Consider the following 141,791-nt stretch of genomic DNA (forward strand, 5'->3'; position numbering starts at 1 on the left):
GGCCCGTTTGGTCAACAGAATGCTTTCAAACCTGCACCAGACAATGTATCCCATTCCTAGATCCAACTCAATGATACCAGATTTGTAATTAAAAATACTTTTCATTCACCAGAAGCTTCTGGAGGGCATTGGACACCTTCAAGATATCACCTTCTACTAGAGTTCACACAGAGAGCCCTGAAGATTTGCTTCATAGGAGGAGCCACTCATCACTCCCCAGACCGGCTCTGTCTGAAGAACATACATGGTACACCGGGTTAGTGCTCTTGGAGCCTAATCCCAAATTCTTTGTTCTCTTCCTCCTTTTTTCTTGGGGGTTACCTCCCATTCCCTCTCTCACTTCTTCCAACACTGTTTAGGTAGGGCAAGGAATGCTTTTCCATGTTAGAGAAAGAGGTATCTTCTCCTTACTAATGAATAGGGTTGCCAGGTCAGAAGCATCCCAAAACCTGAGATTTTAGGGGTGGGCCCGAGTGATGTCATGGGGCAGGCCCGAGTGATGTCATTAAGCATGATACATTAAGCATCAATCACAGTTGCTTGGAGCATACAATTTAAAAAAATCTGACTGGAAATTAAGCTAGACATCTCAGCTAAAAGATGGAGCCTGGGTAGGGAACATTTAATCTAGCCTACTTGCTTTCGGCAAGAAGGATTTAAGTGCCTTCAGGCCAGGCCAGTCACCAGAAGGCCACTGTAGGAAGAAAGGAACCTAGTGTTGTGGAGATGTTAGATGGGAGTATTCAGGAGTAAAGATGGATGCCCCTGAAGGCTGCAATTCTAAACACACTTACTAAGGGACTAAGCCCCATAGAACTCAATAGGACTTACTTCTGAGGAGATATAGTTTGGATTGTGCTGTTGGTAAAGCTTGACTAGGGATCCTCTGCAAAGACATCCATATCCAAGCAGGGTTGGCAACCCCCTGCCTAGAATGCCCTGCCCTTATCTTTTAATGTGGCTGCTCCAAACTTCTTTACAGATTTGACCCTTCACTTCAGAAAGAGGTCTGAGAAATGAGCAAGAGTAAGAAGATTCTCTAACCTTTGTGTCTACCTTGTGGGCTGCTATAAACTCACTTTGACAGCCAACCCAATTCCAGTGAGTAATAATTGACAGAGAGAAAACACATGGTTTGGTCTACCTTCACAGGCAGCAGCTTGGGAACAACAATTGCAGCCATACTTTCAAACATGTGAATTCTCTTTTACCAGTATTGGGCAAGAAACAAACTGCCTTGCAACCAACAAGATGCATCATCAATGGGTTATAGGGGGTTGATCTGAGCACATGCAACCACTGCTGTTGCTTCTTTGGATGTAAGGGAGTGAGGTTAAAGGTAAATGAAATGCAAACAGAAAATGAAAAATACCGTGATGCTTTCCTAAATGCAATACCATACCAAACACAACAAGATTCCTATGAGTAAGGCAGACAACTTAGCATCCCACAACCAGTCAAGATTCATAACCGAAAACCAAAACTAAAAAAATCCTTGCAGCCAGTCAGTTAATGCAGAATGCTGCGGCATGATTGCTGACATGAGTGAGATCCTATCAGCACATAATACCTCTGCTCTGAAATCTGCATTGGTTGCTGATTTGCTACCAGGCCAAGTTTAAGCTGTGCTTTCCATGTTATGGGTGCCACATAGGACTTGTTCTGCTCTTGTAAGAGATCAGTCCTGTAAAGTGGCAGTATTTTGGATACTCTGTTCATAGGGTTTTCGTGGTAAGAGGTATTCAGAGGTGGTTTACCATTGCCTTCCTCTGACTTTGGACACATCATGAGAAGACATGATTCACTAGAAAAGACAATACAGAAAAACACAAGGGAGTAGAAAAATTGGAAGACCAAACAAGAGATGGATTGATTCCATAAAGGAAGCCACAGACCTGAACTTACAGGATCTGAGCAGGGTGGTTCATGACAGATGCTATTGGAGGTCACTGATTCATAAGGTCGCCATAAGTCAAAATTGACTTGAAGGCACATAACAACAACAATAAAGTGGCAGCACTTACACTTTGGAACTCCTTGCCTATTGACATTAGGCAGACACCTCTTTTCAGCGCCTGCTAAAATCATTTTTGTTTAGGCAAGCCTATCCACGCAGGTAGAAGCTATTGTGTTTTTAAATCTGTTTTTAACTGTTTCGAATTTGCCATTTTTGGGCAAGATCATTGAGCGAGTGGTGGCTAACCAATTGTCAGCACACTTGGATGAAACGGATTATCTGGATCCATACCAATCGGGTTTCAGGACTGGACATGGAACTGAAACAGCCTTGGTCGCTCTGGTGGATGATATGAGGAGGGCATTAGATAGGGGAGAATTCACCTTTCTTGTCCTCCTAGATCTTTCAGCGGCTTTTGATACCGTTGACCACGGTATCTTGATGGATCGCCTGGAAGGACTGGGAATTGGAGGCACTGTTTTACAGTGGTTCCGTTCCTTTCTCTCTGACAGGCACCAACAGGTAGCATTGGGAGATGAGGTTTCAGACCCTTGGCCCCTCACTTGTGGAGTGCCACAGGGTTCTATCCTCTCTCCCATGCTATTTAACATCTATATAAAGCCGCTGGGATCTATCATCAGGAGATTTGGGCTGTGGTGTCACCAATATGCGGATGACACACAGCTCTATCTCTCGTTTAAGTCTTCACCAGAGTTGGCTGTGGAGACAGTGTCCAAGTGCCTGGAATCCGTGAGTGGATGGATGGGAAGGAACAGGCTGAAGCTAAATCCTGACAAGACCGAGGTACTGCTTGTGGGAGACAGGGGTAGGCTGGGTCCTGTTGACCTGAGGTTTAATGGGGTACAATTACCCCTGAAGGACCAGGTCCGCAGCCTTGGGGTTGTTCTTGATTCTAGGCTGTCCATGGAGGCTCAGATTTCAGCAGTGAGCCGGGCAGCCTGGTACCAACTACACCTCATACGCAGGCTGCAACCCTACCTCCCTGTTCATCAGCTCCCACTGGTAGTACATGCCCTGGTCACCTCTCGATTAGACTACTGCAATGCGCTCTACGTTGGGTTACCCTTGAAAACAGTCCAGAAACTTCAACTGGTACAGAATGCGGCGGCTCGTTTACTTACAAACAGCCGTCGCCGTGATCATATTACACCAGTATTATTTAATCTACACTGGCTTCCAGTAGTTTTCCGGGCCCAATTCAAGGTGTTGGTGTTAACCTTTAAATCCCTATACGGTTTCGGTCCGGTTTATCTGAAGGAGCACCTCCAGCGTCACCAACTATGCCGTCCGACAAGATCAGCCACGCAGGGCCTTCTCTCAATCCCACCAACAAAAGTGGCTAGGTTGGTGGGGACTAGAGAGAGGGCTTTTTCGGTGGTGGCCCCCACTCTCTGGAATTCCCTCCTGTTCGATCTTCGACATGCCCCTTCCCTGGATACCTTCCGCCGAGCCTTAAAAACTTGGCTGTTTGGTCAGGCCTTTGGGACTATTGGGATGGGCTAATTATATACTCAATGCCCGTTGCTATGTATTACATTTGCTGCTATTTGTCACTGTTGATTATTTGCATTTTATTGTATTTACTGTAATTACTGTATTATTGTATTTTATTGAATTTGTTATGTACGCCGCCTAGAGTGGCTTCGGCCAGATAGGCGGCCTAAAAATTAAATTATTATTATTATTATTATAACTCATTGTTGGCTTTATTAATTTGAATGTTTTTCAATACATGTCTTTAACTGTTTTTGCCAATAATTTTATTGTTTTAATTCTTTCTGTAAACTGCTTTGATTTTTTACAATAACGCAATATATAACTGTTGTAAATAAAATACATAAATAAATTTTGGAGTCACAGCTTTAAAAAATGTTTTTAAAGATGTTTTGTTTTAATACATTTTAAAGTCTGTTTTTATGATTTTTAAAGTGTTTTTAGTGCTTTTGTTTGCCGCCCTGGGCTCCTACTGAAAGGAAGGGCGGGATATAAATCAAATAATAAATAAAAATAAATAAACTTCATTCACCCAACCCAGAATTCAGAATCATGCCACTTTAAGCTGTTTTCCAACTGTTTATACTTGTTTTATGGTCATTGGTTTTTAAAGGGATTTATTTCTTATTGTGAGCTGCCTTGTTTTGCAATCACCAACCCTACCTCACAAGGTTGTTGGAAAGACTCCATACACACACACATACACTTGTAAAAATACACCCCATATAATAGTTTATTGTCAAACGAGTTGGTCATTGCAGAACATTTTTTAAAAAATCAGTATTAGTTTCCTACATAATAAAAAATGTGATTCCTAGGTAAACCCTGCCTAATTGCTTTAAAAATAGGATTGGAGAGGGAGAGAAAGATTTACAACACAAACACAATTCTTTGCTAAGTTTACTCAAAAGTCCCATTAATTTACAGCACAGTCTTAACCATGTCTACTCAAAAGTAAGCCCTCATCAATTAAATGGGGTTTACTCCAGGTACATGGGAACAGCATTGCTTTACTCCCAGAAAAGCAAGTATTGGATTAAATACTTTTATATTGCCAATGTTTTCAAAGCACTGCCCTCTCCAACAGGCCATGGTCTGACTCTTGCACACAAGAGAAAAAAAAACTTTAAGCCATATTCTTACTTACTCAAACTGAAGATCTCAAAGCCACCATTTCCTGACGTTGCAATGAAGTCTATGCACTGCCTGGGTCACAACCCTGGCTTCACTTATTGGCTACAATCCTGAAAGGGCGGGGTTAGAGCTAGGAGCTGCTATACAGATTTATCAGTTGCGGGGTGGCGGCTGACGTTTTGGCGTATATCTCGGGAACCAGGCCACCTAGAAACGTATTTTTTTTAAAATTGAAGCTGAGAGTCCGTAGATTAAGGTGAGTTAGCCAGAGACCTGGAGGGGACACCCAAAAACTGGAAACTCCAGCTGAAAACAGGACACCTGGTAACCCTACTAATGAAGGGCCTGGTTTTGCACCTTTTTAATTTTTTATTTATTGAAATTATATCTTGCCCTTCCTCTTGAAGGAGCCCAGTTGTGTTGGAGACACATGTTGCTGAGGCTATTAAAGTGCAGGAAAGCATCTGCTTGACAAGGGTCCAAGTAAAGAGCCATACCAATGCAGCAGGGGCATCCATTCCCCAGAGCTTGGGAACTGTTGCCGCCGCTCTTCACCCATAGAGCAGTCAGTCAGCAATGGGCCAGATCTCCTTAGTGTGCACTCACACTCCCATTCCATCAATGCTTCTGAAGACTTGGTGAGTGATGGAGAGAGAGAGGGCCCAAGTTTGCCGGCCTATAAGGGAGGCCTCTGTCATGGGTCTGCCCTGAGTACAATTTAAATTTGTATCCAACCGGGTACCACCAGATTTGTAATAATAATACATTTCACACCAATGTGACATTCTTAACTAGCCATAAACATGTTTTAGATAATTATACTAAAATCTAAGTGTAAGCCCTACAGTAGGTCTTTAAAACACATCATTGCCTATTAGCGTATTTCAGAGCTGTAGTGATTACTAGAAGGCCCTATATGGCTTGGGATTCTGGTACCTGAATGAATGCTTCCTCCCATATCAAGCTGCATACCGAGGTCATGTTTAGAGAGGCTGTCTTTCAGGTGTCACCACCATCTGAGGTGAGGCGGGTGGCAACCAGAGAGTCTCTTTTCAGTTGTGGCGCTACATTTTTCAAATTCCTTTCCCAGAGAATTTTGTCTGGCACCAACACCATGATCTTTTTGTTACTGCATGTTATTTTTAACTATGTTTTATTCTGACTACTGCATTTTATCTTGCTTTTGTTAAATGGTTTGAAAGCATTGCTGAAGATATAATTTTTTAAAAATAAATACAATGTAGACATTTCTCAGATTCTGCAATCACCAAGAGCTGTTTCCTATGTTACTAATACCTAAACAGGAAACAATGTTTTTGTAAAAAAAAAGAAAGAAAGAAAAAAAAAGAAAATAGCGGGGAAGACATGTAGCTGCTGTGACTTTAAGATGGCTGGATGTTGTTTTCTGCTGCTGAGGTGTGGCTGAATTCCATGGTTTTAGCTGGAAGACCTATGTGCCATCACCCAGTGCTACCAAGAGGCAGACAGAGGTTACTGAAGTACGTGGCCCAGACTCTTAGCTTTCATTTAAAAAAGGTACATCTCTAGCCCTTCTAGAAGAAACATTATGAAGCAACATGTGTGCTTACCCTTCTAAGCTATTTCTATTAGATGAGCCACCATAGCTGCTCCTGCCTTTCTGCGTTTTTAGCTAAGGAGTGAACTCAGAGCTATGAGTCATTAGGACACTAGGTAATAGGAATCCCAGAGGTCCCAAAGAGCTACTGTTTTCTTCTTTAGTGCACTTTCTCTGCTTCTGTTTTATTTTCCAGCAGCCCTTGGAATATCCATATATTGTTCTTCCTTTTTTCCTAGCAACCAGGATGCATCTTCCCTGTGGGGGATTTGTCTAAGATCAGACGTTATATCTGCAGACATTATTATTATTATTATTTAAATTTATACCTCGCCCTTCCTCCCAGAAGGAGCACAGAGCAGGAAACAAGTAATAAAACACTAAAAACATATTTTTAAAAACATCTTTAAAAACGCCTTAACAAAATTCCAACACAGATGCAGACTGGGATAAGGTCTTAAAAGGCTTATTGAAAGAGGAAGGTCTTCAGTAGGTGCCAAAAAGACAACAGGGACAGTGCCTGTCTAATACTTAAAAGAGTGAATTCTAAAGGGTAGATGCCACATCACTAAAGGTCTGCTTCCTATGTTGTGCGTAATGGACTTCCTGATAAGATGGTATCTGCAGGAGGCCCTCACCTGCAAAAGGATAGTGATCAACTGGGTATATAAGGGGTAGGCCAATCTTTCAGGTATCCTGGTCCCAAGCTGTACAGGACTTTATACATCAAACCAGCATCTTTAACTGAGCCCTGTAGCTAATGGGCACCCAGTGCAATTCTTGCAGAACCGGGGTAACATGATGGCGATATCCTGCCTTGGCAAGCAGTTGCGCTGCCACATGTTGCATCAGCTGCAGCTTTCAGACCAGCCTCAAGGGCAGTACATACAGTGATCCAGCCTGGAGGTTACCAGTTACAACAGTGTTCAGGCTATCCCGGCCCAGAAATAGTTGTAGTTATCTTACCAGCCACAGCTGATAAAAGGCACTCCTAGACACAGAGATTACCTGGGCCTCTAGCAACAAAAAGGGATCCAGGAGCGTCCCCAGACTACAAACCTGCTCTTTCAGAGAGAGTATGATCCACCCACAGCAGGCAATTGACCAATTATCCAGATTTGGGAACCACTACCCACAGCGCCTCTGTCTTGCTAGGATTCAGTCAGTTTATTCACCTTCATCCAACCCACCACCAAGTCCAGGCACTGGTCTGAGCCTTGCACGACCTCTCTTGGTTTAGATGTTACGGAGAAATAGATTATTAGCGTGCTGCTAATACCTTGCCCCCAGTCTCCAGTTAACTGCTCCCAATGGCTTCATATAGATGTTAAACAGCATTGGAGACAAGATGGTACCCTGCGGCACCCCACAGTACCACTGCCAGGGTACCCAATGCTATTCTCTGAAAACGATCCAGGAGATAGGATTGGAATCACTGTAAAACAATGCTGCCAGTACCCATTCACCAAGTTGGCTCAGAAGGATACCATGGCCAATGGTATCCAAAGCCGCTGAGAGATCAGGTAAGAATAACAGGGTCACACTTTCCGTCTTTCTCATCCATCAGGGTGACCAAGACTGATTCAGTCCCATAAAAAGGCCTGAACCCAGATTGTAATGGGTCAAGATAATCTGTTTCATCCAATAGTACTTACAATTGCTGCGCCACAACCCTCTCAATCACCTTCTCTGAAAAGGAGGTATATGTGACTGGACAGTAGTTATCACAAACCAATGAGTCCAGGGTGGGCTTTTTCAGGAGTGGTTGGATCACCACCTCTTTCAGCTGAGACCTCTCCCACCTCCAAAGTCATGTTGAGCACACTCTGGATCTGTAAGATGGAAGATAATAATACCTCCCTACCTCAAAAGGATGTTGCAAAGAAATTCATTAGTGTGCGTGTGTTAAGAGATTCAAACTCTGGTGATAGCAGCTAAATAACAAAGTCAACAGGGCTTCACTGCAGGAAACAAATCATAGGGCGATTGTATGTGCTTAGGTAGGACTTTCTCTGTTAAAGTAAACAGCTGGGCTTGTTTAAAAACCAATTCAGTGCACTGTGTCTCTGATCTGCTGCAGACTAAATAAAAATATAATAATGCATCTGCATATAAACATATCCTTAAGCTTTTGTGTATCATTTTATTTTATATATCAACACAAAATATACTCATTAGGTTTTAACATTTTCCTTCATTTCTGTAATGTGTGCGTATACCAGAGGAGCTGAACAGAGAAGCAGTTGAGATAGAATGAGATTTTTCAAAATAGCAGGCTACTGCAGGTGGTACATTTTTGCAAACACTAAGTAAAGACACTAGGGTTAGGTGATAATTACTTCATTTATTGAGGGAAACATGCATATATTCCTAGACATTATGGCCACCAGTGCAGCAATAAAAATAAATGTTATTAAAATACAAGAAATATTTCCCCTCCCACTCCACAAACAATAGAAATATTCAAGTTCCAGGCAAAAGGGATAAAAATAGAGAGGAAAAATGACCAAGTGCTTTTAATGGGCCAAAGAAGTGTTAACATGACTACTAGGAATCATTTCACTAATTTAACAACACCATTACAACCACAGACCTCTTAAAATATGTCAGCTTCATAATCTCTACCAACTACCACATGGTGCTGTTTAATCTCCATTTTGATACATTAACCTCCACTCCTTTAACAAAAAAAGTGAAATTGCCAAATTTAGATTAAAATTGGAGCAGACAGAAATTACAGTTTCAGAGTCCTTGATGTTTACTCAAAGCTGGGGTATGGTTAAGAGAAGATGTGAAATCAGAGCTGTGTCTCTTAACCAAGACAGAAATTAAGTTTTCTAGCTCAGTTTCTGCTGTCATAGTACCATAAAGTCTATTTATGTTGGAGCAGCAAAAAAAAAAATGCTGAAAAAAATCTCTTAGTATTAGACCCTGGACATTTTAGACCTTTTGCTAAAATGTCAGACCATGGACTACACGTGACCCACCCAGCCATGGTAGCCTATGAGGATTCAATAAGCTCTCTGGTTTCGAGTAGAAGACCGCAAAAATGGGGATAGGTTTTCTGAATACCTGGCACAGTGCAAAGTATGACTGGTGGGCTACTTATGGCACAATGTGACACAAGTTGTGCAGGTATGAATATGTGAATTTTTAAACATATTATTTAGCACATATCACGAGTGCTCCACAGAGATCATGAAGTGCTTTGATTTTACCTAAAACCCACTTACTTGGAATATTTTGTATTTTAATTCTCTGGTTCTTAACCATGACCCTTACTACCAAGTAAGTGTGTTTAGGATTATGGTGCAAGTTTCACTGCCTTCCCTGGGCTCGAACTCTGGTCCTGAAATCTATGGAACATATTTACTAAATAAGTGTGCTTAGTATCCTCCCAACCAGAGCTATGTATTTATAAGGCATTTGTTAGATTTAGTGAAAATATTGGGAAATTATACTTGCTGAAAAGGATTTTGTAATTTTAAACAAATCAAAAGAACCCAAAATAGTTGGCAGGTGGCCATATCTATACATGTTTCATTAAAATCGCAGAAACCTTAAGTACAAAAGCACCACGGATTATTGCTCTAGAAAAAACTGCAAGAAAATCCAAACACCCACGGTAAAAACTTCACCATATGCATGAGACTTACATTTCTGAAAAGCAAGTATATGGAATGCTGGTCCAATCTTACAAACACTTTTTTTCCAATGTTAAGTTGATACTTTTTTAAAACTTGGCAACATTGGGAATTTCTAGAAGCATGGGTATGGAAGGAAGAAATGTTCATATACAGTTTGTCAACTTATTTTAAGTCCTAAAAAAATTAGCATTTACAAAATACTTGATAAAAATATTTTTTAAAAGTTGTCTAGAGGTACATAAAATCACCCTCAAACGTTCATGTCAGTTCAGGCACACTTGTCATCTATCGATTCAGTTCTCTGTACCTGTAAAACGTAAAGGGAAAAAATGTTATAGAAATCTACCACTATATATCTGTCTCTTTAAAAAGGCAACACAACCATTACCAGCTTAGAATTTTAAACAAAAGCTTCCAAAGCACCATCAATCTTTCCTTTTGTTGTAATATTTGCAATAGCCCAGTTTCAGACTATTTAAACATGTTATTTATGCAGACAGGATATCTATAAACATTCTTACATTTATTGGTTCCTGATTTGCAAAAGCCATAGAAGCCTTACCTGCTAGCTTCAATTGTTCACAATGAAAAACACCACACTACTATCTGTTTCTATTCACTGCACACATGCAGGCTGCTCTATCGTACCCTTAACTTTCACTGTTTCAATCTGCCCTTTTACTGACAGTGTGCTGGGTGGGGCACCTCTGGATGTTGAAACACTAACAGTGGAGCGAGAGATGCGAATCTGTAATAACATCGTGGGGCAATAAAAAGAAATATTATGAATATGCTTTCAATTGCTGAAAATCGAATTACAGAACACGCTGACTGAATCAGCAGGAGTTGTGTGTGTAAAGTACCTCTTCAGCTTTATTGTCACCATTTTCAGATGGTGTAGTACCTTCCTTTGCAGCTTCCTGCTTTTCATCCTTCTTCCCCTTAGCACCTCTGTTAGCCTTTGTTCCAGGTTCCTTCTGGTAACAGATCAAATGTAGGGAGATACATTTATTATAAAACAGAGAAAGCTTCCAAGCAACTATGAGTCCTCTACAAAGACTCATCAGAAATGAATTACTGAAAGTTTTAGCACATTCCACAGTGACCTGTGCTTTTAATCCCTTTTCCCCACTCCAGGTTTTGCATGAAGGGGGAAGATGCATGTTCTGATCCAGAAATGGGATTGATGAGTATGTGTGTGTGTGTGCATGGGAGCCCAAATCACTCATGCCTCCTTTCTCACCATTTCTCTGATAGATAATAAAATACTACATAGCATTTTAATCTTGTGCATTGAAAATATTGTTGCCTAACCTCATGGATTATTGCAGTACCAAGAGGTAGCTAAAAAAAATGGAGAAATGCCTGTATATAGAGGATTGACTGATAAGAGCATGGAATATTAGACAACTAATTATCCAGGCTACCATACCTTGTATGCTGCAATGCTTCTATCTTAGATTGGTCCTGTTCACTTTGTAAATAAAGTGGGCACTAAACCAAGATGAAGTAATATTACCTTAGTTCTCTTGAGGAGGGGGCATGAAGACTTCTCTCCAGGAAAGGAGAGGAGACTGATGCAGGCAGAACAGCCCCATGCTTTCTAACCAAGATGAGAGCTGATAACCCTTGTTGGAGGACATCAATGATTCACATTGGATTTGTGGAAACTGGAACACTGAAGTTCCTGTGAAGTGTTCTTCTGGCTAGCGGAGAGTGGAGCTTACAGAAAGGGTGAACTCCTCTTTTAGAAAAAAATTGTCTGAGGCCAACCAGAAGAGGAGGCAACCCTCCCCCAGTTCCCAGACTTGGGCACACCAAAAACTGTAACAATGGACAATAATCTTGTAACCAAACAAACTAGCATAGAACCATGCTAGAACAAAAAACGACAAGGAAAATGAAGACAGATTAGGAAAGGTATCCATGCAGTTTCTACCATGGGAGGGTGAGCAAACAAAATTTTCATGGATCTTCCACCCCACCAATCCAGGTTTGGCTTGGGGCAGACTGTGTGCTCTACTCTCCATTGACAAGAACTTTTCCTTCTCCATCAGCAGAGGAGTGGAGCATACAAGAAAGGGAAGTACAGAAGTAGTAATCCCAGGAGGAGGAGATTACAACATCTGTTGGAGGATCCTCCTGCTGAAGGCTGCCTCAGATAAGGTGTCCAAACAGTATTTGATGAACATGGGTGTGCCTAGGTGCCTGTCATACAGATACCTTTCAGAAGGGCATTAGTCTGTAAGGCTGCTATGGTAGCTACTCTGTGGACAGAGCGAGCTGTGATATCAGGAGGTGAGAGCTGGGATTTGACGCAATATGCCTGGATGATACAATCCCTGATCCATTGGCTGATGGTGGATCTGGACACTTCCTTGCCCTGCACCTGTTTTGTAGGAAATGAAGAGGGAATCTGACTTGCTGCAAGAGAGGTAGGCCCTCTGGATGTTTTTTGTGACATGGTTTCTCCCTCAGATGGGCTGGATGCAGACAATCTCCTGTTCCCTATGGAAGGTGGAGTTGGTCTTGGGCATAAAGGTGGGGTCCAGCCTAAGGACAACTCAATCTGGGTGGATGGTTAAGTTGCAGGAAGCAGAGAGTAGGAAAAAATGGACAATTCTCCCAATGGAAGGTTGTAGAAAGTGGAGTCCCCTGCTAAGATCAGTATTGGGACCTGTGCTTCTTAACTTGTTCATAAATGGTTTAGATAGAGCTAGGGGTGAGCAGTGAGGGGGCCATGTTTGCTGATGATAAATTGCTCAGGGTTGTTAAAACAAAAAGGGATTGTGAAGAGCTCCAAAAGGACCTCTGCAAACTGAGTGAACTGACAATAAAATAGCAAATGCAATTCAATATAAACAAATGTACAGTTATGCATATTGAGCAAAAAAATCTTAATTTCACATATACACTCATGGGGTCTGAACTGGCAGTGACTGACCAGGAACAAGACCTTGGGGTCGTAGTGGATAGCTCAATCAAGATGTCAACCCAGTGTGCAGCAGCTGTGAAAAAAGCAAATTCAATGCTAGGGTTCGTTCGTAAAAATATTGAAAATAAAACTGATGCTATAACGCCGTTATATAAATCTATGATGCGGCTGCATTTGAGATACTGTGTATAGTTCAGGTCACCTCACCTCAAAAAGAATACTGTAGAGCTGGAAAAGGTTCAGAAAAGTAACTAAAATGATCAAGGGGATGGAGCAACTCCCCTATGAAGAAAAGGTGCTGCATATGGGATTTAGTTTAGAAAAAAGGCGAGTGAGAGGTGACTGATAGAAGTGTATAAAACTATACACGGCATGGAGAAAGTGGATAGAGAAAAGTTTTTTCACCTCTCTCATAACACTAGAACTCGTGGACATCCAATGAAGCTCAATGCTGGAAGACTGAGGACAGACAAAAGAAAGTACTTCTTCATGCAGAGCAGTTAAACTATGGAATTTGCTCCCACAAGAGGCAGCAATTGCCACCACCTTGGATTTAAAAGATTAGACAAATTCATGGTGGAAAAGGATATCAGAGGCAGTATGTTTCCACATACCAGTTGCTGGAAACTGCAGGTAAAGTGCTCTTTGCACTCAGGTCCTGTTTGCGGGTTTCCCATGTGCAACTGGTTGGCCACTGTGAGAACAGGATGCTGGACTAGATAGGCCACTGGCCTGATCCAGCAGGCTCTTATGTTCTTATGATGTTGCAGAAGGAGAAAAACCACCTTCCATGAAAGTGTCCTAAGCAGAATGCACACAGAGGCTTGAAGCAGGGAGCTATGTAAGGGCCTGCAGGACTAGCATCTGATTCCAGCCTGGAAATCTATGGACCACCAGAAGAGTCAGGAGGGATGCCCATGGAAGAAACATCTGACCCATGGGTGGCTGGCTAACCAACAACCACCTGGGGTAGGCAACATATTACCTTGGGCTACCACCTGCCTCTTTGGAGTATTAATAGTCAACTCTTGGTCAAGACTGGCCTGTAGTAACTCAACATTCTCGGCAGCACCTACCTCTGAAGGATGAACTCACTGGCATTTGTACCATCTCTGGAACATTTTCCATGTCCTTTTATTAGTGGAATAGCACCAGAGGAAAGAATAGTTTGTCACCTTGAGAAGCCGTCCCTTATTAACATGCTCTGTTCAATCTCTAGATGCAGAACTGGAGCCATTCCAGATTTAGATACAGGACCAGGCCCTAAGATAGGGGACCCAGGTGTGCTGGGATGTTCAAGGGTGGGCTGGGGCTGAGGTCTACCTGGTCCAGGACATCCTAGGCCAGTGAGGAGGTATAGGTGATACCTGGCGTAACTGACCTTCTATAGCAGTGGTTCTTAACCTTTTCCACTGCCAGCACCCCTTGGATTTCCAAAATATGCTCTCGCACCCCTGAAAAAATACCGTTCATGTTTAATATTTATTTTATTTTATTTTATTTTAATGTGTGTTTTAGCCCAACTTAGCTAAGATAAATGAATTTTTAAAATCTCTTAAACAACGCCTTGCACCCCTAGAAAAAGTGTCTTGCACCCCTGGGGGTACGTGTGCCCCAGGTTAAGAACCACTGTTCTATAGGAACCTGGAGAAGAGGGGAAGGGGAGAAAAAGTGTAGAGGAGATCCTGAGGCCAGGAGGCTAGCAGGGGTCCCAGAATGTGGGTAAGAAGGGATTCGCTTTCTTGTTTTGGATGGTCACAAACAGATTGATGCAACGTGTGCCCACTTTTCTATGATGGACTGGAAGACATCTGTATGATAGGGGAGTTATTTAAGTGGTCTGGCATGGAACATCACCTAGAATACAATGTCAATTGCTGCCAGAAGGAAAGTAGACTGATAAGTGAAGCCCATGAGGACTCCAACATCTATCATTCCTATGATAGGCACAGATCAGGAGAGAATTCATCTATCACCACTCCAAGGTGTTGGATCCGCTGGACCAGCTCAAGTAAGCTGTAAGCCAGATTGATCACAAACCCATGTTCCTAATATAGGTTGTGGTGGTTAGGACATCTCTTGACACTTTTTGTCTTGGATGGAACCCAGAGCAACAGGTGATCCAAATAATTTTTGAGACACAACTCCTGGGTGCATAGATGGGCCCACTAGAATGACCATGATTGGGCGAAGGGGAGCTGACAACAAACCAAACAGCATTGCCTCATATTGGAACTGTTTGCTACCATAAGCAAAACATAAGAAACAGTTATGAGAGGACCAAATGGGAACATGGAGAAAGACCTCTTTTAAGTTCACTGAAGCTATGATGTCTCCTGGTTGTATGACCTCTGTGATGGATTTCAGTGACTTCATCTTGAACTTTCTCTGTCTTATAAAGCAGTTGAGAAACTTCAGGTTCAGGATGAACTTCAAATCTTGGTTTTTCTTGGGAACTGTAAAGTAATATGGGTAAGACCCCAGAAGATTGCTCCCCCAAAGGGACTGGGTCTATGGCATTGATGTCCAAGAGGTACTGGATAGCAAGTAGAATCCTCTTGTGTTTCTCTGGATTCAGTGGGACAGGGGAGGCCCTGAACATGTATTTGGGTATGGATACAAATTTGAGGAACCACTTCTCTTAGGTAGGCCAGGACCAGGCCTTCTGGAATTGTAGCAGCCTGCTCTCCTCCCCCCCCCCCGGAAGCGATCTGGTGTTTGTGCTGGGGCTTCTCAGGCTGATTCTGCTGTGAACAAGATCTGTCTGCATTGTGAGCATGGAAAATTCCCTGAGCCTCTAAAGAGCTGAATGGTATAACACATGGATGGGTATCACCAATGATGAAAGGGCTGTGTAGCTATCTCTTTTAATTTAGGGTCCTCTTTCTTAGGGGTAGATGAAATGGCTTTCTTTTTTCCCCTTTTGTTTCAACCAGGACTGGATCAAGCGACTTGCTGAATAGTTTGTCCCCTAAGAAGAGTGTAGTATATAGGTTGAATTTCAACTGGTAGTCCACCTCTCAGTATTTGTCTTAAGTTTCACTATGTCACCACTCCTGAGGTCATAGCACAGATTGAATCTATCGAGAAGTCTGCCATGAATTCCACTGCTTTAATGAGTTTGTTAAGACCCTCTCTCTGGATTCACCTGGAAAGAACTAAAGCCGTGGTCATGATAGGAGAGGCTGCTACCACTCTGATGGCTAGGCTGTGGCTTTATTCAACCACCTGAGCAAGGTGTCACTCTTCCTGTCCCCTTGATCAAAGAGGGCCTCCTCCTCCCCTTCCCTATATTTAGGGACCACTGATTTTGAGGTGAGACCCTCAAAATTGCTTTATCAATGGTTGGCACTATGAGAAGGTCCATAACCAGAGTTGGTAGTACATAGTATCCTTCACAGAGAGAATGGGGTGCCCGAGACTTGCCTGGCTCTCCCCATTCATCAGATAGGATGCTATGGAAGAACTACGGGAAGGGGACACTGGGTCTGATGGCCCTGCCCAAGGGAAAGCATCAGAAGACCCCCTGATTCTTATCTCCCTCCCCTTCAGGCATGTGGGAGGGCCTCTGGAGGAGGAGAGGGAATTCCAATTGTAGGATATTCATGGTTTTACTCAACATTGTAAGGTAGGTATCTGTATGGAAAAAGACCCTTGGAAGCAGAAGAGAGTATGGAGTCATCTTGTGGAAGCTTCCTCTCTTCCTTCCAAAAGGTTAACCCTTTCCTGTATGCTCCACTGCTTGAGAAAATGCATCTTCACTGCCATCATCATTTTCTGATTTGGGAAGAAGCAAGCTCAGAGATATCTGCTGGTGATTTTTTCTAAAGATATTTCCCTATACATGGTGTTACAAAGGGGCTGAATATCCTGTATTTGTATTTTTGTATTCCCTTTCCAGTCTTCAGAGGAGAGTGCCTATGCTTGTATAGCTAAAAGGACAACAGCCAAGCATAAGCAAAATATATTGGCAGAATCAGGGCAAACCTGAGGTCTGCAAAAGTACAAAAAGTCTTTAGAAAACACACTAAAGGAGTGAACTCCCCTTCCCCCCAACCCCCCCCCCCACAAAACAACCAGCCAAAAAGGATTTAAGTCCATGCTCAGTAGGCACAGAATGTTGAATAACTGTATGTGTGGTAGTGGTGGGGAAATCAGATGGAAGTGGGAATTGTATGGAGTTGATGAAGAAAAGGACACACAGATTAAAAAAGGGCATAGCAGCAGTGGAGAACTTCTGCTCGCTCACATCAGGGAGCCAAATTAGGCCCAGCAGGGGCCCTAATTTTGCCTATGAGGCAGTAGCCTCAAACCACACCCCAGTCCCATACCTGACGTCCTCTGTGAAGTATGGTGTAGAGCTGGTAATGACATGGCTGCAAAGGAACAACTGGGCAGCCTTAAAGTGTGTTCCTGATTCCTTCTCAGCAAGCGAGGCTTACTGTCAGCACCAATTGCCACTGACAAGAAGCCCCACTGGAATCAGATGTTCTGCCCACCTGTCCAAGTGACCAGCAGGGACCTGGGGAGATGTGGATCTGGTCCACCAGGCAGATCCAATTTCCAACCTGTGAGGTAGTGGTCTTCTGGATATGTCACTTTGTGATTCACATTGCTAAGTTATTTTTAAATGTCACCAAGGACAGAAGTGAAAGCTGTCCATAAAATTTAAAGGAGAAATTCAAGATTTTAATGCAGCTGAGATTGGGCTCCCGTGTATCCACCCCATCCCACTGCAAAAAACTCCAAACGGTAGCAGCAAAAAGAAGAGTTCTGGCTCTTTCACACTCTGTTCTTATTCAGTGTGAAACTTTTTTTTTAATAATGTAAGTTCCAAAGCAAGTTCACTACATTGTTCTTATATTGCAAGCCAAACCAAACAGTTGTATTCAGAAGCTGCATAGTCCACTGACTTGCATGCACACTAATTGCACTTATGTTTTTAAAAATAAAACAATTGTGCTCATGAAGTAAGACCCAAGTTAGAGCAGAGACTATACCTTTTAGACTAATTCCCCCACCCTACCCCACCCCAGTACTCTCAGCCATAGGCATAGTTAACAGATGCACGCCAAAAGTGTACTCTATCTTTTTGTTTCAGGGTCCCAGTTCTTTATATAAACATGAACTTAGGTTTCTGACTGCCCAGTGGTGTTTGGTTTGAGAGAAAGAGGCAGATTGTAAAGTGAGTTTGGGTCTGGGCTTAGGTAAAAAAGATTGGAAAAACAACTGGGTTCTAGAAGATTAGCATTTACCAAAATCAGGAAAATTAGGATTTACCAAATTGTGGTGCCACCCTCAAAACTACCAATTATTTTTTGATGTTTTTATCAGTATATTATTTCACACTAAGATAGCATCCTGCTTGCAATAACCAAAACAAATTCTCTTGCTACAACTGGATTATTTATCCCCTGTCATTCCTCAAGGCAGGAGCTCAAGGCAGCATACATGGTTCTCTTCCCCCATTTTCTTTACAATGGCCTTGTGAGGTAGATTAGGCTGGTAGTGACTGGCCAAAAGTCGCTCAGTGAACTTCATGGCTGAGTGAAGATTTGAACTAGGTCTGCTTAGTCCTAGCCCGACATACTAACCATACACAACATCAGAGGCAACGTGTGCTGCTCCACCTCTGTGAAGCATTCACAGCAGGCCTCAGATATCTGTGCCTTTCAGTTTCAAGTGAGGCTGGCTGATGTCTTAACTGGGAGATTCCTACAGTCTTAAGCTGCAGAGGAGGGGAAGTACAGTAAGTCATTGTTCTTGGGGCTACTTTGGTTGTAGGGCACGCTATGAAGCCTCTGCTTATCAGATCTAAATTTGATGGAAGATGGTTTGGAAAAACTGATCTCCAGAGTCTCCATTTTATTTTTGCATCCTAAGGGGATTAGATATTTCTTTTTACTCTCACGACAAAATAAGATGTAAAATGTGGTATAGATGCACAAGCAATGAAGAACTGGACGGTACTTATTATGTAAAGTAAAATCTATGGCTAATTCATTTTTCAGATACACATTCACCCATTCATGAAACAGAGTGCATGGCCAATGCATAATTTATAGTCTTTTAACTTAAAATTTTGTAAAGCTGAAGAAATTGATCCTCCAGTTCCATTCCCATAATTAGACATTGTGTTTTCACCTCTGAACACTGTAATTATCTATGTTGGTAACAATACCGACATGTGGTGATAACCTCAAGGTGCAATCCTGCTACTCAGTTACTGTTGTAAAAGTTCCACACAACTCACATGCAGCTGTCATCTCTGCTTATGTTAATCCTAAATTAAATGCAATTACTTTAGGATTTAATAATTTATTTACTAATAACAATTATAATCATCTATTCATGTTGGGTAGACTGAGCGAGATGACCTAGTGGCAACTAGAAGTGAGCACAACAACTTGAGTTAGAGAAAGTTTTACCTTAGTGGTTTTCCTTGGCTTTGGCTCAGGTTTTGGTGGAGCTGGTTTCTAGGAAATAGTTTCAAACAATCCAACAGTTAGTATGGTTGCTACCTATTGTTACTTAAACTTTCCCTTTTCCCCATTTCTTAACATGCAACACCAAAGAAGCCAGAGACAATTGCTATAGAAATGCTTCAATCTCTTGGTCAAAATTATCTTCTATGTCTCATCAAAATGTCTGTAAGTCTGGTTGTTTGAATGTTATGAATGTATTGCAAGAAACATTTCTCTGTTATCTCCAAAAGTGGTTGCATTTCTCTCTCTTACATACATGCTACCACCACCACACCACCACATTTTTTTCCTGTAAGGAAAATGAAGAGCCAGCAAACCAACACAATCTGTTGGTCATCTCGGTTTGATATTTGGTCATCTTGGTCTCTGTGAATCAGTGATGAGGAGCCTGTAGTCCCCCAGATGCTGTTGGACTCAAGCTCCTATCAGCCCTAGCCAGCACGGCCAATAGTCAGGGATTATGGGAATTACAGTTCAACAACTTCTAGAGGGCCATAATGCCTGAATTTTAATAACGAAAGTTGAATATTCTTTAATGATTGGGAATGTCTTCCAGATATCCTAAAACATCTCTACAGCTTTTGAAAGGTGGTATCTTCCAGCTAAAGGAAGGGGACTATAAAGAGTTTGGAGCCAGTTCTATGATTTGCCTTAGGGGAAGGAGGCAAGCAAAGAGTTTAGCTGGAGCTGTGGCTATGAGGTTTGGCCCAAAGTGTTGCTCTCTGGGCATCTGAAGCAGGATCAGCAGTGCTGATACCCAGTGTCGGAGGTTTGCTTCCTTCCCAATATGCTCTGCATGCATTTTGGTAAGTAAACAAAATATTACATAGATGCCAAAAACCTCCAATGCTCTCAAACTGAAAGGAAACTAAACACTTCAGAGATGTCCCTGGACTTCTTATTGCTCTGTAAAGTGGAAAATGTGATCATTCTAGTGTCCTGATCTGCATTACTCTTCAAGGATAAAAACTGAATCAAAGTAGCATCGCCTTACCACTCACCACACGGCATGACCAGTGCCAGCTTGTAAAGGTCGGAATGAGAAAGAATGTGGCTTCCTATTTACACAAACATCTCTTATCAATACTTACAGCTGACAATCTTGCAGATCGTCTTGTTGGCTATAAAAGGGAAAGAAAATATCTTTGTAGATTTGCAGCAGTTCACATCCACACAAGGCAAAAATCTGTCATTCATTTGCCAACAAAATAAAATGTACCTGAAAGACAACAGAAGTCTTTATTACCAAATGAAAAGGTTTTTGCATCTTGAGGGACAATTGTTTTAAAAACACATGATGTACTTGTTTATTAGTTCATCTGCAAACTACATTTTGGAATCGTAACTTCCTGTTTGTTTCTCCATAGTTGCGGAAATCTCTTGTGGCAAGATCAGTGGAAATTATTTCAGGGACTGAGCCCAAAGGGACAACATGAACAAGCAAGATCTGAAACTGGCGTTCCCATAACCCAGTAATAGTTGCTCTGTGGGCTTTGGAACTTGCTAAAAATAATAGTAATGTCATATTCTGTGAAGACCCAAACACTGGACAATAAATAATGCACACCTGGTAAACTAGACTTGTTTGGTACAGAATTTGGACTCTTTTGCAACAGAATATAAAGAGTCTTGATGTAAATGATTAAGTCTGATACTACTGTCAGAAAAAATAACTCTACTGCTTTATTTACTGCTTATTTTGGAAATTGAATTATTATTATTATTATTATTATTATTATTATTATTATTATTATTTACATTTGTATACTGCCTCATAGCCGAAGCTCTCTGGGCAGTTTACAACAATTAAAAACATTAAAAACAAATATACAAATTTAAAAACTTTTTTTTTTAAAAACCAATTTAAAAACACATACTAAAATGCCTGGCGCCAAAAAGATAACAGTGTTGGTGCCAGATGCACCTCGTCAGGGAGATCATTCCATAATTTGGGGGCCACCACTGAGAAGGCCCTCTTCCCTTGTTGCCAGACTCCCAGCTTCCCTTGGAGTAGGCACCCGGAGGAGGGCCTTGGATGTTGAGCGTAGTGTATGGGTGGGTTCATGTCGGGAGAGGTGTTTCATCAGGTATTGTGGTCCCAAGCCGTGTAAGGCTTTATAGGTTAAAACTAGCACTTTGAATTGAGCTCAGAAACATACAGGCAGCAAGTGGGCCAGAATCGGTTTTATATGTTCGAACCGTCTGGTCCCTGTTACCAATCTGGCTGCTGCATTTTGCAGAAGCTGCAGTTGCTGAACTGTCTTCAAAGGCAGCCCCACGTAGACTGCATTGCAGTAATCTAACTTGGAGGTTACCAGAGCATGGACAACTGAAGCCAGGTTATCCCTGTCCAGATAGGGACATAGTTGGGCCACCAACCGAAGTTGGTAGAAGGCACTCCATGCCACCAAGGCTACCTGAGCCTCAAGTGACAGAGATGGTTCTAGGAGAACCCCTAAGCTATGAACCTGCTCCTATGGTGGGAATCCAGTTTTAAAGTCATAAGTGTATGCTGCTGGATACTAGACTTGTATAGAAAAATCTGAGAAAAATAAAACTGTAATTTTTGAAGGGAATCTGTAGACTCGCTGATAGGAAAGTGAAGCATCAAGTTACATATTTATTTAAAGTGATTTTATATCAGAAGAAATCTGTGTCCACAGTGACATAAGTTAGGCTTAAAATATATTTTAATCTTTATTTATTTAAATTAATACATTTATATCCTACCTTTTCAAGATTTTTGGCAAGGCAGTGAACAACAATATAAAGTTAAACAAATATATAACAATTCGATAAAAAATACAAAAAAACCCAGTACAAAATACTCATATATAAGAATAATAAGAATAGATAAAACAAGCAACCAACCAACCTAAGATTACTAAGATATACCCAAGTCCAACAATAGAAAACAAACCTACTGAGCCCTCCTTCAAGAAAAAGGCTGTGAAAAATGGGAAGTCTTCAAATAAAAGCCAACTGTTTTCACATTGTACACTTGGACGATTAGCACATTTTACTGTTTTTCTGATCTAACAAAAGTGAACCACAAATGGTAACAGGATCCTGCTATGGATCTTCCCCATTGGAAGCTTGAAAAATTGCCGGGTGTGGTCATTTCTGCTAAAAACAATAAGTAAATGAGGTTTCGGTACTCAGACCTTACATATATGGACAAGATAGGGCAGTTGATTTCTCTTCTGTACAGAGAAGAAAGGGATGATTACATTAGCTCACAACACTTAATTGGGGGATAGCTAAAGAAAATGAAAAACCAGCCTGACCAGGGGCACAACCGTAACACTCCACGCAATATCCTAGAGCAAAAAAAAGTTACCTGCAAGCTAAAACCAAGCAGATTGCCAACCGCTCAAAAAGGTTATTTCTAACTTAGGCAAATTGGCAAAATGGTATTTGATCCAATGCAAACAAAAGTAAAGACATACACACATTGGGGCAAAATCTTCAAAACTGGCATACACAATGAAAGGATCTGCTGGTGAGGACTAACCAGTTTTGGGGTCACGTAGAAAGAACAATTGCATGTGTTCATTCAGAGCTCAACAGTAGTGAAAATTCCATGCTAGATTACTAAGAAAAGGACTGAAAATAAGAGCCATTACCTTAAAATCTTTTCAAAAAATCTATGGTGCAGCTGCATTTAGAAGACTGTATAAAAGTCTGTCTGCACGGTATCAAAAATGATATTGCAGAGGTTGAAAAAGTGCAGAAAACTGCCACTAAAATGATCAAGGGATTGGTGAACCTTTCCTTAAAAATAAGTAAGAGTTATTAAAAAGTATATATAATGTGGAGACAATGAACAGAGAGAAGTTTTTAATGCCACTTTTATAATACTATTACTCAGGGTCATCCAATGAAAGTGACTGGCAGGAGAATCAGAACAGACAAAAGAAAGTACTCTGAAGGTCACTGGCTTAGATGACTTTAATGGAGGATTACACAAAGTTCTGGAGCGAGGCACCAGCAATGGCTATTAGCTATAACAATTAAATGGATTCTATGTACTGGGTCAGTATGCCACTGAATACCAATTGCTAGGGAGCACATGGATGGGGGAGGGGGTCACCTTCATGCTGCACCTGTTTCCTTACAGAAAGGAACTCTTTGGCCACTGTTCAGTACAGCATGCCAAGCTGGGCTTGATCTGATCGAGCAGTAGTCATTTTATGTTCTCATATGTTACTATTCACATGTATCGAAAGTATCTGGCACATGACCAATAATAATAATAATAATGAAAATTAGATGCCATGCAACTAATTAACATATCAGCACTCACCCCAGAGTGTCTCTATCTCTCACTCATCTCTCTACATCCAAATCATCCCCATCTACGGCCCTTGACATTTCCAAGCGCTCACCCCTTATTTCCTGGTTGCTGCTGCACTCAAACCATGAAACTCCCCTAACTCTATGGGGCATCCACCCTGGTGCCCTATCAGCTGTCTATACCATCCCTTCCCACCAAGTTGACACGCCTCTCTTCTTTTCACCATCACAAGCCACTCTTGTCCCTGCTAATTGTCCTCCTTCCTACCCTGCAGCTTTCTGCCCTACACTACCTTCTCCGCAGCGCCCTGCCTCTTCCCCTAGGCCCAGCTGGCCATCCTCTATTACTGTTCTGACAGAGCCCTCACTGATTGGGGCTCCTAGATCCATTGGGACCATCTGGGAAGGAGGAAATGATGGAGTAAGAGGCAGCTAGGGGAACCTGTGGGGGCACCAACATGATACTGCCCTCAAGGTAGTGGTAGTGCTGCTACTGCTGCTGTTCCTTGCTCCTCCTCTTTGCCTACTTCTTGCCCATTGTCCCTTGGAAGCCATGAGTGGAAGGGCCACCCCTGTCTCAGCTCACAGCACCCCCGTTCAGCACTATGTGGCATTTCCTGCTCAGTATTGTCCAGATCCTTCTTAACACTTCAGCTGCCAGCCTTGTTCTGCAGCCCAGGCAAGGAACTCGTCTTTCCTACAACTATGTCACACACAAACACTTCCTTTCCACTTCTGCCCTGTGTACACTAACAGTACAATCCTATGCATATATATAAAGAGATGGGAACATGCTGTTGCTCTAAAAAAAACAACAAAAAAAGGTGCCGATACTCTGTCCTGCTGAGTACCCCCAGGAAAAAAAAGGCACCTAGTAGGAAAGAGAAGCCCATTCAGCTTGGAAGAGGGCATGCACAGTACTGCTGTACCACCTATGAGAAAACCAGGAATGGCAACTCTTGACAGTGCCAATCATTTGTTCACATGTGATAAGCAGGTGTAAGACTTGCTGCAAGTGCCTCTGCTCCACGCAGTACTGTCAGAACTGACAAGGCTGGTCATACCTCAGGCAACAGGAAAGGAAGAGCACTGTAATCATAGTAACTGGGGTATAACTGTTATGCCGTTTTTGTATTTTCTAGTTCTGCATTTCCCTGTCCTTGACTCAGCATGCATTGAACATGGCAGCCATTCCACTGATGAAGCAGCAGCATCTGTTGCTCCCTGGATGTAATGCAAGTATAGGTGTGTGAAACACATTTTTCACCCTAAATGCATGCACCTAAATCTAGTGATCACTTGTAGGGTTGTGCATATGGCATTGGATCCAGAGAAGCATGCACAGGAGAAATTCTGACAGAGGCGCTGTTCCGTGAACTATTGTGCAAGAGCTAGCAGAGGTCTTTTTGCAACGTTGTACAAGATGTTGTCAAAGAGTTTGTACAATGTCTTCCACAAATAATAATAATAATAATAAATTTTTATTTCTAGGCCGCCTATCTGGCCGCATCAGCGGCCACTCTAGGCGGCATACAAAATCAGATAAATACAGCATATCAAATACACATATAACCAAAACTTTGATATAAAATTAAGCTAAAACCATCCACAACTATCGCCAATAAAATTAGGCAACCCCAGGGGTCTTGTAGGCCTGCCTGAATAGCCAGGTTTTCAAGGCTTGGTGAAAACTTGGCAAGGAGGGGGCATGGCGTAGGTCGTAAGGGAGAGAGTTCCAGAGGGTGGGGGCCACAATTGAGAATGCCCTCACTCTGGTCCGCACCAGCCTAGCTGTTTTAACTGGTGGGACTGAGAGAAGGCCTTGAGTGGCTGATCTCGTCAGGTGGCATATTTGTTGATGCTGGAGGTGCTCCTTCAGGTAAACTGGGCCGAGACCGTATAGGGCTTTAAAGGTTAATACCAACACCTTGAATTGGGCCCGGTAAATAACTGGTAACCAGTGTAGATCTTCTAACACTGGAGTGATGTGATCACAGCGACGGCTGTTCTTAATCAGACGCGCCGCCGCGTTCTGTACCAGCTGTAATTTCTGGACCGTTTTCAAGGGTAACCCAACGTAGAGCGCATTACAGTAGTCCAAGCGAGAGGAGACCAGGGCATGCACCACCCGTGGGAGAAGATGGACAGGAAGGTAGGGTCGCAGCCTCTGTATCAGATGTAATTGATACCAAGCTGCCCGGCTCATTGCTGAAACCTGAGCCTCCATGGACAGCTGGGAGTCCAAAATGACCCCAAGGCTGCGGGACCTGGTCCTTCAGGGGCAATTTCACCCCATTGAGCACCAGGTCTATATCTCCCAACCTTCTCCTGTCTCCCACGAGCAGCACCTCAGTCTTGTCAGGGTTTAGTTTCAGCCTATTTCCTCCCATCTATTAACTTACTGACCTCAGGCAATTGGAAATGGTCTCCACAGCCAACTCTGGTGAGGACTTGAACGAGAGATAGAGCTGAGTGTCATCCGCATATTGGTGGCACCGCAGCCCAAATCTCCTGATGATGGCTCCCAGCGGCTTTACATAGATGTTGAATAGCATGGGGGAGAGGATAGAACCCTGTGGCACACCACAATTGAGAGGCCAAGGGTCTGAAACCTCATCCCCCAATGCTACCCGTTGTTGCCTGTCTGAGAGATAGGAACGGAACCACCGTAAGACGGTGCCCCCTATTCCCATTCCCTTCAGGCGATCTCAAAGGATACCGTGGTCGACAGTATCAAAAGCCGCTGAGAGATCCAGGAGGATGAGGAATGCATGTTCTCCCTTGTCCAACGCCCTCCTTAAATCATCCACCAGAGCAACCAAGGCTGTTTCAGTTCCATGACCAGTCCTGAAGCCCGACTGGAATGGATCCAAATAATCTGCTTCATCCAAGTGTGTCTGTAACTGTTGGGCAAGGTGATTGAGCGAGTGGTGGCCAAAGAATGGTAAATTAGAAACTGGGCGAAAGTTGTTCAATTCTTGGGGATAGCGGCATGCATCTGGCCCCACACAAGGATGTCAGTAGAGAATCCAGTGCCATATGCAAATTTCTTTATGTGACAGAAATAAGCCTCAGTCGTAGTTAAAGGTACAGCCTACATTTACTGGAGCAATGCACCAGGCTGCAGGTCACAGTGATGAACAGAGTTATTTAACTATATCATGCCAGTGTCAGGCTGAAGAAACTGCCCAATTTTCAAATAAATTACTGTTTCATTCAGCAGCTATGGCTAGTTTTTGCTTGTTTCAAAAAATGTTTTCTTCACATAGCCATCTTTTAAAAAACAAAAAACCCACAACTTAGCCTCAAGCCAATTACGTTAACATGGTTTACAAATTTTTACATGTCTTGTTTCCACAATTAGCATTAAGGTTTTTTAAGTTCAAATATGCCCTCTAGAGAACATTAAAGTACTTCAGAAGAGAGGCATTTTATTGTTAATTATCCAAGGGCGGCACTTGGTTTTGTAAATAAAAATTGTTCATTCAGATTGGCAACTTTTTTGAAAATAAGGACATTCATACATTGATCTGATCTGGAAACATTCCCTTACTGTACATATAAGGCAAACGCTAGTGAAAATGTCTGTTGTTTTGAGAGTAGTTTAATACGAAAGGCTGCATCAATCAAATTCTTTTAAATATATGTAAATATTTCCTGCCATAAAATGGGATTTCATTGGATAGTGGAACAAGGAACAATCTAGCAGTAAGCCCCAATGAAACAAACATGGTCTGCACAAGATCATGACCAGTTCAATGAACCTTGCACAGGACAATTGCCAACTGGATGATTCCTACAATATAAGACTGCAGGGAATTGAATTTGTAATTCTGGCTGAAGAAATGGTCTCCAAGCGATTCATAGTTTACAGAATGGAACATGCTGGCATTCAAGTCAGCTGAAGAAATGTCCTATGAGTTGGGTGCCCTGGGGATAGAGACACTCTTACTGTTGTGCTGGTTCCAGTGCATTTCCACTTCTCTTTTCTGAAAATGGGAGCACACAATGCCAGTCAAACTCTTCCCCTTTTACTCTAAAACCTGGTCAGATCAGTTCAAGTGCATTTTTTTTTAAAAAAAAATCAGCTTCAGGCAGATTTCACAGCTTATTGGTAGATTAATCCATCTGTCTTCCAGGTGCGGCCAATGGAAATACTTTGCTGGAGGCTCAGGCAGAAACAGTGATTTGCCCAACACTTTGCTGCGGGTGGTCCTGAAAGCTCTGAAGTCAGCAATGGGGAAGGGAGGTGTGGACTGTAGACAGCACAGTTGCTTCAAAAAGCACCCAGAAAAACCATTCTTGCTGCATTTGAAGTGACTAGTGTGCACACGCCCTGTCTCCTGTTGTAAACCACCCAGACAGCTTCGGCTATGGGGTGGTATATAAATGCAATAACAACAACAACAACAACAACAACAATAATAATAATCCCAAATCTGTTGGAACTAAACACTTAGTAAGTGGTCAGGACAGATACCTTGGATGCTCTGGGGACATGTGTATACTGTGTAACATGCAACATGGCCATAAACAACAAGGGTGCAGAACCTTCTCTTACAGGAAGGCCAGATCTTCATGTCCCCAACCCCTGGCAGGCCCGAGTTGACAGATGGGTGAAGCCACACACTTGTCAGTCACCTGATGTCATAGTGGCATCAGGTGATGCTTCCCTTTGAAGCCCTGATTTTCTGGACTTCAAAATGAACCTGAAGGTGCTCTCAGATCTGCCTGCCTTCAAACACCCTCTTTCCACACAGAGAAGCGTGGACGGGATTGAACGTAGATTCTCATCACCTGAAGGGCAGATCAGAGCAGACCTTCAAATGCCCCCCCCTTCAGACTTATGAGGTCTGGCAGACAAGTGCAGAAGGGATTTAAGGTTGACTCCAATCAGTGTATCAGCTGAAGGATGGGTGGAAGTGCACCTTCAAACCCCCACCCCTTTGTGCTTCTACTTCAGACGGCTGTGGTCTAGCGGAGAAGCGTGGAGGGGCTGAAAGAGCATTCTGATCTGCTCATCAGCTGAAGGGCAGATGGCAGCACGTCTTCAAATGCTTGCCCTCACTAATGTGACATCAGCTGGTGGGCATGGTTTGGGGAAAATGGCCTTGGGGGCCTAATTGGACCCATGATTAGCTGAAAAGCCAAAGGTTCCCCACCCAATATACATGGATGAATCCCATGACTCTTCCCCTCAAGAAAAAGAGGAAACTGCATAATCATCAGTGCATGCAATTGTATCACGTATTACACTGTAGGCATGGTATGCACATGTAAACATTCATGCTTCCCCATTATGCCTACAGAGATGTCACTTAAGGAAATGTACAAACTGGGGGCAGTATTTATCTAAATAATTGTGTGCACACAAGGATTACGGCTAACGCAATGGGACTGTCCCCCCCGCCCCCCTGTGTGCCCTGCAGCATCCCCAAATCTGCTTTAAAGGGTTGACAATCCCCAGAACAGGTTGTACAAGTAGAAATCCTTGCATGGTGAAATGTTTGCCTTAGCACAATGTTGAAGCACACACCAGGAAGCCTACAGGTGATGTTACGGAGATGTTCAACCTCACTGGTCATCTGAGTATCCCTTTCAGGCCCTTGACTCTTGTTATTTTCATTCTACCTGGGAAAGATTTGCTAAGCATGAAGTTTAGGTTCAGTCAGGGCAAAAAAGTTCATACCTATTAGCTTCAATGTGAATGCCCCTCACCAGCTTTGCAAGATAGAATGAGAACCCTGGACATGCAGATGCCCTTCTCATTATCTGACTTCATAACTTAATCAGACCATCCAAAAGCACAGCCTGAATTTGGTCCTTTGAGAGTTCAGATACAGCAAAGCATTACCCTGAAAGCACTACCACCGTTGGCCAACTCCTTAATAACTATCAGCATAGTACATGCAGGAATTCAATCTGTCTCTTTGTTTCACACTTATTTATTTATTTATTATTTTATTTATATCCCGCCCTTCCTCCCAGCAGGAGCCCAGGAAGGCAAATAGAAGCGCTAAAAACACATCAAAACATCAAAAAACAGACCTTAAAATACACCAAAAGAAAACTTTAAAAATATTTTTTTAGAAAGCTTTTAAAACACCTTTTAAAAAGGGTTAAAAAACATACTGTTTAAAAAAATTAACATATTAACAAGCAATTCCAACACAGATGAAGACTGGGATAGGTCTCAACTTAAAAGGCTTGTTGAAAGAGGAAAGTCTTCAAAAGGCGCCAAAAAGATAGCAGAGATGGCGCCTGTCTAATATTCAAGGGGAGGGAATTCCACAGGGTAGGTGCTGCCACACTAAAGGCCCGTTTCCTATGTTGTGCGGAACGGACCTCCTGATAAGATGGTATCTGCAGGAGGCCCTCACCTGCAGAGCACAGTGATCGGTTGGGTATATAAGGGATAAGATGGTCTTTCAGGTATCCTAGTCCCAAGCTGTATAGGGCGTTGTACACCAAAACTAAAACCTTGAACTTGGCCCAGTACCACATGGGCAGCCAGTGCAATTCTTTCAGCAGTGGGGTGACATGTTGGCGATACCCTGCCCCAGTGAGCAGTCTCACTGCCGCATTTTGCACCAGCTGCAGCTTCCAGACCAACCTCAAGGGCAGCCCCACATAGATCACATGACAGTAATCCAGCCTGGAGGTTACCAGTGCATGGACAACAGTGGTCAGGCTATCCTGGTCCAGAAACGGCCGCACCTGTCTTACCAGCCGAAGCTGGTAAAAGGCATTCCTAGCCACTGAGGTCACCTGGGCCTCTAGCAACAAAGATGGATCCAGGAGCACCCCCAGACCACAGACCTGCTCTTTCAGAGGGAGGACGACCCCATCCAAAGCAGGCTGTTCTACGTGGGAAAACAACATACAAAAAAGACTTGCCTGGAAGTCGCAGCCCCTTGCTTAGATTAAAAGCAGCCAAAAACTTAAACAGCCCCGCCCCTCGCTCAGGAAGGAAGCCTGAGATAATCCTAAAGAGTTAAGCCCCAGCTGATAGTTGAGCCATCAGCCTCAATTAACACATCATTGGCTGGCAGCAGTAGCTGGGAGGAACCAGCCACACATATAAATTCATAGCACCCTAGCGAGGGAGCCTGCTCCACCAGCAGAGCGAGTTCGGCAGCAGGGCGAGGAGGCCAGGGCCCCCCACTCTGCCCGTCTGTTCCCTGACCTCAACTAAACCGCAGTTTCTAACTCATTGACATAATAAACCTTAAACAAAACTATGCAGGTAAGAAGCCAGCAGGGGTGTGGGGGCTTTCCAGTGTTTTGTACTGCCTGCAGCATGTACGACTATCTGCCTGTTGGACAGAAGTCGTGGGTGTGCTCTCGGTGCAATGAGCTCCTGGCTCTCCGGGAACGACTTAAATAAATAAATAAATAAATAAATTTTTATTTGTTAGTCGCCCATCTGTCCGAGTCAACGGACACTCTGGGCGACGTACAGCAGTTCAAATACAATAAAACAATATACATCAACAAATCACAACAGCACCATCAATTTATCTAAAACCATATTTCAGTTAATACACCATAAAACTAGTCCACCCCAGAAATCCCATAGGCCTGCCTGAATAGCCAGGTCTTTAAGGCTCGGCGAAAACCCATCAGGGAGGAGGCATGTCGAAGGTCAAAAGGAAGCGAGTTCCAGAGGGTGGGGGCCACAATCGAAAATGCCCTCTCTCTGGTCCGCACCAGCCTAGCTGTTTTCACTGGTGGGACCGAGAGAAGGTCTTGTGAGGCTGATCTTGTTTGGCGGCATAATTGGTGATACTGGAGGCGTTCCTTCAGATAAACTGGGCCGAAACCGTATAGGGTTTTAAAGGTCAATACCAACACCTTGAATTGGGCCTGGTAAACAACTGGTAACCAGTGTAGAACTACCAACACTGGGGTGATATGATCCCAGTGACGGCTCTGCTTTATCAAGGGTGCCGCAGCATTCTGTACCAGCTGCAATTTCCAGACCGTTTTCAAGGGTAACCCCACGTAGAGCGCATTACAGTAGTCTAAACGAGAGGAGACCAGGGCATGTAACACTCGTGGGAGCAGATGTACAGGAAGGTAGGGTCGCAGCCTCTGTATCACATGTAGTTGATACCAAGCTGCCCGGCTCACTGCCGAGACCTGAGCCTCCATGGACAGCTGGGAGTCAAGAATGACCTCTAGGCTGCGGACCTGGTCCTTCAGGGGTAATTTCACCCCATTAAGCACCAAGTTTAAATCTCCCAACCTTCTCTTATCACCCATGAGCAACACCTCGGTCTTGTCGGGATTTAGCTTCAGTCTGTTCTCTCTCATCCATCCACTTACGGACTCCAGGCATTTGGACAAGGTATTCACAGCCAACTCTGGTGAGGACTTAAATGAGAGATAGAGCTGAGTGTCATCCGCGTATTGGTGACACTGCAGCCCCAAACTCCTGATGATGGCTCCCAGCAGTTTCATATAGATGTTGAATAGCATGGGTGAGAGGATAGAACCCTGTGGCACTCCGCAGTTGAAAGGCCAAGTGTCTGAAACCTCATCCCCCAATGCTACCCGTTGTTGCCTGTCTGAGAGATAGGAACGGAACCACCGTAAAACAGTGCCCCCTATTCCCAGTCCCTCCAGGCAGTTTAAAAGGATACCGTGGTCAATGGTATCAAAAGCCGCTGAGAGATCCAGGAGGACGAGGAATGTGTATTCTCCCCTATCCAACGCCCTCCTCATATCATCCACCAGAGCGACCAAGGCTGTTTCAGTTCCGTGTCCAGTCCTGAAGCCCGATTGGAAAGGATCTAAGTAATCTGCTTCATCCAAGTGTGTCTGTAACTGTTTAGCCACCACTCGGTCAACCACCTTGCCCAAGAATGGTAAATTAGAGACTGGGCGGAAGTTGTTCAACTCTTGGGGATCCAAGGAGAACTTTTTCAAGATGGGCTTTATCACTGCCTCCTTGAGGGCTGATGGCATTGCACCCTCTTCCAAGGACGCATTTACCACTGCCTTGATCCCTTTGCCTAGTCTCTCTTTGCAGCTCATAATGAGCCACGAAGGGCAAGGATCAAGCAAGCAAGTGGTTGGCTTCACAGTAGAGAACACCTTCTCCACTTCCTCAGAGAGAAGAGGCTGAAACCGATCCCAGCAGACCGGAATGCAACTGGCCGACTCTGGTCCACTACCTGTAACCACGGCGTACGGAATCCTACTCTTCAGGCGCTCGATTTTATCGGCAAAGTGTTTGGCAAAAGTGTCACAGGAGGCTTTAGAATGCTCCATAGGTTCCTGAGCAACTGGACCGACCAGGCTCCGGACCACTTGGAACAACCTCCTGGGACAACACTCTGCTGACGCAATAGAGGCAGCAAAGAATTGCCTCTTTGCTGCCTTTGTTGCCTGCTGGTAGGCCGCTATTGCCGCTCTAACCAGTGTCCGATCGTTTTCAGCACAAGATTTCCACCACCGGCGTTCTAGTCGTCTCACCTCCTGACTCAGACCCCGCAACCGTGGTGTGTACCAGGGTGCAGTCTGAGTTCTATTCAGGGGGAGAGGACGTTTCGGAGCCACCCGGTCTATCGCCTTCATTTCCTTGAGGCCAAGGTGGTGGAACTGGAAAAGCTGAGAGAGGCAGAGAGGTGTGTGGAGGAGGCCTTCAGGGACGTTATAGCTGTGTCCCACTCCAACGATGATAGCTCTTCTGCTATCATGGAGAACGATGGTCTCAGGGAAGGAGAGCATCCAGCTGAGGAAGAGGGAAACGATCCCTTAGAAGGGACCCATTTCTTGGGGGATGAGCAGCTATCCTCTCGTGCCAAGGATATATCTCCGGGCGGTGGAGGGATCCTTGTAGTGGGTGATTTGATCATTAGGAACATAGACAGTGGGGTGTGTGATGGGTGTGTACACTGCAAGGTGTTTTGCCTGCCTGGTGCGAAGGTTGCGGATATCGCCCGTCGTTTAGATAGTTTGGTAGACAGTGCTGGGGAGGAGTCAGTGGTCGTGGTGCACGTTGGCACCAACAACATGGGGAAATGCAGCCGTGAGGTCCTGGAAGCAAAATGTAGGTTGCTAGGTAGGATGCTGAAAGCCAGGACCTCCAAGGTGGCTTTCTCTGAAATGGTACCGGTTCCACGCACAGGACCAGCCAGACAGGCACAGCTTTGTAGTCTCAATGCGTGGATGAGATGATGGTGTCGGCTGGAAGGGTTTGGATTTGTTAGGCACTGGGGAACATTTTGGGACAAGCTGGGCTTGTACAAAAGGGACGGGCTCCACTTGAACCAGAATGGAACCAGACTGCTGGCACTTAAAATTAAAAAGGTGGCAGAGCAGCTTTTAAACTGACTGAGGGGGGAAACCCGACAGGAGCTGAGGAAGGTCTGGTTCGGAATAAACCTCCTCCCTGGGATAAAAACCAAAGAAATGATGAAATTTTAAAAGGGGTAGGCCTAGAAGTAGGCATTGTGAGAGCAGGGGCACAGGATATAAATTCAGAAGAGCAAACTTACCACAGGCCAAACCACAAGTGCCAAAGACACTTGAAGAGAGACACTGCTTACAAGTGCCTGTATGCTAATGCTAGGAGTCTCCGAACCAAGATGGGAGAACTGGAGTGCTTGGTCTTAGAGGAGAGCATGGATATAGTGAGCATAACGGAGACCTGGTGGAATGGAGAAAACCAGTGGGATACGGTTATCCCTGGATATAAACTATATCGGAAGGACAGGGAAGGACGTATTGGTGGCGGAGTCGCTCTATACATGAAAGAAGGCATTGAATCCAGCAAGCTCGAAACCCCAAAAGAGGTGGACTCCTCCACAGAATCGTTGTGGGTGGTGATACCATGCCCCAGGAGGGATTTAATTCTGGGGACGATCTATCGTCCCCCTGATCAAAATGCTCAGGGAGACCTTGAGATGAGAAATGAAATTGAGGAAGCATCCAAACTAGGAAATGTGGTAGTAATGGGTGACTTCAACTACCCAGACATAGACTGGCCGCATATGTGTTCCAGTCATGACAAAGAAGCAAAATTTCTAGATATTCTATATGACTATTCCCTAGACCAGCTGGTCATGCAACCGACCAGAGGGACGGCAACCCTGGACTTAATCCTCAGTGGGGACCGGGACCTGGTGTGAGATGTAAGTGTTGTGGAACCGATTGGGAGCAGTGACCATAGTGCTATTAAATTAAACATACATGTAAATGGCCAATTGCCAAGAAAATCCAACACGGTCACATTTGACTTCAAAAGAGGAAACTTCACAAAAATTAGGGGATTGGTAAAAAGAAAGCTGAAAAACAAAGTCCAGAGGGTCACGTCACTCGAAAATGCTTGGAAGTTGTTTAAAAACACTATATTAGAAGCTCAGCTGGAGTGCATACCGCAGATCAGAAAAGGTACCGCCAGGGCCAAGAAGATGCCAGCATGGTTAACGAGCAAAGTCAAGGAAGCTCTTAGAGGCAAAAAGTCTTCCTTCAGAAAATGGAAGTCTTGTCCGAATGAAGAAAATAAAAAAGAACACAAACTCTGGCAAAAAAAATGCAAGAAGACAATAAGGGATGCTAAAAAAGAATTTGAGGAGCACATTGCTAAGAACATAAAAACCAACAACAAAAAATTCTATAAATACATTCAAAGCAGGAGACCATCTAGGGAGGCGATTGGACCCTTGGATGATAAGGGAGTCAAAGGTGTACTAAAGAACGATAAGGAGACTGCAGAGAAGCTAAATGAATTCTTTGCATCTGTCTTCACAGTGGAAGATATAGGGCAGATCCCTGAACCTGAACTAACATTTGCAGGAAGGGATTCTGAGGAACTGAGACAAATAGTGGTAACGAGAGAGGAAGTTCTAGGCTTAATGGACAATATAAAAACTGACAAATCACCGGGCCCGGATGGCATCCACCCGAGAGTTCTCAAAGAACTCAAATGTGAAATTGCTGATCTGCTAACTAAAATATGTAACTTGTCCCTCGGGTCCTCCTCCGTGCCTGAGGACTGGAAAGTGACAAATGTAACGCCAATCTTCAAAAAGGGATCCAGAGGGGATCCCGGAAATTACAGGCCAGTTAGCTTAACTTCTGTCCCTGGAAAACTGGTAGAAAGTATGATTAAAGCTAGATTAACTAAGCACATAGAAGAACAAGCCTTGCTGAAGCAGAGCCAGCATGGCTTCTGCAAGGGAAAGTCCTGTCTCAGTAACCTACTAGAATTCTTTGAGAGTGTCAACAAGCATACAGATAGAGGTGATCCAGTGGACATAGTGTACTTAGACTTTCAAAAAACGTTTGACAAGGTACCTCACCAAAGACTTCTGAAGAAGCTTAGCAGTCATGGAATAAGAGGAGAGGTCCTCTTGTGGATAAGGAATTGGTTAAGAAGCAGAAAGCAGAGAGTAGGAATAAACGGACAGTTCTCCCAATGGAGGGCTGTAAAAAGTGGAGTCCCTCAAGGATCGGTATTGGGGCCTGTACTTTTCAACTTGTTCATAATGACCTAGAATTAGGAGTGAGCAGTGAAGTGGCCAAGTTTGCAGACGACACTAAATTGTTCAGGGTTGTTAAAACAAAAAGGGATTGCGAAGAGCTCCAAAAAGACCTCTCCAAACTGAGTGAATGGGTGGAAAAATGGCAAATGCAATTCAATATAAACAAGTGTAAAATTATGCATATTGGAGCAAAAATCTTAATTTCACATATACGCCCATGGGGTCTGAACTGGCGGTGTCCGACCAGGAGAGAGACCTCGGGGTTGTAGTGGACAGCATGATGAAAATGTCGACCCAGTGTGTGGCAGCTGTGAAAAAGGCAAATTCCATGCTAGCGATAATTAGGAAAGGTATTGAAAATAAAACAGCCGATATCATAATGCCGTTGTATAAATCTATGGTGCGGCCACATTTGGAATACTGTGTACAGTTCTGGTCGCCTCATCTCAAAAAGGATATTATAGAGTTGGAAAAGGTTCAGAAGAAGGCAACTAGAATGATCAAGGGGATGGAGCGACTCCCTTACGAGGAAAGGTTGCAGCATTTGGGGCTTTTTAGTTTAGAGAAAAGGCGGGTCAGAGGAGACATGATAGAAGTGTATAAAATTATGCATGGCATTGAGAAAGTGGATAGAGAAAAGTTCTTCTCCCTCTCTCATAATACTAGAACTCATGGACATTCAAAGAAGCTGAATGTTGGAAGATTCAGGACAGACAAAAGGAAGTACTTCTTTACTCAGCGCATAGTTAAACTATGAAATTTGCTCCCACAAGATGCAGTAATGGCCACCAGTTTGGATGGCTTTAAAAGAAGATTAGACAAATTCATGGAGGACAGGGCTATCAATGGCTACTAGCCGTGATGGCTGTGCTCTGCCACCCTAGTCAGAGGCAGCATGCTTCTGAAAACCAGTTGCCAGAAGCCTCAGGAGGGGAGAGTGTTCTCGCACTCGGGTCCTGCTTGCGGGCTTCCCCAGGCACCTGGTTGGCCACTGTGAGAACAGGATGCTGGACTAGATGGGCCGCTGGACTAGATGGGCCACTGGCCTGATCCAGCAGGCTCTTCTTATGTTCTTAACTGACTAATTATCCAAACTCGGGAACCACCAACCCACAGAGCCTCCATCTTGTTAGGATTCAGACTCAGTTTACTGGCCCTCATCCAGCCCACCACCAAGTCCAGGCAGCAGTCCAGGGCTTGCACGGCCTCTCCCAATTCAGATGTTATGGCGAAATAGAGCTGGGTATCATCAGCATACTGCTGACACCTCGCCCCAAAGCTCCTGATGACCGCTCCCAAGGGCTTCATATAGATGTTAAACAGCATGGGGGACAAGATGGTACCCTGAGGCACCCCACAGCACAACTGCCACGGGGCCGAAAGACAATCACCCAATGCTATTCTCTGAGAGTGACCCTGGAGATAGGATCGGAACCATTGTAAAACAGTGCCTCCAATACCCATCTCACCTAGTCGGCTCAGAAGGATACCATGATCAATGGTATCAAAAGCCGCTGAGAGATCAAGAATAACAGGGTTGCACTCCCCCTGTCCTTCTCCCGATGAAGGTCATCCATCACGGCGACCAAGGCCAATTCAGTCCCATAACCAGGCCTGAACCCAGACTGGGATGGGTCAAGATAATGTCTTTCATCCAAGAGTACCTGCAACTGCTGCGCCACCATCCTCTCAATCACCTTCCCTAAAAAGGGGATATTTGCAACCGGTCGGTAGTTGTCACAAACCAATGGATCCAGGGTGGGCTTTTTCAGGAGTGGTCAGATCACCGCCTCTTTCAAGGCAGCTGGAATCACTCCTTCCCACAATGATGCATTGACCACACCCTGGATCCACTCAGTCAAACCACCTTGGCAAGCTTTAATAAGCCAAGAAGGGCAAGGGTCGAGAGGACACATTGCTGGTCGCATCATCGCAATCTCACTTATATCATGTAGCTGTTCTCTACCCACCCATCTGATTGATGCAAATACAACAGTTGTATTCCCCAGAAGGAAAATGTTTTTTTAAAAAATAAGAGAAATGTGAAATAAGGTGCTGTTGTCAAGTGACTTAAAAAAAGCTCTTGAGATTATGACAGCAGAAACTGCTTCAAGCTGCCCCACAAGGTTCCCAACCCTGAGGACTATTCCAATCCTACAGAGCAGATCACTGCATTCAAGCTGTCTCAGCAGCAGACCAATGAAGTAAACCAATACTGTACCAGACAGAAATGAGATCACTTGCAGACATACCCTCAGAGATAAGAGTATTTGAACTCTCACAGTGTATGTGTACATATCTTCACGTTTAAAAGAGGAAATCAATAACTTAAGGAATTTAAATAGCAGAACCTTACACTGCCTAGTCATATTTTTTATTTTTGTCATTATTATTAAAACTATTTATAACCCTTTAGGGTCAAACCTTCCCAAGGCAGTTCCAAGAATGTTTCACCAATATATATTCCATAATACATAATAAGAGGCTTAGCTAAGATTGTGTATTCCATGCAGCAACAATTTGTGCCATGCAAGTGAGAAAACTGATATAATAAAAAATGAGTGCTTGATCCAGTCTTCCATGACTGCTGGAAGTACCTGTGCTCAGATGGATCCCTACAAGGAACGATAGGGCCAGGTTTCTCTAAACACACACACACACATATGCCCAGTGGCACAGAGACATGGGCACATCAAGAGGCATCATGCTAAGCTATTGCAGGGCATGGCAGGCACCTCAATGCCTTCCATTTCCCAGAATGGCTTGATGCACTGACTGCCTACATGCCACGGACAGAGCATTCTATAATGCCCGTGAGGATTCCTCTATACACAAGCACTGCAATCTGTGGTGGACTGGATCAAGCTCTTAGTATTCATATCATGCTTGTGTGTGTGTGTGTGTGTGTGTTCATGTTCAAAGTGCTGAAGAATATACACTATCTCATCGCATTCATTAGAGAAACCTGCAAAGTAGGTAGCATTAGACTGTCATAGCCAAGAGACTGAGGTGTGAATCAGGAAGTCAAATCTCACCTCTCTCAAGTGACGATGTGGCAGCTTATCTAAGGCCATCTCTCAACCTCTCTCCCACCCACCAGTTCTGAATATGGGAATAATAATGCTGACTTGTTTCAGAGGATTTTTTTGTAAGGATTACTGAGATAACATATATAATGCTCTGAAGTACTATAATTAACACTTGAGTATACTCCATTTTCTGGGGTGTGGGAGTGGTGATACCAAGTAGACTGGCCACTTCACCATCACCAAAAAAGAAGAAATGTACCACCAAAAAAGGAGGACACAGGTTTGCATAAACTTTGCATATGCTAATTTATATGTATAGATGCAAAATTAGAAATAATTTCTCAAATTTTAATTAAATTATTTATTATTTGTAAAAATATTTGTATACCCCTCTTCATTAAACATATCAAAGCGGTTTATATCATATCTATATATACAATAAAACCCTGTAAAAATAGAAAAACAATCATGTCATATTGGGGAAAACTGACCAGGGGACCTATGCAGCTGCTAAAGCTGCTATCCGGGGCTAGCTGCTGTTCAACACGCATGCTCTCCCTTCTTATGTTTCTTTACCTTTAAACCAGTCAGCTTTTCAAATAGAGGAATGTCCTCTGTCAAGTAGGACAGATGGTCACGCTGAGATAATAACTGCTTACCAAATGTGACTGAGCTAACATATGAACTGGAGACACTGCCCAGCTCATGCTCTTGGCTATATAGGAGGCTGTCTTAGACTTAGCCCACCTAGCTCAGTATTGTTGGCAATGCCCACAATCACACTATACAATTATACTACTATTGTACCACTTTAAACAGTCATGGCTTCCCCCCAAGAATCCTGGGAAGTGTAGTTGGTGAAGGGTGTTAAGAGTTGTTAGGAGACTCCTACTCTCCTCACAGAGCTACCATTTCCAGAAAGGTTTAACAGTCAGTCCCTTTTCCTAGAGAACTCTGGGAATTGTAGCTCTATGAGGGAACAAATGTATGGTGTGAATGTGGTCACTGACTGCCATGGATTCTCCAGCCCTACCTGACGATGCCGGGGATGAACCTGTATTCAAAGCAAATACCCCATGTGATGTCCCTGTATTTTAATATCTGTAAATATGGTAAGTGCGTGTTTATTAAGTGATATATGGTAAGTGACTGAGTAAGAGGGGGTACATGGACTAGAATGCTGGAGAATGTTGGATGATGATTGGCTGAGTGTTTGAATGGCTGAAGGTATAAATGAGAGGATGACAGTTCGGGGGGGAGTTGTTGAGGAGGTTGGTTGGTTGATGAGAGGGATTTTGGAGGAGTTGGTTGGCAGAGTTCTGAGGGAGGCTTGGATTGTATTTGGCTGATATTTAGCCAATATATATATGACCAGAAACATAAAGAGTGACACTATATGAAACCATACGCTTGTTAAACATACCTTACATAATCTTGTTATTTCCTGGCGTTTATAAATAAATATTCTATTGGTTTACCAAAAGCCTGATCCTTGGCTGGGGCTTTCACAGACCAGAAGGGTGGGCAGGGTATTTACCAAGGCGGAGAAACTATATCAAATGGTGGCAGCGGTGAAGAGATAGTGTATCATCAAGTATCCAGGGCAACCCAGGGCTGTATGCTTTATTGGCACAAAGATACAGGGGGGTTGTGGCCTGCAAGTGCACCCAGACACAAAGTAACAATAAGCCAGAACGGAGACTTAGGCGAAGTCTCTAGCAGTATTGTTTACAGGGAGTGACTGGTGGTGCTGCCTAGCAGTGGGATCTTGTGAGATCTGTGCTAGGGTGAGCTAAAGAAAAATAAAAACTATGTTTCTCCCTGGTGGGAGCCACGGGTGGGAGCCTGACAGGTGGTGCCAGTGGGAGGAACATTACACCCCACCACAGAGATATGGCAAGGATACCACACCATCTCTCATCCGAGATGTGTTTAGTCTTGCAGTCCTCACTCACTCTCTCTTTTTCTTCTTTTAAATCAAGTTTCTGGCCCTTATTGTTGCACATATAAGCTGGAAAGGTATTCAGCTAGTGCTCGTAACATTTCAGAAACTAGAGTATGTCTGTGCAGAAGGACAGGAGATGAAATTACAGTGGTCTGTAGTTTCCTGTCACTCTCTTAAACACAGCAAAATATAAATCCCAGTAGGATTATACGCAAATTTGTTTAACATACCATATGTAAAATACCAGATCAAGGGTGTTTGGTTTTGTGCTTTTTTTCTTGACCCAGATGGGTTACTCATTGTACTGTTAAATTTAATACACAAAATATTCTGGGCCTGACCCGCCCCTCCTGCTTGTACCACTCCTTGGATGTACTAGCAAATAAGTTGCACTGTGGCCACATACGAGCTAACCTCACAGTCTCTCAAATGTTTTGTCTTATAAAGCCACTTATATATAAGGAAAGAATTGTTGAGAAACAAAGGAAGGAGTCATACTTGCCTCTTGTTTTGTTAGTTTTGCAGCATCCTTGCCTTCAGCACCCTCTGGAGACTAGGAAGGAAATGATACAATTAAGTCAGTTACACTGCATTCTACTTAGTTAAAGTTGACATAAAGCAGATAATCAGACATACTGGACAAAAATTAGAAAGCAACATTCAAACATTACATGTTTTGCTATCCCACTAAAATAGTGCCATTCCTTTTATACTGCCCTTATTTTCAGTGCTTCACATCTTCCAGAGATGTGATGTGACCCTTAACATCATGATAAAACATTATAGTAGCAGGTTGCACTATCTCAAATATACAAATTTTAATCAGAGACAGTATATTTGACCTTATCAATTTAAAAAATGCCTTTCAAGCTGGCTTGACATTTCTCATTAAAAGCAGTTTTAAAATGCATATGAAATAAATTGTTTAGAATACTTTCAAAATGTATTGTTTAGTTTTAATAACAAATGGATACAATAAAAATACCTGTTAAACCTTTTATCAGCAGCACAGCAGTTGCATTGGCTAGCTGTGGGATAAGGGTAATGGAGTGAAACTATAAAACGTATTTAAACTTTATTCAATGCCAGAGAAGCATTCAGACAAGAAGGCTAAATATGTAATTCCCTTGCATCTACACATGACAGTAACAGAACATTTAAACAAAATGGCAGATATACAGGACTGCATCCAGACACATCCTAAAGGCACTGCAGAATTCCCAGGCTACAGCCCCAATGCTAAAATCAGGTCAGTATTAGTTTTTCAGGGTGACAAGAAGCATGATTTTTACAGAGATACTACATTGTCTGCTTTATAACATGAAAGGCGTGTATTTCCTCAGTGAGTTTCCAGTTGATTAACAAGGTGCATTCATGGGCTGTTAATGGGGAAGGGCTGGAATAGTTAGCGATTGGTAAGTTGAAGGTATTAAGTAGGCTCCTGAAACTCAACCTAACAAGGATGTAGAAACCCATTGGGGCACCAGCTGATTCTCTTCCCAGACACATGCAGGCTTCACTAATAATTAAGAGATTCATGAGGCAGAAAAGATGAATTGGCCAAAATAAGTCAAGGAAATTATGTTTCCAGTTCACCTTGCCTCTACTTAAGGCACTCATGAAGCTGGCACAGCTTCCGCAACATATCAGTCCAATTGGCAAACTGACTTAGGATGCAATCCAGTACACAATAGTGAACTCAATGGGACTGACCTGACTAAGTAACAGGACAATCTATACATGTCTACTCAGAAGTAAGCCCCACTTAATTCAATTAGGCTCATTCCCAAATGAATGGGTCTAGCATTGCAGCCTCAATTACTGACTTACATCTAATTTACAGTTTTCTGCTGAAGAGAGACCTGAACAGTTGAGCAATGAAAATTAAATTAGGTTTCAGTTACAAACTGCTGTCCTAGAAGGTGAGCCCATCACTCTTTAAAACTGATATGCCTCAGACCCTGAAATACCTTTGCCACCAGGGAAAATATAATGTAAATTAAAATTAAAATAGCATCAGAAGAAGACTCGGTGGCAGCTTCAAGTAGAACAAACATTCAATTACACATGTGCAGTATTCCAGTTTCTTTTACAAGCTACCACAGAACAGAACTGAAGAAAGAAGTAATGAAAACAAGTAATCAATAGAAACATTTTGAGAAGAGACCTGAGGGAGCAATAGGCAGCCTAGACACATACATATACAACAGTTGATTTCTCACTGCTTGATTGCTCAACCCGAGCAAGGCTGCAAAAATGAAAGCAAATGTCTTATATTAGTGAAGCCATGAAATAAGACTGACATAGCCTATCTAGGCACACTCACGCAGAAGTAAATCCCATGAAGTGGGGCTTTACTCCAAATAAGCACCCATAGGACTACAAAAACAGGTTTTCCTGGTTCCTTCTAGCCAAGGTAACTGTCTTCCATGTTGCCCACTTTCAGTATTTTATCGTGAGCCCACTCCAGGGGTTTGTTTTGTTTAGCTAAACCGTCACACTCCAAGGCTTGTTTTTCATCTTTTTTTTTAAAAAAACCAGAGTATGTCACAACAATTAAAATATGCTTAAAAAGCAGTAAAAGTATTAAACCTGCAAGATCTATCTGGCTTATGTCCCATATTTCTATTCTGCTAGATTCCCCTGAAATGATGGTACAAGGCAGACTTGCCCAAATATTTGGAATTTTAAGTTTCAGTAAGCCTGTGTATTTTGTTTTCCAAATCATGACTTTATCGTAAGAAAAAAATAGCTGAGATTTTACTGTTTATAGTCTTTTAAAATATTTGTAAGCCAATGGTGGGGTAAAAATGTTGAAAATAATAAAACACAAATAAATAATAAAAGAAAAAGATAATCAAATTCCATATTTTTGGTTTTCACCAATCCATTTTGTTTTGTTTAAATGTCACTAGTGACAGAATGAAATTTCAGAAGCAAAACTTCCCAGATCTGGAATTATATTAAATCATTAGGTGCCAGTTATTAATTGGACTAAAAAAAAAAGAAATTCATTCATAGGCACTAACATCAAATTTTTTGACATCTTAGAAAAGGTGCCTGGGATATTTTCATCCTCCACTGAAAGCATCCTGCATACTTTTTCTCAAAAATTGTATCCAATCAGCTCCACAGGTAAATAGGGCAGGTGCAATCAGGTAGTTAGCAGTGCAGCTAAGATTGGACTTAACTAGGGTAGGAGATAGGGTTGCCAGACTCAGGGCCTGAGACTTCTCCTGTATCTTTAGGAGAAGAGAATGTCAGCCAAGTGCAGGGGTTCTTGCAACATTGTAATGGGAAAAACCACAAGGTGGAATTCTCCCTTCCCTCTGAACAACTTTTAAAGATACAGAAGACCTCTTGGAGGCTGGGCCTGGCAACCAAGAGGTCTTCTGTATCTTTAAAAGTTGTGCAGGGGGAAGGGAGAATTCCACCTTGTGGTTTTTCCCATTACAGCGTTGCAAGAACACTTGCACTTGGCTGACTTTCTCTTCTCCTAAAGATACAGGATCAGGATCAGGGATCGAACCTGGCAACCCTAGTAGGAGATGAATTTAGCTATCCATAGCTACTGCCATACTGTCATCTTTATTTTACAAGTAATCACGCTGACTCCTTGATACCAAATCAGCCAATAGTCTATATATCAGACTTCCACCAAGGAATTTAAAGCAGCAATCCTGCGAGGGCTCTAAGGCCCGATAGTGAGTTTTATGCCTGAGTGGCAGTTTGAACTTGACTCTCCAAGATCACAGTCCAACATATACCACACTGGCTCTCTTTAGCCAAATGTTGGAAGGCATTATATAGCTGCCATCATGCACATAACTCTAAACACTGCACAACATACTTCAGAGTAAATATGCTAATGAACAGAGTCTTAGGCTGCAATCCAGTACACACGGACCTGGGAGTAAGTCCCATTGAACCCAATGAAGCTTACGTCTGAGCAGAAATGTATTGGATTGCAGCCTTAGCCTATAAGGGTAAGAATGAACCCTTCAAGAAAAAAAGTTTATTTAAAAATGTTCTGCTATTTATAATCATATTATTATTATTATTATTATTATTATTAATAATAATAATAATAATAATAATCTTTAAATTGTATGTTTAAGATTTACTGTATTATGTGATTAATCGTGAAGGAAGAATCAAAACTTGCAACTTAAAAGCCCCCAATATATAATTTATGCCCAAAATGTTAAAGGTTAGTAACTTTTTTTAAAAAATCTACTGAATAAGATAGGGGAACTGTGTAACAAAATGCTTGGCATTTTCCTTAATAAAACACTTAACAGTGATTTTAAAAATGCTTCATAAGCTGTGGTAAGTCTTGTAGTACCAAACATTTGATGTAAATGCCAAAGGTTGAGGGGCATGAGTGGAAGGAGATGAAGGGTGAAATTGGATTCTCTAAGACACTCTTATCTAATTGTAAATTATTCTTTTGCAGAATCTCCTGAATTGAAATGCAGTATTGCTATGAGCTGGTGACGAGACAAAATGTATTGATAAGCCTTGCCTTATTAACTGCTTCAATTACCATTACTGCTGAATGAAAGGGAAAAATATTCCCAACCCGGGCCAACAGCTCAGCAAGAGCTCTGGAACTGTAGATGTGGAAAAATGATTTTTAAAATACAATTTTACAATTGGCTTGACTACTCTCATCCTCTTCAACACAGAGAAGGTTGCAACAAAATCTGAGAGAATACTTTGAACTTCTGCCTTTAATATTTCTAAGAATGTGTTTAGTTTTTCTTTTCTCCTTTCGTTCCCTTTGTAATTGCAAAATTAAAATGGCTTACAGTGCAATCCCAGGCATGCCTACTCAGAAATAAGTTCCCTGGGGCTTACTTTTAGATAAACAGGTACAGGATTGCAGCCTTAATGTATGATCTCACCAAGCTTCTTTTGTCAATTTGATATGGTGTGCTCCTTTGGCTGAAGTTGTGATTACTCATATTTACTTTTTCAAAAATCAAAAAATCTAATAGTAGCATCAGCAAACAGATTTTTTTTTCATCTGAAACATGGGAAAGACAACATTCTTGTAAAGATTGCATTGTTGTATGTAATTCAAAATCCTGCACCTACATTGGTCCATATGTATATGGACTTAGAATGATCTTCTAAGAAGTACACTTCATTAAAAATAATAAAATAATCTACACGGGCGATACAGAATTGCCCTACACACGTGTAACATGAGAATAGGGCTTCTATAGGAAATATGTATGGTAGGGTAGCCAATATATTGTGCTCCAGAGTGTTATATTTTTTGTAATTGGTTTCATTATTGTAAACTGTTAGAAGCCACCTTGGCAATTAAGCAGCATTTTGGTTAATAAGGAAAATGCTAACAAAAATATTAATTAATGGTTATGCACTCTATCTCCCATCATCCTGACCATTCAACAGCATCTGGAGGTCCACAGGATTCCTACCCTCAGATCTAGATTCCTGGCAAATTACAAGGGTATTTGAACAACCTCTAGCAAGGATAGAAAATTATGTTGAGCTTCTAGAGTAAACATCAGAATTGAATATTTATTTACATTTAATATATTATTGGAAAAATATTGTTTAAATGTTGGCCCCAAAATTTTAGGTAGTACCTCTGGGCACAGCAAATAAAACATACACATTTTTAGAGTGCAGAACTTTTCTAAAACCACAATCTCAGTTTTCAGCATGGGGTTCATAGAACAAAATCACTACCACAAAACGCTCTGTATTTCTAAAACCAGTGCAGTTTTTTGCAATGGAACTCTCTAGTAGTGGTGGCGCTTACAGCACTGTTATCAAGGTATGAGCCCCTCCACCTCATTTTCTACCAAAAAAACACTATCTAAAACCTATGGGAATCTCACTACTTTGGTTTAGTTGCTGTTGCTCTCAATAGGACATAAAATTCTGCAGTCATAGAAAACACAGACAAACATGGTCTACATCAACTTTCTACTTAATATGGATAGGCTCCTGAAATATAAAGCAAGGCATGAAAGTTACAGTGATGCTACAGCAGGACCTTTAAATCTTGGAAAGGTTTTAAAAGCTGTTCAACTTTGACAACTACTAGCACTGTCTATAGATTCTGAAATATTCAATGTGTATAAAGTAGGATTGCCAGGTCAGAAGCATCCCAAAGTCTGAGATTTTAGGGGCGGGCCCAAGTGATGTCACGGGGCGGGCCCAAGTGATGTCATTAAGCATGATACATTAAGCATCAATCACAGTTGCTTGGAGTGTACAATTAAAAAAAAATCTGACTGGAAATTAAGCTACACATCTTAGCTAAAAGATGGAACCTGGGTAGGGAACATTTAATCTAGCCTACTTGCTTTCGGCAAGAAGGGTTAAGTGCTTTCAGGCCAGGCCAGTCACCAGAAGGCCACTGTAGGAAGAAAGGAGCCTAGTGTTGTGGAGATGTTAGATAGGAGCATTCAGGAGTAAAGATGGATGCCCCTGAAGGCTGCAATTCTACACACACGTACTAAGGGACTAAGCCCCATAGTACTCAATAGGACTTACTTCTGAGGAGATATAGTTTGGATTGTGCTGTTGGTAAAGCTTGACTAGGGATCCTCTGCAAAGACATCCATATCCAAGCAGGGTTGGCAACCCCCTGCCTGGAATGCCCTGTCCTTATCTTTTAATGTGGCTGCTCCAAACTTCTTTACAGATTTGACCCTTCACTTCAGAAAGAGGTCTGAGAAATGAGTAAGAGTAAAAAGATTCTCTACCCTTTCTGTCTGCATAGATGCGCTCTTCCTTTCCCTGCGCCCAGAAGCAGCTCTGGGCCAGGTGGGATGTAGTGTCATCTCATAGAGGACACCCTCCCCTTTCATGGGGTGTATGATTTGTCCTGGCCCAGGGCAGATTTTGGGGTGGGCACCCCCAATTACTTATTTTTTCTGTATGTCTTTTTCTGCTTTGATTTTGTATAGATGCCCTCTTCTGTGCCCTGTGCCCAGCAGAAGCTCTGGGCCAGGCGGGACGCAGTGACATCTCATAGAGGACACCCTCCCCTTTCCTGGGGTATATGCTTTGTGCTGTCCTAGAGCAGATTTTGGGGTGGGCACCCCCAGTTACTTATTTTTTATGATTTTATGACATCATTATGTATTTATGATAATATCAGAAGCCTGATGATTTTGATTGCATAAATGTATTGTTATTCTTGACGGGGAGAGTCCCCCGATCACAGTGATATATCATACAGGGTACCCCAACATATATTTTGGGGTTCAGAGGCATGTTAAGTTTGGTTTGAAGTTGCTGTAGTTGTCAACTCTTCTTTTTTAGTGTTTTGAACTTTCAAGCAAATAAGGAACTGGGAACTAGGAACCAACTTCAGCGTCATATCAGTTAAATAGATTAAACAGTCGCAGGGGGGCGGCTGACGTTTTGGTGTATGTCTCGGGAACCAGACCACCTAGAAACTTAATTTTTTTTAAAATTGAAGCTGAGAGTCCGGAGATTAAGGGGTGTTAGCCGGAGAGCCGGAGGGGGCCCCCAAAAACTGGAGACTCCGGCTGAAAAACGGAGACCTGGTAACTCTAGTATAAAGGCATCTTCAGAACAGGGACTTTGCTCTATTTTATAGGAATACATCATACACTAGTCACCTAATCAGTGTTAATATAAGAGCTCTTTATTTATTTATAATGACTATAACGAACTACTTTAGACACACCTAATGCTTGCATGGCCTCAAGAGAATTTTCCCGTTTTTAAGTTGAACAATAGTCTATATCACATCCAGTAATTCGGGATTTCCAGATTACCTTGAACTAGAAAAATTTCTGATGCCCTAGAGTGTGATCTAGTTTAGCATGTTTATTTGACTTATATTTAGCAAGAACTTTTTTTAAAAAAAGAACCCAAAGTTAGTTTTATGTCCCAATAGTCACAGGTATATAAACTGAAGTATCTGATTAAGAATAAATACATAAATAAACCACACTAAAATGTGGTTTAAAATGTTATAGTCAAAACAATAGGATGTACTGCTATTCCATTGCATGAGATGAAACAAGAATTTTAGGCCTGATGCTGATTTGACTTGCAGAGCCAATTGGATAAATTCATAACATGAATTTTAGTTTGGTTTATTATATGCATTTGTTGTTGTTTTTACTGTTTACAAATCACTAAAGCACATTATGTACTCTCTAACATAATCTCCTGCAAAACACTAATTACAACTTAGAAACTGTGAAGCTTGAGTAATACTGTATTAGCATAAATTCGCTGCTACTAATGACTTGTATGGAACAATGGGTTTTTTGAAATGGAAAATTTTATGTGGCAAAATAAGTTACCTAGTGGCCTAGTCAACTCTCTGGGTAGTGTGGTACGGCAACAAGGCATCAGTTGAATAATAACCTCACCGAATTAATTAAACAATATATATATATATATATATATATACACCACTTGATTATAATAAAACCTCTAAGTGGTTAACACATCTTGGTAATAGTTTGAACAGTTAACCTGAAGAGCAAATTAATATATAACAGGAGTGAGTTGCCCAGTGGTTAGGAACCCTGACCTTGCCATTACCCCACCCTTCCAGGTTAGCAACAGTGACAGTGCTGCTGGGAGACTACTGCTGTGGCTCCGCTATCTAATATTTCAGGCTGCTCATGAAATTTAAGACAGGAAAATGCATCCAGCTAAACTCAGTTTATATTGTTTCCGTACTCAAGTCATTACTTAGCAGTAAAGCAGTTTCTCTGTTTTCAGTTCAGCTTCTGGATTTTAGGTCCACTGCAGCCCTCTCTATCTCAGCTTCTGATTTCAACTTGCTTTTTTCTTCAACAATGCTCTAACTAACTATATGTATCAGATTTACTTATATGCATTATATCTACATGCAATCCCACCATCTTGGTCAATCAGAAGGGTAGCAGAGTTCTGTTTTTCTCTCCCATAATTTCTTTGGTTTCTTTTCCCTCCTTTTATTTTTATGTTTCATTACACTCTTACGGTTCAGTTCCTTGGGCTGAACATATGACTCCAACTAAAAGCAACCATTTTGCAACCAAGAACACACGCATAAAATGGCTGAAACACTTTCATTCCTTCACAGAGAGGATTTATATTCTAAAAATATGCACTGGAAGCAGAATTATAATTTTCTAATCCTTAAGAGGGTAATGTCAACATCATGAAGTGACACTTTCCTGAAGTGAGAATGAAATAGGCATTAATGCTTAATATACTGTCAGTCCAATCTTACGCACATTTATTTAGAAGGAAACCCCACTGAGTTCAAGTAACGCCTGTGGCCTTAAGTGTCCAAGAGCTGAAAAACACTGGGCAACAAAGTAAATAAAATTCTTGTTTTCTTCAATACAAACTAAAAAATAGAAAATATCACAACAGACATAGTGTGGCACACACAAAGGAAAGTAAGTGCAATTGATTCCCTTTGCTGAAATGAACTGGGCAGCATTGTTGGGTTTTTTTATGTGGAAGCTCCATGAGTGAGGCAGAGCTTCAACAGCTGTAGGAAATTGATGGATCACGGTGACGTATGCACAAGCAGACATCAAAACACAAATAGGTTCATAGGCACAGAACTCAACAAAATCCAAGGCATGTGTCTACAACTTGATGTTGATCCTATGGGTTCTATCTAATTACATTATCGCGGATGTGGAGTGACTCCCACAAGCGCAATGGAACTTCCCATCCCTTTCCTACCCCTGTAGCATTCCCAAATCTGCTCAGGAGGGGGGGAACCCCTGAGGTAGATTTGGGGGGTGTGGGGGAGAGGAGGAAATGTTTTATTTTGCCTACAAAGGTTGTTCCACACATGCAACAATTAAGTTGGATACAACCCTCTGAATTTCAAGTATTTTTTCAGTCCTGATATATAGCCTGAACCTGTGCACAAGTGCTTAGAAGTCAGTCCCATTAACCTCAAAGGATCTTGCTCTTTAGTAAATGTTCATAGGATTGCAGCCATACACACTGTCTTGCCTCCCTTTTTTAAAAAAACTCCTTTAAATATTAGATACATTTATACAGCAAAAATAACTTTTTTCAAAATTACTCCATGAATTATTTATTGAAACACACACACATATACATACATACAATTTATTGCAGGTCACAAGAGGCCCCTGTGCCTCCTATGCACTGTACCCGATTCCTTCCTGCTCCCTCTTAACTCTTAGAATCAAGCCTGGTAAAAAATTCAAAACATCCAGTAATGGTTACAGGACCAACACCTAGTATCAGTGGATCCTCCTGATAGCTTAATTCTTTGTGATAACGTGTGCAGAGATATGTGTCTGGCAAAGCTTTTTTCACAGTGGTACCTACATGCATGAGACTGATATCTGGAGCAGGATCTGGCCAGTGCAACACTCCATACTAGAGATGGAATCCTTTCCTTTTTTACATTCTAATTTTAAGTGTGACCCTCTGGCAGTCTTAACAATCCAATTCCTTTTTTCTCTGAAACATTTTCATTTTCCAGCGGGGTTTTTTTTTTGGCTTTGCAGAGAATTATCGATATTATAAATTGCTATTTATTCATGAGTCTCCACTGGTATTGACCTTTATTCTGAACTCTAATTATTGCCTGTTTACATTCCTTTTCAAGTGCATTGCAGAGTGGATCATGGCAGATAATCAAGTCAGTGTCTTCCCCCTGCTGCTTACAATCAACACCTCATCTCCCCCTGTTGCTTTCTGTCTGTCAGTTACAATCAATCCTCACTGACATCAGTGAAAGATATTTCATGAAGAGCTCACACAGAAAGTAGATCAATAAAAGTATCACTCAGACTATTAATAATTTCAAAGCAAATTGAAAAAAACAAATCAGTAAAAAAGAATGAATCAGAAAACAGCTGCAGAGAGTTGCTGCTTCAAAATTCTCTCTGCAAAGACAGAGAAAATCAGAAATAATAATTAATCTGATGGCAAATCTGATTATTGCAGAAGCGGAGCCCACTGCTACTCAATACGCAGCATCCAAGGTCCATTCACTGCAAGGATGGAGAACCTGTAGTCCTCCAGATGTTGTTGGACTCAAACTCCCATCAACCCCAACCAACATGGCCAATAGTCAGGGATAAGGAAAGTCATAGTCCAGTGACATCTGGATGACCATAGGTTTCTTAACTCAGATTTACAGGTACAAAAAGGCCTCAAATACTAGTCCTTGCGATCTAGATAGTGCTTGAAGTGATTGGTCTTAATCAAAAACATGAAGTACGCTTAATGTACTTTTTGTTAGATAAATAATGTATTAAATTAGGACTTTAATCATAATAATTTTATGAGTCTTAATCAATTACTCTATCAATCTAATGTGCACACAATAGTGCAGAAAAGGGGTGTAGTCATCCAGGGTCTTGTGGGGTCTAAGATCCTTTACTTTTTTGGAAACAGGGTCCGAGCAGAATCCCTCTGTCTCCAGTGTCCTACAAGGCAATCAGCATGAAAGGGGAATATGCTAGCCACTGAGAAGAGTAGAAGAGTTTTCTAACTTGCTTCTTTCCTGCTGATTGGAGCCAATCAGAGTGAAAGGAGGTGAGTCAGCCACTGAGAAGACTCTTCTCAGTAGCTAACACTCTCCTCTTTCATGCTGATTTGCTCCTAGGGACATCTGTTGTTGTGGGGGAAGGCTTTCTCAACACACAACAAAAGAAAAAAAGGGGGAAGGTGTGCAGCTGTAACTTTCCTAAAGGGACCCTGTACTTCCGAATTGGCCACTACATGACTGGCGCAGATGGTACCCTTTTGTGTGCAAAGGGCCTCTTCCATATGCAGAAGGACTTTTTCTGACACAGCACAACAGAAAAGAAAATGAAAAAAAAAAGACGAATGCTTCCATTTCCAAATGGCATTGCACAAGGTTTCATGATTCATGCCAGCACAAAGTTTTTCCACATCATACAGTATGTTCTGCTAGCACTTGCACAACAGTTCACGAAACAGCACCTCTGTCCGCTCACCTTTCTATGGATCCGACCCCATATTTTTGAAGCAAGAAGCATATTTTCTTTGTTTTTAGAAAAGGCATTCCTCTTGTGTGCGTGAAAAGGAAGAACACTTCTTGAAACAGGGCTTCCTAATGCAGTTTTTATAACCATATGTATGCTAACTAAATAATCGGGGGCACCATTTTAATTAACAGATTTTAATCAATGAAACACTGTTGATTTTCAAATAAAATACAGCTTAAGATCTCATCCTTTTGGAACTCCCTCCCACAAGATCTACGGCACGCCTCTTCCCTAAATGTATTCCGTAAAGCCTTAAAGACCTGGCTCTTTCAACAGGCCTTCGGGATTTCCGGGGAGGGTTAATCGCTATGATTGGAATGCCTCGTACCCTGTATTAGTATTGTTCTCGCTGCTGCATTGTTTATATTGTATTATTGTATTTTTGTATTGTGTTTTAATTGCCTACTTGTACGTCGCCTAGAGTGGCCATCGGCCAGATAGGCGACACATAAATTAAATTTATTATTATTATTATTCATCCTACCACCTCAGAAAATGCTTGAAAGGACGTTTCACTGAAACCAGTGGTCTGAATCCAGAGTAAGTTAGTTGAAAGGTTCCATTGAAATCAGTGGGTCATTACTTATCATTTAACTCAAAACCCACTGATTTTAATAGGGACCAAGCCCAACTAACTTTAACCTGGACCCAATCCAATGTAATTTACCCCTCAGCAACTAGTTTGGGGTCTGAGAATCATAATGCAAGTCACAGCACATTTCAATTACAAGCTTTTACTTCTTTTACATTTGTACAAAACTGCCTTCCAATCCTTAAACTGTTGTATCTTTAGTTTTGTTCTCATGTCAAACAACTTTAAACACCATGTTTACAACTGTACAATCGTTTCTTTTTGAAAATGCAGACATTCCATCAAAATTTTCATGGTAGTTTTGTAAGGACTGGGGGGCAGGTATCATGCACAATGCTGTATTCATGCCATTATCCTGGGAATATTTCATTCCCAGCATTGCAACATCAATAAGTGCACCCCAATAAAAAGCAACACTGATAAAGTTAGGTGAAGTTTTAAAGAACAGCAGACAAACATTGGGAGAGGGCTGTTGCCTTTGTGCCATCTTTGTGGGCTTACTAGAGGCATCTGGCTGTCCCCTGTCAGAAACTGGATGCTGAACTAGGCAGTGTTCATCTAATCGATCAAGGCTCTCCCTATGTTCTCATGTGTCTGTCTACTCCCAACTCAGGCCTCTGTGGCTCAAACTGAGGTGTTTAGAGAGCCCATTTACTCCTTATATCTCCTCATGAACAGGCAGCACACATGAGGGAAGAGTAATCTGTTGGGGGGGTTGCTGCCTTTTATCTGCTTTATGTGGTTTATTATTTTATAGTTGATTATTGCACAGTTTCTTTATTCCACAGCTTGCACCCTGTGCTGGTATCTGTATAATAGCAAGTTATAAATACTTCTAATATACAAATATTTGTGAATGTAACAAGCAAGCCGGTGGAAGAGGATACCATCTGACACTCAGAGCCAATGATTTTCCACTTCTGCTTTTATTAATCTCCAGCTCTTAATCTGAACAAATTGTTTCGATGTTTTTGTATTGTTTGACCTATATTTTTGTATACTGTATATTTTTAGATTCTTCTGTAACGTTGAGTTTCATTCTGGAAAAAAAGCGACTATTATTATTATCAGTTTTACGAAGTGCCTTTTTTTATCTAGCGCCAACAAGCTCAGCTAATAGGCAGTTTACCAACAACAACAACATCTTCACCAATAAAATACCTCAGTGGAGGTGTGGACAGAACAAAACCAAAGTGAAGAGGTCTGCTTTTGAAGTAGAAGGGAAGGTGCTCAGTCCAAAAGTGGATGTGCCCCATCCAGAGGTGACAGTTAGCAGGCCTGAACATCCCAACTCTAACGATAACTTTAGAAGCCTCACTGCTTTCAACAGGCCTCACTTTGAAATTTCTCAGCAAGTTCAATGGGTTTTATTTCAAAGTATTTATTCTTAGGATTGGGATGCTATACTGTAAACCTTAACAAGTTAGCAGCCTAAATATCCTTATTAATTCAGAGAAGTAAGTCTTATTGAGCTCCATAGAACTTACTCTGTTGGGAGTGTCTGTAGGATGGCAGCCTGAGTTGTGAATGCTATGTAGGTCTTTACACTGCTGCTCTTCTGGACAAAATACAAGGAAGCAGGGCCTCAATCCTTTTTCTGTCACTGCTTTCATAAAGCTCCCAGAGTTAACCCCCATTTTACATGTACTTGCATGCTACAGTTCTAGGCACACTGATAGAGACAGTGTGGTGAAGTGGTTATAAAGTGTTCAGCTATGACCTGGGAGACCAGGGTTCAAATCCCCACTCGGCCATTAACCTCACTGAGTGACCATGGGCCAGTCACTGCCTCTCAGCCTAACTTACCTCGCAGGGTTATGGTGAGAATAAAATGGAGAGAGGGTGAACTATGTATGCCACCTTGAACTTCTTGGAGGAAAGGTGGGATATAAATACAATAATAAATACATAAATATTCTTCATTTCACATTCAGGAACTCCTCCATCCCAGAGAGAGATGGTTTTTATGCCATTCTGGGATGAAAATTTTGAAGATGGTGGGAGACCTTTTTCATTATTTTCTCTGGTTTAGAATAACTTTCCTTCTCTTATTTATTGGTTATTTATGGTGTGATGAATGATTATTTAACAACTCTTTTTGCACACTTTTTCTATATTTATAGTAATTTTTTTTAAAAGTTTGATTCGGCTTCAGCTGGCCTCAAGATGGCACTCCGGGGGGGGGGGGCAGAGACTTGACGGACAAAGCCACAGGCCCCTTCACCATCTGCTCACTCAGGTTCCAGGAAGTCAACTACTGGGGGGGGGTGGATGGAAAGCAGGGGTCAGGAAGAGGAGGGGCAATAAGGCCTGTTGGGCTCCTACCCAGGATATTACCCCCTTTACATGATTGTTGTACAGCAGGCAGTGAGAAACTGTGGCTCTTCAGAGATTGTGGGACTCCAACACCCATCAGTTCCAACTAGCATGGCCAATGACCAGTCCAGCAACATCTGGATGACCACAGATTCCCCATCCCTGCTGTACAAGATGGCTCTGCCTGCTATAAAGCTTAAATATCACTGTGGGAGTTGATATTCTCTGGTTGAAAACCTTAAAAACAATTCAATGTGCATACTTTACTACTGAAACTTCACACACACACACCCATTTAAAGATAACAGTACAATAGCTCAGGTTGCTATAAAAATTTTAAAAAAGAAACTGCTCTTAGCTCCGACAACACATATCTAAAAGCTACAAAAATGGGTGGAGTTGAGTTTAAAGAACAGTAGAGCATCTGAAACCGCTGGCCTGTTCACAAATAATACTAAACCACAGTTTATTATAACTATGATTAAAGTATGGTTTATTAAACCATGTCTTGGCATTATATGTGAACCCTGCCCAGCAATACAACTATGGTTTGTTTACAGCCAACAAATCATGATTTGAAGCCATGGTTTACTGCTGACTTACAAATCTTAGTTTAGCTTTTCCCAACTTGTGGGTCCTCAAATGTTGTTGGACTACAACTCCCATGAGCCCCAGCCAGCATGCCCAATGGTCAGAAATTATTGGAATTGTAGTCCAGCAACATTTGGGGACCCAAAGATTGAGAAGGCTGTCTTAGTTTCTTTTATGCATAGTTTGGCATTATGTGTAAACCCAGCACCTTTCTTTAACCATAGTTTGTTGGATCACCACATCCTGGACAATCACCAAACAAAGTAGACAAGGAATATACCACAAAATCCAAACGTAAAATGGAGATCTGAAGCTACAACTACAAAGGCATGCGTTAAGAGCAGCTGGGAAACAGAGCAAACTTTGGTAAACAAGCCATGGTTTGTCTCATTGTGTCTGGGACAACTCGTGGAAAGCTCATGGTTTTATGTGTGAACCAGGTCACTGTCTGTCTCAAAAGAAGCTGCACACACTTTTTGCATTTATTGTCACCTAAACAGGCCTGCAAATGCAAGCTGAGAGTGTTAAAAGTACATTTCTCTTTTACATACTGTATAGCAAATCTATTTCCACAGGGTTAGACATTGGGACAGTAGTCCAGGGCCCTACTCTGAAGAATGAGCTGCAGCCTCCCTTCCCACAAAAGCAGCATGGCCGGCAAAGCAAGGTAAAACACATTACAATCTAAAGAGGGTTCCATCGTAAGACCATTAAGTCCAGAGTCTAAAATAGCATAACTGCACCACTGTATTTTCATACGTCACATGACAAGATTTTGGTTCCTCTTTTCTTACTGGTCAGTGCAACAACATAACTCATATATTTTCAGAATGACCTCAAAAGGTTGGCGTCTTTCAACTTTGATGATGGTGCATTCATTTTGAGCATTATGTTCTGAATCATAGAATAGTAGAGTTGGAAGAGGCCTGTAAGGCCATCAAGTCCAACCCCCTGCTCAATGCAGAAATCCAAATCAAAGCATACTTGGCTATAAATCCCCAACTGAAACTCTAGTTACCTAGTGCTAATTCAATATTTTCATGAAATAACAGTACAACAGACAAACACCCATGTGAAGGCCTAACTGGAGGAGCTTAGAGCTCTACATTTTGTTCTAGTTTGGTAATCAATAGGTATCTCTTTGCACAAATAGTTTGTACTTGTCTCTTCCAGTCCATTGATGATGACTAAAACTTCAAAATGTATCTAAATACCATTAGAGTTGAAAACCCTAACTCCACATTTCTATACTTCTTGCAATAATGACGTTATCTGCATTCCATATTATTCGCCGGGGGGGGGGGGAGTGGAAAAGGAAAGGACACAAGCTGTGAGATGTAGCCAAAGCACACAAAGCCAGGAAATGAGTTTACTTTTTTTGGATTTGGATTTACTCTTCCTTTGATTAAAAGCATATACTACAGCATGTTAATTTCAAACTTTTTAGCTGCTCAGACTTTAGAAAGCTACAGAATAAATTGGTACCTTTGTCCAGAAATCAATTTCTATAGAACTTCTGTAGAATTATTCTCTTTTGTGGCCCTCCAGATGTAGTTGGCCTCAAATTCCCATCAACCCCAGCCAGCATGGCCAATGGTCAAGGGTGATGGGAGTTGTAGCTCAACAGCAGCAGCATCACACATGCTTAGGTTTAATTAATGGACTTGCACACTTTTTAGCATATATCCCACTAAGTTCCCAGCCCCTAATTTACTCAGGGCACCATTTTGGGTAACAATCTATCACACATTTGCTTGGATGTAAACTCCATTGATTACTTCCAACCAAGCATGTGGAGGACTATAACCTCCGACCACTGTAGCTTTCCAAGCTTGTTCCAGGAGAGATGCAAAGGGTAGACCAGTTCTCTGACAGAAAATTAAAATACCTTGAGAAGTTGACAAGGAACATACCACAAAATCCAAATATAAAGGGGAGACCTGAAATCTATACTCAGAAAATAGTAAAGTACAGCGGGAACAGAAAATCCCAGCACACTTCTGCTGGAGAAGGAAGCACTGAGGCAAAGGAAAGGAAGAAACAAGAAGGGGGTGGAATAAGGCTTAATAAAACTCTCCAAGCCAAGGGGACAGCAAAGTCTCTTCTCTCCTCCCCTTCCTCAGACTCAAGGGTGCAGAGCTCCTCCCTGTTGTCCACAGCAGTCTCCCTTGGTGCTCTTTAGAAACTCTGTTGTTATTGCTGCCACAGTATGTAAGCAGATCCCCTCCACCACCGCCCGACAGCCTGTGCTGCACTAGGCCCTGTCTATTCAGCCTCCTCTCTTGATTGACACAGGGAGCTGGTACATACGGGTCTGTCACAGGAGGCAACCAGAAGGGTGTCGTTTGGTCTAAATATGGCTTTTCTCCTCTCCTCTCCCCCCCCCGCTTCTCTCTGTCTCTCCATGTTACCTTGGAGTCATCATCATCATCAAGGCTGCGAGGGGGGGGGGCAAGCCAGGGACACAGTTCCCCAAAAGGGAGAGGTGGGGGCGCACACTCACAGACACACAGTTTGCACAGCCTATTGGACGGGGTCGGCAGGCAGCGCACTCTTCCCAAGGAGGGAAAAGAAGGGAGGGCAACGCTGCAGCCGCAACGTTTCACGAGCGAGGCACCCAAGAGTTGTGGCATGCCGCTCCTATGCAAACGGACAACTAAAGGTGTAAGGAAAGGCGGAGGAACGACCCAAGCACAGAGTTGGTTGTTGTACGCACGCACGCAATTAAAACATGCACCATATATCTAAACCCAGAGGTACATGTATCAATAGAGAAATTTCGAACAACCCATTTGCCTTGTCTTGCAACAGGAAGTTAAACAACAGCCCTAAAGTCATGAACGATCCGCAACCTCCCAAAATAATATAAAATCCGTGGGTTGCGCCTGATTAATTACTATATGTTGGCTACAAAAAGGTTCTGAATTGTATATTATTTTGCATTTCCTCCCCCCCCCAACTGCGATCTGATTTCAGCAGGGGGCGACCTTAATATATACGGGGAAGCCCTTTACCTTTCTCTTCGGCATGATGTCGCTTCTGCGGGCAGTCAAAGTAAAGCGAAAAAGAAGCGACTGCCGCTATTGCTTCCTCGCTTGCTGCTATTGCCGCCGCACAAGCGCAGATCTCTCCGCTGGCGGCACCTCGCGAAAGCTCCACAATCCACGTTGACCACAACGAACAGCAGCCGGGACGCCGATTTACCCTTCCGCTGGCTCAAGCGGCGGCCTCCACCCGCTAACGCCAGGGATCATCCACCTAGTCTATGGAGACACAAGGAGAAGCATGCGCGCGGGCGTGTGTGTGTGTCCACGCGGGGGAGGGAGGTGTGTGGGGGGGGAGTACAGTTCTTCTGATTTGTGATTGACTCCCCAATTCGGTAGCCCCCACCTCCGCGGCGAGGGAATAAAAGACTAACGAGGGGGAAGTCTTTGCGGTTCAGAAGCAGGATACGCTGGCCAGGTGACAGCTCCCGGATGCTTCCCATTTGGAAAGTGGGGAGGTTGGCACGGGCGGCGGCGGGGGAATAGAACCCAATCATTCTCTCCCTGACTCCATCTTCCCCAAGTAGGAAAGGATCTCCCTCTTTCCACATTTTGCTCGTCCCCTCTCCTCACCTCCTTCAAAGCAAAGATCCTAAAATATTCTATCTAGTAATTGTTGCCATTATAATGACATGTGGATATAAGAAATTATAAACGTTATCACATTAAGGTATTATGTCGAGTCAGGGTGCTGTATTGTAACTTATAGAAAATAGTTCTTAATGCATCTTTAGGATTCATCGCTGATGCTTTTATTTAATTCAGTACGTGCTGGATTGTTTCCCTCGCGAGAGTGTTCACTGCCAACGCCATCGTAGTTCTTTTCAGGCGATACAGTTCAGAGGAGTTTCGAATTACTATATTGTGTCTGTTTGTTTGTGTTATCTGTTCGGGAGGAAGCTACTGTCTTCGTTAAATATTGCCAGCACATGCGGGTGATTCAGGTGGTTAGTTTAGGGTTTAATTCACTGAGGGAGAGTGAAATCAAATAAGCAGACTCTGTCCCGATTTCCCATATCAGTAAATCAGCCTGCACCTTTTGTGATCCAGCAGGCAGAATATTGCCAGCCATGTAGGGTGACCATGTGCCCTACTTTGTATTTTGAAGGTCTACCAGAGGACAGTCCTCTATGTGAAGGTGTCCTCTATTGGAGGGCTGTGCAGTCCAAGGCTCCTTTAAAGATAAGGAACCATAAAAGGAGAGCAGGAGCCTTGAAGTTAACCATCAGCACCAGTTAGCAGTATCTGGTCAGCAGACTGACACAAATCACCTGGTGTGTTCCCCTCTGTTGTAGGTTGTATTGTATTTCTATGTAAATTATGGGAATTATTTCTAAATTTATATCTAAGCTAATCAACTACCATACGCACATTTTATGCAAAGTTGGGTCATCTTTTTTGGTGAGACAAGTCCTCTTTTATGGCAATGCCATACCTCCCTATGGCCATGTGTTGTGACCTGCTTGGTACTTTACAATCTCCTTGCTTTTGCAGCCCCATGCTCACTTGAAGGAGCACCTCTTATTATGTGGCAGAACAGAGGAATGAGCAGGACATTCTCCATCATGGCCCCTGCATTGCTTGATAACTTACTTTAGAGAGGTACTACTCTAGCTCTTTTTCTTCCTTTTGTTGGGACTAAATACATTTTTGTTCTCTGTGACATCCACTGGCTATTGCCCATTATTGTTTAAGTTTGGTACACTGCTGTTTTATTGCTTTCTGTTTTTATTTATTCTGTGTTTTTATACAAATTGTACATGTCTGAGCATTTCTAAGTGAAAATGAACGTGGCTGATAAATTTTGTGTTATTCTAGGAATTTTTTTAAAATTTCATTTTTATTAATTTTTATGTAGGCAAATACAAATGAAAGCAAAATACAACCCAACCAAATAAAAATAAGCAAATATTTTAGGCATTTCACTGGGAACACTTATCAAAAGAGTGTATCAAATCAATGAGCCATTCACCATTTACTATTTTCCATCTTCGCAAGGATCCCAAAGAAAAAGGATAACATATATCACAGGTCAGTATTCATCAAAGAAAAAGAGGATTGACAAGGAACAAATTACAAAATGAAGAAGTTATGAATTCCAAAGTCTCACATGTCAGGGGTGGAGGCGGAGTCTGTTGATGATCTTTTTTATTTGTTTAACTTTTAACTAATAAAGTCAACCCAATCCCCAACAAATCTGCCTGTTTTTTCTTGCCTACTAAGCACATGGAAGATTTGCATAAGCTTCTCAACTAACGCCAAGTACCAGGCCTTTCAGCACCAGTACTTGAACACAACCTGCTTCAGATCCCTCCAGTGCTTTGCTATACTATCTCATGTAGCCATCAGCAAATGCCCAGATAAGAGTTTACTTTTAATGTCTTTGTTTTCATTGCCAAATCAACTTAGTAATCCCAGCTGGGGATTTTTATCCACTATATCTGGTTAGTAATATTTTGTATTTCTTCAAATAGTTTGTCCCAGAAGGTAGCTTATTCCAGAAGGTTTTTTTAAACCCTGTTTCTATTCCGTATATCACTAGACAGGTGAGTTTAGCTTAGTGGGGTCACAAATTGGGCAGGCGTGCCATAAATAATATTCGCCTTCTTATGTTATAACTTCACATTTTCTCTGTTTTGTGAAAGTTCACATAGCCACTTTTTCCTTTCATGTTTCATACAATTTTGTATTGAATTTTGTAAATGAAACTGCTGTTTGGACACCTGTCCTGGGCATAGATCTGTTAAGGTTTCCTGACTGCTTTGTCTTCAAGTACGCAACCTGCCTGCCACTTTATGATATTAGTTTGGGACACAATCCAGCTGGGACTGAGCACTTTTAAATGCCATTGATTCAGTGGGTGAGCTGAATACTTGCTTTGTTCTCTTTCTCATTGAAATCAGTGGGGCTAACAGTGAGCTTAACCTTAAGTTACTACTACTAGCTAGGAAATTGATTGCTTCTAAATTCGTGTGTGCTGGCAGAGCACAACACTAGGCTGGCGAATAAATACCAATGTAGGCCTTTGCACCTACAGCTCTGCTACCACACGGGGCACAAAGTAGAGAGAACAGGGACATGACACCCAGATTATGGGGTGGCATAAATTGAACACTTCTACTAGAATTGATTATTGATCCTACACCATCTTTGCCGCCACAGCCATAATGAGGATTCTAACTAATTTTACTGATAGTCACAATCACCATTCACCACCAAAGGAATGTATACAAGACCCAGGGCTCATCTACATGATTGTTTGGTGCTACTTACATCTCCTTTTAGTTTGCATGGTTCACATAATGCTACTGGAAAATGGAAGCTATCACGTACTTTTCCTCCTGTAAATCCCTACTAATCCAATGTGCTGATAAAATGAAAAGTTTAGAAGAATACGGCTCCACTCCACTCGTCTTTGCAGATGGTTTGCTTCGATGGCTTTTACTGGGCAAGTGAATCATCACTTTCATCTATTTTTCTTTCTCCACCAGCTAACTCTCCCACTAATTCCATTTTGTTTCTGGTGGTTTAGCCGGCAACTTCTGACTGCTCTGTCCTCCCCCTTTCACAGTTTGCTACAGCCCTCCCTTCTTTCCTCCTTTCTCCCCAAGTAAACTTTCATCACTCCTTGTAACTAGCAATGGGAATTGCCATTGGATTTTATCATTCTTTCTCATATTCTCTATCTTTGCAGAAACAATTTTGAAGTAACGTCTCTCTGCACCTGGTTTCTGATTTTCCCCCCTAAAAAATCTTGACGTTGACTTTAAAAAAAATCTTCTTAAAAATAGCAATATTTTCTCAAAATATTGATGTATTGATTTGATTTTGCAGCGAGGAAAAATTAACTTAGAAGAAGCAATGGGCAGTGCAGAGAGAAGGTGTCTGTGAGTTATCTTTTCAGCCACCAAACTTCAGGAAGCAGTGGGGGCAGGAGGGAGTGGAAATACTGCACAGGTCAAATATTTGCACATGCCCAGTAACTGAGCAACCGAAGGGAGTAAAAATGTAAAATTAGAGGGTGGGGCCACAAGGAAACAGCAACAGTAATTCTTCCCGGAAGAATGCCTACTTGTGTGAATGAAAAACAACGGATTTGAAGCTGCCATTGTGCACGAAGTGTGGACCTTGCAAATCTATTATGACAGTAAAAGCAGTGTATTTGCTACGAAAAAATGCTCCTGTGTGGATAAGTCCACAACTAAAGGTCTATTATATCAAGCTGTGTGTCATGGAGCTACAGCAGTCAGCCTGTCCTCATGTCTGCACAACCTAGACTTGATTATGAAGTGCTTATATTTTGTGTTCCAGGTCATCTGACTGGCCAAGTCTGTTTATACAATCCCTTTGTGTCCAACTAATAGCAAAGAATTTTATTTATACTAAGACCTGTGATGCACAACACCTGCCATACCATCTGTTTTACTGAGAAAAGAGGGGAGGTAAAGAATCTGTGGTTTATTTGTTTTGTTTTTTAAACTATTAACTCCAAGATCCCAAGTAACCTTCCCCATACTGTTTATAGGCAAATAAGGGAAGGAAATTGCCTTCCTTATATATTCAGTTTATAGAGCAATATCCAGATGAATAATGTTCAGCCTCACCATCTCCAATGTGGGACAATTTAAAATAATTAAATTGCCATTCTTTTTTTTTTAATAAAATAAAATAACCACATGGCATGAATAGAACTTTCTTAGATGTCTCTCTGTGCTGCAGGACCTGGTTTAGTGCTGTCTGTGTAAGCTCAGAAATGGAGATGTTCTGGAGCTTTTCTGAAATGATTTTCTCCAGCCTTGCCTCTGCTTCTCATTCATTCCTATAATTCATTCTCATTCTATACATTTTGAAATATGTAGGTTCTTGCAAAAATATCCTTAGGTTTTTCAGTGCCACCTATTTAACATTCAATATACCCAAAAAAGCTGGCCCTACAACTCCCATCAGGCCTAGCCAGTGTGCCAATGGTGAGAGATAATGGGCGCTGTAGTCTAACAACATCTGGAGGACTACAGGTTCCCCACCACTGACACAGGATTCTGAGGCATTTTCTCAGCTCATGCAGTGGTATCCTCACTCAATTTAAGGCATCAAAATGGAAATGGACTGCCTTCAAGTCGATTCTGACTTATGGCGACCCTACGAATAGGGTTTTCATGGTAAGCGGTATTCAGAGGGGGTTTAACATGGCCATCCTCTGAGGCTGAGAGGCAATGACTGGCCCAAGGTCACCCAGTGCACTTCATGGCTGTGTGGGGATTCGAACCCTGGTCTCCCAGGTCATAGTCCAACACTCTAACCACTACACCACACTGGCAAAGGCAGCACTATATAAAATAGTCACCTGACAGAAGCCTGGTAAGCAGATCTGAGGATTTTCTCACAGAGCTAAGAAAAGATCCAAGTGCCTTATTCTGAACTTTCTGGTTCAAAGTTGAAAGCCAAAAACAAAAGAAACACTAGAGTATCGTGACTAGATAAGACACAAAAATAACTTTTGTGGCACTTTAAAGACTAATGGGCAATAGGGATGGAAGAGAAATTTGATTTCAGTTTGCATTTAAAGCTGAATTTATCCAATTCTCACTTTCCAAAACATGAAAACTGAAAAACCTTTCTCTTCTCTGAGGCATTTTAATTCCTGTTAATTGTAAATTATTATATTTTGATTTTAGACTGTACAGTTTTGTGTACAGTTTTGTGTTATTTTTATTGTATTTTTAATGTTCACCGCCCAGAGAGCTGTTGCTAGTCGGGCGGTATATAAGCTTAATTAAATAAATAAAATAAATAAATAAATAAAAACAGCCATCCTTCAAACTTTGCACTTATCTGAATTTTGTGATGCAGTTCTGTAAACAATGTTTGCAAAAATACATATATTAGGAGAAAGTATGCATAAAAATGAATATGTTAGTGAAAATAACATACAACATGCATTATATTAGAAGAAATTGTTGGCAAATGTGTACAGTAATCAAAACTGCATACAAAAATGTATTTACTAGGAGAACTTCCCTCCTCTTGGATGCACAGCTTAATGTGGTGAGGGGGTTTGAGAGCATCAAAAAAGCTGAGAGCAATGCCACCAGGAGTCTAGAACAAGAGGCTAGACTCCTAGCAGGGTCACCAAAGGCCAAATGGTCAAAGCTGAGACACCAGACTAAGATGGATCCAGATTCAGAGGAAGGCAATGGTAAACCACCTCTGAATACCTCTTACCATGAAAACCCTCCAAAATGCAAAATGCAACACAAGATAGTTCTGGAAGATGAGACCCCTAGGTCATATGACACTCAGTGAGCTACTGGGGAAGAGTAGTGCTGTGACTAATAATGCCACTGGGTCAAAGCCAAACGAAAGCCCAGAGGCTGATGCACACAGATGTGAAAGGAGAGTCTGGAGTTGGTATACAATAGGAACATGGAATGTGAGAAGCATGAACCAGGGAAAGTTACTAATTGTCAAGCGAGAAATGGAATGCATGGACATTACAATTAAAATGGATGGAATGGGACATATTCAACTAGGCAACTACAAAATATTTTATGCAGGAAATGAGAAATTAAGAAGAAACAGGGTGGCTTTAATAGTGACAAGTGATGTAGCGAAAACAATTAAGAGCCATAACGCAAGGTCTGAGCAAGTGATATCAATGAGATTAAATGGGAATCCTATTAACATTCATTGGCGATCACTCGTGGCCGAGTAAGATTGTCTTCCAAGATAAGGTCTTTTAACAGTGGGTCCGTAAGTGACTGTGGAGACCAATTCTGGATCCACACAGCCTCCCACAGTGAGGACATAGGTTTCCAGATGGAAGATGGTCAGGATGAGGATTTGCTTGACGTGCCTTCTGCTTAGCTCATTTGTCCCGTTCATCCTGTATTTGTGCTTCTTCGAAGTCCATAACACCTTTGATAATAGCCGACCTCCATTTGGGACATTCATGGGCCAAGACTTCCCAGTTGTTGGTGTTCATGTTACATTTTTTTAGATTCGCTTTAAGAACATCTTTAAACCTCTTTTGCTGTCCACCAGTGTTCCGTTTTCCATCCTTAAGTTGGGAGTAAAGTAGCTGCTTTGGAAGACGGTGATCAGGCATTCGAACAACATGGCCAGTCCATCGAAGTTGATGTTGAAGGATCATTGTTTCAACACTGGTAGTCTTTGCTTCTTCCAAAACGCTAACATTAGTCTGTCTGTCTTCCCAAGTAATATGCAGAATTTTCCGGAGGCAGCATTGGTGGAATCTTTCAAGAAGTTGGGAGTGGCGTTTATAAATGGTCCATGTTTCACAGGCATACAGTAAGGTCGGTAGTACAATGGCTTTGTAAATAAGCGTTTTGGTCTCCCTGCGAATATCCCGATCCTTGAACACTCTATGCTTCATTCGGGAGAATGCGGCACTTGCAGAGGTCAGCCGATGTTGAATTTCAGCATCGATGTCAGCTTTTACAGAGAGATGGCTGCCAAGATAGGGGAAGTGATCAATGTTCTCCAGTGTCACACCATTAAGCTGGATTGATGGTGCTACAGAGGGACTAGTTCACACCTGCTGATGAAGCCCTTTGGTTCTGCAAAGACATTTAGGATAGTTTGAAAATCTTTCTCTGAATGTGCAGAGACTACATTATCATCTGCATATTGAAGTTCTACAACAGAGGTTGACATTGCCTTACTTTTTGTTTTCAGCCTACTGAGATTAAAAAGCTTTCTATCTGTTCGATATATGATTTCCACACCAGTAGGAAGTTTACCCTCAATAAAATGTAGAATCATAGCAATGAAGATAGCAAATAAGGTGGGAGCAATGTCGCATCCCTGTTTTATGCCTGATCTGACTCCAAATGGATTACTCTGAAAGCCATTGTTGTCCAAAATTGTTGCTGTCATGTTGTCATGAAGGAGTCGCAAAATATTCACAAATTTATGAGGGCATCCAGTTTTCAGAAGGATGGTCCAGAGAGAGGTTCAATTCACAGTGTCAAAGGCCTTAGTCAGATCAATAAACGCCATATATAAAGGTTGACTCTGCTCCCAGCATTTTTCTTGAAGCTGTCGTGCAGTGAAGATCATGTCCACTGTCCCCCTGGAAGGGCGGAAACCATTTTGAGATCTTGGGAGGACATCCTCTGAGATTGGCAGGAGGCGATTTGCGAGGATCCTTGCAAGGATTTTACCTGCGGTAGCAAGAAGAGAGATACCTCAATAGTTCCCGCAATCTGTTCTATCACCCTTCTTAAAAAGGGTGATAATTATGGCGTCCCTAAAGTCTTCCAGGATCTCCTCCCTCATCCAGATTTTTTCAATGAGCTTATGAAGTTGTGTAAATTCAGGCCCACCTCCTTTAAAGACTTCAGCAGGAATTCCATCAGGTCCACTAGCTTTGTTGTTCTTCATTGGATTGATGGGTTTACTGACTTCATCCAAATTAGGGGATACTGCAAGCTCGTCTCTAGTTTGTTGTTGTGGAATTTGTGAGAAGACCTCATCAGCTACGATAGAGTTACGATTAAGGAGGTTGTGGTAGTGCTCTTTCCAGCGCAGTGCAATAGACTCTTTATCCTTAAGAAGTTTGCTACCATCCATTGAACATAAGGGATTTGTGCTGTAATTTGTTGGTCCATAGATGGCCTTTGTGTCATTAAGAAAGCCCTGTGCATTGTGAGCATCTGCAAAGTGCTGGATTTCTTGAGTTTCTTTATCCACCAGGCGTTCTTAAGTTCTCTAGTTCTTCTTTGGACCTCAGCCTTTGCACTGGCATCAATTTTTTTCTTAGCAGCACAATTAATGTCTTTCTGCCATATCTGGAAGGCTTTCCTTTTCTTGTCGATGATATGTTCAATCTCACTATCATTCTCATCAAACCAATCCCGATGTTTCTTAGTTTGGTATCCAATAGTTTGTTCACATGCTGCAGTAATGGATGTCTTCAGTTTAATCCAGTGTTCCTTGATATTTTCAGGGAGTTCCATTGGTAGATGTTTCTTGAGAGTTGTTTGAAAGCAGGCTTGCTTAATAGGATCTTGAAGAGCATGGATGTTCATTTTACACCTTGGTTTTCTTCCTTGGAGCTGCGTTGAGGAACAATATTAATGGCCATACTGGGTCGAATTAATTGGTGATCTGTCCAGCAGTCATCAGCACTCGTCATGGCCCTGGTGAGTACATCACGACAATCTCTGGCACGGACAATTACGTAATCCAGGAGATGCCAGTGTTTTGACTGAGGGTGCTTCCATGATGTTTTAAATTTATTTTTCTCATGAAAGAGTGTGTTTGTAATAACTAGATTATGCTCTGCAAATTTAGTCAGAAGTAGAATTCCATTCAGATTGCTATTGCCAACTCCTTCTTTCCCAATGGCTTCTGGCCATAAATCGAAATCACACCGAACTCTTGCATTGAAATCACCCAAGAGGATAATTTTATCCTCCTTAGGTATCTCTGATAAGATGGTTATAAAAATTTTCCTTAATGTCTTCATCAGCCTCTAATGTTGATGCATAAGCACTTAGAACAGATGCCTGCTGGTTTGGGGCAAGTTTTAACCAGAGAATTGAGAGTCATTCATTAATGCCAATAGGAACTTCTGACAAGAGCTTCACAAGATTATTTTTAATAGCAAAGCCTACTCCATGTATTCACAGTCCTGCCCCCATCGCCATTCGCCGATCGCCATGGGACTTTTGTTTTGTTTTGTTTGGAAGACGCCTGTGCATGAATTTGTTTTATGTGGGGAGATCGGCGCATGACGATCAACACACAATCATGACAAAAAAGGGCTTTGATCCAATGGCATGGATACCACAACAACTGGAAGTCTTTTATCTGCTGCAGCCTTCATCCGCCTTCACAGCCATTGTAATGTACACATTGTTATCCTCCGCCTGTTCTGCCGTTGAGGACTTTCTTGGATCATTCTTTGTCTGGTTTCTCTCCCTTGATCTTACTGCCATGGATGACCCTGCTGGGAATACATGACTCCCAGCGGCATCGCTCACAGGGTTCATTGGAACACGCAAGCCCACTCACCACTGCAAGGTGACGATTGAGCAAGGGGAATGGGAGATATTTTACACAAAAGTACAGGAAGAAATTGATCACACACCAAAACAAGATGTGCTGATAATCATGGGGGATTGGAATGCAAAAGTAGGGAATAGAGAAGAACTAGGAATTGTGGGGAAATGGAATTTAGGAGACAGAAATGAAACAGGAGAAAGACTTATTGAATTCTGTGAAGCCAATAATTTGTTTCTTGCAAACACATTTTTTGAGCAACCAAAAAGAAGACTGTACATGTGGATATCATCAAATGGTCAATATAGGAATCAAATTGATTATATAATTGGTAGCAGAAGATGGAGAAGTTCCATACTTTATCTGAAAACAAGACCAGGAGCAAACTGCGGTACAGATCATGAACGGGTCATATCGAAAATCAGAGTAAAGCTAAAGAAGAGCAACAAAGTAATCATAATGCCAAAATACAATTTAAATAACATCCCAGAAGAATATAAAGATCAAATAAGGAACAGATTTGAGGCTTTACACGTAGTTGATAGAGAACCAGAAGAACTATGGATTGAAGTCAGAGACATTATCGGGGAAGAATGCAAAAAGACAATACCTCTAATTAAAAAGAGAGAAAGACCTCAATGGATGACTGATGAAACTCTTAAAATGGTTAAAGAAAGAAGGAAAGCAAAAGCAAAAGGAGATAGAAACATGGTCAGAACCCTAATTCAATAATATAGCAACCAATACATAGGGACAAAGAGAACTATTACAATAGTTATTGTATAGAAATAGAAGAGGACAACATAAAAGGTAGAACAAGAGCCCTATTCCAAAAGATTAGAGAAATTAAAGGGAAATTTAAACCAAGAGTAGAGATGTTGAATAATCAACAGGAGAGAACACTGACTGACCAAGGTGAAATAAAAAGAAGATGGAAGCGATACACTGAAGAACTCTATCAAAGAGATGCCACATTCATTCACGGAGGAATCATATGATAAAGAACCAGAAATTTTAGAATGTGACATGAAAGCTGCACTTAAAATACTTGGGAGAAACAAATCACCAGGAACAGATAGCATACCAGTAGAGTTGCTACAAGCTACTGAGACTGAATCTGTCCAAATTTTGACAAAAATCTGTCCAGAAATATGGAAAACTAAACAATGGCCCACAGACTGGAAGTGTTCCATATACATCCCAATTCCAAAGAAAGGGGATCCCAGGGAACACTGTCAGTATTGAACTATCGCCTTAATATCCCATACAAGTAAAGTAATGCTCACAATTCTACAACAAAGGCACTTACCATATATGGAGCTAGAAATGCCAGATGTCCAAGCTGGATTTAGAAAAGGAAGAGGCATCAGAGATCATATTGCAAACATACGTTGGATAGTGGAATGGACCGATGAATTTCAGAAGAAAATCACCCTGTGCTTTATAGATTACAGCAAAGCCTTTGATTGTGTAGATCACGAAAAACTATGGAATGCTTTAAAAGAAATGGGGGTGCCACAGCGTCTGGTTGTCCTGATGCACAACCTATAGACAAGAGGCTACTGTAAGGACAGAATATAGAGAAGCTGATTGGTTCCCAGTCGGAAAGGGTGTGAGAGAGGGGTGTATTTTATCACCCTATTTGTTTAATCTATTAATTTGTTTAATACCATACTAATAGCAGAAACCAGTAATGATTTGAAACGAATGCTGTTGAAAGTTAAAGAGAACAGTACAAAAGCAGGACTACATCTGAACATCAAGAAGACTAAAGTAATGACAACAGAAGATTTATGTAATTTAAAAGTTGACATGAAGGACATTGAACTTGTCAAGGATTATCAATACCTTGGCACAGTCATTAACCAAAATGGAGACAATAGTCAAAAAATTAGAAGAAGGCTAGGAATAGGGAGGGCAGCTATGAGAGAATTAGAAAAGGTTCTCAAATGCAAAATGTATCACTGAACATTAAAGTCAGGATCATTCAGACCATGGTATTCCTGATCTCTATGTATGGATATGAAAGTTCAACAGTTAAAAAATTGGGTAAGAGGAAAATCAACTCATTTGAAATGTGGTGTTGGAGGAGAGTTTTGCAGATACCATGAACCGCGAAAAAGACAAATCATTGGGTGTTAGAACAAATTAAACCAGAGCTATCATTAGAAGCTATCATAAGATCCCCCGTGGCGCAAAGTGGTAAGAGGCGGTAACGCAACCGAAAGCTCTGCTCACGGCCGGAGTTCGATTCCAACGGAAGGAGGAAGTCAAATCTCCGGTAAAAGGGGTCGAGGTCCACTCAGCCTTCCATCCATCCGTGGTCGGTAAAATGAGTACCCGGCATATGGTGGGGGGTAAAGAAAGGCCGGGGAAGGAACTGGCAATCCCACCCCATATATACGGTCTGCCTTGTAAACGCCGCAAGACATCACCCTAAGAGTCGGAAACGACTCGCACTACAAGTGCGGGGACACCTTTACCTTTTTATCATTAGAAGCTAAAATGATGAAACTGAGGTTATCATACTTTGGACACATAATGAGAAGACATGATTCATTAGAAATGACAATAATGCTGGAAAAAACAGAAGGGAGTAGAAAAAGCGGAAAACCAAACAAGAGATGGACTGATTCCATAAAGGAAGCCACAGACCTGAACTTACAAGATCTGAACAGGGTGGTTTACAACAGATGCTGTTGGAGGTCGCTGATTCATAGGGTCGCCATAAGTCGTAATCAACTTGAAGGCACATAACAACAACAAGGAGAAATTCGCACTTTTAGTGCTCGAGAATTTTTATGAGGATTTTTTAAAAAATCGCAACTATGGAGAACTGAATTTAAGACTGGAAAAATGAGAAAGTGAGAAAACTGAAATTGACAGATCCTTTCATCCCTAATGGACAGATTGCAGCATAAACTTTGATGGATTAGAGAGTGGTAGTGCACAGAGATGTAGCTAGCAGGCATGATGAGCCCACTCCTCCAAAGCAGTAGATCAGTGAGGTAATTTTATACTCTAAATGTAAAGGTCTTACCAGAGATGAGCTGGGAGGGCTTTTTAGATGGTAATGGGTATTACTTTACTTACTTCAAACAGTCTAATGTAGAGGGGTGGGGGCTTCTTCAGATGGCATCAACTATGATACTTCCAAATATTTATTATTTATTTATTTATTTCACCTATATCTCATTTTTTATCCAAGGAGCTCAAAGTGGCATACATGGTTCTCCCTCTCGTCATTTAATCCCCACAACAACCCTGTGAGGTAGATTAAACTGAGACACAGTGAGGTCACCCAGTGAACGTCATGGTTGAGTTAGGATTCAAGCCCTAGTCTCCCAAGTCCAGTTCAACACTCTAACCATTACACCACACTATAATAAACCAGACCTCCAGCTCATTCTGTAGAGTGAGGCCCTGGATATCTACCCTAAAGTCCTGCCCTGGCAGCACCACTGCCCAAAGGGGACCTATAGTTACAGAACTTCCAGGTCACTCAGAAAGTTGAAATTTGGCATACACATTGTCAAAAACATTTTGATTACCAGAAAAGTTTTTTTTTTTAAAGCCTGGACATTTTTACCCCAACAGCCAAAACTAAATAAAATAAATAAATATGAGTTATAAACTTTGCTTAATATGAAGGCCAGCATTTCTCAGCACAACAGAAGGGGATGTTGAACTGTGAGAGTTCCAATGCCTGTTCTTGCTCAGATTTGGGGAAGGGAACACTTCCACTACTCAGAAACATATCTGTGTTGGCCAAATGCAAACTCCATTTATTAGTATTAAATATGTCTACTCTTAAAGCATTTTCTAACAATCATGTTATATTTCAATATATGACCAGTATCTGTTCTTTGAATCCTGATGTCTTCTCTCAGGGTAGAGCTCCTTTTGTGTGTCCAGTATTAAAAGATTTTATCACTAAAATGTGCTTTTTTTTTTACACACACACAAACACACACAAACAAACTGCAATAGTGAGTGGTGTGTAAAATGTGTGTTGCACAAGTAATCCAGATCACTTGTTGGTGGGTATGACATTATTAGTGATCAGCAGCTCAATTTGTTAGAATCATAGAATAGCAGAGTTGGAAGGGGCCTATACAGGGCCATCGAGTCTACCCCCTGCTCAATGCAGGAATCCAGGCTAAAGCATACCCAACAGGTAGCTGTCCAACAGCCTTTTGAATGTCTCCAATGTTGGAGAGCCCACCAGCTCCCTAGGTAATTGGCTCCATTGTCGTACTGCACTAACTGAATGCAGTACTCAAGATGAGGCCTAACCAGTGTTGAGTAGAGGGGAACTAATACTTCATACAATTTGGAAAGTATGATTATGTTAATGCAGCCTAAAATAGCATTTGCCTTTTTTGCAGCCACATCACGCTGTTGGCTCATATTCAACTTGTGATCAATAACAATCCCAAGATCCTTCTCACATGTAATATTGCTGAGCCAAGTATCCCCCATTTTATAATTGTGCATTTGGTTTCTTTTTCCTAGGTGTAGAACATTGCATTTATCCCTGTTATATTTCATTTTGCTGTTGCTCCAGCCTATCAAGATCCCTTTGAATTTTGTTTCTCTCTTCCAAGGTATTAGGTATTCCTCCCAATCTTGTAACATCTGCAAAATTTGATAAACATTCCTTGCACCTCCTCATCCAAGTCATTAATAAAACTGTTGAAGAACACTTTCTCCTCTCATGTTTGTAGCATTTTAGCTCCCCCTCCAAAAAATAGAGCTATGTCAGTCAACAAATGATTGTGCTTCCCTTGCGACAGATGTTCCAAAAACCACTTAAAAGAAAGCAGTTGAGGATGATCCCTGAGAAAACGGGAGATAACACTGATTTGGAAGAAATATCGCCTTGATTTTCAGGAATAAATGAATAAGCAAATAACAGAGAAAAGAGCTAGAATGAAGCACATTGTATTGCTTGTGTAGGCTACTGTTTCGTAACTATTCCTTCTCAGCTTGTACATGTATAAACAGATTTTCATTCTACGAAACCAAGGTTTAAAGTTCCACTCAGAAGGTGAGTGGGTGACTTTGGGCCAGTCACTGCCTCTCAACCTAACCTACTTCACAGAGTTGTTGATGATGATAAAATGTGGAGGGGGAGAACCATGTACTCCACCTTCAGCTCTTTGTAGGGAATATGGGATATTAATGTAACTACTACTACTATTACCAATAACAATAATAAATAAGTCTATGCAGATACATCTGTCAACCATGTTCATATACCAGTGCTGTGTTCATACTGGTGGTGATCGATGTCTTCTTTACAGAAGAAAATAATGTTGTGAAACTTGCTCTGAACTGTCTTCTTTTTGGGAAGGAAGAGAGAAACAACACTGCTTTAATCAATTTCTTCTATTTCCTAGATTTTTGTTTTGCATTCATTTATTCTCGATTTTTTTCTCTCAGCGTTGAAATTCAAAAGAAAATATACCCATCTAGAACCTTTTCCCTTAAAAGCTGCTGTTTTCTGTATCTGAACAGGATGGAATTACTATTGCAATCTCAAGCTTTCCATTAGTCATAAATTCTAGAGAGCTTCCAAGTCCTCACTGCTTCATTGCCAGTGTTCTCTCTGAATTCTTGATTTTTCTGACGCATTTTCCTCTCAGCAACCTGAAGTTTAGACACAAAAGAGGAAAATATGGATGCATTTAAGCTCATTTGCAACAGCCTAAAATTCATATCCATTATTTCTGACCTCATGATAGAGATAGTGTAGGATAATCTATTGTCAAATTCCGGAAGTTTATTTTGCCAGGAAGATGCCTTTTTTGTATAGCCAATGTGTACAAGCATGATTGAGAAGATAAAACAGTCATGACAATGTAGTCAATGCATTAACATTCTCATACATGTTTTGAGTATGGCTGTGTAGGAGGAATGAATTCAAAGGAAAGGATAGGTCGATGATGAAATTAATTTAATTTTTATTTACTTATTAAACACCTGTAAAGCACCTAAAATTTTCTAAGAGCTGTACATATGTTAAAAGATAACAATCTCTGTCTGCAGGCTCACAATCTAAAGCCCAATTTACACCTTACATTTAAAGCAGTGTTATACCACTTCAACAGTGTTGTCTTCCCCCAAAGAATCCTGGGAACTGTAGTTTATAGCTGAGAGTTGTTAGGAAACCCCTGTACACCTCACAGAGCTACAGTTTTAAGAGTGGTCTAACGGTCAATCCTTCTTCCCAGGGAACTCTGAAAATTATAGCTCTGTGAGGGAAATACAAGTCCCCTAACAATTCTCAGCACTCTTAACAAATTACAGTTCCCAGGATTCTTTGGGGGAAGCCATGTCTGTTTAAAGTGTGATAATACTGCATTAAAGGTAAGGGTGCAGATGTGGCTTTATAAACATGATACAAAAATAAAAAGGAATGGGGAAGGAAGAGGAAAGCACACCTCAGAACCCATGGATGGATACAGGTTGGTCTCTCTCTCTTCCTGGAAGGCAGAGGGTGCAGCCTTCTAGTGGACTTTGGCCTCCTAGTCAGTGACTTCCCTTCAGTTCTGCAATCTCAAGTCAAATACATTGTCAAAACCATAGGGTATGACAAAAAACAAATTTAACTCCATTTATACACAATAACGGAACCATGAATATATGTTCTTCTGAGAGACAGATTCTCTGAAGGAGTGATAATCTCAAGAATTTAGTATTTAAAAGCTCTTGTGTATCATAGTAGGAAAAGCCATATTTAATTTATTTTCAGTCAGTTGAGGAATGTGGAAAATTAGCTTCTGATAATAAACATATTCGTCCCATCGGTATTTTAGCAGATCCAGATTGAAAAAATGTATTCAAATTAACAGCTTCATCTTCCTGTGGACCTTACTGCAAGAAGGAAAGCTTTAATTATTTCAAAGCAACATGCAAAATGACCTGAAATAATCCTACCTAATTTGCACGCAAGTTAGAAGTGGTGGTAGTGGAAATCTTCAAGTGTAGTAATTTACAGAAATTGAGATGTACATATTCTACAGCTATATGCTAAATAAAGAAAAAACCATTTTGCTTCAGTCCATCAATAAGTCAGTCTTTTCTTCTGTCCATCACTCATTCAGCTACTGGCCCATACACTCCCATAAGACCTCTGCAGCTACCAAACATCAAGTTATATTAATCCTACTTTTTGAAATGTGTGGTTAATACTGCCACTTTTTATCTTGAAGGAAAAGTGTGGGGTCCCGATCCAGTGTTGTGTATTCAACTGAGATAGGGGCCCCATGCCAGTTCCCTGCCAAAAATGACCCTCAAGCAGCTATTTGCCCTCTGAAGGTGCTGTTTGAAATAAACAGTACCCTCGAGAGCAAATAGTGCAGGGGGGCACTGTGAATTTTTGTGGGGAAACAATGAAAGTCTCCATGCACTGGATTTTCTTTCAAAGTAAAAATGGTTGTGCCTAGCACATTTTTCAAAAACCACCCGTGCTTTAGGTGGACCTGACCAGCCATGGTTAGTACAAATAGAAATAAAAGCATCTGTGCAACATGCTGAGCTAGTTCCTGAAAATGAGAAGGATTGATCCGGAACAATATGGGATAACTAGATGGGGAGAAAGGTCTGGCCAGATTTGTGGACCATCCATATTGTTGTGAAAATTCCACATTAAGAATTTTGCTTTATTGACTTCCGGGAAGGGTGACTTCGCTTGTGCCTGGTTTCGGGACGGGCTCCCGCCTCAAAAGAAGCTTATTCAGATATAAATCAGTCAGAACATTTTTTTTTTTGACTGATGAAATTTCTCCCGGGCAGGGAGAAACGTAGAGATCAACCTCAAAAGCCTGTTTTTGTTGGGAGGACTGGATTTCATTAATTTATGAGATAAGGTCCAGCCAACAATGCCGGACGGACTTCCGAACAAGCTCTATCTGTTTAAGCGATACATTTATCTTCTCTTTAAAGAGAGAACGGACTAACAGGCAAGCACCCTTCTTTCTATTATTTTTTTTACTTGGTTTAAATTGTTGCAGCAAAAGGAGATTTGTCAGATTGATCGGCTCTGGACAACTTCTGGGTGAGCTATAACTCTTCTCTGTTATTCACGAAATTAACAGCTTATCTCTGTTTCTGTCGCAAAAAGCTGTCCTGGAAGTGCATTCTAAAGATATAAACAGAAGAGGGATTTCTATTCCTGATTTCTATTCCGAGGAATATTATATTGTCTGGGACTATTTTCTTTTTGGTCTATTTTATTTTGACGAATCTGCTTCTTCACGACGCCACTAACTGTTTTGATGCTGGGAACTAAATTTGTTTTGCATTCTTGAACATAGAGAGATAAGGCAGGTTGCTCTGTTTATACTGTGATGTCATCAAGCCTGGAATATTAACCCAATTGTTGCTGAAATAAGAAGTGGTTCTTCTTTATTTTTGTTTTGCTTTGTTTTCGTGGTTTTAAAAATGGCAATCAAGAAAGTGGCTGAGAATCTGGAAGTAACTATGTTTCAGAAAATAATGGATGAGATTGAGATAACGAAACAAACCCTGCGACAGGGTAGTAAGGAGCTGAAAATTGAACTGAGCAAAATGACGCAGGAGCTTAAAGAAATAGGGGATCCTGTGAGAGAGGAGAATGAGATCAGAGATGAGAAAAGAAAAAATAAAGGGAAGATACAAGCCCTGGAGATTGGAACAAATGTGGAATTGGAAAAAGATCTGGAGTTTATGGATTTTAGAAATAAAATCTACTGTTTGGAATTTAACGTTATCTCTGAAGAAATTAATGAAGATATTAGAGATAAAGTTATCAATGGCTTGGATAATCTTCTGGACTGGAATGATGTGATGGAGCTTGATATAGAGAAAATCTATGGAATTAACTGCAGCCATGTGACAATGGAAAAACTCTTAAGAGATGAGCCAGTGCATTTTGTAAAAAAAGAAGAACACAGATATGACTTTACAACAGTATTTCAGCAACTTATTTAGAATGGATGGCAAGAAAATATTTGGGATAGAGGAAATTCCCATCAGACTCTTATTATATGACTATGGCTACAACAGCAAGATTATTATGGAATACTGATAATGGAAGATTGGACACTGAAATTACTGGACTTAACAGGACTATTGAAGATGGAAGATGGAACTAATAGGGATAATGGAATAATGGCTATTGAAATTATTGGACCTAACAGATTCTGATGAGATGGATTAATCGAAATGTTTATTTGGACTATGGTTATGACAATAAGATTATTATAATTATTAACGAGATGGATTAATTGACATGTTTATTTGGAGAAAAATTGATAGATATATTTCTTAAAGAATTGAAACCTCTCTTTGACTTTTTGTGGAAAGAATAAAGTAATGTTTATGAGATTTGATGATTAATTAAGATAACTACTGGAGGAAAGTGATTTTATAATATGATTTAAGAGACAGGATTGTTATATATTGTAGACCTATAACTGATTTGATATGTGACAAATGGGAAGTCAACATTTTATTTTTTTTGTTTAATCATTTTTGTTTTGTTTTGTTTTTTGTCTTTGAATGTTTTATGATTTTGTTTTCTGTTTTATGAAAATTTGAATAAAAATTATTGTAAAAAAAAAAAAAGAATTTTGCTTTATTTTCCCCTTGTTTTTCCATTCTTTTCTCATTGATTCATGATTCAAACACAGAGATAAACAGATCAACAGTGTGCCCCAAAAGTCCACACTTCCCTCTCTTTCCCCTGAGTTCTGCTTAGCTGAAATGCAGAGTCAGATTATTCACAGCTTGGCCCTGAGGCAGTTGAAAAGACAGATTTCTGGTGGGCTTTGCTCGTGCCTAATGTGTGTTCCACTTTGTTGTAAATAAAATGGTTTCATCACTATCCTTTGTATAAAGAGTACATCTTACATTCACCACAGTATTATTGTTCTGCACTCAGGCTCCGCACACCAAACTGACAACAGCAGTCAATACGCTTACACAATAAATAAGTGTAAATTAAGCTGAATTAAGTTGCAAGCACCACTTCCATCATCAGTTAAGCTGCATAAATTAAGCTGCAAGCACTGCTTCCATCATCAACTGTATTAACAAGTTGCTAGACTCATAGGATCTAAAAAGAAATACATATCCCATCATGCCTTTGAATAAAACCACCCCCTTCTCTCTCAGCATAATAAATTATCCTATTTATTTCATCAGCTTTTAATGAGGGTGAACTGCTGCAGGATTAGAAATCACATTTTTAAAAATAATAATTTTAACCCCCCCTTCCCATTCAATAAACAAAAATGGCATAAGTAAAAAAACATTGTACAAAGTACATTTATTGTACTTAACAGTGTGTTCAGTGGTGCTCATTCACACAAATAGGCAGTTCAGTGAAATAAAAATTCAGTAAATAAAACTTAAAAAGCAAACAGATGATAAGAGAAGACAAACACAGTCCTCGGATCTAATTAAGGCTGTGTGGGCATGGCCTTCCAGGAAACAGCTCTGATCATGCTCCTACTGGACTTCAAGGCAGCCCTATTAAGTTCTGCTTTGAGGCTGCTCTATAGCCCTCATAACAGGAGTTGGAGTTTTGCCAATAGAGGCTAGAACACAGGCAGACCCCGCCCCCAAGTTACATAGGAGGGACCTCTTTGCCGTAGCTATACTTCTAGATTTTAATTGACTGAGTGCTGCAGAGACCTGATTGGCCAGAGAGCCTCCACAAGCCTCTGGAAGTTCACAGCAGTATAAAATGTCTGTGGGACACGAAAGAGTGTGGGCTTTGAGGGAGGTTTGGGGGGGCGGTGGATGGTAAAAAAAATGCTTGACATTCTCTTTGGGAGGGCTGTGCCCCAGTAGCCCTAGTGGACAAGCCTCCACTGTTGAGCTATATGGATCAATGGTCTGGCTGAATATAAGACATCTTCCTATGTCATGCCTGACTGGGGGGGGGTCTGCCTAAGACCCTGGAGAGTTTCTGCCAGTCAGAACAGGCAATATCAGGCTAGAGGAAGAAATAGACTAGCCTGATATAAGCAGGCGGTGTCATCTTCACATCTACTTTGCCCCTGAGGTCCCATGGAGTTTCCTGAAAATGTAGCAGGAACATCACATTCTTTTTCCAGGTTGAAATTAATAAAGAGCACTTTGCTAGATACTGAAGAGTCTGTGGGTAACAAATAGATTAACATTTAAAAGCAAAAAAAAGCTTTCAACCAGAAGTTCAGGTGAGTCCAAGAAAAAAAAAAAGCCGGAAGGGGTCTTGTCATGTAACAAAAGGAACTGCCACTTTCCTTTCTTACAATACCCAACAGCAGCATGGAACCAAATGAGCTGTAGCCTTTGTGTAGGTGGAAGACTGAAAAACAGTACAATAAAAGACTGACAATTCTCCTTGGAATGAGCCTTCATTAGTACCTTGGCAGCATGCCCACGTGCCACAGAAAAACACACATTTGGTTAACACTTTTTCTTCAGCACGGCAAACACGTGACTGCATCATTGGCATACAAGCAGGAGTACTGGATGGGAGATGGAGACGGACTTCTCAGTTTCTCCAGTGAGGCAGACAATTGTTTGAAATTTTAATCTAGTTAAAATTCTTGCACCAGATCCTTCTCTCCTTTTGGTCCCATTTTCTCTTAGTATTATTCTGCTGTCAGGGGGAAAATGTTTACACAGCTTGCATCTGGGAAAGCAACTGGTATTTCTACATACTGTAGAGATAATGGAAAGTCTGCCATTGTGATGCTGCTGTTTGAATTCTGGACATTAAAACCAAAGATCTGCCAGATCTCATGAAGGCCTGGAGTAAGTTTTTGGCAAGACAATTTTAGATAGCAGTGCTGGGACAGTATATGCTCCACAAATTTCAATTTCCAAGCATCAAACCAACTGCTAAGCGCAGGGGAAGTAGAAGAGCGCATTAGGTCCTTCTCTTATCATCTTAGATTTCCCCTAATTTATTGTTCAAATTAATGTTTTATGTTTGGAAAGTATTTTCTTCCTAGGGGGATGGGATGCATAATATTGAATAGTCCTTCTATAACTGATTTTAAAAGTTGAACTTCTTTAAAAAATGTAAAAGCACTGTCTCATGACCCAAGCCACTGGTCATACCAGCTAAATGTGTTTTGATAACCACAATGAGTATTTGCAGTTGAGCAATTTGAAGGGAAAACCTGTAATGAGATGAGCAAGACTTAAGCATACAGTCTTTGGTGACAAAGGGATGCTTCACAACATACCAACAGAAGCCATTTTCTGAAATAACTCCATGTTGCTAGAACCTTTTGGAAAGAACCTTTTGGAAAGTTTGCATATATCAACACATATTTGTAAACACAATATGGTTAAAATGTGTGTGTGTGTGTGTATTTGGTTTTTATACTATTTTGAATAGTATAAAAGCTTTTTTTGGCATTAAGTGGTATATACACTAATAATATTTATCAAACAAGCATAAAATATGAAAGGGCATACCTGCCAATTACACAGGATTTAAGATCTCAGGTGTGTTGAAATGTTAGGTCAAGTACCATAGCTCACCATGTTATTTTCAGTCTGTCTCTTTAAGCCTGATAGCCCTGTCCTCATTGTATATACTTTCCTAACTATATATTTCCAGCCACAACTAACCTGTCTCTTGTCTGCTACCTCTGCACATCAGGCCTTTGTGCCAGATTACTAAAGGTCTTGGCTTACTAAAGCATAGTCTCTCATACTTTGATTCACTGAGGATGATTCTTACGTTGAATGAAAGTTTTGCCATGCTTACCTTTTCAAATACAGGTGAGCTCACCATTCCTGCATTCCTATTATGTGCCTACTCAGAAGGAAGGCCCATTGAGTTTAATAGGATTTATGTTCACTTAAGTGTACATATCAACCTCCAACAATCTGGTGATCTCCAGATGTTTTTGACTATAATTTTCATCACCCCTAGGTAGCAGGGCCAGCAGTCAGAAACAATGGAAATTGCAGCCCAAAATATCTGGAGAGCAGCAGGTTGGGGGATGCTGGTATATGGGACTGTAGCCTCAAAATCTCTAGATGCATTTTAAAGAGCAACACAATGTAATACTCATTTTAATGTAATGCCTTCTGATACGTATTGTTTGCATTTTGTACTCTGGCATGCATATAAAAACAGGAATCAGCCCCATAAGGGAGTGGGTCTAGCAAAAGTGAGAACTGTGTGTGTGAATGATATAACACTTTATTAATTAGCCATTGCATATTCTAGAGGTCCCATACGACATGACATAACACTTGCCTAATTTAAAACAACAGTGTTTTTTAAAAATTAGACTAAATACACTCTGTAAATATCTAGCCATGCAGGCTAAACCTTACCCTGATCTACAGTTTGGTTAGTAGGACTTTCTGGAAGCAAAATAGTGCCCTCTAAAGGAATTCTGTTTGATTACAGTATATTAAATAGTGTTCCTCTTGCTTGTCCAGAATAGTCATAAAACTATTATTCCAGATCATTTCAAGTTGGCATAATGAATCAAACTCATTATCATCTAAATAATCAGATTATTACTAAGATACATAGTTTTTAATTGAATTTTTATACAAATTTTATTTAAAAAATAACAAAAATTATTTCCCCCTATGTTTACCACCCCCTCACAGGTAAATTAATGGGACTTTTGAGTGAACATAGTAAAGAACTGTGTTTGTGTTGTAAATCTTTCTCTCCCTCTCCAATCCTATTTTTAAAGCAATTATTTATTTATTTATTTAGTTTAATTTATATACCGCCCTAAGCCCGAAGGCTTAGGCAGGGTTTACATAGATACCACTACTTTTATTATGTAGGAAACTAACACTGATTTTATTTTATTTTTTTTAAAAGTTCTGCAATGACTAACTCATTTAGACAATAAATTATTATATGAGGTCTATGTATTTTTATATCTCCAGTGTGTGTGTGTGTATGGAGTCTTTCCAACAACTCTGTGCAGTAGGATTGGTAACTGGAAACCAAGGCAGTTCACAACAAGAAATAAATCCCTTTAAAATCCAATAACCATAAAAAGTATAAACAGTTGCAAAACAGCTTAAAGTGGCATGATTGTGAATTTTGGGTTGGGTGAGTGTTCCTTATCACTTGAGGCTGCAGTTCTGTGCATGCTTCCCTGTTTGAGTGAGCCCCATTGAATACATTGGAACTTGGTTCTGAGTAAACAAACATAGGATTGCACTACAAATATCTTTACAGGTTGTGTAAATAATAAACATTTTTGACAGTCATGCTTATATAAATATTTCTTCATTTAAAGCACATGACTTCCCCTAAAGAATCCTGGGAAGTGTAGTTTCCCCCTCACAGTTATAGTTTCCACCACCCTTAACTATAGTTCCCATGATCCTGTGTGTGATTCATGTGCTTCAAATGCGTGTTGAATGTGCTTTAAATGTATGGTGTGGATCTGCCCTAGGTATGATATGCATTCATTAGTGAATTGAAAAGAACAATTTTAAAATATACTTTTTTAAACAGGAGAAGGGCTGTAGCTCAATGGTAGGGCATATGCTTTGCATTCAACACCCTTCACAAACACTTCCCAAGATTTTCTGAGGGAAGCCATGACTGTCTCAAGTGAAATCAAAGTCTGATGTGGGTGTGGCCCCCTGATTAGGCAAGCCCAGCAGCTGTGAGTCTGGCTTTTAGAACACCGACAGTTGGTTCTTACTGAGCATGCCCTGCGTTATCATAGGGTGCCAGCCAAAAATTATTAAATTAATTAAAAACCAGCCAGGCATTTTTTTAAACTTTTAAACTGCAGAAGATGAAGGTCAGAGTATGGGGCTAGGTCAGTATTAGGATAGCAGGTACTCTGTGAACATGGCTGATTTTTAATGAATTTCAACAGATTATGAGAACTCTGACAGAAAAAAGTCCAAAAGGGCTCTGGGTTTTCGCTCTTTTTAGAATTTGATCTCTCTATTCTCTCTGACTGTTTTGTGTATCACCATGAACATTGAGAGAGTTGTTAAGCAAGCGTTTCTGAGTTCAGGACTATAGATTTGTAAGGTTTTGTTTTGAAATGAGCTTATGCGAAGCATCAGAATGGCATAGGGGGTATTTTCAATTTAACATTGCGGAATGTGAAAAATCTCCGCTGGCTATGGTATACAGCCACTCTCTTGGTTGTATAATTTTTCTGTTTGCATTTCATTTACCTTTAACCTCACTCCCTTACATCCATAGAAACAACAACAGTGGTTCCATGTGCTCAGCTCAACCCCCTTAAACCCACTGATGCACCTTGTTGGTTGCATGATGGTTTGTTTCTTGCCTAATAGTGGCAAAAGAGAATTCACATACTGGGAAGTGTGGCTGCAATGGTTGTTGTTCCCAAACTGCTGTCTGTGAAGGTAGATCAAACCATGTGTATTTTCTCTCTGTCAATTATTACTCACTGGAATTGGATTGGCTGTCAAAGTGAGTTTATAGCAGCCCACAAGGAATAGAGAAAAGAACAGAGAATCTTCTTACTCTTATTCATTTCTCAGACCTCTTTCAGAAGCGAAGGGTCAAATCTATAAAGATGTTTGGAGCAGCCATGTTGAAAGGTAGGGCAGGGCATTGCAGGCTAGGGTTGCCAGGCTCAGGGCCTGAGACTGATCTTGTACCTTTAGGAGAAGAGAAAGTCAGCCAAGTGCAGGTGTTCTTGCAACACTATAATGGGAAAACCACAAGGTGGAATTCTCCCTTCCCCCTGCACAACTTTTAAAGATACAGAAGACCCCTTGGAGGCCAAGAATATAATGGAAAGCGCGGGCAAATCATATGCACCATCTTGAGCAACTTGGAGGAAAGGTGGGATATAAATGCAATCAAAATTAAATAATTTAATTAATACCTGCTGAGCTTTAAAATAACAACAACAACAACAATAATAATAAAGCAACAATTAGATAGTGGTGGGGATGCTAGATTGTGAAGACAAAAGGATGGATAGATTGAGGAGGGGGTTAGTGTTTTCATCTCTGTACCTGACTATCTTCCCTCTTTATGACTTCATAGCACTTTTTATTTTCAGCTTTGCCTTTTCCTGAGTCCTCCTATATTCACTGAGCCGCCTTCTTTAGTCTTTCTTATGTTTTCTACTGTGATTGTTCTTATGTTCAGTTCTAATGTGATAGAATTAGAGTGAACCCCTTCAGATGGTGCATGGCAAAACCACATCTCCTTTTCCACTAAAAGCTCCCTGCAGACAGGAACCCAGAATCATGAATTGAATTAGAAATTCCTGGATGTGCTAATCTTCTATCTATCACCTTCTATCTGCAGGGAGGTGTTGGTTTCTTTTTTTAACGTAAAGGTCCAATCAAGTTGGAATTCCCCTCCCCACCCACACGCATAGTTTGAAGATATACAGTCCTGTCTCCCCTCACCAGTGGTTGACAGTGTTGAGCTGCTGAGCTTTAAAAAAAACCCTCAAGAAGCAGCAATGTGGTGGTGATGGGGGTGCTAGATTGTGCACTGCAGACAACAGGATGTATGGATTAAGTTGGGTGTTTAGTGCTTTTAGAGAGCCAGTGTGGTGTAGTGGTTAGAGTGTTGGACTACGACCTGGGGGACCAGAGTTCAAATCCCCACACAGCCATGAAGCGCACTGGGTGACCTTGGGCCAGTCACTGCCTATCACCTTCAGAGGAAGGCAATGGTAAACCACTTCTGAATACCGCTTACCCTGAAAACCCTATTCATAGGGTCGCCATAAGTTGGGATCAACTTGAAGGCAGTACATTTCCAGTTTAGTGCTTTTAGGCCTTGGGATGATCATCAGAACTGATGACTTGGTGAGCGTGCATTTGGGGAATGAGAGTGGAGCAGAAGATAGATCAGTGCCCACACGCACAAACACACACCTGCCCCTCCTGCAAGCACTTCCAGGCGTGCATGCATTTGGGCACCTGGAAGGGAGGGAACCCTCAACTGCCACAGCATCTTGTACAGAGAGATTGGGGGGGTAGAGTGTAGGTGAAAGACGGGGGGACACTGGCATACACGCACAGCCTCAGAGATGTGGGACGAGCAAGTCCTGGCTCACTGCTCCTTGGCTCCATCTGGTCCAAAGGCGAGATCTGGGCAGCCTCACAAATATGAATAATTTTTAAAAGGAGGTGGCAGTGAACCAGGAGCCAAGAAAGGCATGCAGGCAGACAGGCTACCAGGAAGGAAGGGGGAAAGCCACGTTTCCTTACAGTCTTGCTTCTTTTTGCTTCATGAAAACCCTCTTCCCTCCTTCTGAGCATCAGCAGCGGTAGTGTGAGGAGATGGGAGTTAGTGATAGTAATCCCCTCTTCTTCCTGGTAGCTCCATTCTCAGTCTACTTTGGCATCTGCCACGTTTCATAAGCAGACGCCTGCCCTTGGCATGCCTGAAAGATGCTCTGCTGCTTCAGCAAAAGTCCTCTCTCTTGTTTGGAGCAAGGAGGTGGTGTTGTCTGCAGGGGCAGTGGGGAGCAAACAGCATTCAGGGAGTGAAGACTTTCTTTAAAAATAATAATTCATTTCTTTACTGTTCACGCCGCCCCCCCCCGGATTATTTTATGTCCCCTTTGGGGGTAGCAGCCCCCAGGTTGGGAACCACTGAAACAAACCATTTATTTATAGAATGGTGGTAGTTAAAAGCAACTGTGACAGCTTTCTTCAGTAAAAGGGGTGGAATTTGTGGAAATAATATTTGGCAGACTGAGCAACCTCTGTTTGCTAGTTTGTTTGTTTTTTCACAAAGAACAAGTCTGCAACTACTTTTATGTCTCTGTAGACATTAGTTCAACTTTCCTTTACAAGTCACAGTCTTCAGTTTTTATGACATTTACAATACAAAACCAGAGAAATCTAATATTTCTGAGCCTTATGCAAAGTTTCAAAAGAGTACCATCTCCAACAAAAAGTCAAAAGGTTCTTGAGAGACCTACAGGGATAATCCCAGGGAGACACCATCACCATCCTCTGGAATCGCCACTCCAACTGATTGGAACTCCTCAAGAGTGACCATCAAACAGGTCTTTGAGTCAAATAACCAACAACTCATGTGTTGAAAACTCAAGCATTTTCAAATATTTAGTAAGAGCAGTGAGGCCTTATTGAATTCTGCAAACACTGCTTAGTAATGGAAGGTTCTGACACAAGTGTAATGACCTCAGCACTGCTGTGTTTGAAGACAGGAGAAGATGACAGTCAAGGCTTAATTGTGTGTTCAGCACTAGATGCAGCTTGGACTTTATTGGAGAGGACACTTTCTTATTGATGGTTCCCAGGACAGGATTTGCACAGCAATGTCACTAAAAGAACTTGGGTAGCACTCTTCCACAACTAGTGTGAATTTGCCATAATCTATCTTGTTCAGTGAACAGGTTGCTATTAATGTTTAATTTGCAAAGAATTTGAGAAAAAGAAGAGACCAAAATGGCAATGTTAAAAAAAACCACTCAGTATAAAATCCACTCATCTAAAAGTATGCACAAATATGAGCCATATCAACACAAAACAAATGTGAACGGATTTCCTCATGCAGATTGGATGTGTAGTTAATAAAATCTAGTGTGTGTATCCTAGCAACATGCTAGTAGTCAGCTGACAATGATACTGACAGCCTGCTTGTTTTTGTACAGATATCAAATCTTAATGCTGAATTAAAGAAATCATTTTAATGGAATATTATTACATATGGTCTGAAGGAAAATGAAGTCAGTAAGTATATTTTCTGTGGCTCTGAGAAGGTTCGTATTAGCAATGAACGGGGTCAAAATAAATGAAATAGTTTTTCCCACTAATAATAATAAAAAAAATTCACATACCAATTTCAGATGCCAATTTTTTTAGTTATGCTAGTTATGCTTTTGAGAGCTATGTTATACATCTCCAAAAGGGTAGTATCCCATGCATGATGGAAAGAAGCCTAGGATACATGCTACTTCAGTGACATATGGTCATTAGTATAAGTAAAGATGTCAGAATCAGAAATGTACAAGAGAGTATCAGTGTGGCAGATAGAGTGTTTCTCATTCAACCTAACCTCATGGGATTGTTATGAGGTAAAATTATAATGTAATGGGATAAGTTGGGAAAGGAATGGCGAGGCCTAAACAATTGTTTGATTTAGACAAAAACCCGTCACAGAAATATTTTAATATAAATTATTTTGTTTAAAAAAATCAATCACTGTTCCAAGGTGGAACTTTTGACACAAAGTATAAAGTTATAAAAACAAATTAACATTACATAATAAATATATTTTAAAAATCAGTACAGATGGTAATAATTCTATAGTAATTCTATAATAATGATTTTAACATACATACTATATTCTTCTAAATCATAAGAATCCTTTGTTTTGTATTACAAGAGAAAATGTTTTGCTCTTTACTCTTGTATTAGAAATGCACAGATTTTCAGTGCTATGAAACTCCCTCTCAGGGCTACAGGGCTCTCGGCAGCTGTTGGAACCCTGAAGCTGCGACACAACAGGGTTGCAGCAGTTGACGACCTGAAGAGTATAGTGTAACTAATGCCTGACAAAAGTTCCCACTGTTATCACAGACTGAGTGCAAACAAATGTCAAGATGGAATCCACGATAATGTCTGCTGCCACCTAGATTTTGACTGGATATTTTGAAATTGTCACAATAAACCAAACTCCATGTGTATTACAGAGTAGAATACTAAAATCAAACTTCCACAACAGCTATTTGTCTTGCCATTATGTTGCAGAGAACCTCCCCAAGAATCACTGTGGCCTTTTCTGAAGGGTTCAAATAGCCTACAGATGAAACCAGGAGCTTGGAAAATTGATAAAACAAAAGGGTGTTTCAGAACTGTCTGGACCCACAACTTATGTCAAGCAAAGATTAAAATCTAAGGCCCTGTTCACACATTACAGTCAACGTGTAGCTGAGTACACAAGTAGTTGGGACGTACACACGTACAATTGTTCACATGTAACATTCAATGAGTGTACAGTCTCTGTTATATACACATTTGCTGCCAGTAAAAGAAAATGGCTTCATTGACACTTATTAAATGTGCCACTGAAGCAATTCCCTTTTACTGGCAACAAGGCAAGGCATGCTGGGACTTATACTTCCTGAAACTGTTTGTCAAGACATACATTCAATAGAAAGAGTTTTGGCAGACACGGAAATGTAGTTTTACTCTTTTCATTTTTCCTGCAGATTCTTAAGTTTTTAAAATCAAAACACCAACTTTGAAAAAGAAAATACCAACTTCTGCAACTATAATAATTACAGCTATTAAATATTGCATTTTTCATTGCCTGTTATTCTTAAAGTATGGTTTTTGATGCAGGCTTTCACAGAACAATCATATGCATGTCTACTGAGATATAAGTCCTATAGAGATCAATAGGACTTATAGATAAATCTGTGTAAGCGCAGACCTTAATATATTGAATAGTTATATATGAAAATATTTTGAGGAAGAGAGGGCTGCAACAAAAACAAGCTGCTTAAGAATATGAACTCAAATGATTCTTCCAGCATAGTACGCATGATTATTTCTTGAGGATATCATGCATTTTAATAAGCAAATTACACTCAAAATATAAACGTGGGGGAAATTATCAATTGGGCTTTCCAGCCTGCTGCTCCCACTGTAACATACTGTCCCCTGGAAAGCCTTTCCTAGCATTTGGGAAACAGGAAAGCTCTGGGCTGTGTTGTTTATGGTTTTTCAGTGGAAATGTTTGTACCTCAGTATCAAAAAGTGATCATCCCTATCTCTTTTTGTGATCTATGTTATGTTTAGCTTTTGGATACCACTTTAAATGCAGCGTGGGCAGAAAGTAGACTGAAATGTATTGGTATATCTCAGGGTGTCTCACAGAAGATCAGTGAGGGTTTCAGACTTCTGTTTCACAATGAAAACAAGAAAATGACCACCCCACCGTTATACTGCTGAAAAGAAGAAAGCTGGGAGTTGTAATCACGAGTGGATTTTTGTGTGGAAATACTGTGAGCTCAGTTCAGTTCTGGGACTCAGAACAAATCCCTGGGCTACAAATTATTTAATTCTAGTGAATATATTTTGTGGCTTGCTCTGGTTGGTGGATGTTGGGATTTTGTAATAATAATAATAATTTTAAAAAGTCAATACCAGAAACCTGAAGTTAAACATCCTGATCTAGAGTATTACAACCCTACAAGGTAGGTTTGTGTCACCATAAAACTGTGTCATGCAGCTACTTCTGGCAGCAGTTTCTAATGGAGGCAGCCATTATCATGTGTTTGACCATCAGGTGTGTCTAATTTTGATGCATGACACTTGATGCAGAAGGGGTGAGCTGCACAGAGATGAGTAAATCCACAATTTTTTCTTCTCAGCCTCTGAGTTCACAGTAGAAAGGTGACATTGCTTTTTTGAGAATGCCTTGTTTGGCAATGTTTTGGAGAGTCTTACCTCTGCTATTGTAGTTGAGCTCATTTCTGATTGGTAGCAGCTGTTGCTGCTAGAACAAAGCCTCAGGGTCTCTCCAGGGAGAATCAACATGTGAACGAAATACCTCTTTCTTCATGGTACCGGAACACATGGTGATTTTTCAAATCACCACATGTAGACTCTTTCTCAAGAGCAGCTGAACCCAGGTACAGGGGGCTTGTGCCTGGGTACAGAGTAACGTGTGAATACTGTGTATGTGTGAATACCATATATACACTAATATATAGGAACATCACAAATACCCCCTAGGTTAATTGGCAAAAGTGAAAATGGCAAATAGAAGATAAACAGCACAACTGACCCAAATGGAAAGATTTATTTCCACAATGTAGAAATGTTTCTTAATTTGATTCTGTAGTAAGCAAGAGCTTGTTTTTCCCCCCATCACCTTTAACCTCATTCTAGAACACCAGTATTCCTATTGTGCATCTATGAGCAATTCTTCAGGATTCCTTGACCCACCTATGAGATAACCAGCAAAGTCACTGATAACATGAAGTACATGTTTAGATGGGATGGATACCAGAGAAGCAGGGCTATAAAGGTACCTAGTTTTCATCTCTGTTGCTGTCTCCTTGCCATCAGAGGCTAAAGCATCCTAGTTCTCATCAATAGGAAACTTAAGCACAACTGCTCCTGAAGTCTCACGAGAATCCCACTGCAGTAAAAAGTTTCAGGATGGCACAGTTCTACACACACCCCAAGGTGAATATGTCATTTTTTAATCTTTCAACAGCTTTTTGTGCTTTATGTGGAACTGATTCATCTGAACTACATTCCCTAGATTGGGACAATTGTCTATTGCCTTTAAAATAAAAACAGCCAGAAAGTGTTGTGAAGTTGGTGCTCTGTTTCAGCTGGACAAAAGTGTAAGTCCAGAGACCTGGATAGCTGCTAGCCAATTCTTTTGCTCATGTTTTTCGATATCATCCGTTCAAGATGTCCCATATAAGTAGTATAAACTGATTTTACACTTCAAAAGAACTGCAATTACAGCTAAGTGATATAGCCAAATGCACATTTTTACCAGTCATATTACTAAATCTTCAGTAGTCTCCTGTAATTTGTTACATTCAAGAATGGGTTTTTAAACTGGACAAAAATTAACTATTAAAAACAAAACAATTTTATTTGCTCCAATATTATTTTCCACTATAGCATTGCAGGCTGTCTGTCTGCTGATGGAAGGGAATCCATTAGCAGAAAGGGAAGGGGGGCAATTTTCAGCATCCCCCTGTGCCTCTCCTTCAATGTCCTCTTTAAGTCTGCTCTGGAGACTTGGACGATCCTCTGGAACATATTTACACAGAGTGCTGGGGACTACAGAAAGGTAGGGGATTACCAAAATTTGCCTCCCTTCCAGTTCCACTGACTGATGCTCTGTTGTCAGTGGATAAACTGGGTATCATCCATAAAGTTTAATTCAAAGCCAATAGGAAGAGACATTCAGCACAATCTACTAGAAACATCTGCACAAGCACAAAGATTCACTAAATTCACTTGGTGAATTATGCCCAGTTCATTAAGTGGATTATGCTTCATGGCTGTAATCTACAAACCATTTACTATAGAGTAGGCTTGTTAATGGAACTGGAATGATATATAACAGTTGTCACTGATGACAAATTAAGCCAGTGCTAGGTTAACTTCCATAACCTTAAACAGGGCACACTTTTTTTTTACTTCACAAACAGTTTTCTCATACACATTCCAACAGAAGGTACAAGATGACAAATTATGAAGTTATTTAGTGCTCAGTCAAGTCCTACATTCTATTTTACTGAATGAGAAATTCAGATCCAATTCTATCAACAATAAAATAGCTTCAGTATTACCTTTCCCAGGAAAATAAGCTTATTATGCAAGACTAGAATAACAAGTTGATTGGTTGATAAGTCCCCATAATACATATAAACCCATTCGGCCATCTCCTTTGTATTGTTCTCATGTCTTAGTTCAACAAAATATTTGCAATGAACCTGTGATGTATTGAAACTATACAACTTGGGAGAAGGCAAAAGGGGCAACCTAGCCTTTTTTTCTGAATCTATTGCCTAACTCTGCACACTTGAGAAGATTCCCCATAACAGAGACCCCATTCGTAAAGGTCATTAATGTCTTTTGCCATGCCCCAGAGAGACAATTTAAAGAAGAGTAGTAGAGGAAGCTACCTTTTCTCCATTGCTAGAAAAGAAAGGACTCTTGGCAATTTCTTTTTGTGGCCACATGCAAAACACAGTATTAAAATGGTGTCATGCAAGAGCAGTCCAACTCATTTGTTAGCATTGTATCACTGAGTTGTGTTCATTTAAGGATGAAAAATATCAACAGAAATTCTGGCGTCTAAGTAGAGAGGGAAATTATTCTGTTTACAGAATGAAGACATTTAGGGTGAGGGAGACACAGTCACGTAGACTGGGTGGGATCATACTTAGAAATCCCTACAGCTTGTTATACCTATAACTGTCACCACTTTTAATTGCTTAGGACACTCGTTAAAGAGCTGCCTTCTTGATGACTCATCAGGCTATATATCCCAATTTATCTGCACTTATATTTTAATCGCTTTGTATTTATAAAGACATCTGAAATGTTTTTAAGACTATAAATAACATCATAAATACATGTACTATTTACACACACTGAGTTTTACAGAATATAATCACTGCAATAGAACTTCCTCAATTTCATCTTCCAAGAAATCAAGAGCCTTAACTGCGGGTCTATTTGCGGTGTGCTGCAATCGGTGCCTTTTCGGGTTAAAGTTCTTTCCTTCACTAAAGAACAGATCACTGTCCTCTTTTACTTTGACTGTGGAACCTTTATCCTGAAAACCATCATTTGTACCACTGTCTTGTCCAAAAGGACCCAAATCATTTTTCTTAGGTGCAGTGATAGTGTTGGCATTGCTTCCAAACAGCTGCTCCATTAAACTGGACTTTTTCTCTCGCTTAGTGTTGAGCCCTACATCTTCCTTAGTGGGTTCATCGAGGAAGTCACTTTTTTGATTAAGCCAGCTCGGCCTCCCTGACACTTTCCCAAAAGAAGGTACATAGCTACCAAATGTTAAATCATTGCTTGAACATGTGGCCTCTGTATTTTGCCATTTCTGGATTTCTCCTTTTGTAACCATACTACTGTGCTGATCATATTCCAGAAAACCGTTGAATAATTTCTCAGTTGTTTCCGAGCACTGGAATGGTCTCTTATTTTTTTCCAAGGAATAAGGTATAGTTACCATCTCCAAAGTGTGCTCTTGGGAAGCAACCTTTGTATTGATTTGGGTTTCTCTGTCAATTTCATACATCTTAGTAAGCAGAATTTCCTTCCGTCTTTCCTCTTCTATTCTTCCATTATTTTGCATCCCATTTTCTAAGCTATATACTTCTGTTTCCATCTTTACTTTTTCTTCTTTTCCCAGCAAAAGAGTATTTTCCTTCTTCTTTCTCTCAGATTCCTCCTTCTCCCATTCTGTGGGTTAAAATACCAACAACATAGAGTTATGTATTATTATGTTAGTCACATCTGTTGATGCTTTACAATTAAACACCTCCTTAATTTCTAAAAACCCAAGGAATAGTTGTTTATTTTATAGAACTCCCTGTCCCTTGAAGTGCAAGCAATTATATTAAGCTCAATTTTGATAGATGTCATCATCAAGCTTTTGAAAATAATTTATACACATTGTGCTCCAGTAGCAGTGACTTCAGACATTTAATGCTGTAGAAATCAAGCCTGTAACTCAGGGACAAGGAACCTGTGGGTCTCCAGATGTTGCTGGACCAACTCCCACAATCCCTGATTATTGGCAATGCTGGCTGGGAACTGGAGCCCAAAACTATCTGGAGGACCATGGATTACTTTAAATGAATAAACTACATGTATTAATGTGGCAGAATGCATAAGCTGCATATTCACACGTTCTCCTTGAAATTGTATTTTCTTTTGGAAGGGTAATGTTAGACTTGAATACAAGAAACGTTACTTTTGTGCATTTTTTTCTACCAAAAGCAACAGGTGAGTTGTTTCAGTACCATCACATTCTAGACCCCTGCATTTCTGCAAAAACTTGTCTTCAGTTTTCAAATGTTCCCAGTTAAGCCTACTGAAGTTAACCCTGAGAACTGTGTGTACAGTAAAATCCCATTATTGGCTATGGAAGTCTACAGAATGGTGTGAGTTGTCTCCTAACCATGGAGAAGCCCATGCTGCATTCCTCATACTTTCTGTATTATGGCATGTGGGCTTGTGTGAGTAACTAGCTAGAGTAACTCTGCACAATTCTTAAAATCTATTAAAACTCCCATAAAAAAGTAAAGCTTTGGGAGGAAAAGAGTGAGCCTTATATGGGATATAATTTCAGGGGGAAATAGTGTTTCACCTGGTCCACAGACCTCAGAGTATATGGGATTAAGTAGATTTGCATTGTATTTGCTATATGGAATCAAACAAGATAAACTATGGAATTGAACTGTAATATACAATTACAGTGCAATCTTATACTTAGAAGCAAGTCAGTGAACCTTACTCCCAAGTAAGGGTGGAGTGTATGGCAGCCTCAGATGGCTTCAGTTGACACTACAAATTTAAATGCAGTTTCTTACCATCTCTTAGTTTTTTGGCTCTCTCTTCCAATGCTTGCAGCTCTTGGTCACTTTTTAGTCTCTCTTCTCTTTCTCTGCTCTGTTCTTCCTTGAAATGTTCTGCTTGTTCTTTCCAGTCTTTAACTGCCTGTTCCTGAAGAAAGTTTTAAATATAGAATGGAAGGGTTTTGTTTTGTATTTTTAAAAAAGGCTACATGATATGCTATATTCAACCAATTCAATGAAATTGGATTAATTTCAACTAATTGAAGGTTTGTCATCATATTCTGATCCTCAAAACAAAAAGGCAACATCACAGGTGAAACTTTTGGGAAACAGATTGTTCCAACTTTTCCCTAGCCCTTCCGTTCCCTCTGGGCAAATTCTCCATCCACGTGCTCCTAGCACTAGCTCAGCTCACTGCTCTGGGGGTCATTTTTGAAAGGAGAGCTCAAACACTGACCTGGTACACTTAATGACCTATGAGAGGAAGGGCCAATGTAGTCACTTCTTCCCTTCCTGTTCTCCAAAATGCAGCTGTGGTCTGTCCATCCCCCGTTGCTTCCCCACCCAGCTTCTCTTCAATCCTACAGTGCAATATTCATGATTGCAATTGTGGAATTTTCTCTATCTGGATCACAACTGACAAGTCTGGGTGTGGCTGAGAACCCTAGGACATTTCCTCAAAAAAGGAGGCAAAGTCCTACACCTAAGCCTACCATTCAGTTGTTTTCATTTCCATCAGGGTAGGGGTGACAAATGCACAACTCACAAGCTGGATCAGACCCATGAAGTCCTTCAAAGCTCCAGTCTTCCTTCTCTATCCCAGCACTAGGCAGACAGGAGAGGTTTGGACTTCTCTGAGCCCAGTGCTGGGATGGAGATGAGCATGCCGTGTGCCTGCATGTGTGTGAGGGAGGGAGAACATGTGGTGTGTGCTATATATGTGGGGCGTGCATGCAAGTGGTCACAGTTATTTTGGCAGCAACCACTTTGTCCATGACCACTGCTGGCATGTGGCCCCTGAAGGGCTGGCCAACCTCAAATGCAGTCCTGAGGCTGAAAAAGGCGAGCTACTCTTGTATGCATGGTGTCCATGTCCTTGTTTGCCCCAAACCAAATCCCTTCTAGAATTGTAGTCAGATTTAATCAAATTCAGCCCTACCCAAATAATTTAGACAAGACCAGAAGTCAGCCTTGCATCGAAAAAGTGTGCACCAAATGATATGGTTTAATATTCCTATGCTCTGAACATTGTCTCAGTGTCCTTTCATTAACAAGCTCATACTACCCCCCCCAAAAAATAACATAGTCCATTTTCAACACACTCATTATGTTGAGAACACTGAATTGTAAAATGCAGACTAAACTCACCATTCTGAGATGTGCATCATCTTCCTTTTCCTCTGGTGTTTCATCAGAAATGAAGTCTGGTGGTAAAGGAAATTCTACTGGAGAAATGTATCCAGTGGTCTGTACTCCTTTTGTTATCTGTACTTCTCTTTTAGTATTCTTATCAGCTGCTGTAATACATAAGTCATATCACCTTTAAAATAGATTGATTTCAAATTCTCTCATAAGATAGAAGCAATCTGAAGGACTTAAGCATACACTAACCATAGTGAGTTGTATCCGGTGGTATTGCTCAGCAGACAGTCAGGTTTCCATCAGTGGAACAAGTAGGGAAGCAATGTTCACCTATTTCCCCCTCCCCCCCAGCAGTCCTCCTCCCCAATCTACTCCAGAGGGGGTTAGTGGACCTGTTTCCATTACACATTTTCTAACATACAGGTTTATGATTGTATCCAAGGGTAATGGCTCAGTTGACAGTACAAACCAATACATGTTCAAAACTCAAACCTCTTCATGTGCCAATCCATCTCATTCATTACTATGCCAAATTTTATTTGGAAGGTCCACCAACCTTCGGAGTAGATCGAGTTGGTAGACATTCCAAAGAAAATTTGGGGGCAGTAGAGGAAAAAGGCATTAACGAAAGTATCTTGTTTGCCCATTTGACTGGTGGAAGCCTTACTATCAACTGAGCAGTACCCTTGGATACATTCCAAATCCTGTATGTTAGAAAATGTGTAATGGAAGCTATAAGGGAAAAGTTATAGATCTTTGGAGGGTATTTTTTGTGCACCATCAAGACCAATACATGTTCAAAACTCAAACCTCTTCATGTGCCAATCCATCTCATTCATTACTATGCCACTACAGATGTCATTCCTTTTTAAAGTTTATACTTGCCATACAATGATATTACCTGAATTTTTAAATGTGCAACTTCAGGATAAATGTAATTTTACTTTTTAAAACAACTAAGCATTGAAAGGATAAATTGTGAGTTTAAAATTTCAGAAATATAGGAGGTTATTGACTGATACACCCCTTGAAACTCAGCCTGGCCATTCCATTTGCTTATAACACTTTTCAGAAAGTGGTTACCTTTTTTTCTTGGTGCAATATCAACATCTTTTTTGGGTGAAGGTTTTAACTTTCGATTAGCATATATATTTTTTGCATCTAGTTCTCTTTCTTTTTCCTAATAAAAACAAGTGGAGACAATGAGAGTTAAATTGTTGAAAGGCTAATAAAAAAATTGTAGTTTTTCTTACCGTAAACGTCTGTCTGATGTTAGCAGTGGAGGACATTCTCTTGTAGGGATGATGCCTCCTACAGGACTGACAGGCAGGGTCCACAATCCTTTGCCTCCTCTTCCAGGGGGAAGAGTCATCCCACCCTCCAGTTCGACCCTGTCTGTGGTCGTGAACAGTAGGGTCCTTTAGCGGTCTAAATTCCCTAGACTATCTTTGCCTTTTGAGAGATTGTTTTCCTCTTCCTTTCTCCCTCGTGTGTGTGTGGGTGATTTCAGTGTTGGGTTTGTTATTATTGTACAGTAAGTGCCTGAGTGGGAGTTTGTGAGGTGAGACATAGGCAGTGCTGGGGTCCGCTCTGCGCTTATCCGATCATTCCGGCATTGGCTTGTGGGGTCTTTGCCTCCGCTGAACCACCAATTCCTCTCTCCCGGGGCACAGCCATTTGCCCAACCCGCCACCTGTCAGGGTCCACCCAGTGTTCCAGGGGCGAGAGGTCTACCAGGCTTTGATATTGGAGTGCTAAGAAAGGCTTCACGTAGAGCACCTGCTCTGGCGGTTCCAGCTGCATATAAGTAGTGTTTCTTTGCATTCGCTCAGTTTGAATGTTTTTTGAGAAGCTGAGCGAATAGCCCCTGCAGGAAAAGCAAGAGTGCCATTTTTGTCTGCAGTGAAGCATGCAGGTAGCCCTTTAGAGGCTAAATTACTTCTTTACTTTCTGTGTTTTACAAATATTTCAAGATATGATCTTCAAATAAGTTATGAATGAAAATGTTATGCTTTTTGATCTCTATAACAATTATTTTGCAAGACTTGCTTTATAGAACTGCTTCTTGATTTAAAATGAAGCAGCAACTGGACGTACAAAATGACAAATATGCATAAAAATGGGCAATATTTTGTGTAGCACTTTTTCATTACTTCCAGGGGTGAAAAAAGCCCCCTGAACATCTGGGTGGAGGTAGGCCTATCATAAATATGAGGTAGCCAAACAGTTCTCCTTTTCCAGGAAAAAAAGAAAAGAAAGGTAAAACCATATGCCACTTTGTCATTGTGTAATGCTCATTTTACCCAAAAGTTCTTCAATTGTGCATGCCCCATGCAAAAGTGGGGGTGGTATCACAAAATGTGTGGGAAGAACACCACCACTGCCACCACATTATTATTACCCAAAAGATCTCCCAGTGATTTACATTTAAAAATATAAACACAGATACATTTATACCATAGAGGAAGAAATAATCATAAAACTTAGTTCATTAAGATATGTATTACAATAATAACAATGATACACACACTGCCATAAAAACCACAGGAAGCTTATGGCAGCACAGACAATAAAGCAAAATCAACTTAGTCCATCAAAGACCTATCCACACTTGGCCTGGCCCTAATCATTGCCATTATCAAGTTCTCACTGCCACAGGCATGACATGTCCAAGTTCAATACAAAAACAGCACTTGAAAAAAATCTTTTAATCTTTGTCTGAAAACATCAAATGCTAACTTGCTAACTTTGGGAAGGCTGGATCAACCTTACACTGTTGCAATACTCTGAGTACAGCAGAGAACATGCAATGGAAGGGGGCCATGCCTTGCCTCTTCCAATCACCTTCAGAGAGACAGGAGATGCCTCCTCATTGGTATCCCCTTTCCTCCAATTCTAGCAGCTCTTCTGATGCTCACTTGGAAAAAAGGGTATCATAATGGCAAAAAGAGAATCCCAGGGTGCTTTTGCCCTCACATCATCCTTCCTTGTACATCGTCAGTCATTGGTAACAGGTTGGAGTGACTAGACAAAATCATGCTACAGTCCAGATGCAACTTATGGACTACCATTTCCTAGAAAATCCTTTACCCCACAATAATTACATAACACGTGTTAGAACTTTCATAGTGATATCTTTACAGATTGTGGTACAGAGATTTATAGAGAAGCTAGAATTTTTCAAATGATTTAAAAATAATCACTGTACTGAGAATTATTATGCTGAAAATGTAAGATGTTATGATAAGCTTTCTTCCACTGACAGAAATGCTATATGGCTGTTCTAATCCAGAAAAGTTGTCATTTACCTTTAATTTTTGACTTAGCCGTTGGACTTCCTCTTGGAGAACTTTGTTTTCTTCCTGAGCTTCACATAATTTCTTTTTCTCAGAATGCAATTGTCTTTGGAAACTACTATTACTAAGGTCAAGGTTCTTCTCCAAGTCCTACAATTCAATATATCAGAAATATCCTCTCTGTAAAACACACTGTTAATTTTTTAAATGTGGACAACATTAAGGTGTCTTGCATACAACTTTTCTATGATTAAATGTTGGTTCTACCCTTCCAGTTCTATGACTTTAAAATATGAAACATTTCATCTGCTGATAACAGAAAGTTGGATTCAAGTTGCACAAGCAGAAGGCCACTTGCACAATTATTCTTCCTATCCCCTCTTTCCCTGGCCCCCACCCCCACAATCTCTGGAGGATTACTGGCTGGGTTTCACTATCTTGATCACCTTCCTCATCATTGCCATAGCGAGGGATCAGCCAGACTCTGAAGAGCAAGATGAGCTTCCAAACTCTGGAGCTACAAGAAGAGATGAACCATGTCGCCTCCCTCAGCCTCAAAGCTCAGCTGAAGCCTGGGATTTGTTTGGGGTCTATGCTTGTCAGGCACCTGTCACAGGTAGAGTCATAACTCCAAGCTCTAAGCTAGAGATGGAGATGCATGGGATTGCCTCTGCACCCAATGGAAGCTCCTAGCATGTACCACTCATCAAGAGTGAAGGCAGAGAAAATTAATGTGTCTCTGCTTCTCATCTCTATCTCTGTTCTGGAGATGCGAGGAGGTGTGTGGTTTGCCTCTGTATCTGACTGCCACTTGAGTGACTGGCAAGTACAGAACCAAAGTAATAGAGAACACTCCTTCCCAGTTCCAACCCCAGAGCTGGAGAGAGAGCAGGAGATTATTCACTTGCTTCACAATGCGTTTCAGAGGTGCAGTATGAGGTCAGGGGCAAGACCATAGGGGAAGGATGCCCTGGAGACACATTCTTGGTTGTCCATCAAGGCCAGCCAAAACTGATCAACCTCTGGTGGCAGGGGCATCCTCAACATCAAGGGTTTTGTCATTGCAAGGAACTTTATCCATTTATTTTACAAATTGGGATTTCATTTGATTTTTTAATTTATATTTTACTCACTTGGACATTTTCATCCTGCTTTTCTACAACAGAATCAAACTCAAGGCAGCTTATAAATAAGATATAGAACAACATGAAAACAATCCTAACAAAACAAACTATCAGCAGTAATTTAATCAGCATCATAGAACAGCTTCATAAAAACATGCCAGAGAAGAATAACAACATATCTTCAAAGGCTTTGTTTATACCTTTCAATCCAAATGGTTTTAAAAATTGTATCTTGTTTAAATCTTTAATTAAAAAAATTAAGGCTCATATCCAAAGGTGCCTTCTATTCCTGGAAGAAGCACTCTCATGAAGGGAAGGGGCCTTTGATTCAGTGGATCTGCCTGCAAAGGGAAGGTAGGGAAACTATTTCAGCCACCTTTCATGGTGTTCCTGAGGGCCCACAATCCAGAACACATTTTGGAGCGGGGGGGGGACAAAGGGAAAAGATAGACAAGAGTTTAAAAATGCCTCTTCATCTTCCATTAGCAGGCATTGGGAAAGCTCCTAAAATGTCTAGAAGTCTATTTACATGATATTAGGCTCCAACCCAGCACAGGAAGGGGAAAGAGGGATTGGGGAGTTCTTTTTATTTACAGTGCAATCCCATATAAATCTCCTCACATAAAAAAATGTATTCAGAAGTAAGCCCCACTGAGTCCAATGGAATTTTATTTTCAGGTACGTACAGATAGAATGGCAACTGCTTGGAGTTAATACTCTGTGAATTATAGCAGCATTAATAAATAAAATTTAGAACACAAGTATTTTCAGAATAAGTATTTTCTATGTTTATTTATATTTTGTGTTTCTTTTTTCCTCTGTGTTACACATTTTGTCAATAACGGCTTGAGTATTTCTATATTGTTATAGTCTCGTACAATGAGAAATGTATTAGTTAAGAATGTTTAAAATGGAATTTTTAAATGTTCCCTCACCTTAATTCTCTTCTCAGTGTCATCCAGCCTGTTTTCTGCTAATGCTAACTTCTTAGCCAGCTCATCACGTTCAGGGAGGTGCCTGTCTTCAGCAAGTCTTCTCAATTTTTGTAAGTTACTTTTGGCCTTGTACAGCTCCTCCTCTGAAGCCCTCAGCTTTCGCTCTGTTATTTGTTCTCTTTCTTGTGATTTTCTTAAGCGCTCCCTCAATATTCTCATCTCATCATTATGCCGTGCCAGGAGTTGAGAGATTTCATTTTCTGTGTCTTCAAACTTATGGAGAGCTTTCTCATGTCTGTATTGAAGCCGCTTGAGTACCCTGTTTTCTTTCTGCAGCTCATCAAGCTTGACATGCAGTTCTGTTAGCTCATTACGAAGCTCATTGATTTTCAGCAACCTAGCAGAAAGGACTCTTTTTGTAACTAGACTGATATCTTTGGCAGGAGACTCCCTGTTGAGACTCTGGGAGCGAAAACCCCAGCGGATCCCTCTTTTGCTGGGTGCGTATTTAGAGGCAATTTGCTTAGTGCCTACAACAAAAGAAAATAGTGCTGATGTTATGATGAAAATCAGCAAGCCGCCACTATATTTTTCAGTCACAAAGGATCACTCCTTGAAGACTAGAACTTTCTCCTTCAGGCACATCAAAATGCCTCCTACATTCCCTTAGTAAACAACAACGAAACCCAAGCTCTGTACCACTTAAGACATTAAACACATCTTTTGAGGTCTAAAAGGAAATTATTCTCCACTGTACAGCAAAACTGGTTTCACAAACTTTCAACCATTTACTTCTGCAGGTCTATTTAAGAGGTGTTACAGACAGTTTGATTCCAGCAGACTTTACCTGCTGATACTTAAACTACCACGACAACTACAACTAGGATGGCAGATAGGTACCTTGAAGTTTGTGGCCCATTGGCAGCTAGGCTGTATTGCGCCACACAATAATCTTACTACAAACACAGGGGGAATTCTTGCACCAGCGACTGCCCCCCCAATAATATAAACAGTTGGTAGTATCATATTATTCTCTCTCTGCTATTGACACTTTTCAGGGATTTCTCCAGCCCCCCATGGCCCTCAAAATCTGCTCCAGAGAGTTCTCCAGCTTTCTGGAGCATATTTGCGAGGTGGAGGGCTGGAGAAAGGAGAGGAAATGGCCAAACACTGCATCCCTCTCCATTCTGCTAACAAATGCCCCTCCAACAGCAGAGGAGAACCAAATCGATACCACACAGTGAATAGCTACACAACAGAGCTCAACAATTGGCCAGAGGCAGCCCAAAAGCTGAGCGGTACAGGAGAAAGAGAATGGTGCTGGTGTAGCTCTGCTAAGCATGTGGGTGGACCTTATGCCTGGTCCTTGGAACAGATGTCTCAGCAAGACAGGTGAAGAACGGGATTGTTCTTCTAAGACTACAGAATCCTGTCTGACTGGTGTCCCTCCACTGACAGAAAGCTCGATTTTTGTTCTTACGATTAAAAATGTAAAAAGTACATTGTAATAAAAACTTCACGTTTACATGAATCCATAACATGAACAAGATAATAATAAAGCAATGTTTGACCTATAATTTCTATACTTATAGAAGAGAGAATGAAGAGATAAAGAAGATCATCAACATTTCTCACTAAATCTATTACAAAACTCCTAAAAGGCTATATGGTTGCACATCATCTTGCATTTTGTTCACGAAAACAGTGATAATATTTCGATAAAGTTTTCACTCGCTCTTTTTAAAAAAAAATGGCTGTCAATTTAAATATGTATGTCATATCCCAGATTCTATTTAACCACTGTCTTAGCAATGGAGATTCTGCTTTTTGATCCAGTGGAGCCTTCCTTCAGCAGATCGGGGACTGATGTGATCTTTAGCAGTTCTCCCACCCTCAAAAAATCTACTCTGGACGGCCACCAATAGGATATAACCTATAGTTTATATTTCATTGTGAAAGGCTTTTAAAATAAGCATGTGTCACTTCAGTGTCTTTTGGGCATTAATTTCAAATGTTAAGCATTAAACATTTACAAGGCTACTCATACAATGCTGCATTTGTCAAGAGAGAAGTAAAATGATCTGGTCTTGGTCACCTATGCTCTAGTAACCTCCAAACTGGATGACTGAAATGCGCTTTACATGGGGTTGCCTCTGCAGATGGCCTGGAAACTTCAATGAATGCAAAATGCAGCCATCTGGATCCTAATGAGGGACCAGAAAGTTTGAACATGTGTCACCGCTTTTACACCACTTTCTGAGCCCTATTTGAAATGCTGGTATTAACCTTTATGGTTATGGTTTGGGACTAGATTACCTTAAGGACTGCCTGCACCTATATGACCCTGTCCATAATGTAAGGTTTGCATCCGATGTTCTGCTTGTTTTGCCACTGGCGAAATTGGCTATGCTGGTAAGCATTCAAGAAAAGGCCTTCTTGGTGCTGGGTTCACAATTGTGGAACTCTCCTTCAGTTAATATTTGCTTTGCCCCTTCTGTTCTGGCAATCAAGAAGGCCTTAAAAAGTTATCTTTACTATTATAACAATTAATTTGATGCAGGAGGGCTGTAAACTACAGTTTCAATGCTGGTAACTGCATATGAAAGCAAAACTAAATGTATGCTTCCAGCATTGCTGCAAGGAAAACAAAAAGTATTTAGAGAATGTAATTGACCTCCCTGAATAAATTTAAATTTGTGCCTTATTTTAAAGCAATAGCTACATTTTTCTCCAAATCATTCATGCTAGTTCGATTTAGTCATGTTTCCATGAAGCTTACTTTACGTTCATAAAATATGTTTAGAATTGAGGTGTAACTTAGAAATCATGTTATATCTACCACTTACCTTGGTAATGTGGAAGGCTTTTCAAATTCTGTGCTTTATTACTTTTTTCTCCAGTGTTTACAGATTGAGTGCTTATTGTTGGTGAGTGATCAGAGGCACGAGATGAATCGTCATCAGAATAGTAAGAATTACTGCTTTTATCACTGTCTGATTTTCTGTTATGTCCAGAATCAAGACTCCTTCCTCTTTCACCCATTCTAAATAAAAAGAATGTTCAAGGCCTTTCCTCAAGGAATATTCATTTGCCAGAAGGCGGCTTGCACAGTCACGGGTAGAACTGCTGGCAGGCTGCTTGCCAGTTCATCATTACCCTACATTCATAAGAAAGGCTGTTGGCTTTTGCTTTGGCAGTCAGTCGTTGTCATTCAGAATGCATGTTTCTTTCTGAATTCAGAGGGGAAACGGAAGTGATTTAGCTTTCCATTTTATAACAAATAAAAGCATTTTTAAAATAAAGTGAATGGCAGCTAACAATTTCCGTATCTAATGCTGAAATCTTTGTGTGCAACAGAGAAGTGCAGTTTATCAACCATTCATTTATAAAAATTGAAGATATTTTGATTTGAAAAGAGTCAAACATATTTAAGCTTTAAATAAGCTAATATTTAAACATGTGATAATCAGATATTTTAATATTTTAAATACTTGTTCCTCATCACTTGAACAGCAAATCTATCAACAAAAAGTTATCTTACTAGATCAGACCAAGGTGAATCTAGACCAGGGGTGGGAATCTGCAACCCTCCAGATGTTGCTGGACTACAACGTCCAACAGCCTCAGCCATGGTCAGGTATAATGGGAATTGGGCCAGCATCACTGGAAGGGCCACAGGTTCCACAGCCCTGATCTAAATATAGGGTTTGTTTCCTACAATTGCCAATGACATGTAGGAAGCTTATAAGCCAGGCCTGGAGGCTATAGTTATGCCCTATATGGTCTCAGTTTATACTACCTTGGAATATGAACGTTTCATTTTGCTCTTGTGGCGAAAAGCTGTCACTTGTTTTATCTACCTTAACTCATCTAATACTTTGAAAAAGCCATCTAAGATAATGAACAGCACCACACCTTGTAACAGTAAATATTATAATAGAATGCCTGTATTTGCACATCATGTTGATACTTAGTAGAAGTAACTTTGGCTCTCTCTCATAGCTTGTTTTGAAATAAACAAATCACAAACCTGGGTTTGGACAACACAAGGCTTGCGACATGTTGTTCCTAGTACAGCATGGCCAAGAGTAGTGGAGGAACGAAATAGGAACTTTTGAGCAGTGTGTATCAGCATGCAGCTTGTTCACATTAAATAATAAACATTAATTATAGTTAACGTGATGTGCAAACTGGGCCATTATGTGAAATAGTCCTTTCCTTTTTTTTTTACAATTTTTATTCAATTTTTCATAAAACAAACAAAACAAAATCAAAAAACATAACAATAAAAATAATAAAAATAAAAATACAAAATTTGACTTCCGATTTGTCACAGATCAGCTATAAATATATAATATATATCAAACCTGTCCCTTAATACATACAAAATCACTTTTCTCCATAGTCTATCTTAATTAATCGTCAAATCCCATTATCATCATTTCATTTTTATCTTTCAACAAAAAGTCTAAGAGAGGCTTCCATTCCTTAAGAAATGTATCTGTCGATTTTTCTCTAAGTAAGCATGTCAATTTATCCATCTCTACTAAGTCCATTAATTTCAATAGCCATTCTTCCGTTGTTGGTGTTGATTCCATTTTCCACTTTTGTGCATATAATAATCTTGCTGCCATAATCATATATAATATTATTCTTCCATATTTCTTTTCTATTTGCTTATCCATAAAACCCAATAAAAAAAATTCTGGTTTTGACTGAATATTTATCTTTAGAATTTTTTGCATCATCCTACCTATCTGTGCCCAAAATAATTTTGCCTGTTTACACAACCACCACATATGATAAAATGATCCTTCTTGTTGTTTACATTTCCAACAAACATTAGAAACATTACTATACATTTTTGACAACTTTTCTGGAGTCATGTACCAACGATACATCATTTTATAGAAATTTTCTTTAAGATTATAGCATAATGTAAATCTCAAGCCTTTTTTCCACATATTTTCCCATTGATCCATTTGTATATTATAACCAAATTTTTTTGCCCACTTTACCATACACTCTTTTACTTGTTCTTCTTCCATATCCATTTTCAGGAAGAGTTTATACATTTTTGCAATTATATTTTCATCATTTGTACACAAACCTATTTCAAAATCAGATTTACTTATTTCAAACCCATACATTTTCTTATCGAGTTTGAGTTTGAGTTTATTTACAGTCAAATTGACCCTTCATACATAAATATTACAAAGTAAAACAAATACAAATGACTTCCATTTGATTTAACAGCAAGGAGATATATATCAAATAAAATCAATATATAAAACAATCGGATTAAAATTAGTTATTGGACTTTTATTTTCCTACATTTAATAGCAGCAGCGCTAAATTTGGCGACAGCAAGTGTCACCTCAGGTACATAATCGCCTAGTAGATAATCTATGTAAAAGGATTCAGGACTAGATGGAAGAGACGACAAGATAGGCATAATCAATTGAGATCTTAAATCATGATAAAATATACAACGAAAAAGAACATGTTCATTTGATTCAATTTCTCCATCAGCACAGGGGCAAAGTCTCTCAGAGTATGAGATTTTATTATATCTACCAGACAATAAAGCGGATGGCAATATATTTAATCTAATTAGAGTAAAAGCCCTTCTATAGTTGGGAAGTTCCAAATTCATGAGGTAGGACATTAAGGTGAAAAATTTCGGGTTGTGTCTTTGTTTCTTTACAAGAAGTAAATGATGCTGGAAGTCAATATCTCTTAACCGTTGTTTAATTATCGCACAAGCAGAGTCATAACCCAACTGGAGAATGTAGGGCAAAGAAAAGCCTAGGCTTAAAAGTTTGTCATGAATCATTTTTTTCCAAGGGGAACGAACTTTATCTATAAGTACATGTGGAGCCAACCCGATGGGCCTAAAAATTAATTTCAACCATAATAGTAATCTCAGTTTCCACACGCAAGACTCTATGGATTGGAGACCACATTCTAGTCTCAATATAAAATTTGGAACACAAGTAGGGACTCCTAATATTGATCTTAAAAAGGAGTTTTGTATGGCTTCTAGTTTAGTAAAATTGGTGTATGTACTAGTTTGAGCCCCATATAAGAGTTGCGGGAGGATTTTCGCAGCAAATACTTTTATGGCTGGAAAGATAAATTGGCCCCCTTTGGTATAGAAGAAAGATAATAGGGCCTTTGTTGTGCGTCTGGCAGTTAACAGGGAGGAGGAGATATGCATCTGATGGGAACCTGATGCTTGAAGTACAATACCGAGATATCTAATAGTTTTTACTTGCTCAATCGGCAAGTTGTCAATCCTCCAAATATGTTTTGTCCTTTTTTTAGTAAAGACAAGAACCTTCGTCTTCTGCCGATTTACTACTAGTTTTTCTTCTTGACAGAAGGATGACAGAGCTGCCATCAATCTTTTGAGACCAATGGGTGTCTGTGAAAGGAGCAGTATATCATCTGCATATAACAGGCAGGCTCTCGGGTTAGAGGCTAGCATTGGAGGGTGAGATGATATAGATGAAAGTTTGGCCACTAGGGGGTTTATATAGATGTTGAATAGTAAGGGTGCTAAAATGCACCCCTGTTTAACACCCTTATAGGTAAAGATACGCTTCGTTAGATGGCCTTCGTTATTACACCGAATCTGCAGGGAAGTATTATGATAAAGGCCCTGTATCAAGATTAAAAGACGCCTATCAATTCCCAAGTTTTGCATTTTCACCCAGAGTCTAGATCTAGATATAGAATCAAAGGCCGCCTTTAAATCTACAAAGGCCGAATATAAAGCCTGACCATTAGTTTTGCTGTATTTGGTAATAAGATGCTGAAGAACCAAAACATGGTCAGATGGCGATCATCCTATGCGAAAACCTGCTTGTTCAGGTGCTAACAAATCGGTATGGTTAACCCAATCTAGTAATTTCCTATAGAGGTAAGTGGTGTATAGCTTACTAATTATATTAAGCAAACTTATCGGTCTATAGTTAGCAGGGTCCAGTCGAGAGCCTTTTTTGTATAATGGAATTATTATTGCAGCACCCCACCCTTGTGGTATAACCATGGAAGAATTGATGTTAGTAAATAATGCAGCCAAGGTGGGGGCCCACCACTTTGCGTTTGCTTTAAAGACTTCGGGGGGTATATTGTCTGGCCCTGGTGCCTTATTTGGTTTGAGGGTAGCTATAAGATCTAGGACTTCAGTTGAAGTAACTGGAGGCCATACAGGGGGTTCTATATGGGGGTCCAGTTTGGAATCTTCCATAATATAATTTCCCTGGTAAAGAGTGGTGTAATAGTTTTCCCAAATAGCTGGAGCAATGGCACATTCTAATCGAAGATTGGATTTAGGCCAGTGTTGGGTTATTATACGCCAAAACATAGTCGAGTCTTTTAATTTAGAAGCCTGAAGGAGATTTTGCCACGATTGTCTTAGGGCAAGAATCTTCTTCCGCTTAATTAGCTGTTTAAATTTTTTCCTAGCTGTCCTAAATCTATCTAGATGTTCATGAGATCTATGCAAATTAAATGCTTGATGAAAATATTTTACTTGTGTTCTTGCTTCATAACATTCACTATCAAACCACAGGTTCGCCTTATTGGTAAACCTTCTCAGTGACTTCCTGGGGTCTGTTCTAATCAAATATTGAATTTTATTAATCAACTGGTATAAGTAATGGTAGCTTACAGAGCTATAGGCGGCTGTTATAAGTTGGTTTTTGATAGTCTGTAATTCAAAGGAGTTGAGACCTTCAGCGATCTTTTCCTGGAGTTTAGGAATCCACTTAATCCGCACTGGGCGTATCTCAACATCCGGGGCAGCGAATGTTCGTTGTTCTAAAAAAGGGGATTTATTTGTACCATAGACATTTAAAGATATCGGAAAATGATCACTTTCAGGTCGTGACAAGACTCTGCAACATTTAATTTGAGCAAAAAGTTCCAGCGGGACAAAGATCATGTCTATGACAGATGCTCCCCTGGGCCCTAGACATGTTAGCTCTCCATCAAAATCTCCCCTTATACGGCCGTTTAACAGGGATAAATTTAATTTCACAGACAAAAGCATTAGGCACAAACCTGCATAATTTATTCCTCTATCCCTAGATTGTCTTACAGGGATTATTATAGGATCATCTATCGCCGGGGGTTCAAGATGATATTTAGAATATAAGTCATTATCTGATGCACCCATTCTGGCATTAAAATCCCCCGCTAGGATTAAAATAGCTTCGGGGAAAGAGTCAATCAAGCTTAACAGATAAGATTCTAGTTTGGTAAATTGTTTTTTGGTAGAATTTTTTCTTTTGCTAGGGGGAATATATACATTTACTATTAAGTAAACAAAGGATGTAGATTTTAACAATATTGCCACAGCTAGATCCCGCAAGGGGGTTAAGGAGCAGATCACAGCATCAAATCTGGTAGTAACCAGAATACATAAACCTCCCTTATCTCTTCCCCCCCTATTGCTTCGCAGAGCTTCAAGGGAGAAGGCTGAGAATCCATCTAGGTATATTTCATCCCTAGCCCAAGTTTCCTGTATTAATAAAATATCATAGCTGGATAGGAAATCCTTAACAGTTGGCATTTGTATTTTGCTAGACCATCCAGCAATATTCCAAGAAACCAAAGAGAAGAACCACTTTACACTTGACGATCTTGGTCAATAACCTTGTAGGAGATAAGAGTTGGGATTAGATAAAGTCGTTGTCTTGGGTATCTCTAAAGGAAACATTTTGTATAGATTGAGTATTAGTAGTCCTCCAGATGGAGGGCTGATCTTTATTTGTTTCAGTAGCATTCAGTTTAATGTTTTCATAAATTCTCACACCGGGGGTTACATTTGCCATTTGCGTTTTTAAAGTCTGTAAGAGAATTTCAAGTTTCGTGATTATTTCACTTTTAGCATCTATCGATAAAGAGGAAAATGAGTCAAGTAGAAGAATCTCTTCCTGGAGGAATTTCCCATTTTCTAGAGGGCTTATAGCATTAGGACCATGATTCGAGTCCGAGGTACTGTAGAGTTGAGGATTTTGATGTTCTGCAGTATCAGAACTGTTAGTCAAAACAGGACTATATTTTGGTAGATCACGCGAAATCAAACATTGAGGTGGAGCACAATTTTTAAATACCCTAGATAATAAAAGATTGTGATTTAGAAGAATCTGTCTTCTTTTATAGATATTATTCATTGTATTATCATCACATAATGTTATCAGGGCTCTAGCGGAAATGTAATTATTGAAGAGATATTCCACTGAGATGATCTGGTGGACATTTAAAAGCCCAGGGATTATATTATCCAAGGTGGCACATAAGTGATGTTTCCGCGCTTGTAGATTCAGCAGACCCCAAGGTTTTGGATAGTTTGTTATGGCTATCATGTTCCCGCTTCGAACTAGATTCCATCTATTTTGATTGATAGCTGGAAAGAAATTCGACATTTTCGATGGTTGAAAGATTTGATGCTGATTTATTGCATTTCTTGGAATAGGAGAACCCTCAGGGATCATAGCATTTGAATTAATCCTCAATGGAAGTTCTGTTTGGTTTAATTGAGGTGCCGGAAGTTGAACAGAAGTCCCTTTTTTAGATTTCTTCTTATACTTTCGCTTCCTCTTTTGCTTTTTAGTCATAGACTTTGGCGGATCCAAAAGTTTAAAAAGCTTATTATAATTCATGTTGTTTTTGCAGTGAGTTTTAGAGGTCTTCATATTTTTTGATTTCCTGATTTGTTTGCTTCTGGATGGCTTTTTAGATCTACATGATTTCTTATTTAAAGTCAATAATTGACAGTCTTGTTTTACCATAGTCTGTGTTATTTTCGTGGCTGTGGTTACTGTTGCATCGTCTTTATTTGTTTTCGCAACATTTTTTAGTAGGAGATTCGTTAAAGTTGTAAGTAAAGAGTTTGATTCCGCCACGAATTGCGCAATTTGGGTTAACATCAGAGTAGTTGTATGTGACCAGCTTTCGCTCAGCATAATCGACTTGCATTTTGGTATCTGAGAGATTTCTGTCTCCTGGTGAAGAATAAATTCAGCAGAGCAGTTCAAATTTATTGAGTTTTCACAGTAAGAAGATTCAAGGGCCGGCATCGAGAGCGAGCTGTTCTGAGTAGAGTCATCTAGCATGTTTTGTCGAATATAAAATCAGCTAGGGATGTTTGAGCAATTTCTTGAGCTAAATTACAAGCTTCATCTTTTCCTGATAGTAAAGCACAGGGAGTAAGGGAAATTGACCAATTATGGCCAGGTGGAACAGCTGGAAGATCTGCCCTTGAAGTGTTTGCAGAATTAGCATCTTTCTTTAAGCAGCAAAAGTTTGTTATTTTCGACTGCTTTGTCCGTTTCGTTGGCGTTGAGCTTAGATTTAGATTATCAATTGGCGTAAGGCCCAGCTTTTTGTAGCTTTTTCTAGTAAGAACCATAATTCAATAGCCCTTAAACCAATGTTATCAGTTATGTAAATAACAGCTGCTGTTCTGCTATCAGTAAAAATTCCACAAGGATAGATAACTAAATGTAAGTATACATATCCTTTCTCTTTTTCTTTTCTAACTATTTTCTTTTAAGATTTTTCTTTTTCGTTAGTATATTCTAAGGCTTGAAATTAGAGACACCATATAAGAGGAAAGTTTAACTTTAAAGTTTAAAGAGTCAATGAAAATCAATGGAAATCTCTATCTGCAGGAAACACCGATCTTGTTTGGAAGCTTGTTGCATTAAATAGGAAAAGGTTAATATGAGTCCTTGGCTTCAGAATAATGTTCTTCTTCAGTTCATATGCATAGATGGCCAAAAAGGTTTAAAATTTATGATAAAATTTGTGATAAAAAAGCTAAAATTAAGGATAAAATCAAAATATTCAGGAGAGTAGACTTACTGCAGACTGCTCACTGCGGCCATCTTTTTTTCCCCTCTCCCATTTTCTTATCCATTTTATATCTCTCTAACAATTGTAAATAGGCAAACCATTGAGAACTATATCCTTCCTTTATCAGTTGTTCTCTCTCTTTCATTATATATTCTCCATGTACATTTTCTAAAAGTTCTTGATAAGTTAACCATTTCTCTTTTCCAGCCATTTCTCTTCTATAAAATGCTTCTTGACTTGAGACACATAATGGTATTTTCGAATAAAACCTTGGTTTATATCTATTCCATATTTTCAACAGAGGACGTCTTATAAAATGATTATTAAAATCCACATTAACTTTTACTTTATCATACCATAGATATCCATGCCATCCCCACTTCAAGTTGTGGCCCTCCAAATCCAATAGTCTTTTATTCCTCAATAATAACCATTCCTTTATCCAGACTAAACAACAGGCAGCATAATAAAGTCTCAAATTTGGTAATCCCAGTCCTCCTCTTTCTTTGGCATCTTGTAATAATTTAAATTTAACTCTTGGTTTTTTTCCCTGCCAAACAAAGAAATAGTCCTTTCCTAGAGTAGGCTCCTATGTGAAATCCTGGAAAGTCAGTGCCACTGAGCTAGACTGATCAGTGGTCTGATTCATTATAAGAAGCTCCCTAGGTTCTTTTCTATCTTGAGCCTACTTAACCAATCTCAGTGGATAACCCTAAATTCTATTATGAGAAAAAGTTATCTCTATATTATTCAGGATCTTACAAAACTGTTGTCATTTGAAGAAAACAATTCAATGGCTTGTAGGAAAGCAACTCCAACTCATTCATGATTTTAGTTCCCCTTTTCTGAAATCTCACTTGACTTTCCAATGAAATCAACCTGGAAATGCTTTCAACTGACTGAACCGACACTTCAATGAAAGGATAATTTTCTCTTTATTCCTTTGAGTAGCAATAGGATCCCCCACTGCTCCTTCATTCACTCTAAGTGGCATATTTTAATTTCTATAGTGCAAGCAATGGGACTAAAATTCCCTACACTTACAATCTCCTTAACCAAATGTGACTCTAGCTTTACTGTATGTTACTGCAGGAGTCACCCTTCTAGCCTCCCACACATTCTGGCTCTGATCCAGAGCCCATTTAATCTCAAATAGCTTCACTGAAATCCCACTGAAGTCCTTGGAACTGCTCCAGAATATGTAGTTCGATTATTTCAGTCTCTTTGCCTTTTTGATGGAATTTTGATAAGGAATGGGAAACTCTTATTAGGGAAAGGAAGTCGTAGAAAGTAGAATGTCCTTCTCAGTGAGCACATTATACAGAGAAGGAGAAACAGAAACCTAAGTTTTAATACATTCTTGGTGTCTCCAGTAGAAAGAAATATTTCTTTAGCATGGGAAGCACATTTTAATTTAATTAGGGGAGTATCTACATCCCTAGATATAAATATGCCTCGTTCAACTGATATAAGATTATAATGAATTAGATTAAACTGAATTTTGAAATGCAGCTTAAGTGAAAATTGTAGGAATAGCCAATAAATATCTCCAAGCAAATGTAAAAGTATGCTTCTTGGTTTGTACATGCATTAATTTGTATTTTTCCTACATTAACATACTCAAAGTTTGAAAAATAATAAAAATAATAAGAACAATTAAATGCACCATCCATAAAACAAACACATAGGTCACCTGTGACTGGGGAAGCCTTCAGAAATATGGTTTTGATGCATAAAGAAGGTTTTCACTAGTACTAGGACAATCCTACCCTACCCCCTTCTCCTTATTAGTTAATCGTGGGATTTATTTATTTTTTTAATTTGGGATTGGAGCTATAAATAGTCTCAAAATTATGCTGGCAGCAAGATCTGTGCAATTGAGAGACTAAATCAAGATTCAGTCAGTTATAGGCAGAAAACAAAGTGATTGATCTTTGGGGAAAAACAACTTGCAACTAAAAGAGAACTCTCTTGGATCAGACACATTATTCTACTCTGGTTATCCTGATTATATATACCTATGGCGATCGTCAGGGCCAGCTCCAAAGGGTGGCCAGGTGGGGCCCTGGCTGAGGGCCCTGCGGCCCACAGGGCCCCTGAAGAACCCCTTGTTATGGTGGGGGAATAGTGCTCCCCTTCCACCACAGGTTCCCTGCCACGGATCACAGGGAGGGAGCTGCCCACCTGCTCGCCGGTCCACCATACCCGCTCGCTCACCCTCCCCCCGCTCACTTGCCCTGCTCGCTCTCCCTCCCCCTGCCTGCTTTCTTGCTCATCCGCTCCCTGCTTGCTCGTTCACCCTCCATCTGGCCCTCCCGCCCCCTGCCTTCCCGCTCCTCTGCCAGCCTGGAAGGTAGGTAGGCGGGGCGTGCATGCATGTGGGTGCCAGGGCCCAGGGCAGGCTGGTGCCCAAGGGCCCCGACATGCCTCCGGCCCTGTCCAGACCCAACAGCAGCACTTCATGAAACAAACCCTGCTGTTAAATTATTGTGGCATTACATGCAGATCTACTTGTGTAAATGGTCAAACAGAGGGACCCTGCCAATTTGATACAATTTTGGATTGTACAAGTTAGAAGCATGTTTTTTCCACATGAAATCAAGAATACTCTCTGCCAAGCTTTGCCCAACTTGGTACCCTGCCAACTTGTAAGTAATTTCATCATCCTAAAGAAGTACTGATCATTTTATAGGCTAATGAATTGCTTTGAAAGTATACTCTGCACGTATAAGGACTTTTATAATTAAGAAACCTCTTGGTCCATTGCCTTTAACTATCATGGAACACCTTCATTTAATTATGAAGTCATTTTAATTTCACCACACGTAAATTCAATCCTCAAGGTCATCTACATTTCCTTGGCAATTTCAACAACATTGTTCAAAATTCCAGTCATTGACAGACTTACTTGCAAGTAATGTGCATGCACTGAAATTAAGTCTATAGCAGTAACAATAGTATAATCTAGTTACTAAAAGTTATGAATGGCTTGTTTTAGCCTGATGCAACTAATATATCGATTTTCTTCATGGGTTTCATTTTCTAATGTATGTTCACAGCTATAGAAAACATGAAGTACTCCCAAGTCTTCTCTTCGGGAAGTTGCACTGCAGGATGCAAATGATAACCAAAGCAGACATGTAGCTTTACTTGATCGCTTCAAAGTAATTCTCAGCAACCCTGCAACCTTGATCACCCACGGACAGAAGAGCCACCCAAAATCTATGGGACATCCACCCTAGTTTAGGATTTGGGATATAACACTGCAATTCTGAGACTCCTACTGCAGTGCAAACTTCATTCATTTCAAAGGGGCATCAGCTTGGTTTAACGGTATGAGGACTGGATAGACGGCACAGCAAGGGATCAGAAAAGAATTCTTGCAGTGAAGTGTAGAAGTATTTCATCACATCTAATGGTGAACTAATGACAGCAAGTGCATGTGACTAATAACAACAAATGCAGAAACACATCACATCTCTGAATAGTGGAAGAAACCTCCACCCCAATACTGCTGAATACAAACTGGTGAACATTTATAGCAGGAATGGGGAACCTGCAGCCCTCCAGGTGCTGCAGATTCCAACTTCCATTAATGCCCCCAGACAATACTGCCAGTGGTCAGGGATAATAGGAGTTGTAGTCTAGCAACACCTGAAGGACCACAGGCTCCCCACTTGATTTGCAAGAAAGCATGCTCTTGTTCCTTAAAAATATTACACTTTCTTCTTTATCTAGCAACTCCACAACAATAATAAAGTGGTAATGCCAGAGAGTTATATAAGTTTATAGCACCTATAAATATACAATAAAAGCAGTTAGAAAATGGAACAATCCCCACAGAAGAAAAGACTCTTGCATACCCCATGATATTTTTACTCTAAAGAAGAGTTGGGAAACCTGTGGCCCTGGATATATGGTTGGACTCCATTTCCCATCAGCCACCATGGCTGATGATCAGGGATAATGAGAGTTTTAGTCCAACAATATCAGGAGAGCCACAGATTCCCCACCCATACTCAAAGGAAATATACTTATTGATATTAACTGCAAACAGACAAAGATAGTATTCCAAAGTATCTGCTTGGGTCCAACAACAAAGTTAATACCCCAACTTTAAAGAACAGCAAATATATCTATAGATGAATATGCATTATACACTGACTGCATTCAGACAAACAAACCACAATTGGGAAACTAAGAACAAATGTTGGCTTCAAATCATGATTTTGTTTGGAGAGAAACAAACCACAATAACTAATAATAAGCCAGCTGTTCTGTGGCTTGTTTCTGTGCCGGGCTATGGGAGGAACAAAATGGGAGCAGTTGAAGTAAACACACCACCACTCAGCTCATGCACAGTATGGTTAAATTAATGCTTTGTGACTTAATGTTACATCCGAATGTGGCCACTCAGTCCAAGGGCAGGTCCACATGACTTCCCCCAAAGAATAATGGGAACTGTAGTTTGTTAAGGGTTCTGGGAAGTTGTAGTTCTGTGAGGGGATGTGCTTGAAGTGTATGGTGTGCCTCTGTCCCAAGATTCCCACTATGTCTTAAATTCAAATGAGTTCTTCTGGGTAAGAGCAACTTACAGAGCAATCCTATATGATGTTTGATGTTCAATGGGGCTTATTCCCTAGCAAGTAAATTGTGGATTGCAACCTTACTGTAAGAAAGGTACTTGATCATATTACTTCTGTTCTCAAGTATTTCAAGCTTGAAACATATTAGACATCTTTGACTAAATAAATAAGTGAACGACGAAGGTCGGAATAGAAAGTACAATCTAGTAGGACATGGGTCACGGATTCTACTGCATCCGCCTCACAGGGGCATATACGCTCAGCAAATGGGATTTTTTGGAATCTGCCATCTAAGAGTGCCGACGGTAATACATTAAACTTGGCCAGCATGAAAGCTTTTCTAAATCTAGGGATAGAAAGAGAAGCCAAATAATGCGCAGGTGTAAGAGCTACTGTTCCGGGATTAGCAGGAACTAGAGCGAGGTGGTTCTGGTAATCTACGTCTAGGATCCGCTGACGAATGGTCGTCTGCGCTTGTATAAAGCCTAACATAACCATGGCAGAGTATGAGAATCCCAAACTTAGAAGTTTCGTGGATAGAGCTTTCTTCCATCTTGACTGAAAAACATCAGACAATACGAGGGGGGCCAAACCCACAGGTGAAAAAAGTATTTTTAACCAGTATTTAGTCTTAAGTATCCATACGTGGGCCTCTATCGAAGGGAGCCCTGCTCTGAGGCGTAAGAGAGTGTTGGAGACACAGGAAGGAGTGCCCAAAATAGACTTTAGGAATTTAGTTTGGATGGTTTCAAACGATGTATATTTGCCATGGACAGTTATCTGAGAACCATATAGCAATTGGAAGATGATTTTGGCCACGAATACCTGTAAGGCAGACGGGACATGTTGGCCTCCTTTGTTGTAGAAAAAGGAAAGGAGAGCCTTTGAGTTCCTTTGCACATTGGCAACAGCAATTTTTGCTGAGGATGCCATGAGCCAGAAGAGTGAAAAGTTATCCCTAAATACCTGAACGATGTTACTTGTGCTATTGGGAATCTGTTTAGGTGCCAACAATGATTCTTCTTCCTGGAGAACACTACAACCTTTGATTTGTCGTAGTTGATAACTAACAGCTCTTTGTTACAGTGGTTGGCAAGCGCCCTCAAAAGACGTCGCAGGCCAGTACTTGATAGAGATACAAGTACTGCGTCATCCACGTAAAGAAGGATGGACACAGGCCTGTTCGACAGAGTGGGTTGATGGGAAGGCACCATCACCATACTATGTCATCAGACAGTACAGGCTACACTAGGTGCCGGCTCGACTTCAGGGGGCAGGGAGTGAGTTGGTGGGGAAATGTTTGAAGGTCCAAGTGGGGCGTCCTGGGGGGCTGGAGTTGGCACACGTGCAAGATCGCTCCCCAATGGCTCTGGCAGCGCGCTTGCAGGTGGCAAGACGCTATCAGGTGGAACAGGCTCTAAGGCGCCCGGGGGAGTGTCCAGAGAGATTGAAGGGTTGCTAACGCTTCCCCCTCCCTCAAGGCTCTCAGAAGTCTTGTCCTCCTCTGCCCACTCGCTGAGGCGTTTGGAGTAACTGGGGCTCAACATCCTGGTGCCAATATTGTCAACTTTAGGTAAGACATTCCTGTTTGCCCAGGCTTTCAGTTGTTAATTTAGACTGTACTATAGAATGCATTATAGTCTGGTTTTGTGCTCATCCTTTAATGGGGTGGAATAGGATTTGTCCTTTTTATCATGCTGTTCGGATACTCTGTTCATAGGGTTTTCGTGGTAAGAGGTATTCAGAGGTGGTTTACCATGGCCTTCCTCTGAGTTTGGATGCATCTTAGTCTGTGTCTCAGCTTTGACCATTCCGCCATGGGTGCCCCTGCTAGGAGTCTAGCCTCTTGGTCTAGACTCCTGGCAGCACTGCTGGAGGCTTCTTCAACACTCTCAAACCCCCTCACCACAGTTGTTAACCAAAATGGAGACAATAGTCAAGAAATCAGAAGAAAGCTAGGACTCGGGAGGGCAGCTATGGGAGAACTAGAAAAGGTCCTCAAATGCAAAGATGTATCACTGAACACTAAAGTCAGGATCATTCAGACCATGGTATTCCCAATTTCTATGTATAGATGTGAAAGTTGGACAATGAAAAAAGAGAAACATAAACTCATTTGAAATGTGGAAGAGAGCTTTGTGCATACCATGGGCTGCAAAAAAGGCAAATAACTGGGTGTTAGAACAAATTAAACCAGAACTATCACTAGAAGCTAAAATGATGAAACTGAAGTTATCATACTTTGGACACATAATGAGTAGGCATGATTCACTAGAAAAGACAATAATGCTGGGAAAAACAGAAGGGAGTAAAAAAAGAGGAAGACCAAACGAGATGGGTTGATTCCATAAAGGAGGGCAGAGACCTGAACTGACAAGATCTGAACTGGGTAGTTCATGATAGATGCTATTGGAGGTCGCTGATTCATAGGGTCGCCATAAGTCGTGATCGACTTGAAGGCACATGACAACAACATCTTGTTGTTGGATGATCACATTTAGAAACTTTTCTTTTACTTTAAGTTTATTCTGTGTATCCAGTTTTTAAATGTTTAACAAGTGGTTGGTATTTTAAAACATTCTGTAAGTTGCTTTGAGACTTTTTGTAAAAACCATTGAATAAATGCAATAGATAATAATAATAATAAACAGAAGCATTTTATATCAAAAGGTCCTGAAATTATCCAAATTATTCTCCTCTGACCCATGAATATTGATTGATCTTATCCAGTTTCCATGCCTTCTCTTTTCCCTAGGTCCATGTAAAAATGTCACAAAACAGACTACCCAAAATTGCTTCAAATCAATTTATGTGGGATACACATAGCTGCCAAAGTTGGAAGGAAGAACATTTGACAGAAGAAAATAGTTGTTTCGTGTTAAATAAACAAAGGATTCAGACCATCATAGTCTACTTAAATGTCCCAGCAAGAAAGTTCTGAAGTTGCAAAATACACACTTTCTTATAGCATCAGAATTCTTACGCACATTTACTTCTGGTCTGCTCCATGGGGCTTACTTCTTAGCAAGTGTGTTTAGATTGCAGCCTAAGTGGAATAAATATCTGCCTTTCACTGGTTATATACCTGCTCTCCAAACCCTATCATTTTCTGAATATGAAAATTTAGTGCATACTAGCCAAGTGACCAGTTCTCAAATAATTGTGCCAGCAAAAATGTACAGCTACTAGATAAGCTGCAGTATCTAACTGGGTGTACCTAATCAATCTGTACACCAAGTATGGAAGGAGGTAACGCCTGGAGTTATGCAGACAGACAGGTTTTCAGTTTACCAGACTTGCCCCCTATCTTAAAAAGAGTGAAATAAGAATTTCCTCACCTATTAGTTCTGGGGAGTGGGATACCGAAAAGACTATAAAGGTCTTGTCTTCAGAAGGCATTTTGTTGTCATAGTAACTTCCCCAGAGGACTCAGGCCACACTTCACAACAGATTAATAGCCAAGCATCTCGGGACATCTTAAAAACTAAATATAGATGAAAATCTTAAACACACAAGGATAAAGGCCTGTTGAACACAGTGAGAATTATTTCTAAACAAACATGCATAGGATTGTGCTATTATTGTGGCATAAGCGTTCACAAACTAGAAATACGTCTTTGTGAACACATCAAAAGCATGTAGTGTTATGCTCAAGATATGCAAGAGATGCAGCCAGTGACTTTTCAATGCTAAACTCAAACATATGTAAAATAAGCGGTTAGCAGTGGCAGTTTTAAGCATGTCTACTCAAAAGTAAGTCCTAACAAATTCAATGGAAATATCATCCAGAGATTCTCACATTCCCAAAGGGGTAGTTCAGTTAGTTTGTTGCAGCAAAAAAACCCCAAAATGGAATCCTAATGACTAACCAACTTTACTAGGCTAATAAACTTTCAAGGACTAACTGCCCCTTCATCAGATGCCCTTTCAAATATTTACCTCCACCACTTCATCTCAGATACCTTAAGTAGGCTATGGCCTATGAAAGCATAAGCTATAATAAACCTGTTATGCTTTAAGGCAGGGGCATGTAGATTTCAGGCTTGTTGGATCTACTTTGTTTTTTTACAGAGCCAGGTGCCAATGACATATAGTTAGAAGTAAAAGAACTGGATACCTCGAGTACGTCCTGAGTGAGTCTAGGAACTTTTTTTTTCTATACCAGAACTGAGTTAAGCAAAAGTCTACTCCTGGTTTGCTTTTTTAATTTTAGCAGCCTAACTAAGATGCTATTCGAAAAATATTTAGGTATCAGAAGCCTTTGCCGATCTGCAAATCAGCCAGAGATCTACCAGTGAATCCCGATTTACTTTCTGCCCACCCCTGCTAAGGTGCCTCAAGCCACTTTGAAGGCATCTGATGAATGGGAAAGGGGTCTAGGATTTCAAAGAGAATTTACACTGCTAGCTTTTGACAACTTCAGGAATGGAAGGCGGGGTGGGGTAGAGTAACAGAACAGCAACAGGTTCGACCAGCCTTCTCTCTCTTTTCCAAAAAAGCTCACCTCCAGTGTACCTGCCTCCTCGGGCTGTACAAATCCCCTGCACGAGCCAGACGGTTGCAGTCAGAGACCCCACTTAAAGGAGCCGCAACACCACGGCCGCGTCCCGAGATATTTACAGCAGATTCCAGGGTAACGGGGATGAGGAAGAAAGGGGCGGGGATTGGGGGCGGGGATTGGGGGCAGGGATCGGAGGAGGATCAGGAGCTCTCTATCGTCCCTATTGGATGCCTCCCGTGCCAAAATGTTCGCTCAAAAACCCAATCGCCGCGTGCGATATGGCCGGAAAAGGCAGGCAAGAAGAGACTCTGGGCTCCTTTCCATTGGACAGAGACTGGGCAGGTAAAGCTGCTCATTGGCTGAAAAGCCGAAGAATTCCCGACAGGGGAGAGAGCTCTCGAAGAGCAACAGGAAGGAAGGGGAGAAGAGGGTCGGGCTTCAGCTGTCCTGCCTATTAGGGTAGGCTCAGCTGCTCCTCTTGCTAGGGAACGGGGTGTGGTAGCGTTTAGTGCTGCTTTGCGGTGAAGCCCCGAGATCTAATAAGGCTACAGTCCTAACGCTATTTACCTGAGAGGAAGCCCCTTTGAAATCCCTAGGGGACTTACTTCTGGGTAGACATGGTTAGCATTGCGGTGTAAATCAAGTAGAGTGGTGTTTAGCGCTTGCCCTATTCAGAGTGGACCCATAGAAGTGAATGAACATGACTAATTTTGGTTCATTAATTTCAGCAGGTCTATTCTAAATAGTACGTAGTTGAATGCCACCCATAGTCTTTCTAAAGTGACTCACAAGACAGTTCAATTCTGTCACCTGTGTTTTGAACTGAACTTACGGTTTTTGTTTTCCTGTCATATCTGTTAACACAAGGTTGCCATTGCCATGATGTTTGTGTTACCACCAACGCTGTCTTAGTAATTAGACACTGTAACTATTTTCCTTTCAGGAAGTCGTCACTAGCCTGTAAGTATTTCACTTCTCTCTGAACTCTCCCGCCCCATGAAAGTTTATGCCATAATAATTTTTTTAGGTGCAGTTCTAATCCTACTTACCCGAGAGTAAGCTCCATGGAATTAAATAGGTGTGGATTGTGCTGTTAGTCTGTCTTTTAAAGTGCCACAAGATGGTGCTTCAAAAGGAGGCTCTCTTTGCCTCAGCAGACTTAACAAAACCACACCTCTGGAAGTCTTTTCCTATCATTATTTTTAAAAATATCCACTATGTGTCTTATTTTAAAAGGTTTGTATGATGCTGGAGCTTAGCAGCTGGCAGAGTTACTTTGAATTAAGGGACATTATATCTGGAAATGTATACATTTGTCAGCTGTGGAAATGGAGTAGCCAACAAGGACTGGCCTTACTGTCTGATATGCTTCATATATGACTTGCAAAATTCACATTTTCTTAGCTAACCTAGAAAATACACATTTTTACATTTAGGTAACTTACAGGATCTGAACAGGGTGCATGACAGATGCTATTGGAGGCAACTGATTCATAGGGTCGCCATAAGGCGTAATCGACTTGAAGGCACATAATAACAAAATTGAAGTATTATGTACAGAGATAAAAATTAGAATCCCTACGTACCATCTTTGTATGTGATTCAGTGTCAGTGACAAAGCGTGCCCATTGGGAGGAACGGTGGGCTATAAGGAAAATAATAATACTAGCTACTTTCAGAGGAGAGGTACTAAAACAGTGGTTCTCAACCTTTTTTGCTCCATTCACCCCTTTCACCATTGTTCAGAATATAATTCCCCCCTTCCCAAGATAGTCTCTCATAGTGTGTTGACATTTCGTGAGTGACGGTGGTGTTTCTCGTGAGAGAAAAATTTCTTAGTTTATATTATAACAGAATTTCTTGGAACACTTTCTGGTCTTTAAATAATAATTTAATTTTGCAAATGAAAATAATGCTGCATGTTCAAGAATCGATTTTAATCTGTGACATTCAATAAACTACTGAATGTCGCAGATTAAATTAAAAACAAACTACAATTTTACAGATTGTACATAATCTACAGGACATCACACTTTGCTGAATAGTGGTCCCAATTGCCCCCTGGAACCCTAAAATTCCCCCCTTGTTGAGAACCCATGTACTAAAAGAATGATACCAAATTGGCATATTATGTTTGGGTAAACTCTACAAATGCCATAATCATAATGTACCTTTGATTTAAAAATTGCTATATTGTACTTTTTATTTCATCTGAACAGAGTGGTTCATGACAGATGCCATTGGAGGTCACTGATTCATAGGGTCGCCATAAGTAGTAATTGACCTGAAGGCACATAACAACAAACTTTTTATTTCATACTATATGAAATATTTACACATTATTCAAATGGAAAGCAAGAAATTTGAAGTGGATTTTTAGTCTCATGTATGAAAATACCTATATTTATATTGTTATGTTAAGTGTATTTTAATTCTGCTTTCAGCTGTGAAGTGGCTCACAAATATTAAATACCAATAAAATATCTATTTAAAACAATGAATACTTAAAGCACAAGAACTAAAGAAAAAAAGTACACAGAAGATAGCAGGATTAAACTAGAAACAAGAATCAGCATAGTTAGCAGTATCATCATATATACACAATAGTTTTTAACTTGTTAATGTGGGATGAAAAATAGAAACAATTTTAAACTGCATTGCAGATGTTACATTTTAATTAACTGATCAGAAAAAAAAAACTCACCACCCAATAACCCCACCCACAAAATTCTTTTTGAAAATAGACCTAGGAATACCCTGGCATTTTAACACTACTAATGAGAGCCAGTGTAGTATAGTGGTTAAGGTGTTGGACAACAACCTGGGAGACCAGGGTTCAAATCCCCACATAGCCATGAAGCTCACTGGGTGACCTTGGGCCAGTCACTGACTCAGCCTCATGAAAACCCTATTCATAGGGTTGCCAAAAGTCGGAATCAACTTGAAGGCAGTACATTTACATTTTTAATTCCCAGCTGGACTACAGGAAGTAGAAGCAGCCATAAACTGGATCGATCATTTGTTTTCAGCAAATCACATTTATTTTTAGAAATGCTGCCAGCATTGAAAAACCAAAAGCATAACACTGCTCAAACAAAGATTTGCATTTCAGCTGTAATGTATCAGTAATAATAGAACTTCTGGGTTGTTGTTGTTTTTAAATGAAACGTAACAAACAAAACAAAATGGAACAAACAGAGCATGTTCGGTTGCCAGATAACCAGAGGGAATGGAAATGTTAAATTAGAGGGTGTGGTCATTAGGAAACTGCATGATTGATCCTTGCCCTCAATGTGAATAGAAAACACTGCGTTTGCAGCTGGCATTGAGCCTTTACTCACTCTCTAAAGAGCAGGAAAGAGCACTTTATATCCTGATCTCAGCACTGAGCACTGCAGTGCTAGGATCAGAAAAAGTTACTTTTTTGAACTACAACTCCCATCAACCCAATCCAGTGGCCGGGCTGGCTGGGGCTGATGGGAGTTGTAGTTCAAAAAAGTAACTTTTCCAAGCTCTGCTTTCTGAACCCTGCTGGGCTGAATTCAGGCCATGGGTTAGCCACCCTTGTTTTAGGAATGTGTTAATCATGATCTAAGATGCACAGAGAGAGAGATTCACCTTGATCAGGAGAATCATGAGCATAAAGAAGATTTAATGTGTGCAGCAACAATTGCAGAACTTTGCTATGCTTTAAGGAAGGGTCTCTTAGATTCTCTAGCCAATAATGAAAGATAGAAATTCTGAAGGCATCTGTTGTAAAAACAAATATTTTATTTGCAGAATTGCAGTTGACTGTGGCTTGATGGTTGAATAAGGAATGTTATGAAATGATAAGCTCTATGAAACAATAAGCTCTATTGTTAAATGTGCCGATTTGATTTACACATAAAGGCCACAGGCCAGAAACCTGCCCTTGTGAAGAAGATGAAAAAAGGGGTGGAGTAGCTTTTTAAAAGACTCCAGTATGATCCCCACACTTGCACTTGTAATGACACCCCCATACTGTGTGTGTTGCTGCTGTGCTTGGCATGTTCCAACTTGACAAGCCATTCACTTCAAGGCAAGACTGCACCTCATCTTGTGACATTAACCATCCTACGCTTGCCTGGGCCCTATGTGCACTCTAGTCCTGTTCCTGCTGAGTAATATGGATGCTAGGGGCATGGAGAAGGAGCAGGTTGCTGGAGGCTGTAAGGTGAGATGTGTTGGGGTGTCAGTTTGAAGTAAATAGCAGAGCTTGGAAGATTACTTTTAAAAAGTAATAAATTACAGTTACAGTTACATGGCCCAAAAAAGTAGTAATTACCATTACAATTACAACTGATCTGAAAGTAACTGATTACTTTACTTTTCCTCCAAAGTAATCACTACAATTACATTTCCGTTACTTTGAAAAAAACTGCCTACAAGGTGCTGGCCTTGGCTGCTGCACCTCTAAGTAGCCTAAAACAACATTAAAAATAAACAAACACATACAGAGGTAGTAGAATAATTATTTTTATCCATAAGATAGCAATGGTGGTCTCTCCGCTGGTAAGGGTGGTGGGAAGGGAGGCTGAGGCCACTACTCAGATCTTTGCACACCAAACCAAGTGCAACCCCCCCTCCACTCAGCCAGCAAGCATTATCTCTCTCACTTGGCCACCTCCCAGACCCTGCCCTGCCACCAACTAAGGGACACTCACCCAAGCAAACATTTTTCCCTGAGATGCAAAAAAGTTAAAATACTGCAAATGCAGCACAGTAGCCAGAGGGTGGTGGAGGCCACTTTGTGTACCAAGTGCAAACACAGTTTTCACGCACATACACACACACACACATTGTCATTTTTCACCTCCACAGTTCTTTATCTCCAATCTGCTGCTGCCTCCTCCTCCTCCTTTATCCATGTTCTTGCCCTCCGGCTCCTTTTTCCCTCCACTCCATTCTTCTCTACCACTGTCCATTTTTTAAAACAATTGTTTTCTCCACTCCACCCCGTCTCACTCTCCACCTCCTCCCTCATCGCCTCCTATCCACTCACAGAGCATGAGGGAAGAGTGACGCTGCACAGAAGCCCAGTATGAGGCTCATGATTTTCATCCACAAATCAGAGGAGCAGAAGATTTCCCCTGGTCCCCCCCCCAAGTAATGCCCAAAAGTAATGCTGGCTGGAAACATTACAATTACTCCACAAAAGTAATAAAATTACTCCTAGTTCTATTACAATCAAAATGTAAAGGAATTAACCACTCGTTCCTCAAAAAAGTAGTGAATTACAAGCTCTGCTGTACATGACAAAATTTAGCAATTTGTTTTTTTATTTAGAGGTCCCTCATAATATAAGGCCCTAAACTGTAGCTTACTTAGCTTGTGCATAAGTCTAGCACTATTGTGCACCGTGGTAGCAGTTCTGCCACCATCATTCATCTCCCCTCTTTCTGTGCCTGGTTGTGTGTCTCTGGCCTGATGTCAACACTGAGCTTTGTATTTTGGACAATCTGTTGGTGTCTAGCCACTGTGGATTGGAATTGAATGCTGACTCAGCATATAGTTTCCCAAGCTCTTCCATTTGTATATATAATTTTTGCAGACCCATGGCTGGATGCTTCCTCCCATTCAAACACCATTCATTCTTTCTTTCAAGGCTTTGTTGGTGGGAGCTGATGTGAGTTTTCCAAAATATCTGGACAACACCAGGCTGGAGAAGGCTGATTTAGACCAATTCACTCCCTTCCAAGGCCATCTGTAAGTTAGGGACACAAGAAGCGCTCTGATGCAGTGCCGTAACTAGCTTTTCATGTGCCCTGTGCAAGGTTTTATTTTTGGGCCCCTTCATTTTTTTGGGGGGGGGGGAAATAATAATAAAACAAATATGATATAACAATTGTTTATAAATAATTTTTGTGTACACAAGAAATATACAAGATCATTCACATGTATTTATAAATGAAAATAATTATTTTAATTGCACTTTTCTGGCTTTCATTTCAGCAAATTCATTGATTACATCATCATAATTAATATCTTTAACGATATTATATTCAATCAAAATTATGGAAAGATTGGATAATCGTTCTTGTCCGATAGTCGATCTTAAATAATTCTTAATTAATTTTAACTTGCTGAAACTTCTCTCACACGAAGCAGTAGAAACGGGAAGAGTGAGAAATATTCGGAGAGCAACATTGATACTCAGATATGACTCAATTAATCCAAAGTCATGAAGAACGATAATTATGCCTTTTTTTTGTATGCCTTATAAATTACATTTCACAATGACATACATATTTAATTTTTAATTTAATTTAATTTAATTTATGTACAATATAAATTTAATAAATTAAAATATCTACCCTGGTATAGAATTGTAGCAAAATAATGTAATATCCCTAAATTCAAATAGATGATTCGCCACCTTAACCTTAAAATATACGAACGTATTTTTGAGATTTTTATTATTTAATAAAGCTTACCTACCTGTTTTCACAATAACACATAAACGCAAAAACAGTAATTTGTTCGTTATCAAATCACAAGTCGAAGTAAGACTAGTTAACAAACAACGTCAACAATATTTTCAGCTGTGGTCGTTGGGTAAAAAGCAGCATAAACCACGACATAAACATAAACATTCGCTCCCGTCGTGTGCGTGACGCGTCGATCAGTCCTGCGATTCAGTCATTCAGACGTTGGTGAGCAGAGGGCGTCCAGGGACTGAGCGACGCAATGACCAATCGCTAAACCGCTAAATAACGCAATGGGCTGCCTGGGCCCACTCGACGCACTCAGTTCACCGACATCTGAACCGCACAGCAGAGCACGGCGGCAAAATTTAAAATTTGAAAATATTATATTTGACAATTTTTTTTGTCAGTTCCATTTCAGGGGGCCCTTCATCCTGGGCCCTGGGCCCGTGCACCTGTTGCACCTGCCTAGTTACGGCACTGCTCTGATGGATCACAGCAAGAGCCCATTTAGCCATATTTTCTGTTTGGAACAATGGAATACCAAATACCTCTGGGAAGCTTGCAGACAGGACATAAGGGCAACAGCCTTCCCTTGTTGTTTGTCCCCAGCTTTTGATATTCAGATGTATAATGTCTCTGAGCAGAAAGGTTCCCTCTAGTTTCCATGGTTATTACTTACTCTGAATTTGCCTAATACTTTTCAAAGCCATCTCTCCTAGTTTTTTCTGGGGTCCATCATTGCCCTTCCGGCCCTGCCTTTCCACAAAAAAAACACAATCACGTTCCATCATACTTGTTTTTAAGGCTGATACCCATTAAAGTCTCCAGTCAATGGTGGTACTCCTAGTCATTTGGCAGGGCTAAAAGCCCAGGCTGAGTATTGCACCAGAGAGAAGAACAGTAGTGGGTGATCTAGATTGGTAATGAGATGTCGGATGGGCGTGCATGCCAAGAAGATTAGGGCTGGTAGGCAGTTCAGGGAAGAGAAGGAATGAAAGTAACAGCTAAAGGGTAAGGTGTAGCGACAGAAGGTATATTGGAATTGCCAAAAGGATAGCCAAAGGCCCTGGAGCTTGGAAGAGTAGCTCCAAATCAAGACTTCACTTAAGGCTTCCCAGACTGGAGAGCTGAAGAGATCCAGAAACTTAAATACATACAGTGGAAAGTCATGTTACTAGATTGCTGATGTGTCATCCTGATATTGTTGGACTACCACTCCTATCAGCCCTGGTCAGCATGGCCAGTGTTCAAGGATTATGGGAGTTGTAGTCCAACAATATTTATTTATTTATTTAAAATATTTCTATCCCGCCCTTCTACCCTAGAGGACAAAAAATTAGAATTATGTGGTATACATAATGGAATTAGGATATTAGTAATTTTACTCCTTTGGATTGAGTCATTGTTTATACCAGAGCTTTACATTGTGAATTATGTCTGTTGATCTCAGTATGTCAAAATAACAAATTATTCAACAGCCCTGTGCAGATGTTTAATCTGATCAACATGCAGGGGAGATGGGCTGGGATCCCGCTAGGTTGTCCCACCTGAGACCTTCTTGAACTCCAGGTTTTCTCCACACACAGGCCAAAGCATGTAAACCCCAACACGTGTAGGTTTTAAATTAAACTAATTTAGGTTTTATTGCACAGTGTGTACCCTGAGAAAAAAAGTTATCAATCACACATACAGAGTCTACATGTGTTATTTATTTATTTATTAATGATATTTATTAGTTGCTTTTTTCCAAAATGAAACTCACAGCTACTTACAAAAAAAATATCAAAAACATATACATAATAAAGATAACAGTATAAAAGCATACCAAGCAAAACTCAATACAATAAATGGAACAATACAATAAAAATCACAACACACAATACAACTCAAAAATAGGTTTTCTGCTACCCCTCCTGTCCCCAAAACTCAGAACCTACTAGTTCAACCATCGTAGCCAAGAACCACCCCCCCCCAGGCTTAGGCTACAGGGAGCCCCACTTCAGGTATGTTTGGTGGCAGAAGCCACCTCGGAAACAAACAGGATGCTGCCGCATTAGAGATGGAAGCAAGGCGCCTCCGCATGCCAAGCAGGGGGTCTCCGCGGATGCAGGTGGCCATGGGATGTGTTATGTAGATGTTTAGGACCCTTGTGAAGATGAGACTTTGAGTGTGGTCTGGGATGGAGACAGTAGGCTTGATCCTGATCTCTTCCTCTTACCCTGCTCCCATTTCACTCATCATCCAGATTAACGTGGCTGGTAAACCTACTTCTCCAAGTTTATTTTATTATATTTATATCTCACCTTCCCACACATTTTAGTCCTCATAACCACCTGTGAGGCAGCATATGATGAGAAATAGTGACTGGGCCAGGGTAGTGAGCTTTGTGGCTGAGTGGGGATTTGAACCTGGGTGCCCCACACTTTAACCACACTCTTGCAAATGGCAACAACCAATCACAAACTGAGTGAAAGGCATGCAAGACAGGAATGCAAAACAACTCCTGATGTGTCTGAAGTCTGTGTTCCTTGTCTGGAGATATGGCAAGCATGTATATGTTTGTGTGCGTTTTAGTTTGGTTCTCAAATGATGGCAGGTGCCAAAAAGAGTACAGCGAAGGCACCTGCATAAAGTCAATAGGCAGAGAGTTTCAAAGTATAGGTGCTGCCACACTAAAAGAACAATTTCTTAGTAGTGCTGAATATTATGTGGCATCTGCAACAGTGCCAGTTCCACAGACTGAAGCGAGGTAAGGAAATCTCACAAGTAAACTGGTTGAACTTGGCATGGTAGCAAATCAGCAACCAGTGCAGATTTCTGAGCAGGGATGTTATTTTATTTATTTATTATTAGATTTATATTCTGCCTTTGTCCCAGTAGGAGCCCAGGGCAGTAGCTGTTATATGCTGACAGGGTCTCACTCCTATCAACATCGGTGCTTCTGCACTGTCTGCAGTTTGCAGATCAAGCGCAAGGGAAGCCTCACACAGAGTTCACTGCAGTAAGCTAAAACTGAAGTCACCAATGTCTGAAATACTGTGGTCAAGCTCTCCTGGTCCAGGAACAGTCATAGTTGTTAGGAGTATCTGTTGACCTCCACTTCTGCTCTGTTTTAATATTGTAAACAGAGCAAATATTACACAGATGCCTTACATTTCCAGTGCTCTCTCATCCAAGTGAAATTTAGGCTGCAATCCTAACCCTACTTACCTGGGAGTAAGCCCCTGAATTCAACAGGACTTACTTCTGAGTATACATTGTTAGGATTGTGCAGTTATGCTAGTAGCCCTGCCCCTGGAACTTCTCGACATTTGGGAAGTGGGGTGCACATAACAATATTTACATTAAATGGGAGCTAATTAAGTTACAGCATATTCTCTCCATGGTTACTCAGAAGTAGGTCTTAATGTGTTCTTAAGATTACAGTGTCAATCTTTTTTTACTTTTTTACTGTTTCAAGTAAGATTGACATTTCATACATAGCTGTTGACAGGGATACTGTTGATTTGGCTCTGGCACCTATTAAAAGAAGCTATAATTGTGTAAAACCAAGGCTGACCCTCAAAGCCCATCTGGTTTGAAACTGGGTTCTAAATGTATCATCATGTGAATTGATTTATTCCATGAACTGGGTCCCATTGATATCAGTGGGGGAGGCTTGCTTCAGATTATTGGGAATTGGCATAGGAGACATTCTTGCTTCCCAGATGTTGGGTACACTATATCAGTAGGCATAATACTAATGAGTACCTGACCAGAGGTACCTTTTCATGCTTTGCAAAAAGGGCAGTTGTTTAGAGGTCTTTTCTTGTCTCTTTGTGAATTGCTCTGAACCACAATTTTGTTCCTTTGCAAGCCTCATGATTATAAAGATTTTAATTCTAGGACTAACATAATCATTATGAACAATGCAGTTGTCTATGAATCCTCTAAGTGGAGCCTCAACACTGACTCAGGCAATGATTATTCAGCTAGGGACTGAACTTCATGAAAAACTAACACAGCTGTGCATGCCAGTAAAATTCTTACTAGAAATGGAAGTCCTTTCACAATTTTTTAAATCTTCCTTTTTTAGGTGGTCACATATATTAAGAATCACAATTTTTAGAAAATGTATTTAGTTTAGTAACTTTGTTAGCAAATTTTACAGTTGAATAAGGATCAAATATATAGTGTTATGTATACATATATAACACTATAGATATAATATATATAATAGTATATAATATATACAGTATATAACACTATATAGTGTTAATCATACTTTGATTCTCTAGCAAATTTTCATATTAGATATTTAATACTCCAGCTATCAAGATGTGTTAAAAGACTCTTCAGCTTGTGATCCACTTATTAAATTAAGCATCCCCAAGTTGTGTACATTGGCATGGGTATCTACTGTTTTTTTATTACGAGTGGAAAATTCTGTAGATTCTTTTTGTGGAAGAACATCATGTTACTACTATAGATCAGCCGTGGGCAAGCTGCATAGTCCCAAGGAGCCCTGTTGCCTCCCAGCTGGCAGTTGCAGACAAGGAAGGGGCTGGCTTGTGCAGCTGTGGCAAGCTAAGCAGGCCCTAGCCAGCTGGGGAGGACTAGCCTCAGAGGGAGACAATGGTAAACCCCCTCGGAATACTGCTTACTATGAAAACCCTATTCATAGGGCAGCCATAAGTTGGGGTCGACTTGAAGGCGGTCCATTTCCATTTCCAGATCTTTGAAGCAAAAAAAAAAAAGCAGGATGCATTTTTCACAGAGAAATACTGGATCTAATGTTCAAGTTGATGAATATGTGACACACCATCACAAATATACAAAATAGTGAAACAGAGTTGTACAATTTTCCAGTTTAATCGCATTGGGCTCCTTCTAGGAGGAAGGGCGGGATAGGGCAAGCAGACCTGGCATGTATTACGGAGACCTGGCTGGATGAGGCCTCAGCTCCCATTCTTGAGGCCATGTGTCCGCCGGGTTTCCGTTATGCACAACAACCGAGGGTGGGAAGGCGGGGAGGGGGTGTGGCAGTCATCTATCGGGAGTCTCTAATTTTTACCAGACCTCCTCTTCATAGGACTAAGTTTGTTGACTGCATGTACTGGAGGTTGGGCCCGAAGGGCAGTTTGGGGATCCTGCTTGTGTACCGCCCACCCCGCCGCACAGCAGACTCCCTGGCCGAGGTGCTAGAGATGGTCTCGGCTGTACGTGCGTTGTCCCCAGAGCTGTTAATTCTCGGGGACTTCAATGTACATGCTGAGGCCACTCTCGTAAGAGCCCCTCGGGATTTCCTGGAAAGCATGGCTTCCTGGGAACTGCACCTTAGTAATATTGGGCCCACCCATGTAGCCGGTCATGCTCTCGACCTTATATTTGTCCTGGGAGGGGAGGGAAGTGTTCTGAAGTTGGGGGTGGCTTCTTCCACCCCTGTGTCATGGTCAGACCACTATCTGGTAAATATAGACTTCTCGATACCACACACCCTCCGTAGGGGAAAAGGACCTATTAGAATGGTCCGCCCCAGATGCCTAATGGATCCAGAAGGATTCCAGACTGCGCTTGGGGAATTGGAACCTGCTGAAGGCTGCACGGTCGATACCCTGGTGATGGAGTGGAATGAGGGGATCACCAGGGCTCTGGACCGCGTGGCGCCGAAACGTCCTCTCCCCCTGAACAGAACTCAGTTAGCACCTTGGTATACTCCACGGTTGCGAAATCTGAGACAGGAGGTGAGACGACTAGAACGCCGGCGGCAGAAATCCCGTTCCGAAGATGTCCGGACACAGGTTAGAGCAGCAGTAACTGCCTACCAAGTGGCAATAAAGGCAGAAAAGAAGAGGTTCTTTGCTGCCTCTATTGTGTCCGCAGAGTGCTGTCCCAGGAGGTTGTTCCAAGTGGTCCGAAGCCTGGTCGGTCCAGTTGCTCAGGAACCCTTGGAACAGTCTAAGGCCTCCTGTGACAAATTAGCAAAGCACTTTGCCGACAAAATCGAACATTTACGGAGCTCAATTCCGTACGCCGTGGACACAGTAAATGAAACAGAGTTGGCCAGTTGCAATCCGGTCAAATGGGATCGGTTTCGACCTCTTCCTTCTGAGGATGTGGACAAGGTGCTCTCGACTGTGAAGCCTACCACCTGTCTAACTGATCCTTGCCCATCGTGGCTCCTTGTGAGCTGCAAAGAGAAATTGGGCGAGGGGATTAAGGCGGTGGTCAATGCATCCTTGGAGGAGGGTGTAATGCCATTAGCACTCAAGGAGGCAATTGTAAAGCCCATCTTAAAGAAGTCCTCCTTGGATCCCCAAGTTTTGAATAACTTTCGCCCAATTTCGAACCTACCATTCCTGGGCAAGATCATTGAGCGAGTGGTGGCTAATCAGTTGTCGACACACTTGGATGAAACGGATTATTTGGATCCATACCAATCGGGTTTCAGGACTGGACATGGAACTGAAACAGCATTGGTCGCTCTAGTTGATGATATGAGGAGGGCATTAGATAGGGGAGAATTCACCTTTCTTGTCCTCCTCGATCTCTCAGCGGCTTTTGATACTGTCGACCACAGTATCCTTTTACATCGCCTGGAGGAATCGGGAATAGGAGGCACTGTACTACGGTGGTTCCATTCCTTTCTTTCCGACAGGCATCAACAGGTAGCATTGGGGGAGGAGGTTTCAGACCCTTGGCCTCTCAATTGTGGTGTGCCACAGGGCTCTATCCTCTCTCCCATGCTATTTAATATCTATATGAAGCCGCTGGGGACAATCATCAGGAGATTTGGGCTGCAGTGTCACCAATATGCGGATGACACTCAGCTCTATCTCTCGTTTAAATCTTCACCAGAGTCTGCTGTGGAGACCATGTCCAAGTGCCTGGAATCCGTGAGTGGATGGATGGGAAGGAACAGGCTGAAGTTGAATCCTGATAAGACTGAGGTGCTACTCGTGGGAGACAAGGGAAGGCTGGGAGATGTTGACCTGGTGTTCGACGGGGTGAAATTGCCCCTGAAGGACCAGGTCCGCAGCCTTGGGGTTGTTCTTGATTCCAAGCTGTCCATGGAGGCTCAGATTTCGGCAGTGAGCCGGGCAGTTTGGTATCAATTACACCTCATTCGTAGACTGCAGCCCTACCTTCCTGCTCATCAGCTCCCACTGGTGGTACATGCCCTGGTCACCTCTCGGTTGGATTACTGTAATGCGCTCTACGTGGGGTTACCCTTGAAAACGGTCCAGAAATTACAACTTATACAAAATGCTGCGGCTCGACTACTTACAAACTGTCGCCGCCGAGAACACATCACCCCAGTGTTGTTCGACCTACACTGGCTCCCAGTTATTTTCCAGGCCCAATTCAAGGTGTTGGTATTAACCTTTAAATCCCTATACGGTCTCGGCCCAGTTTATCTGATGGAGCGCCTCCAGCGCCACCAACCATGCCACCCAACAAGATCAGCCACACAGGACCTTCTCTCAGTCCCGCCAACTAAAACAGCTAGGTTGGCGGGGACAAGAGAGAGGGCATTTTCAGTGGCGGCCCCCACTCTCTGGAACTCCCTCCCGTATGACCTTCGACATGCCCCTTCCCTGAATGTATTCCGCCAAGCTTTGAAGACCTGGCTCTTCAGACAGGCCTTTGGGACTTACGGGGAGGGTTAAATTTTTACGACCAATAGCCTACTACTCTGTACTGGAACTGTTTTATTGTTTTATTGTTATATTGTATTTTATGATGTATTTTATTATGATGTAATGTATTGTTGTTAAATTGTACGTCGCCTAGAGTGGCCATTGGCCAGATAGGCGACCCACAAATTAAATTATTATTATTATTATTATTATAAATGTAATAAATAAATCATTAATAATAATAAAATAAATTAAATTGTCAATTTACATTTCTAATCCTGTATATCAGACTCTAAACACAACCCTTCAAGTCAATGGCTTTCTGAACAAAAAATTAATGGAGGCTTGAATGGAGGAAAATGTGTGCATTAAGAAATATATTACTAATATTGAAACTATGTTAATATTTTATATTGTATTGTGGTCGGTTGACTGAAATAAATTATTCATTCGTTCATAATACTGAAACTAATATATTACTAATGCTATGCAACTAACTTGCAATTGGTATTTTTTCTCAAATTGCACAAATAAAAGTGTACAGGTTGATGAAAGAAACAAAGTACCCAAAGAATAAGTTATAGGAATAGGTATTTAGGTAGGACAGTGGTAAATCATATATATATTCACTAATACGCAAAAAACCTTGTGGTTTAAGAATGTACCTATAGCCCACAGATATTTCTACCAAACTTTAAAAAGCAGGGAAATTGGGCAGCTATAGTGAATGCACCAGGGGAGCAGGAGACCTGAACTCCTCTCTGAGATATTGGACTGCCCTACAAAGTTGTCAAAATGCAAACACCATTTGGGTTGGTCTTTCACAGTCCAATCTACTTGCTGTGTAGCTTGGAAGAATTTGGTAACATGTGCCTCTGAGCATATGGTGAGTGGTGGCAACACCTACCATCTGTTGGAAAAAAGAGGATGCATGTTTTCAGCCTGCTATGTTTAAACCACTTTATTTAAGGCAAGGTGTTCACGATCAATTAAAAACATAGAGCACATCTAGAATTTTGCTAGAATATATTTCACCTTCCACTGTCTTATCTTGTGCAAATTCACTATAGGAGCTTGATTTCCCTGCTTTTTAAAGTTTGATACAAGTATCTGATGGCTATAGCTACGGTCTTAAACTGCAAGGTTTTTTTTTTTTTTTTGCCTATTAGTGAATTTCTCTGCTTTTAAATCTGGGAGGTAAGAAATGGGATCATGTGCAAGTTTGCTGAGAATGGATCAATAATTTGCATGCTTACTGAGTTCAGTGGAATTTACACCCCTGCGATCATGCTTAGTATAGGTGAAACTGACCACAGGGAATGGGGAGGGGGGAATAGGGAGTGGAGGAAGGACAGAGGGGAGGAGGGGGATGGGAGCAGTCAGGAGGGGTAGGGGAGGAGGAAGGCAGATTTGATCATTTGCATGCTTATTGAGTTCAGTGGGATTTACTTTCATGCATTTATGCATAGGATAGGTGAAACTCACCATGGGGAAGCAGGAGGAAGAGGGAGTGAGGGCTGGAGTGGGCAGGGGCAGAGGAGGAAGGAAGAGGAGAGGGGAAGGAGAGGGGGGAAGGAGAGGGAGAGGGGGGAAGGAGAGGGAGAGGGGGGAAGGAGAGGGAGGGGGGGAAGGAGAGGGAGGGGGGGGAAGGAGAGGGAGGGGGGGAGGAGAGGGAGGGGGAGAGGAGAGGGAGGGGGAGAGGGAGGGGGGAAGGGGAGGGGGGAAGGAGAGGGAGGGGGAGAGGGAGGGGGGAAGGAGAGGGGGGAAGGAGAGGGGGGAAGGAGAGGGAGGGGGGAAGGAGAGGGAGAGGGAGGGGGGAAGGAGAGGGGGGAAGGAGAGGGGGAGGGGAAAGTAGTTCTGATTATTTGCATGCTTATTGAGTTCAATGGGATTTACTTCCATGCAATTTCCCTGCTTTTTAAAGTTTGGTAGAAATATCTGTGGGCTATAGGTACATTCTTAAACCACAAGGTTTTTTGCCTATTAGTGAATTTCCTTGCTTTTTAATCCGGGAGGTAAGAAATGGGATCCTGTGCAAGTTTGCTGAGAATGGATTGATCATTTGCATGCTTATTGAGATAAGTGGGATTTACACACACACACACACACACACACACACACACACACGGCAATCATGCTTAGGATAGGTGAAACTGACCACAGGGGATGGGGGAGGGAGGAGGGAGGGGGGAAAGGCAGAGTGGAGGACTGGGATGGGAGCAGGCAGGAGGGAGAGGGGAGAAGAAGGACAGATGTGGTCATTTGCATGTTTATTGAGTTCAGTGGGATTTACTCCCATGCAATCATGCTTAGGATAGGTAAAACTGACCAGGGGGGAGGGATGGAGGGATGGATTTGGAAGGGGAGGCGGAAGAAGGAAGAGGTCAGGGGAGGAGAAAGGGAGAGGAAAGGGGAAGGAGGGAAAAGGTAGGTCTGATCATTTGTATGATTATTGAGTTGAATCAGATATACTCCTATGCAATCATGATTAGGATAGGTAAAACTGACCAGGCTAGGCCTGGCAACCAAGATGTCTTCTGTATCTTTCAAAGTTGGCCAGGGGGAAGGGAGAATTCTACCTTGAGGTTTTTCCCATTACATTGCTGCAAGAACACCTGCACTTGGCTGACTTTCTCTTCTACTAAAGATACAGGATCAGGATCAGGCCCTGAACCTGGCAACCCTACCTCCCACCCAAATTTAAAACAAAGCTGTCCCTGGCCACATCCACACTAGGCCTCTATTACACTTTGGACAATCATTATTTATTTATCTATTTATTTAGTGTATTTATATACCACCCCATAGCCGAAGCTCTCTGGGTGGTTTACAATAACTAAAAACATTAAAAACAAATATACAAATTTAAAAACACATCTTTTAAAAACAATTTAAAACAATTTATCATGGCTTCTCTCAAAGCCATGGCTCAAAGCCAATCATGGCTTCTCTCAAAGAACCTGGGAAGTGTAGTTAGTGAAGGGTACTGAGAGTTGCTAGGAGATGCCCTGTTTCTCTCAATCAGAGTGGCTGACCGTTAACCATTCTCTCAGGGGAATAGGAGTCTCCTCTCAGCCCCCTTCACAAACTACACTTCCCAGGATTCTTTGAGGGAAGCCATGACAGTCTCAAGTGAAATCAAGTCTGGTGTGGGTGTGGCCCTCTGGTTAGCCAAGCCCAGCAGCTGTGAGGCTTTTAGAATTCTGACAGTTGGTCCTTACTGAGCATGCCCCGCATTATAATAGGCTTCCAGCCAAAATTTCTTAAATTAATTAAAAATCAACCAGGCATTTTTTTAACTTTTAAACTGCAGTAGATGAAGGTCAGAGAATAATAATAATAATAATATTTAATTTGTTTGTCGCCTATCTGGCAATTAGCAGGGGCAAGGTCATTATTAGGATTACAGGTACTCTGTGAACATGGCTGATTTTTAATGAATTTCAACAGATTATGAGAACTCTGGCAGAAAAAAGTCCAAAAGGGCTCTGAGGTTTTTCTCTCTCTTTTTAGACTTTGAACTCCCTATTCTCTCTGACTGTTTTGTGTATCGCCATGAAAATTGACAGGGTTGTTAAGCAAGCGTTTCTGAGTTCAGAACTATAAGTTTTGTAAGGTTTTGTTTTGAAATGAGCTTATGGGAAGCAACAGAATGGCATGCGGGGGTATTTTCCATTTAACATTGCAGAATGTGAAAAATCCATGCTGGCTATAGTATACAGCCACTCTTGTGGCTGTATAATGCATCCAATTACATACAATGGTAGCATTACATTATGTCATCATGAGATGGCAGCAGACATAACATGTGAGGCTGCAATCCAATACACACTTATCTGGGAGTAAGTCCCATTGAACCCAATGGAGCTTACTTTTGAGTAGACATGTAATGTATTGTAGCCTGAGTCTCTTTAAATGTGGGTATAAATAAACAAATGACAGTAACAAGCACTTTTGAAATACATTGCCTTTTTCCAGAAATTTAATCTTGCATACATACCAGAGTGGGCTTTTTAACCTTGCCCACAACTACTGAACTGAAGAATCAGGCTGCAGTTCTATGTAAGTACTTGGGACTGGGAAAAAGTTCACTAGTGCAAGGGCTCTCTACTCAGTTTCAGGTAATTTCCCCTACCTCCCAAAGACATATCCCACAATGTTTAGTAGCCTCCCATCCCAGTTTTTTTTTTGGGGGGGGGGAGATTTCAGGAGGGAAGAGAAGGAACAGAAGGGAAAGACCTGTTGCTTGGACAGACTTCTGCTCCGGCAGCCTTGAATACAACCCATTGAGCTCAGCCAGATTTTCTTCAAAGACTTACATAGGATCCCTCCACCAGAAACACATTCAGGAGGTACCTAATTAAATATTTTAGCAAAACTTTTTTTTACCAAGACTTCTCATACATTGTATTGTTTTGGTTGTTTTTTTATTGTTTAAGTGGTTCTTGGGTTTTATTTTCTGCTTTATTAATTGCTGCTGTTGCTTGCTTTTGTTTTGGTGCTCTAAATATATACTAATATTTTTAGTATTTTAGTTTGTTTAGATTCTATTAGCAATCAGTTTCTTTTTAGTCATTTGCTTTGGATACCATTGGACAATAATGGCTTAAATTAATAAATAAAATGGCATACATAAATAAATACATAAAATGCCTTTGCTCCCTCCCACCTCCACGAGCTAGAGGGAGCCCCAGCTGACAAAGCGTCAAGGCCCCAGCTGACAAAGCGTCAAGGTGAATTAAGCAGCAGAGCGAAAAGAGGGTAAGTAGCTCCCATTTATTCCATTATTTAATTGAATTAAAACAGCTGAGAGAAATAAGCAATAAGGGCAGCCTAAGGTCACCCTGAGCTAGGAGCCAAATCCTGAAAGAACCTATATCTTAGGAAACAGATCCTAGGAGAAGGAAGCCTATAGAAAGCTAGTGTTCAACACCACCCTAGCAGGAAAGCTTCAGGGAACACTGTAAATAAGGCTAAATTCCAGTCGGAGAGAAGGGGAAAAAGGAAACTCCACCGATACATACAGGGAGAGAGTCAGCTCAGTCCTTGCTAAAAAGGGCAGCTTCAGCCTTCCTGAAACACAACCACAAGCTCTGTTTCCCTAGGTTAAAGAAAGGTCAGGCTGTTCTAGGTGGGAAAACAACAAACACAAAAGACTTGCCTGGAAGGCGCAGCCCCTTGCTGAGATTAAAAGCAGCCAAAAGCTTAAACAGCCCCGCCCCTCGCTCAGGAAGGAAGCCTGCCTTCCTGCCTTCAAAGGAAGGAAGCCTGAGATAATACTAAAGAGTTAAGCCCCAGCTGATAGTTGAGCCATCAGCCTCAAGTAACACATCATTGGCTGGCAGCAGTAGCTGGGAGGAACCAGCCACACATATA

General features: G+C 41.0%; 2 protein-coding genes across 6 annotated transcripts; both read right to left on the reverse strand.

Moving 5' to 3' along the window:
• Nucleotides 1–8,506: 8,506 nt before the first annotated feature.
• Nucleotides 8,507–59,925, reverse strand: HMGN3 (high mobility group nucleosomal binding domain 3). Of its 3 annotated transcripts, XM_061623188.1 has the most exons (7): nucleotides 59,565–59,917; nucleotides 41,516–41,566; nucleotides 20,341–20,370; nucleotides 19,193–19,240; nucleotides 10,693–10,806; nucleotides 10,478–10,577; nucleotides 8,507–10,136 (listed from the first exon to the last, which is right to left on the reverse strand). In XM_061623188.1, exons 1-7 carry the CDS (start codon nucleotides 59,577–59,579, stop codon nucleotides 10,123–10,125), a joined length of 372 nt encoding a protein of 123 aa, XP_061479172.1. In that variant the 5' UTR covers nucleotides 59,580–59,917; the 3' UTR covers nucleotides 8,507–10,122. The 3 variants fall into 3 exon arrangements, with proteins under 3 accessions (XP_061479172.1, XP_061479173.1, XP_061479171.1); XM_061623189.1 differs by lacking the exon at nucleotides 10,478–10,577; XM_061623187.1 differs by lacking the exon at nucleotides 8,507–10,136 and having other exon boundaries at nucleotides 10,151–10,577; nucleotides 59,565–59,925.
• A 31,487-nt stretch (nucleotides 59,926–91,412) lies between these two features.
• LCA5 (lebercilin LCA5) lies at nucleotides 91,413–122,723 on the reverse strand. Of its 3 annotated transcripts, XM_061623190.1 has the most exons (9): nucleotides 122,351–122,723; nucleotides 121,185–121,330; nucleotides 105,238–105,621; nucleotides 102,392–102,921; nucleotides 100,345–100,482; nucleotides 98,120–98,216; nucleotides 97,043–97,191; nucleotides 95,690–95,822; nucleotides 91,413–94,556 (listed from the first exon to the last, which is right to left on the reverse strand). In XM_061623190.1, the coding sequence occupies exons 3-9, from the start codon at nucleotides 105,431–105,433 to the stop codon at nucleotides 93,748–93,750; spliced, it is 2,052 nt and encodes a 683-aa protein (XP_061479174.1). In that variant the 5' UTR covers nucleotides 105,434–105,621; nucleotides 121,185–121,330; nucleotides 122,351–122,723; the 3' UTR covers nucleotides 91,413–93,747. The 3 variants fall into 3 exon arrangements, with proteins under 3 accessions (XP_061479174.1, XP_061479175.1, XP_061479176.1); XM_061623191.1 differs by lacking the exon at nucleotides 121,185–121,330; XM_061623192.1 differs by lacking the exons at nucleotides 121,185–121,330; nucleotides 122,351–122,723 and adding an exon at nucleotides 113,270–113,326.
• Between the last annotated feature and the right edge of the window lie 19,068 nt (nucleotides 122,724–141,791).

Source organism: Rhineura floridana, chromosome 4 (assembly GCF_030035675.1).
Source record: "Rhineura floridana isolate rRhiFlo1 chromosome 4, rRhiFlo1.hap2, whole genome shotgun sequence".
Taxonomy (NCBI): Eukaryota; Metazoa; Chordata; class Lepidosauria; order Squamata; family Rhineuridae; genus Rhineura; species Rhineura floridana.

Excerpts from the sequence above, each read along its gene's own strand:
- HMGN3 (XM_061623187.1), bottom strand. Across the intron at positions 10,807-19,192 it reads AGCCAAGGAAAACCACTAAG|AAGGAACCTGGAACAAAGGC; the intron begins GTAAAACTTTCT and ends ATCTGTTACCAG. Across the intron at positions 10,578-10,692 it reads GTGACAATAAAGCTGAAGAG|ATTCGCATCTCTCGCTCCAC; the intron begins GTACTTTACACA and ends ATGTTATTACAG.
- LCA5 (XM_061623191.1), bottom strand. The coding sequence starts at position 105,433 with ATGGGTGAAAGAGGAAGGAGTCTTGATTCTGGACATAACAGAAAATCA. Across the intron at positions 95,823-97,042 it reads ATGATGCACATCTCAGAATG|GAACAGGCAGTTAAAGACTG; the intron begins GTGAGTTTAGTC and ends AACTTTCTTCAG. Across the intron at positions 94,557-95,689 it reads AGCCAAAAAACTAAGAGATG|AATGGGAGAAGGAGGAATCT; the intron begins GTAAGAAACTGC and ends TTTAACCCACAG.